This window comes from Pimephales promelas, chromosome 3 (assembly GCF_988280905.1).
Source record: "Pimephales promelas chromosome 3, fPimPro1.hap1.1, whole genome shotgun sequence".
Classification (NCBI taxonomy): domain Eukaryota; kingdom Metazoa; phylum Chordata; class Actinopteri; order Cypriniformes; family Leuciscidae; genus Pimephales; species Pimephales promelas.
The window spans coordinates 1814286-1958464 of record NC_142771.1 but is presented as its reverse complement, the minus strand read 5'-3'; the positions used below and the strand labels follow the sequence as shown (position 1 = coordinate 1958464).

The 144179-nt window shown below is 38.3% G+C and overlaps 6 protein-coding genes and 2 long non-coding RNA genes across 13 annotated transcripts; 6 read left to right on the top strand and 2 right to left on the bottom strand.

Moving 5' to 3' along the window:
* Nucleotides 1–4060: 4060 nt before the first annotated feature.
* On the top strand, nt 4061–5379 carry LOC120486102 (uncharacterized). 2 transcript variants are annotated; one of them, XR_016155318.1, is made up of 3 exons: nt 4061–4453; nt 4661–4741; nt 4833–5379. It is a non-coding gene; the product is annotated as an uncharacterized LOC120486102 (long non-coding RNA). The 2 variants fall into 2 exon arrangements; XR_016155319.1 differs by lacking the exon at nt 4061–4453 and adding an exon at nt 4544–4575.
* A 4359-nt stretch (nt 5380–9738) lies between these two features.
* On the bottom strand, nt 9739–26846 carry LOC120486100 (uncharacterized). 2 transcript variants are annotated; one of them, XM_089129186.1, is made up of 11 exons: nt 26517–26846; nt 26136–26323; nt 19250–19372; nt 18597–18788; nt 16249–16563; nt 15811–16152; nt 13884–13970; nt 13702–13743; nt 13473–13553; nt 13305–13366; nt 9739–10969 (listed from the first exon to the last, which is right to left on the bottom strand). In XM_089129186.1, exons 4-10 carry the CDS (start codon nt 18775–18777, stop codon nt 13311–13313), a joined length of 1104 nt encoding a protein of 367 aa, XP_088985312.1. In that variant the 5' UTR covers nt 18778–18788; nt 19250–19372; nt 26136–26323; nt 26517–26846; the 3' UTR covers nt 9739–10969; nt 13305–13310. The 2 variants fall into 2 exon arrangements, with proteins under 2 accessions (XP_088985312.1, XP_088985311.1); XM_089129185.1 differs by lacking the exons at nt 26136–26323; nt 26517–26846 and having other exon boundaries at nt 18597–22823.
* LOC148981840 (uncharacterized) lies at nt 16939–26930 on the top strand. Its single transcript, XR_016155327.1, has 3 exons — nt 16939–17082; nt 26560–26636; nt 26801–26930. It is a non-coding gene; the product is annotated as an uncharacterized LOC148981840 (long non-coding RNA).
* A 2055-nt stretch (nt 26931–28985) lies between these two features.
* On the top strand, nt 28986–38655 carry LOC120486095 (uncharacterized). The gene is made up of 4 exons (XM_089129155.1): nt 28986–29114; nt 30629–30891; nt 33235–34482; nt 37974–38655. Exons 2-3 carry the CDS (start codon nt 30834–30836, stop codon nt 34452–34454), a joined length of 1278 nt encoding a protein of 425 aa, XP_088985281.1. The 5' UTR covers nt 28986–29114; nt 30629–30833; the 3' UTR covers nt 34455–34482; nt 37974–38655.
* Nucleotides 38656–41293: 2638 nt separating this feature from the next.
* LOC148981839 (uncharacterized) lies at nt 41294–46553 on the top strand. Its single transcript, XM_039681949.2, has 2 exons — nt 41294–41668; nt 44210–46553. Exons 1-2 carry the CDS (start codon nt 41611–41613, stop codon nt 45214–45216), a joined length of 1065 nt encoding a protein of 354 aa, XP_039537883.2. The 5' UTR covers nt 41294–41610; the 3' UTR covers nt 45217–46553.
* A 9839-nt stretch (nt 46554–56392) lies between these two features.
* On the top strand, nt 56393–61333 carry LOC120486092 (uncharacterized). 3 transcript variants are annotated; one of them, XM_089129170.1, is made up of 3 exons: nt 56422–56480; nt 56617–56639; nt 59952–61333. In XM_089129170.1, exon 3 carries the CDS (start codon nt 59957–59959, stop codon nt 61157–61159), a length of 1203 nt encoding a protein of 400 aa, XP_088985296.1. In that variant the 5' UTR covers nt 56422–56480; nt 56617–56639; nt 59952–59956; the 3' UTR covers nt 61160–61333. The 3 variants fall into 3 exon arrangements, with proteins under 3 accessions (XP_088985295.1, XP_088985296.1, XP_088985297.1); XM_089129169.1 differs by lacking the exon at nt 56617–56639 and having other exon boundaries at nt 56393–56480; XM_089129171.1 differs by lacking the exon at nt 56617–56639 and having other exon boundaries at nt 56463–56535.
* A 4241-nt stretch (nt 61334–65574) lies between these two features.
* On the top strand, nt 65575–82554 carry LOC120491746 (interferon-induced very large GTPase 1). Of its 2 annotated transcripts, none has more exons than XM_089128997.1 (6): nt 65575–67913; nt 68276–68398; nt 69345–69498; nt 71288–71323; nt 71478–72050; nt 75691–82554. In XM_089128997.1, exons 3-6 carry the CDS (start codon nt 69477–69479, stop codon nt 82257–82259), a joined length of 7200 nt encoding a protein of 2399 aa, XP_088985123.1. In that variant the 5' UTR covers nt 65575–67913; nt 68276–68398; nt 69345–69476; the 3' UTR covers nt 82260–82554. The 2 variants fall into 2 exon arrangements, with proteins under 2 accessions (XP_088985123.1, XP_088985122.1); XM_089128996.1 differs by having other exon boundaries at nt 68276–68414.
* A 7504-nt stretch (nt 82555–90058) lies between these two features.
* LOC120485791 (uncharacterized) lies at nt 90059–132810 on the bottom strand. The gene is made up of 20 exons (XM_089129254.1): nt 132512–132810; nt 126511–126855; nt 126076–126441; nt 124436–124537; nt 118752–119090; nt 116300–116647; nt 114412–114828; nt 113951–114037; nt 113428–113520; nt 104634–104708; nt 104086–104199; nt 100623–100754; nt 99466–99549; nt 94010–94108; nt 93794–93874; nt 91682–91777; nt 91501–91599; nt 91218–91246; nt 91029–91079; nt 90059–90745 (listed from the first exon to the last, which is right to left on the bottom strand). The coding sequence occupies exons 1-20, from the start codon at nt 132561–132563 to the stop codon at nt 90401–90403; spliced, it is 3354 nt and encodes a 1117-aa protein (XP_088985380.1). The 5' UTR covers nt 132564–132810; the 3' UTR covers nt 90059–90400.
* Between the last annotated feature and the right edge of the window lie 11369 nt (nt 132811–144179).

The window sequence follows — 144179 nt, the reverse complement described above, 5'->3', positions numbered from 1 at the left end:
GTCCTCTCGTCCTCGGGAGTTTGTCCGAAGTTTGCGTACTTGGTATTGAGAAACGACCAATATTGACCCGCGTTCTGTTTTCTATCATGGGACCGCAGCAAACGAGCAGTAGCCTCGCCTGACAAGATTGAGTGAACAGGGTCCAGACTCCAGGGAGCAGTTTTTCCGTGAGCGGGAATTGAAAACCCGGAGTGGACCATGAGCAAAGTGATTACAGAATGCTGAGAGTGGAGAGAGTAACGTGCTTTCGCTCCACTCCAGGCTTTATCACATCCCCCCTCAGCAGGGTGAATACACATCATCTTTCCTTAATTTAAGACCTATTCAAACTAAAATTAAGACAGTTATCACACTGTTTGCGAAATGAAAGCCTATTTACGGCCTTAAAATTATGAAAAGTTAATTTAAGACATAAGGACAGACGGGAACCCTGCAATTGACGGATATCCGTCATAGACGCGCTGCAATTAACGGAAATCCGTCGTAGCGACGGAGGACTTTAATCCCTGTACACGCCACTTTCGTGTTATCTCTACGCATTTTGAGCTATCCGCGTGTATCCGCGTGTATGTCTACGCCATTAACGTCCGCGTCATTCCACGTGTCTGTACACGCAGTCAAATCTCCAGTCATAAATGCCATTAACCCCAGTGACGGTTAAGTTTAGGGATGGGGTTGAGGTAAGTCATATATTTATATAAAGTTAAGTCAACGGCGTTCATAAACACGCTGAAAGGCGATTATGCGTCTTGATAGCACGCCAAAAATGGAAATACGAATTGGCGTGTCATACACACGCTACTTCATGGTAAACTATGTATATCTCACTTATCTGGAGTCATTTCAGAGGCCACAGACTCACGGAGCGATCGGGAATTCACAACTCACTCTTTATTCCCCAGTTGATCTCCTGTAACTCTCTGTCAGACACGATCAGCCGTCCACAGCGTTATTAACTAAACACAATTACTTTAAAAAGAGCATCAGACAGAAATAACCCGCATGGTGTGATCGAGACGCACATACAAAATCAGAGCATTCATCCGGGAGCGCGCAGCTCTTAAAGGGGCCACACCTTATTTCTACTCGCTACTTCTTTCCTTTTTTTTTTTAGGTCACCACTTTTGAATTTTTGAAAGTCTATAAAACTCGTCAAAACTCCGCAAATCAGTAGCGTATCGATGAAAACACTTGTCTAAACAGAACACAGTTTAAACATCAGTCATTCTATGAAACGGGTGCCACTTCCACTTAGCAATTTTCCAAATTTTCATTAAAAAAAAAATATTATTTTTAAAAAACGTACAACTTTAAAAATACGTTAATCCTCCACAAAACATATTTTCCCACCTTTTATTCAGGCAACGTAGTCTTGTACCACCCCGTCACAGACAGAAATATATATTCTTTAAATCTAATGTTTTCCTTATAGTAAAATGCTATTGGAAACCATCAATATAAAGTCTGTATTTTTTTTCTTAGTTTTTAATCTTGAAATTTGAATTTGACATTTCAATGGCCTCATTGTTTATACTGAAAAAAACACAAAAATTAATTCACTTAAAAAATACAAATAAATATACATTTATTTGATTAGTCCACATAACAAGAACAGCATTCAACATTAATTCACGTACATGTAAAATTGGCAATGTACTGATGACAAATTATTAAAAATAGTATGTTATTTTTTAAAAAATAGTATTTTATCGCATATCATGTTAACAAAAAAAAAAACTTGAATTAATAACTTTAAGCTTTATAAACACATTTTGGGACATTTTGTGCCTTAAACATCTCATAAAACATTGCGGACCCAAATGGCACCAGTTTGCTAGAATGACTCGCATCAAATTTTTGACATTATTTTCGACATTATTGATACTGCTTTCAATCGTAATGCAACGGACTGGTCTACAGGACATAAATTAAGTTTAAATAAAAGGGTTATTGTGCTGTTTACACTGAAACACACAATAGAAGAGCGTACACAGATACAGGAAATAGAAATGAACACAAAAGCTGCAGCTGCTGCACCCCCACTTCCTGTATCTCTGGTTTGATTAAGTTTATCCATGAATGTTAATGAATTAATTAATTATCAAGCATGTATAACATGTAGTGAAGGCTGCCGTTATTCATGTGTGAATCCATAATGACTGCAGTCGTAGTTCAAGATAACTCTTCATTGGTTCATGATTCGGTCGTGCCTTCAATAATTATTAGTTCATGTTTAATTAAGTATTAATTCAAGTATTAGTACATGATTATTCATGTAGCCTTATTGTAAAGTGTTACCCTTTGACACTATGTCCAGTATCAGGAATAATACAGTATGATCTGTGTGTATCAATACACAACTCTGAGATCACAACGTGAATGTGTGCAAGAATAAACTGAGCATGTTCAAATCAACTCTTTCCAGACTAATTCCACTAAATGTGTTTAGAGAAAATACAGATTTCTTTACCTGTGAGAAGTGAAGAGAGAATGATCAGTCCCAGAAGACACAGATCACACTGATCAGACATTTCTGCTTCTGTCAGCTTCTGTCTGTCTTCCTCTTTATTATATATAGTTACAGCTCTTCCTTTAACCCTAAAACCGTATTCTGGACAAATTTGGGCAAAATCATTTTGATTATTTTTTTTTAAAAATACTTCCCTTGATCTGAGCGGTACAAGACTTGGCTACTTTTCCTAAGTTTGCCTCCAGAACACACACAATTTAATCTATCTATCTATCTATCTATCTATCTATCTATCTATCTATCTATCTATCTATCTATCTATCTATCTATCTATCTATCTATCTATCTATCTATCTGTCTATCTATCTATCTGTCTATCTATCTATCTGTTTTACTTAACCAAAACTGTCTTTCATATTGAAAACATTCAAACTTCATGCTTTTATAACTTCTTCAAACTCTCTGGTTAGGCTTTTTAAAGAAAACTTAACATTTGTCTACAAACCTTTTTAATCTAATTGTAAAGTGTTACCTTATTATATGGTAAACATCATGTACACATGGTACAAGTACAACGCTGCATGATTCAAGCTTTTTTTAAAAGCCAAGCCAGTCTATTACTTTTCACCTGTGAATTTTCTTTTTGAGTGTCATCCTCTTTCTGACCTGACAACCCTAGGCTCCCTGTTTCTTGGTCAATCTTGACAACACAGAAGAAGAAAAAAATAAACATTAAATTAGTGCAATAATATTATTGAACCCTATAAATTAAGACCTAAATCAGAACATTAATGCATACAATTGCATACTGCATTTATATTGAATGGTAACACTTTACAATAAGGTTTCATTAGTTATCTATCTATCTATCTATCGGTCTATCGGTCTGTCTGTCTGTCTGTCTGTCTGTCTGTCTGTCTGTCTGTCTGTCTGTCTGTTTTACTTAACCAAAACTGTCATTCATATTGAAAACATTCAAACTTCATGCTTTTATAACTTCTTCAAACTCTCTGGTTAGGCTTTTTAAAGAAAACTTAACGTTTGTCTACAAACTTTTTCAATCTAATTGTAAAGTGTTACCTTATTATATGGTAAACATAATGTACACATGTTACAAGTCAAGTGCAACGCTGCATGATTGAAGCAAATAAGTTAGATAATGGCAGAAAATTAGGCAAAGTTATTCATCAATGACAATGAGCAACAAAATTCGGATACCACATTACAACTTACAGTTCTTGACTTTTTTGCGAAAAAAGTGTGAAGTGTTTTTCGCCGTTTTGAATTCCTTTCGACCTCGACGATGGATTCAGTGCGGGTACGAGCACGGGCGTGTGGTGATGCACGAGCGCGAGTGACTGATTACCATGGCAACGTGAAAGTCACGTGTAGAGACAGTAGATAGGCGATCTTTTCTCTTTGAATGTTAAATCTGTATCTATAAATACACATTGGCTCGCGGAAACCTCAACATGTCGTGAACACTTCCCCTATGAAAAAGTGCGCAGGACAAATTTACATTTTATAAAATGTGGGGGGGACACGTCCCCCGCGTAATCTACGCCCTTGCACACACACACACACACACACACACACACACAATGCATTCAGTGGCTTGGCTTTTTAAATGCTAATTTCTTTTGGGACTGGCAGCTCAAGTTTGCCCCTATTCCCCTGCCCCCCTCATTAGTATTCAGGAAAGGTGATAGGGTTTACATCGTGTCAATCTTCAACAAGTGTTACGGAGAGCAGAGTGGAGATGTTACTCCTTTACATAGGGACAATGTGGCTATTAAATCTCTGAGTTCGAACGAAAACAGACTGGTGTATATGGCAAATGAAAGTTTGAAGAGGATATTTGAAAAGCTGGAGATGATGGACATGAGGTTGGATAAGATGAAGGCTGACATCAATGAGCTCAAAGAGGCAAAAGAGGAGCCTGCTTCAAAGAAATCAAAGAGAGCTGGGAATAATTCTGTTGCGGTAAGTTATTTTCTGACCATCACGGTGTCTGCTTAACTTTGTGTGCTTTATTTATAAATGTATTCGAATTGAGCCCTCATACTATGTTGGAACAATGTACACAAATATGACCCACAGACAAGGTATATCTTTAAAACTATTCTGTCATAAAAGTCTTTTCTTCTAAATTATATTTTTAATCAACCTTCTTTAATTACTGCTTCACAGTCTATCCTCCCCCCACAACCTTGAGGTCATAACCTATCTTTTTAATGGCTGTACCGGACGTAGATCCTGCTGTTGTTAAAGGTAAGTCACAAGAGAATGTACCAAGGCTACAACTATTTAACTGTATAGATTAGTTAGTTATAAATAAACATATTCTCCCCCATCTCTCTAGTATCCTGCTATTTTGAAACTGTTAGAAAGGGTTACACGATGGCCCAAGATGAGAACAAAGACAAGATGGAGGACAGCAGGATCATTATGCTCATGAGACAAAGAAAAAGAAGAGTAAGTATAAATACATATAAATCTCAGTAAAAGCCTCAGCCTGGGAGAGGCTCCCATCCCAACCTATTTGATATTTTCAGTGGTTTAATTACTTTTTTCCCCATTTTGCAGCTGCTAAGCTGCAGGACTGGGGTTCTCCAGACAGAGGAAGATGCATCTATCTGAAAGACTGCAACAGTTGACCACATGTCTGAACAGTAGGATGCCATCTTGGATGGAAAGTCGGTGTGGGTTGTTCGGGTTATTATATTGTTTTACATATATTATACACAGGCCTTATATATTATATGGGGTTATTTGTTGTATGACTAATAGTAAAACGTATTCTGTGCTAATGTTTTTTATTATTATTTATAGAGTTTTGACTGTGTGTATATAAATATATATGTCATGTGCCCAGTGTCATTTACAAATAATAAAAATAACAAACTCAACTTTGTCTATCTGATTGTCTTGACATTAGAACCATGAACACCAATGACATGAATATTAATAATGAGTAATAATAAACCCAAATGAGGCCATAAACTGAACCAATAGTGTGGGGGTTTAGAGGAGGGACAAAGCATTGAGCACCCAATCCTATGTAAGATCTCTGACCAATTGAAGGAGGCCACTAGCCTGGTTCAACCAGACTCTAGTTCATTTCATTTCCACATAGAATCTGGAATCGCTCCATTGAGAAACGTTTTCTTCCTTGTAGGCGGGTTCACTATTAAAGTTCAAATCTATTGGATCTGCCCAAAGTCACTCACGATCTGCCATAGCCAATGGCTAACGGGGTGTCGTGAGTGACGTATGTCACGCGCCGAAATGGCTGGAAACAACAAGTCCGAATGATCAGAGGATTATGTTTACAATAGGATTTCAGTCAACGAGAGCTGCAGGTTTTGTTAATCTAGGAACAATTATTAATTCGAAATGTATATTTGACACGAAGGACAGTGATATATTCATTTAACGGTGGAAGCTGTGTCTAATCATTACAAATACGCCGCTGTGGTCGTTTCTGATCTGCCGCAAATGATCAGTCTGTCTTTATCTGCAGATGTGTAATAAACAACAATTTTTCATATTACGTCTTATTGTTTCTTAATTACCTTAATTATGGTCTTCAAAGTATGTGTTTGAACATTTTTATGTGGCATTTAGTTTTTTCTAGTAAAACAAATCAACCATTGCCATCTAAAACTGAAAATCAAATATCTTCAAAGTATGGTTTCACATTTTTATTTATGACAATTATTTTTAAAAAATCACAACCAATTTGTATGATTTCCAACATGTAAAACTGACGCACCAACCTCCTGCACGAGTGCACAAAGGGGCTCAAAATGTTCTATTCATCACAAGAATCAGTAAATATACAGTCGGGAATCTGAGCGACTGACATGTCTCCTGAGCGGATCTTCAACAATAGTTTAGCAGCCAGGACTCGGGCCTCTGAACACCGCGAACACCAGGCTAAACCGTCCGTCGGTCATCGTGCACGAACTGCCCAGCACAAACTTCTAAACTTTCCTTCACTTGGTCCTCAGTTGTGCAACAAGAGGTGAGACGACAACAATCCGGCTATAAATTCTGTATATTCGGCAGTTTCTTTTCCAACAACGGACCGAATAGCTTTTCTCACGTCTTTCTCCGCTGCCATTACTGAACTCAAACTGACGCGCTTACATCAACGTCATCTTTCTCAGCCACTCCCTCTATTCGCTGATTGGTCCTACAAAAAATTGATTTCTGGAAACCTAAGGATATGGAGCGATCCCAGACGTAATACTGAAGTAAAATGAAATTGAGCGGAAGTGCGTAGGAGGGCGCAGCCAGGCTAGGAGGCCACTGCCTTGTGTCCCAAAGGTGTGAAACGCTAATGTTCCCTTGCATTGATTATTTGTCGCCACCTAGTGGAATCTTTCATAAAAGAAACTCTCTGAGTGGATTGGAAATACATTTACTGGTCAATATATTTGTGTGCCATTCTTGTGCTACTGTCATATTCCTGCAGTAATACTTGGAATATTCTGTAATGAACCCATGGTCCTTAATAGTTTAAAGCTGCAATACCTAAGATTTAGATGCCGCTAGAGGGCGCTACATTCAAAACAACAACAACGGCTTTGCTTGATGACGACGTGGAGAAACGCGGAATGATGGGAACTGTTGTTTTCAACTCCACCGTGGATAAATCAGTCAGACAGAAATCGAATTAGTTGTCATGGATGAGGTAAAGTTCGATTTCTATAAATGCTGCGTTTACATGCTGGGTTTTCCTTAAACTGAAGTAACCGCAAGAGAAGTCAGGTTTAAAAGTAAATTAGTTATCACAGATGTTACTGTACGAGTCACTGGACGAAGCTATGGTGGAGAGGGTTTGAAGGGGCAGGTCTCTTGCAATGAGTTGACGTGGTTGGTCCTCCTTTTTGGTAACTTAATAAAAATAATATAAAATAAATCTTTTCATGTCGAGTAAGTATTCAACCACAGCTACAGTTTCACAAAATTAACGTTAAGGGGGTCGCACACCGGACGAGAAGCTCAGCGCCGCGCCACATATTTAAAATTCGAACACATTATTATAAGTGTACACATACCGGCGGCGCCATTCGGCGTCTGTCCGCGGCGCCCAGCAACGCCTCAGGACCGTGTTCAAAATCCTGCTGCACCACAGAGCGCCATTTACATGGTTTATTTTTGTCTCAAATCGTTGCTAATGGATCCTGACTTCGCCCTATGCTTCAATATGCATTTAGTTTTGCATTCATTTACAGAAATCAGCTGCTTGAATGACAATTGCTGATGTTATTGGATTTTTCAGGTGAGATTCTCAATTCATTCAGTGAACGGATGATCTGAGGTAAAGTTTTCAGAATGCAGACTCAGCAACGATTGTATTTAATTGTACAGTACAATCATAACATAGAACAGACATTTCCTGTCATTAAACATAACAAGATTGCTGGCCATACACTGATGAGAAAGTGCGCGTCCGGTGTTCGATAACGTTACTGTGGAGTTGTCCTAAACGTGGCGCGGCGCTTCTCGTCCGGTGTGCGACCCCCTTTACAGCCAACAGTTCACATTCCCAGAATAAATGAAAAGAATAATTGTGCTCCATTCCATAACAAATGCGCGAAACAAGTAGGGCTGTATTCAACCAAAGAAATCCTTAGTCGACCAAAGTCGAGTCCTGCGCAACGATTAGTCGACTAAAAAAAACAACAATTAACAACAATTGTCATTGAGCATTTATAAAACAACAACGAAAAAACATCATAAATAAATAAAACTATAATAATAATACAATTCTTTGAAAATTAAGTGATTTTTTTAACTGCAAAAAGTGAAGAGCTCTGTTCTAGGTCTATAATAACAATCACAATCGCGCCCCTGACCACACCACACGCTGCAAAAAATATAACTGCTATCTGCCACATAATGAAAAATCCTAACAAAAGCTCTCGTTTATACAGGCTTTATATTCTTCTTTACTTTCAAAGTTATGGGTTAACTTTAGTCCTGACGATCAAGGCGTTTTAAACAACACACAAAAAAACAAATAACTTAAAAACAATCCTAATAATAGGCTGTAGGACCGCGTATAGGTTTATTTTCGTTTTGTTGCATTATTTAGGCTGTTTTCAAATGCGTCAAGTGTACAAACGAAAACATTAAGAAAACACAATCTATTGAGTCAGCATGATATAGCCGTTAAAAGGCTGCTCGCGTCTTTTGCGCGCTCAAGTTCGATTTCAAATGTAGGCGCGCGACTTGCGCGCTCATAATGGAGCAACGCGATCGCCTCCCTCCACAGTCTTGTCGTCTTTGTTTTAAAATGCAGCCAGACAAAAGATTTAGATTTCCTGGACATTTTGTCGACTAAAGCCAAAACAAGCAGCGTTCTAACTGAATGAATACAGCATCCCTTACCGAGCGCGAGCAGCAGCGCAGCCACAGGTGCGGTTCCCGAGTGTATTATGTGTGTGCGCTAAACTGTGGCGCAGTTACAAAAATAGCCTAAATTAAAGCATTTTAAAGTTGGGGACAAAACATAGGCTAATTATATTTAGAATACAGTAATAAATAACTGCTTATAAATGAATAAATATCAAGGAGTAAATCATTTAAAAATTCTTTCTATTGGTAAAAAAAAAAAAAAAAAAAAAAAAAAAAAATGCAACTGGTCGACCAATAAGAATGTCAGTCGACCAAGACGGCATCGACCGATTAGTCGACTAAACGACTAAAGTTGACAGCCCTAGAAACAAGCTTACATTTGTTGCTTGATAGACGCTAACGCACAACTACAACTACCGCATTTGTCCAGGACTACACGTAGTACGAGCGGAAACCGAGGTAAGCGGATATGACGCGATTGACTCGCGACTCCCAGCTCACCCCTGCTCACATGCCCCGTTTCCTTAGTTAAAATCTCAATTTTCTCGCGATTTAAACATTGTTTGAAACATTTGGAATATTGTAAGTTATCATCTTAACTAAATATATAACACTGGCCTTGTGATTTTGGGATATTTTAATGCAAAAATCTTAGGTATTGCACCTTTAACTGTTTTGTACTATTCCTGGAACCTTCATTTCTTTTATGGTAACATAGTATATAGTATTCTTGCAAGAAAAATGATTTGTCCATTATAAACCTGTGATATTACTTGCATACTAGTCATAATCTGAAAATATAGTACACATGCAAGATAAGCTTTAGTCGTGACATGTTGATATACAAGGTAAATTATTACAGTAAGTCGTGTTTTGTGACATTAAATACACTTGTGGTATTACATTGTAACATTTATTCACAACAAATACCATGACTGTTCACAATAACACATAGCATGAGATAGCAACTGTATAGGCAATAGTTTAAATTAGTAAAAAATTATTCTTGTCACGATTGCTAAGTTTTCACTCATTTGAGAGTTTGTTGCGAGTCCACATCAGCGAATGCACATCTCAACTTTACTGCAAATGAAAATCAATAGTAGCTGAATGTCACTGCATAGTATGATAGAGGAATAAATGATAATGGGTCGTTGAATCACTGAAAAATTCAAATCAAATGAGATGATTAAAATCAAAACTGCTCGCAAAGTAGTAGCGGCCACACGAAACAAACATCTTTAAGAGCAATTTTTGTGTTTGTGGCCTTCATCATACCATACATCCTCCAGTCCAAACTAACCCAGCTCCCTGTGCCCGCCTCCATCTGTCAGTGGATCACCAACCTCCTGACGGACAGGCAACAGTAAAGCTGGGAAACCCTCATCCAGCACCTGCATATTCAGCACTGGCGCCCCCCAGGGGTGCGTTCTCTCCCCACTGCTCTTCTCCCTGTACAGCAGCGACTGCACCGCAAAAGACCCCTCTGTCAAATATCTGAAGTTTGCAGGCGCTGCTTAAACACTTAAACACTATTTATACATTGATTTATTCAACACACAACATTTCTTCTTTACATTTCCTTGCATTTGTACATGCATCAAATTTTTGTTTGTGTATTTTACTTATTCTGTTTTTTAATTGTATTATATGACAACAAACTGTACAAGACATGTATCAAAATGTCATTCATTTAAACGCATATTTAAAGAGCTTTTTATGTAGATAATATCTGTGATGATGGCGCAGTGGATTAGACACATGCCTTTGGTGTGAGAGACCCGGGTTCGAATCCACTGTGAGACACCAATGTGTCCCTGAGCAAGACACTTAACCCCTAGTTGCTCCAGAGGCGTGCGACCTCTGACATATATAGCATAATTGTAAGTCGCTTTGGATAAAAGCTTCAGCTAAATGAATAAATGTAAATGATAAAGCAGTCTGTAAGAGCCAGTGCAAACCACTGAAGCGAGAGTGATGATGTGTGCCAGTGGTCATGTGATCATGAACCTTGTGTAGGAGTTGTTGCTGTAGTTCTGCTTGATGTCTTCTCAGAGTTTGATCTGCTGACTGGAGTCAGTGTTGTTGAAGAGACTGGAGCTGCAGAAGATGAATGTTCACACACATCACCTGTAGGACATTAACATCATATCTTCACATTGATCATGACATGCAGTTTGTGTCTCGGCTATAGAACGAGTTCTTCCTCCCCGCAGTGAGTTGGGTTATTATCGTTCCAAAGAGGGATGGGGAGTTACGTCCAATTTTAGATCTGCGCCTGTTAAATCGCTCAAAATTCAAAATGCTTACTCTCAAGCAGATCGTGTCACAGATCAGGTCAGATGACTGGTTTGTCACGATAGATCTAAAGGACGTATACTTCCATATTTCCATCCTTCCACAACACAGGAAGTTCCTGAGGTTCGCTTTCGGGGGCGAAGTGTACCAATATCGGGTTCTTCCGTTCGGCCTAGCACTGTCTCCCCGAACTTTCACGAAATGTGTGGATGCAGCTCTGGCTCCGCTGCGACTCCAGGGCATCCGCATTTTAAATGATCATCAGGCGATTCGGCATCGAGATGTCGTGCTCGCCCATATCAAAAAGTTGGGGTTGAGGCTCAACGCCAAGAAGAGTGTGCTTTCTCCACTACAGAGGACTTTTCTGGGTGTGGTTTGGGATTTGACGACGATGCAGGCACGTCTGTCTCCTGCTCGTATAGCTTCGACTCTCATAGCCGTCAAACAGGCAAAGCGAGGCCAATATCAGAGAATTCTGGGTCTGATAGCAACAGTGTCCAATGTTTTACCTTACGGCCAGCTGTACATGAGACCACTGCAGTGGTGGATCAAGGCCAAGGGGTTCTCCCTGAGAGGAAACCCACTCAGCAAGATCAGGGTCACGTGACGGTGTCTTCGCGCCCTGGCTATGTGGAAAGAACCTTGGTTCCTGTCCTTAGGACCTGTGCTGGGGGCTCGGTGTCGTCGTGTAACACTAACGACGGACGCCTCTCTCACAGGCTGGGGGGCGATCATGAGTGGTCGCTCGGCCCAGGGTCTGTGCAGGACCATCATCTTCAATGGCACATAAATTGTCTAGAAATGATGGCCCTGAAAACTTCCTCCCAGACCTGAGAGGTCACCAAGTTCTGCGTTTGCGCCCGTTATACAAGCTGGCTCGCCAGATCCTTCTATGGTCTCAGGGAAAGCTTCTTTTATTGAGGACGCAGGGGCCGAGGACCGGGGAGTGGAGACTCCATCCTGAGGTGGTGGAGCTCCCATAGAAACATTTCGGTCGTGCCGAGGTAGACCTATTTGCATCAAGGGAAACATCACACTGCCAACTGTGGTTTTCCCTAAGTCCTCCCGCCCCTCTGGGGTTGGACGCGATGGTCCAGGAGAGGCCGAGGTCACACCTGTGCGCATCTCCCCCGATTGCTCAGCTCCCAGGAGTTCTGGAGAGGGTTCGCCGGGACGGGGTCAGTCTATTGTTGGTAGACCCGTACTGGCCGGCCCGAGTTTGGTTCGCGGACCTAATTTCTCTCCTCTGGAGATTCGATCAGGAGGGACCTTCTCTCTCAGGCAAGCGAGTCGATACTTCACCCCCGCCCAGATCTATGGAGGTTGTGGGCTTGGCCTCTGAGAGGTCCAGCTCATAGAATCTGGTCTCTGAGGTTGTGAAGACCATCCTCCTCTCCAGAGGAGTGGGAGCTTTAGAAAACAATGAGCAAGCTAATCAAGGTCTTCAGGATCACACAGGCAGGTGTGTTTGATCAGGGTTGTGGACAGTGGCCCTCCAGGACCGAGTTTGAGGAACACTGAACTAAATCAAACACCGATCACAATGGTGACATCAAACCAAACTATTATTTTCAAAAATCAACATGGCCAACATCTAAGCCTCTGTTAATCTCAATAAGAACTTCTCCACATATGACAGAAGTAAAGTCAGTCTGGTTCGTAATAAGTAAAGCTGTTTGTGGAGATGTTTAATGATGTTGGAGTCTGACATCAAACAAATGTTTAGACGTTAACCCAGCTTATATTTTCAACCAAACTTTGATGTCTAAACGATGAAGTTCATGTCCAATAATATTTCTAGCTATGATGACTCACATTGTGGCCATAATATGAGCACACAGTGAGTGGACTGCGAGGTTACACTTTTAGCTCACTCCCAGCAAACAAATTTAGGTTCTGGGAACGTTAGATTTTGGTTCCCAGAACGTTCCTAGAACTTTCCCTCAAGGTTAAGGGAACGTTCCCGGAACATTCTCCTTACGTTATAAAAATGGAACCTAAAAATAACCTACATGGAACATTCCTATAAAGTTCTTGTTTGGGTCCCAAAAAAATAACCTCATGGGACCATTCGGGAACGTTAGGGGAACGTTCTGTGTTTGCTGTGACTCACACTGTGATTGTAAAATAAAAATAAATAAATAAAACAGATTTGCTCACAACTCACCAGTTTTTATTGTTGTATTGCAGGTATCTCTATTTCCTCCGGGGGCTTCGAGTCCTTCCTCCCTGCAAAATAAAAGCATTGCCTGACCTCTGGTGTGTGTTTATCATGATTGCAGATGTTCAGATCAGACGAGTGTGAATCTTCAGAGTGTGTGCGGCTCAAACTCACCAGCTCTTCTTGCACAGATGATCTGAAGAAGAATCACAGTAGGAGCAGCAAACACTGCCATCTCAACAATACTCACAATCACTGCAGGAAACATGAGAGGAAGAAGAAGAGAAACTGGACATGACTGAAGTCAAGGGTCTTCATCTATCAACAGTTATTGATGAAGCATTTACAGACGGACTGATAGTGTAATGTTAGAAAGCTGTCCGTCTAAATCAACGTGTCGTACCTCTGTATAATAATCCGGTTAATGATGGCGGATTAACTGGAGCTGTGGATCACATTAGTTCAGTTCAACACACAATGTCAAGATATTTCTTATCTTTAAGCCAGTAAGCCAGTGTGTGAGAGCCAGTGCGAACCACTGAAGTGAGAGTGATGATGTGTGCCAGTGGTCATGTGATCATGAACCTTGTGTAGGAGTTGTTGCTGTAGTTCTGCTTGATGTCTTCTCAGAGTTTGATCTGACTGGAGCCTGTGTTGTTGAAGAGACTGGAGCTGCAGAAGATGAATGTTCAGATTTAATGGTTATGATAATGTGTACAGTCAGAAAAGTTCCTTATAAGCAATTCTGTGTGTTAAAAAGAGGAAAATAAGCAATTTGCTTTAATGCATAGTGTTTTAGTACTAAAAAAAGGGCGAAGACCACATTATAATTCATGCCCATATATAGAATATTGGTAAGAGAGAGTAATAGCACTGTGATTTCCTGATTGAATGATCTATTAGCGATTACTTTGGTCTTCAAGTTAAAGAGTCATAAGATGATGCATTAGCACAATAACATGCCAAAAACTGTATTATTTAAAAGTTACTCTGCTCATATATTGTTGCACCTTATTTTTTATGTGGTTGCAATTCAAAGTTTGTGTTAAAGAGTTCGCCTGTTGATCGGGAATCGGTTGATTATGCCTGTTGTTAAACACGAAAAGCTGTGAAGTGATACATGTGGTTGTTTCTTCTTTGGTTTGAAAGATTAAAAGGTAAGCAATGGGACGGACCGGCATTTAGTCTCGGCTGCAACTGCTAGCGCTGTCAGCGGGAAAAAGCTTACTCTACTTCCGGTCTCGGCGGTCATTTTTGTGAAATAGGCCTATAGTTAGTTTGCTAGCTGCATCACGTGGTGTACTTCGCATGGTGGGGATATACAACTATACGGTTCATGTACAATGTTCAGCACTTAAAGAGAAGATGTGTTTAATGAGAAATAACTGGGATATGTTATATTATTTTGTGTAGTTGAGAAGAGTGATGTTAATTGCTAAACTATCAGTGCGTGTTAAATATTAGAATAGTAAAATTCATGTTTGTTAATTAGTCTGGTCAGCTTCTACGTATATAAGAGGAATAATACAGCCCGTTTCATGTATTTAAAGTAACCAGTTGCATTTGTACTTTGCCGGTTGGTGTAAAGTGGTTATTTAGACCTGATTTTGCATTTAGTAATAAAATGTATTGTTGAAATATTGTTCTTGTAAAAGAAATGCATTATTACACTGGACGTGAGGGAAGTAACACTGTGTCGTGTGTCTTATTACTCATCATTCCCCTTTTCCAGGGGTGTAACACAGACACATCACCTGTAGGGCATTAACATCATATCTTCACATTGATCATGACATGCAGTTTGTGTTCAATCATCACAGCTTACAGTGGCAGTAGTCGAGAAGAGAGATATTACTGGATCATTTATTCCTGTATTCATTTATTGACCCCCCCCCCCCCCCACCCCACACACACACACACACACACACACACACACACACACACACACACACACGAAATTCGATTGGCCAACTTGATCACCAAAGAGAATGACCATTACTATTTCTGATCTTTGTGACCAATTCAGAGATCTATTTTATTCAGTAAGCTTGTAGCCTATAGCCTAATAAATAACATTTATAATTTGATTTAATTCCATATTTTAAAACCCGACGCAGCACAAACTAATTTTTACCGCACACGAACAAGATTATTTTGAATGAATTTGGATCATGTGGGGGGCTGAGTGACCTCACAATGACCAAAAAAATATTAGTATTTTACTATCTAAAAAAAATGAAGCAGCTCAAACTAAATTTTTTACAGCACAAGCGAAGCGCAAACCATTGAGAATATTTTGATGGCGTTTTGGGTTGGGTGGGTCAACTTCACGCAGGTTTATATCTGCAGTGCAGAACATGATATGACATCAATAAATGTAACTGGCCCCTCTAACAGTACAACTGGCCCCAGCTTGGCCCCCCCGAGTTGAAATGGTCTAAAACCGCCCCTGAACACTAGTCTGTCTTCTCAGAGTTTGATCTGTCTGTCAGAAAACTACAGTGTTTCTCACCTGAATACTTGACAGTGTATGTGACTGAGGTCTGGAGTTGATTTCTTTGAGTAAGCTGACATCTCCACTCTCTGTTGTTATCTTCATTCAGGAGTGTTGTAGTCAGAGTGATGATACAGCGACGTGATGATGATGATGATGATATCTGATATCTGGAGTCTGTCTTCAGATCAACACCAGCCTGATTCACCCACAACAGCTCAAATCCCTCAGAACTGATCCGATCATCACAGAGGAATCTAATATATGAATACAACTGACAGGAGAGAGTCACAGAGCGGCCTGGACTGATCTCAGTCTGTGAGGATGAAGATGATGATGATGATGATGGAGACACTGAAACTGAACACAAGACACAAATCACAGACTCTTCAATCATCATCTGAGTTTAATAAAGAATCTGCCCTTTTTAAATTGACCATATAATCATAAACTCACCATGAAGAACATGCAGAAGAACAGGTGCATCAGTTCCTTGTTGTTCGTGCACATATTGTCTGCAGGTGTATGCTCCATAATCTTCTTCTGTGACGTTCTTGATGTTCAGAGAGCAGTCAGACTCCAGACTCAGTCTCTCATGTCTCTCTGTGTCTTTATTCTTTATCCCTAATTTAATCAGTTCAACTATCCATGAATGACTGAATATGTTAAAGTAGGTCCATGTAGTTGATTTGCAGTCAGAAAGAGTTTTATTACAGGACAGACGGACATCTACACCAGAACTGATGAACACATGATCCACTCCACTGGTGCCTGAAACACAGTAGATCTCAGTGATCATTATGATATTTATTAATAAATTAAACCATAAACCATACCAGCATAACGAGCAGAAGATTACAATCATACAGTATTTTTCCAGTAATCATGTACTAATACCTGAATTAATACTTAAAGGCACTCTATGCAAGATCTGTACCTTAATATAACAGCTTCAAAGTCGTTTTGGTGGTTAACAAAGTCATAGTAGGGCGAATCATCCTGGTAGGAAAGCTTGGGGGGGACGCCGCCGGAAAAACCAACCATGCAAGTTTGAGAGTGGCGCCCCTGACACAGCGCGTGAGAATCACGAAATGGTTTACGGCAACGACGTCACACGCATCAACAACATCATACTGTATAAAGCTACTTTCGAAACAGGGAAAGAGAATCGGACCGTGCTAGAAACCGGACAAGAGTCCACTCGGTCGGGCTTTCACTCGTTGGCGCGAGCTTAAAAGCTGCACTGGATTGTAACTGCGATGCTGACCTGGCGATCTTGTTGATGGACTTGTAAGTAAATCTCTTATTTATAAACTTGTTTGTATTTGTATACTAGTTGTTTCTATATTGTATGTTGCTGCACTGGCTTGTGGTATGTAATTTTTTACGGTGCTGTTCATTCATCCGTTGTTGATAATAAGACCAATTCAATAATTCTCACATGTCTATAGCTTTCGATTACCAGAGCTTTAAGCAGACTTCCTAAAAACAGTCGTTTCTCTTAGTCTTGTTGTTTTTTCCGTTAGCTGCTATGTTTTATTGCCGAGCTTGCCACAAGAGCTAGTTTGCCAGCTGAACTCAGGTGTTGTGATGTGTATTTATCACGTATCTTTAGTCCTGTGTCTGGTTCGGATTTCTTATGACGTGTGTAAGTTACTGTTATATCAAGTTTATCTGACTATAACAGTACACTTCCCGACTGTAACTTCAAATTGTGTTGATTATGAATCAATCAAATCTTGACGCTGTTGATGTTGATTCTTGCGATTACCATGAGGACATAGTCAATATCTCACATAATTATTAGGACATATATAAGCCTAGAGGTTGTAAATAATTGAACACAATTTGCTATTATGATAAATTGTAATCATGTCTAAATCATAACGTCCAATGTTATGAAATAATGCGACGTACATTTAACTTGATTGATGTCATCTGACATTTTGTAATTTTAACATTACAATCAAAAAACATGAATGAAATTATACAGTAGCCTATACACTATAGGCTATTTACTTCTGATTTTGCAGAAATCATGTAAAAACGCTATAAGCCAGCAAACGCGATAGGCAACTTTATTATTAAAAAGCAGTCTAGCACTTGACAGTATATGCAGTAACAGGGGAATAACGGTTATTTACGACAGTGCAAGTACACCACAGCGGCTCTAGAGGTCACTGTTTTACAAAAAAACCAGAGAGTGCGTAGTGTGCCTTTAATTCAGCATGATCTAATGATAATTAAAAGCAGAGGTGTAAAGTCCAGGTTCAGAAAGTAAAAGTCCTCCTCAGTATTTTGTTCAGCTGGATTTGCTAACGATCAGTTTTCCAGCCGGAGAGAGAATTAATTAGTGGAATAAACAAATGGCAGGACTTTTACTTTCTGACCCAGGACTTTACATCTCTGATAAAGCCTGAACTAATCATGAACCAATGAAGAGTTATCCTGAACTACGACTGGAGTCTTTATGGATTCACACATCAATAACGGAAACCTTAAAGGGGCAATGAATACTTTTTATGTATACGGTCTTCACTTAAAGCAGAATAAACTATGATTGTTTATCAGAGAGCTGCTCAAATCACTGACACACTCTTAATATGAAGATCATTCTTCATCATCAGATGTTTGAGTGACACTATGTCCAGTATCAGGAATAATACAGTATGATCTGTGTGTATCAATACACAACTCTGAGATCACAACGTGAATGTGTGCAAGAATAAACTGAGCATGTTCAAATCAACTCTTTCCAGACTAATTCCACTAAATGTGTTTAGAGAAAATACAGATTTCTTTACCTGTGAGAAGTGAAGAGAGAATGATCAGTCCCAGCAGACACAGATCACACTGATCAGACATTTCTGCTTCTGTCCGTTTCTGTCTGTCTTCCTCTTTATTATATATAGTTACAGCTCCTCCTTTAGTCATCAGCTCCTCCTCTTCATTATATATAGTTACAGCTCCTCCTTTAAACATCATCAGCTCCTCCTCTTCATTATATATTAGAGATATATGGTTCCAGACATTTACTGTAATTCTACAGTTTTTAATTCTACAGTATAAAGTTAGAATATAAATACGGTTTTCTATTTACTCTATTGTCTGATATCTATTAGCATCCCTATATGTAGCATAATGCAAACAGACTTTTTACTCAATGGAAAAAAAAAATTAAGAAAAATTAGATTAAGAAAATTATACATTTGTTTAAAACAGGTATCAGGTTAACAATTCATTAACATTATTTAAAGAAAAAAAAAGTGACAGAAAATACATTTTAAAATGCAAGAGGAGCCAGTAGGCAAAAGCAGAAATATTACAAAGAGGCAAAAAACCAACAAACAAAAAACTATCAACAGACGACATGTCAATCAGGCCAGAGAGGAAAACACTGAGAACCAATGGATGAAAAATCCTTGATAGAGTCAAAAACTGCCAAAACATCCCAAACCTGCTTTCGAAAGACATGGCCTAAGAGGAAGTCCAGATCTGAGAGGACATAATCACGAGAACCAATGAAAGAAGAGGCAAAAAACAGCCCACACGTCCCACATCAGCTTTCAACACATCCGGTCTGAAATCAAGAAGTGGTAAAATAACTTAGTGGTAAAATAAAGCACATGACAAAAACTAGTCATCACATACTCTACAAACACTTTTACAAGAGACATAAAATGATCATGTTAATGTACTTATCTAATCTAAGAGAGCAAATGAGGGTGTTTGTTTGATACAGCATGAAGGAAAAACATTAAAAACATAATATTAACCTCTGTGTCGCACGCCCTATTCTGAATAAACATGAAAATGCACAATTTGAACTTAAATGGTTGTAATTGAAGAATGCTTTGGAATATACAGATGTAATATTGGTCTTGTTTTAACCCTTTAGGGTTAAACGTTCAATTTTCACATCTTAATCTCAAAAGACTATATCTTAAAAGCGAAACAAGATAGATACTTTCTGTAAATTAGAGAAATATTAAGGATGCCCCAAAGTTTATGTAGGGATTAAATTTCCCCATCTAATTTGCATATTATGACGTCATATGGTGGCAGCAATCTTGGATTATAGACATTTTTGTAGAAGAAAGTGAAACAGAAAAAAAAGTTAAAATAAAAGTTTGGGTAGGCTATATGAAAATGTACAAATTTAATTATTCATATTTTATATAAAATATTTTTTTTTTCAAAACTTGGCGACTCCAAAAATGCAATAAAATCAAAGCCAAAACTCTGAACAAGTTGTGTTTCAAATGTTAGGTTTGGGCACAGTACTGAACTTTTTCACCTGATGAAAACCAGACTCCATTACTGCCCATATAACGGCCTGCAAAAGCTGTGAACCCTCAACCTTTTGGAATTGGTTGGTTTTCTGCATTAATCGGACATAAAATGTCATTTGATCCTCAAGTATAGACAAACACAATGTCCTGAGATGGATAGTTCACCCCAAACATCCTCATGCTATTACACATGACAATCTTTGAGTCCATAATGGCATTGATTGACACTTAAAAAAACAGCGGCACAACGATCGTGACAAAAGTTCGCAAGACCCCAGTGGATGAATCAATGTCTTACGATATGTGTGTGAATATGAATTTTTAACTCACTTTATTTTTGTGTAAGAAAAACATATTTACATAAAATGTAAATATAAAAAAAAAAAAACTATAAATCAGCTTCCAATCTATAAGTGTGTTCACCAGAAGCACAGGGTGACGTGAGTGAGTTCATGTGAAGTGTTGGTCACTTCTCGCACAAGATTTCACAATTCACATGTTACAATACCCATTTCGTAAGTGCTCGTATGACAGTAAACTGGAAGCAGTGAGTTCTGGGTAATTCAGCATTTTTAGGTTTCCTTTATTGTATCATACAGACGTATCTCGTTTGGCTTCAGAAGGCATTAATTCATCCACTGGGGTCATACCATCACCATCACTATTTAAAGTGTCAGACATGCGACAGTCGTTCATTTGTTTCCTAAATATCGAGAGAAAAAAACGAGATATATATATTAGGAATCACATGTAATGATGAAAGATTATTTTGGGTGAACTAGCCGTTTAAGCTAACAACACACACACACAATTACAATCTTCCATGTCTTTACTAAACACATCCCATTAAACATTCACAGTAAGTGAACTTCTTATGTAAGTGAACATTGCTAAGTTTAACTATGAACAACCATCACAAAACAAAAACAACATTTGTGGTTCAGAGGTCAGAAGGTAGTCATTTACATTTGTATTACGCAGCACTGAGAGTGGCTAACGGGATGTGTTGAGTAAAGTCATTGAAGATTATAATAATGTGTGTAGTAGAGCCAGACCGATATATCGGCCGATATTAGGCATTTTCCATAATATCGGTATCGGCAGTTATAATGGCCGATAAATGAATATTTAAAAAATAAAATAAAAACTGATGAAACACGCTTTAATCATCTCCCCTTGGCCTGTTATATTGAAAATATATGTTTTACAATTTGCAGTACGATGTTATCTATTGCTAAATTATGGCTCATCATAGACTAGCTAACCACAAAGCTAGCTAACGCCACTATCATCAGTGGAAGACCGCTAACGTTAACATTAATGAGCTTGGAAACCACAATGAACTTTTTCTGCCTAAATAAAGTAATGATTACTGTATTTATAACTAGCATATCTCTAGTTACAGTCCCTGCATTGTAAAATGTAAGTTGTACTTGCGAGGAGTGAACATTTAGACATAGAGAAAAAGTATCAAACGTGTCAACTTGTGCAGAAAAGTTAGCTTTTCTTTTACACGTGTGTGAAATCCAACAATATTTAATAAAAAAAAACAATATCGGCCGATATATCGGATTTTAAAACCCAAAAATATTTGTATCGGTATCGGCCTTCAAAATCCTTTATCGGTCGGGCTCTAGTGTGTAACTAGCTTAAACTCTCTGTGTTTAATCTATACGAGGTCACATGACATTTTATGACCATTTAATGGATAAAATCATCCAATTCCAAAAAGGTTAGATATTTTCTAAATATGAACGCAGTTAAGATGTTAATTATTTTAGGAAGCTGGTCCACATGCACAGGAAGCCACAATAATCTGCCAAATAAAATGACGCAAATTCCACACAGCGTCACACACACTCAAACTACAGAGTTGTTAGATAATCTGATAATTATACATAAAATGTTAGCAACGATCCAAACCTAACAATCTAACACACACACACACACACCTCTGCTCGTGGCTATAAGTTAAACACGGCATCCAGCGCTCGATACTAGCTCCATTAAATCACCCGCGCGCTCACACACTTGCCTCACGGATTTCCCTGCGTTTGACATCGAATCAATAAATTAAATTAAATTAATATAGAATCAACAAAGTAAACGTCTGTGTGTATCAGAAACAAAAGGCCACACTCACACCTCACTATGGCGCTTCGGGGTCACAACACTGGAAGGAAAAGGTCAAAGCGTCAGGAAGTCATGACGTCTGCGCTATTATAGCGAAGAAAGGAGACCAAAACTCCATCAGTGACAGAATGGCGTAAAAACCTTCGGAGAACCGAGACTCAGTCGGGGGCCAGTTCTCCTCTGGACACCGAATAAACAGTGTGTGATTATGATTCAGGGCCGACGAGGCCTTCACAGGGGAGAGTCTACTTAACACAAGATTAGGGTTGGGTATCGAGAATCGAGTATCGATTGGAACCGAGACTAACTTTTCGTTTTTCCCGGAATCGTTCAAAAGTTAAAATTTCGATTCCTAGTTTCGATATTCACAGTCCGCCGAGCAGAAGAAGAAACCGCTGAACAACACCAACGAAGAAGCGTCTACCGGAAGTGTTGGCATAACCACGCGAGTCGAACATGAGTAGCTTACGTCGGCGGTCCAAAGTGTGGCTTCACTTTTCTAAAAATAACGAAATCTCGGCAAAATGCAAAATTTGTGACAAAAGGAGTATTTCCTTCAGAAAGGCCGTTGGTTAGCAAGGTTAGCTAAACTTTTTGACCCTGCCTCTTAAAGCTAGGGTATACGATTTCAAAGATTGTTCATTATTAATATCCTCGTTTAGATGCTGGTTATGGTTATATAGTACAATCCTAACAATATAAATAGAAAAAAGAACGAAAAAAATCCATTCACTCTATTGGCTGGACAGCTGCAGAAAAGTTGACCAATGTAAGCTGTGCGGCCGCACAGCTTATATTGGTCAACTGCTCTCATCCAATCACCAGCTCCACTTGAAACTCCGCCTGGCGCTCGCGTCTCCAACCCAACCGCACCCGCCCCCGCCCCCCTCCGTGCGTGAGCAAACAGCTGACAGACTGTCTATGGTAGCTAGCTAGTAGCGTCAGATCAGCAATGGATAAAAATATAAACGACAACAGCAAGCGGCCCCTGCTTGCCTCTACTGTAAAGTTTAAACGCAAGAGAAAGTCTGTGGAGGAAAGATCAGAGATTAAAAAGAAATGTGAAGAACGCCGGACTCTAAGTAGGATAAATATAGCGTCCTTCATTGACCATTGGAGAAAACTTCAGGGAGATCTGGGGCTGAAAACAACGCTGACACGGATGACTTTTTGTTGAGCAGGTAAACATTTATTTATTCTTTAATGGTGTGACGTGTTACGTGGCTTTTTATCAGTTTGACAACTTGCTCATGCTGCCGGTCGGCATTGGAATTTGGAATGGTTAGCCGTTTAGCATCGCCGATCGCGGTTCAAAGTAATTATATTTCTTGTTCGAGGTTTCTGTTCGAGCCGATCGGAATTTGAACAAGATGCGCTGCGTGCTGCAATAACAATCACTGAAAACCTTAGCAATACTAGTAGTATTATAATGGTGGTGGGGAGTTTAGAACATTTCATGTGTTGCTAATCTTGCGTTGACGTGAACTCAAACGTGACATACGTCAGGGATCAGGTAGCACAGAGGGGAGGGGGTGTGTGTGGAGGGGCGGGATGAGTTTTTTAAAACTTCCCTACCGTCTCGACCGATTTTTAACATCGTATACCATAGCTTTAAAAGAATCGTAATCGAGAATCGTTAGGAACCGGAATCGAAACAAGAAATCGGAATCAGAATCGTTCAAATTCAAACGATACTCAACCCTACACAAGATCCGCGGGCACTTCAGGGATGTGTTGTCATGTCTAGGCTCAGGTCCTCCATCTGATCTGGGTACGGCCCGGGTCCGGCTGATTACAGTTAACCTCGGAATAAACAGAAAAACTAAAATTAGCATAGATGCCCTCCGTCTTATGATGTAGCGAGTACATCGGGTGTTATAGGAAGTGTTTTATGCAGCCTAATAATCTTGAATAATAGGATAATGTTATATGTGAACGCCAGGTTAAAAAGATGTGTTTTCAATCTAGATTTAAACTGACAGAGCGTGTCCACAAAGCCCCTTTTCCCTCAGTCCTCATGCTGCAAACAATGATCTGGATTAAAGACAAGGGCCACACATGGGCTATAACTGGCTGACATGCTATGCTATATGAATATTCATTTATATAGTCATATTTAATTCACTGACAATATAAACATTTTTAAGGAATACATAAAGGATCTGCAATATATCAAAGTTATTTTTTTCTTGCAACATTAATATGTTTTTACGTACTTATGTGACTGAATAAAGTATACATTTTAAAATTTAAATAAGGTATTTTTGTGTTACCAGGTTCAGTCCAAACTGGGTTCAGAGATGACCAGTTGTGTGTGGGTTAAGATGTCAGTTCCTCTTCTTTCTTTCTTCTTTAACCACACGTGTTTCTCTAATAGCATGTGTGGTTAAACTAACTGAGCTCTCACACTCATCAGTTTCCAAACCTCAACAGTGAGTTCACCACGCTGAAAATACTACTATGAAGTCACACTAGCTCCAATTAATTAGACTAAAGGTTATTAAAATAGTTCTGAAAGCGCAAGAACTCAAAGAGGACAAAAGACAACAATTAGGCAGAAACGCGTGTGTGTTAGTTTGGCCATACTGGTTTTAGACATTGAGAAAGCCATGATACTATTGGAATAATAATAATAATAAAAGTTACAATGACAATGGATACAATTTCCAGGTTGAGAAAATCCCTCTTGTACATTTAGGTTTCCAATGTGTTTTCAAAAACTTCCCTAGTAGGAAAAAATAAATACTATGGAAGTCAATGAGACCAGAAACTGTCTGGATATTGATATTCTTCTAAATATCAGAAAATCGTCTCCGGGGAGTTGGAAAATGAGCCTATTTCCAAAAATCATCTGCATTTTTGGAATTGTAATTCCCTTGTCTGTAACAGTTTGGCCAGCATTTTTTATATCTTTTGAGCTATTCTAAGAAAATACATAAAACAATTTGTGTTCTGTTTTTCTAAGAAATGGATAAGTATTGTCAATGACATGAGATCATTCATAAAACATGTTTTATTCATAAAAAACACTGTGGATCTATCTGTGTTCAGGGACCAGAGCTCATGGCCTTGGGGGAAGAAGAAAAGCAGAGTCTGTCTAAAGAGGCGTTATTGCTGATCATTAAATACTCGAGTGTTGGAAATCTCACTTTGTTTTTACAATCAGTCTTTTTTTAACTCCTAGCAGTGTACTTTGAAATGTGAACACCAACACAATCTTTATTCTACACGCCAATGATTCGGTCAACAATATTATTTGTCGCCACCTAGTGGAATCTTTCATAAAATAAACTCTGGGTGGATTAGAAATACATTTACTGGTCAAAAACCCTTGTCAAACTCCATTTGAGATTGAATTTTGGTAAAAAGTTAATGTAAATAAAAGTAATAACACACAGATCATCACTGTCTGAGGGAACCCTTGTGTCCAAAACTTTTTTACTTTTCAGGAAATGAAACAGAACCTGTTTTTTCCCCAAAATAATTTCCAAGCTCTTTTAATGCTTTCATTGGTTAAATATTTGCAAAACGCATTAGCAGATGTAACGTGTGACCAATAGCATTTTATTTTTTGAAAAAATATGGAGATATAGGCTAAAATATGGATTCTGTTTGATACATTGTTGCTGTTGGGATGGAAACCTTGTATCTCCATATTTATATTAAAAATAATTATTTATTTTTTGTTAGGTCTACCGACCACCTACTAAGCGCAATGCTGCTACATCCTACTCCTTTGGGGTCAAGCAAAACTATATACAAACAAATTGTAAACAAGGTCACAAAACTGAAAAAATAAAGATTAAACACCCCTCAGTCCATTCAATAAACTCGGTTAAGAAAAAATATGTGCCCAGTAGATAGCTTCAGTTCAGAAAAACAGAGTCCATTCGATAAATGCAGTTCAGAAAAACATACCTGAGTCCATTAGATTTCAGGAAGAAATACGACAACAAATGGATGAGAAGATAAGAAGTAAAAGATCCAAGTTCAGTCCGGGAGGCTCGCCATCTTTCTTTTCTCTCAGCACGGCTTGATGAATCCTCACCATGCACATAAATCACAGCAGAAAATCCAAACGATCTACACAAACAACAAAAACCGGCCTGTACACACAGGATAACATTTTTAGAAACTCATTTATAACCTCCGTTTCAACAATATTTACTCTTCACATCAACATTTAGCGTTCAGGTACAACATAGGCCATACTTCAAATACACTTAATTTTAACACACACAGAAATACAACACACCATTATAATTCATCACATATATGAAAAATAAATCCACAACTCACCGATTCCTCTGAATTAACAGTGTTTTGTTAACATTTTCTCCAGATTACACCACAAACTGTAGCGATGACTCAACTAACGTAACTTTACCTCGACGTTCAGGATCAACAAGGCCATAACAGGTAAGCTCTTTCACAACACTTCTCAAATTGACACTTAATTAAACTTAAAATAACTTTTATATTCTTTGTTTAGTAGTTGTATACGAAATGTTTGTTCAAAATTAGATCGTTTATCTCAAATTCCTAGAGCTTTGATCACATGCGTTTTTCCAGTTCTCTCTCAGACAGTTTACCGCGTCTCCCAGTGGGCGGAGTCAACATTGCCGCTGATCGCACTCGATTGGAAGATCTACATCTGCAGTCCAGATTCTAACTATCTAATTGGATTTTTTTTACTGCAGTAATTTGCATATTACTAATATGATTAATAAAGCATTTTATTTGCCTCAATTTTCTTTTATCTCTAACTTTTTCACATAAACAGTTTTACTGGAAGGGGGCATATGCAAAATACACACACGTAAAAAGTGCCGCGAAATCAATCCAAATCGCGGAATTCGATTCACCGTGAAGGTCTCAAGGTTCCGTCTTTTCCACGGCAAAGTAAATTTTAATTAAATGCAACACATTTAATCTTATGTATTAACTCGTTTCATCGATGAAATGAAAAGGTTTATGATATAAAATGAAAAGGTTTATGATATCTGTGCATCATTTAATACGTTGATACTTGACTATTCCTTTTAACTCTAATGAAAATAAAGTCAAAGTCTGTTAGAATAGCCAAATATAACAATTTATTATGTCAGGTAAATGTATTATTACAATTCCACAAGATAATCAATGCAAACCATTAAATGTTTCAAAGAACAAAGAACTTTACCCAAGGCTACATGAGCTGAGGCTAGAAGACACAACATCATGGGCTTATCTGAGTACAGAAAGGCAGCCCCGAACTCTAGTTAGACCTCACCTGATATGTAAATCACCAGGTTATAATGGAAAGTTACTGAATCCCCCTACTATGTTTATTGGGGGCAGACCATTTGCTTGGTTGTAATTTGCATTCAGACAACAAGGCAGAAGGTGTTAAGTAAAAAGACACATCCTTCTTTGTGTTCAAGATATTTCTATATTCTTAAAAACCTTATTACCTTTTCTTTTATTACTTTGGAAATGAGACATTATTACCAGTCACAAAATGATTCTAAACAATCCTTAAAGATTATCACATTCACATTAAAAACATATTCTTGTGAGAGTTTTCAATTTACTGACTCAGAGAGAGAGAGGATGTAGATAAGATGCTCAGAGAAAAGGGGGTAGGGTGTCAAATGTTAATCTGCAATGCCATCTGTCTTCAGAAGATACTGGTCAGACTGATTACATCAACCAGTTCCAGTTTTCCAGTCTTACGCACACACATATATATAATTTGAGTCTGGGTTACACCAACAAACTCCCAGCCAACACCTGGGCTATCTAACTGGCACCCAACCAGTTTTGCTCCTGGTTTCCATGGTGGCCCCACATGGGTTTGCCCAGATGAACTGAACACTGCTCACTGTGCACACTGCAGGATGTTAAATGTAACACATATCAGGCCCTGTTTACATGAGAACGCTCGCGCGTGAAAACGTAAAAATATTGTATCGGATGTGCCTTTCGTTTATTCGGCGACGGCGTTTTTGAGGCTTAAAAACACAAAAAAGTGAAATCACCCTCCAGAGTGGAAATCTTAAAAACGCTCCACCGCCGCGTTCCCGTGTAAACGGTAAAAACACAAAAGTCGCTTGACGGTTAAAGTTGTACGCAGGCGCGTGGACTTGGTGTTGTTGTAGTATGCACTCCTAGCCGCCTGAAGTGCATACTACATTGAATTTCAAACACTTTTGCGTCACTGTATGAACGCGGATTTCCCACTCAAATCGATCGTCTAAACGCAGAATAAAAAGTGATGACGCAACGCCACTTTTGCGTTTTCTCTTCAGAATCGTTTCCGTGTAAACATAGCCTCAGTGTAGGTGTTAATGCGATATTTAATTGATTGAATAATGATAGAGCATTATTGATGAACACCTGATTTTAATAAGCAGAAGAGTCACTGAAGAAAAGAGAAACACAAGAACTACTTCCAGCCACAGCCTTAAATGAAATCAACTGAAGATAAAATACACAAAATCTCTCAAGATCTGATCACACAACTCCACAAACAGCATTACCAGCTTCACTAACCAGATTTACTTAATTTCTGATATACAGAAGTTCTTATTGAAAATTAACTGAGGTTAAAATGTTGATTATTTATTAAAAACAATAGTATAGTTTGATGTCACCATTGTTGTGATAAGTGTTTGCTTTAGAAGGTGTGCTGACTTTAAAAAATTTAAATGGTATTTTTTTTGTGTATTTTATTTTGCTATTGCATTCATTATATTGTGAATTTTTCTCCATGACTTTTATTTTGAAATAGCGATCTGATAGCACAATTGCGGATATGTTATGACATGTTCAGAATGCAATAGAGAAGGGAAAGCATCGCAGCACAGCTTAGAAATGCGATCTTCTAACAGTTCAGCCTTGGGAAAACATTTGACTGTAAGTAATTAACGTGTTTATTCCACTATAATTAAGTTATGATTATTGAATACAAGTGATTGAACTGATTACAACATTGAAACGAACGTGGTAGAGAATGGTTTGAACTAAGAGCAATCAGTGACTGTTATCCAACAGTATTATTGTATTTGTTTTCCTGTAATATATATTTACATGTTTTATTATTTGTATTTCAGTTTTACAGTATAAAGAATAATCACCAAGAAAAGTTACGCCTTGGGACTTTATTTCAATCTGTTCACTATCTGTCTAATGCTCTAACAGTCACGCTCTGTGAGGGCAGAATAGTTGGGCTTTCTACTTTTTAACATTAGCTTCTCTCTGCTCAGTTGTATCTGATTGTTATGTTGAGAACAGCGAAAGAAAATACAATCAGATGTTGTAAACTGATTGATGAGTAGAATGTAGTCATGTAGTGGCTTAACTCATTAGTTTTAAATGGGTGATATGTTATTCATTTTGATTTATTGTTGTAACTCCTTACAAGGAATGCAAAAAGCAGGAAATATTTACAATTGTTGTTGAACACAAAAGTCGTTAATCTTCTGGCCTCACAATGGCCTCCTAAGAAGCGTTACCTTATCTATGCTAAAGGTCACATTTGCAACATCTGCATAGCTTATGCAATAACAGCGCAAAGGAAAGACAATGCAAATTAAAAATAACATTTCAGACAGCCGATCGAGCAGGATTGCATCTCAAAAGATTCAATTCTCTTCTGCATGTCCGACATTTCACATTTAGGACATTTAAGTTCACTCATTAGCATAAACTTTTTTACAACATGCATCAGTCGTTTATTCAGTCGTTCCATTTTCTGTATTGTTGCTATCATTCTTCCACTCTGCCAGATCAGGTCGTGCTGCAAGGTCAAAGGTCGACTTTTTCTTCCTTCTGGAGCTGCTTTCCGTGCGCCTACAATTGAAATAACGACCTCGAGCGCGCAAAAGACGCGATACGTAAACTAATCAGACCCCATGACATCGCTTCTGTGCACGGCACCTTCTCAGCAAGCAGAGGCGCCATTGTCAATAATTGGATCGAAATGATAGAAAATAGAAAACCTTTCTTAATGAACAAGTTTCAAATGTGGTTTATTACAGAAGTGTTCTACAGGCAAAAAGAAATACCTGTAACAAGACAATTACGTCAGTAGCGTCAATCGCATTGGAGTGACGTCAACTCTCCTCTTCGATTGATTGGCTAGAGGAGGAGCTGTCAATCTAGAACTATGGACCAATGGTGACGCTTAAGCTCGCCCTAATTTACATGAAACTCGAACCGCAACATTTGGAAGAGCAAGCGCAGAACACGGAAAGAAGAGCCAAAAACATGAACATAATTTTCGTGCGTAATATTTAAAGTTGCTTGTTATTTTTTGATTCACACTTATATTTTGATCCGTGACCACGTTGTTTGCTTTTCTGATCATTTTGCAGTTTGTGCAATATATTTTAAAAAATGTTTAATCACACTAATTATTTTTTGATCAGTGGCCGCAATGCATTTGGCAGGATTTTGATCCCATACATCAGCTATTCACCACATTTGAAGCCCCTCCTGTGTCAATTACATCACCAGTGAAGCTCCTCCTACCATAAACGCATCATCAGTGAAGCTCCTCCCACAGCCTATAAGTGAAGACGATCATCAGGAAGAGCTGAAATCTGCAAAGACTGAGTTTATTACAGTGAGAACATGAGAGATCCAGAACCCTGCAGAATGAAACACACTGAAGATCCTGAAGAACAAAGAGGTTGGTGTTTATTCTTCATTCATTCATGATGCTGGACAACATTCATGTTAGAAACATTCAAGCACTTTTAGATAAACAGTTCATCTATGAAATTGGTTCAAATGTTCTTGTTAATTTTCAACAAATGGTCAGTAAAGCAAGGTTTGAGGTCAAATTTCTATAGAGAGGAGTGATATTGAAACTCTATATAACTATTTTGTTTCTCACCATGACAATAATAAATTCTGCTAAAAAAAGCTTTCAAATGAGACCATACTTACGGTTGTACAGCGAAGGCTTCATGAACTGTATCTGTTTTATTTATTGCTATGCCTTTTTTTATTCAAACAGAGGCCGATGAATCAGAATTCTTATTTATGTTTTATTAAATCATTCATATCTTTAATATCATTTGATGAAATGTAATCAAGTATATTTCTAGTACTCATATAGTTTGATGTATTCATCATATTGAATGCATGTTCAACGCTTTTATTAGTCTTGATATCTCAGTGTAGCCGACTTAGGTTTAACTTTTGTGCTTCAGTTTCAGTTAAGTGCTGAGAGATGTTATCTGGGCTGTGTGTGTGTGTATGTGTGTGTGCTCACACCCCACACTGTAAAAAATTTCACAGAAAATAACTGTGATTTTTGCCGATCATTTTCTTTCATTTTAAATTGTACTCAAAACACTGTAAAATTACAAATAATATCTGCAAAATAAAAAATGCAGCTGTTATTTTAGGTATTGTTACATTAAAGACAAATTACGGTCATTCACATTTTTTTTTTTTACAGAAATTGATTGTATTTTTCATACAGTATTTTTCTGTTTTCTTAAATTATATAAAAATGTATGTAATATTACAAATATAATCTGTAATTAAATGGTAAAATGATTAAATGACTGGCAGCTCAAAAAACTGTAACATTAAACCCTTCAGACCTCACATGGTTTTCCCCTGAGCACAAACCATGTGCATATATAAAATAATAAAAATACAGCATTTGGCAAGACGGTTATACAGCAAACAGTCGGTTTAGGCCCCTCGGCTTCCTGAAACCCTTCACAGATCTTTTGCAATTCTCGCTTCCCCATAACTGAACTTTTTCTGCTGAACTTCCTCCTGCTGCAAGTCTCATATAGCAAATGTGCTTTTACTTAATCTGCTGAGTGTTTTCTTTAAAACAAGACTAAACTCAGGTCTTTATTCCAAAGCATACTTGAACCAAGTTTTAGGGCCAATCCCAATTCTACCCCTTACCCCTTCACTTTCCCCTTCCCCTCCGTTTTGCGCGTCCACGTGAAGGGGTAGGGTTGTCCCAATTCTCTTTTGGTTGGAGGGGGAGGGCTAGGGAGAAGGGCCAGATAGCCCTTCAAACGAAGATTTTTCGGGAGCACACTTCAAACGAAGGGGTATGAGAAGTGTCACTGCTAACCCAGGCTGGCTGCCCAAGCGACAAAGGAGACAGATACATTTAAGTATTTGTGGCTTTAATAAGTATTGTAACGACAAATAATGATTTGCTTTATGTTACATTCAATATTGTGTTCATATTTACGGTCAGTTTCGTCACAGAAATGTTTGTAAAAAAATCGCTAAAATTACTGTAGTTTGCTAACGATAGTCCAGCAACACATTTTTGTCGTCTCCGTTGTTTCCTGCGAACTTCACAAGATAAATGCAAGAAAATAGCTGTAACCCACGCAACTGAGATAACTGCAGCTGTCGACGGCATCTTGGAAGTTGTGATAAACATCGGCGCATCTCCTGTGACGTAGGCGCTAGCGACGACTTATAATGACGTTTAACGGAGGCGTAGTGGTGTCCCATTTCTTAGGGGAATATTTTCACCCCTACGCATTGCCACTCTGTTTCAAGGGTCAAGGGGAAGGCGAAGGGGTAGGGCTAGGGGAAAGGGAAGGGGTAAGGGGTAGAATTGGGATTGGCCCTTAATAGTGCATTGTAATGTCCGTTCTCAAAAAGTGGGGTTAACCGTTATGTGCCAAATCAACCGTTTGGTTGAGCATGTTTTTGAAAAATTATTAAAAATATACTTACGCTTTTTCATAGCACCAAGTAACATCATTTTGTAAAGTTAGGGCTCTTACAATGTAATATGGAAAAAAAATATGCTTAGCTTGCAAAATTTCACCAAAAACAGTTCACATGGCTGGGGAGATTTATTCGTTTCTGACATCCATGTTAGAAGAAGTGTTGTGACATGCATAACCAGATGATAGAGATGGCTCAATCAGTTTGAGTTAAGTTAGGTACTCCTCTCCATAAAATATAGTGTCTTTGAGTTATTTTGATGCTCTGAAAATTAAATTAAAGAAAGACATTTTTTCTTTCCCGTCAGACCTGATGGAAGAGATCGAGGAGAGAGAAGATCTGAGTGAAGTGGAGGAGGAACATCATGTCCAACCTGGAGGAAAACCCTTGAGTCGCTCAAAGACTAAAAAGACAATAAAAAATACAACAAAAGCCAAGAAATCTACGACCTGCACTCAGTGTGGGAGGAGTTTCACAAGCGAAAAAAGACTTGTTCTTCACATGCGAATTCATTCAGTCGAGAAGTCATATGTATGCCATCAATGTGGGAAGAGTTTCTGTAATTCAACAAAACTTAAGGAACACATGTGGATCCACACCGGAGAGAAGCCGTTCACATGTGATCAATGTGGGAATCGTTTCTGTACTTCAGCAAAACTTAAAGAACACATGATGATCCACACCGGAGAGAAGCCGTTCACATGTGATCAATGTGGGAATCGTTTCTGTACTTCAGCAAAACTTAAAGAACACATGATGATCCACACTGGAGAGAAGCCGTTCTCATGTGATCAATGTGGGAAGAGTTTCAGTAATTCAACACAACTTAAGGAACACATGTGGATCCACACTGGAGAGAAGCCGTTCTCATGTGATCAATGTGGGAAGAGTTTCCCACACAAATCAACTTTTAAGATTCACATGAGGATCCACAGCGGAGAGAGGCCGTTCAGTTGTGATCAGTGCGACAAAACATTTCTTTTCCAACATCACCTGAAGAGACACCTGACAGTTCATTCAAAGGAGAAGCCATATGCATGTTCTGTGTGTGCAAAGAGTTTTTCACGGCTGCAATATGTTCTAACGCATGAGAAAATTCACATTGGTGTGAGAGAGTACATGTGCTTTGAGTGTGAGAAGACTTTTTTTTCAACGACAAAATTAAAACTGCACCAGAGAACTCACACTGGAGAAAAACCTTACAAGTGTTCACACTGCGACAAGAGATTCAGTCAGTTTGGAGATATGAAAACGCATGAGATGAACCACACTGGAGAACAACCTTACAAGTGTTCACACTGCGACAAGAGATTCAGTAAATCAACAACTCTGATAACACATGAGAGGATCCACACTGGAGAGAAACCTTACAAGTGTTCACACTGCGACAAGAGATTCAGTCAATCATCATCTCTGAAAAAACATGAGAGGATCCACACCAGAAAGAAACCACACACGTGTGATCAGTGCGGAAAGAGTTTCTCTTTTAAAATTGGCCTGAAGCTACACATGAAGGTCCACACATAGGAGAAACCAGATCAATGCAGTCTGAACAGTAAGTAGTTCATCTTTAGCCCTATCCGGATGGGATTAGTAGAGGGAGTAATGTCATTTTACCACAGAGCGTCTACAGTATTAAGAAATCTCAGCAAAACAGAAGTTTTACTCACCACCGTCACCTTCCTGTTGTCATGTGTGTGTTATGTTGCTTCCTGATTTCATGTGCGCAAACCAGGGGCGTAGGAGCCATTATACGTGCCCCACATTTCAAAATCTAAGTTTTGTCCCCCCGACTATTTCCCAATGTAAGATTTTGTTTTGCATTGCCTGCCTATCTCTGCCAATTTTGGAGTCTCCCAATTAATCCATTCTGCAACTTTTAAATACATAATTCAATTTTTAAAAACGGCCGTATTCTTCAGCTGCTGTCAGTCGACCATGATCGCGGCATCGCGCACCGCTCGCACATCTAGGTGACACGGATAAATGTAGGCATTATGTTCCTGGGAGATCTGTAGTTGCATGGGATGTGGAAGCGCGCAAAAGTTCCAGAAATGTACAAAAGTGCCCTGGCCTTGAATGACAAGGTAAGGAAAATAAGTCTAAACCAAAATTAAATAACCAAGACTTGGTTGGTATTTTTCTCAGGAGATGTTTTGAGCATTTTACTTCAGACACCGGATTATCAGCAAACTGCAAAGAGAGCTGCTAGCTGGCTACTCAAAATAAACTAGCAATCTATTCAGTCAGCATATTTGTGTTTGATCTGTGTGAAAAACTTGAAATATAATTGCTAGACCTACTTTTAGCTACCAAGCAACCTTTCCACAAGGGATAGATTGATTTTATTTTTTAGTATTTTATAGTTAATGGAAATCAAATCAACCATTTATTTAAGTTAATCAGTACATAACTGATTAACAGTAATGTAAATGCTAAATGCCCTAATGCATGTTGATACTACAACAATCCAAAGTATATGCTCTTAACCTTGCAGTTTTTCACATATCATGTAAGACTCAATTTCTCAATTTCTTTGCACAAAACTCTCCAGAAAGTGTCATTTCATGGTTTATTTTTCAAAAAATTTCCCCCCGGACCCCCCTAGCATTGACTGTCCCCCCCAGGTTCAGAATTGCTCCTACGTCCCTGGCGCAAACACATATAACCTATATTTTAATGCACTCACCTAAAGGATTATTAGGAACACCTTTTCAGTTTCTCATTAATGCAGTTATCTAATCAACCAATCACATGGCAGTTGCTTCAATGCATTTAGGGGTGTGGTCCTGGTCAAGACAATCTCCTGAACTCCAAACTGGATGTCAGAATGGGAAAGAAAGGGGATTTCAGCAATTTTGAGAGTGGCATGGTTGTTGGTGTCTGAGTATTTTACAATCTGCTCAGTTACTGAGATTTTCACGCACAACCATTTCTAGGGTTTACAAAGAATGGAGTGAAAAGGGAAAAACATCCAGTATGCGGCAGTCCTGTGGGCGAAAATGCCTTGTTGATGCTAGAGGTCAGAGGAGAATGGGCCGACTGATTCAAGCTGATAGACTGAAATAACCACTCGTTACAACCGAGGTATAGAGCAAAGCATTTGTGAAGAAGACACAACACACACAACCTTGAGGCGGATGGGCTACAACAGCAGAAGACCCCACCGGGTACCACTCATCTCCACTACAAATAGGAAAAAGAGGCGACAGTTTGCAAGAGCTCACCAAAACTGGACAGTTGAAAACTGTAAAAATGTTGCCTGGTCTGATGAGTCTCGCAGATGGTAGGGTCAGAATTTGGCGTAAACAAAATGAGAACATGGATCCATCATGCCTTGTTCCCACTGTGCAGGCTGGTGGTGGTGCTGTAATGGTGTGGGGGATGTTTTTCTTGGCACACTTTAGGCCCCTTAGTGCCAATTGGGCATCGATTAAAGGCCACGGCCTACCTGAGCATTGTTTCTGACCATGTCCATCCCTTTATGGCCACCATGTACCCAGCAGGAAAATGCACCATGTCACCAAGCCCGACTCATTTCAAATTGGTTTCTTGAACATGACAATGAGTTGACTGTACTAAAATGGCCCCCACAGTCACCAGATATCAACCCAATAGAGGATCTTTGGGATGTGGTGGAACGGGAGCTTCGTGCCCTGGATGTGCATCCCACAAATCTCCATCAACTGCAAGATGCTATCCTATCAATATGGGCCAACATTTCTAAAGAATGCTTTCAGCACCTTGTTGAATCAATGCCACGTAGAATTAAGGCAGTTCTGAAGGTGAAAGAGGGTCAAACACAGTATTAATGTGGTGTTCCTAATAATCCTTTAGGTGAGTGTATATAAAACAGTTAGGTCTGGTTGACGATTTATTAATTAAATACTTCTTGGATTATGATGGTAATGGGAAATTACATACTGCAAATTTTTCGTGCCTCTAACGATTAGTGTCGCCGTAATCATTACTGACATTGTTCGTAATGATCACTGAGATTTCGGGACTAAAATCACTGAGAAGCTCTGGTAATAATTACTCTACCCCAACTCTCCATGTTTAACTAATCCTGTTTGAATAGGGCTTTAACGTGCTGAGTAACAAAGTCTCTTCTGTGTCAGTTAGTTTCCTAACAACCACAATGAGCGGCAGGACAGCTTTCATAGAAGTACCTTAACTTGTTTTACATGTAGAATTTGAAACTTACATTTAGGGTCCAACAACAAATTTCTATTTTAGTCAGAGTCTTTGAGCTTGATGTGCTGGAACTCCTTCTGTAAAGTTAAACAGAGACTCGCTCGCTCTCAGGACAAGGATTAAAGCACAATGGAAAAACTCACATGACTTTTACAGATAAAGGATATAACCCAGGGATAGGCCAACGCGTTCTCATCCTAGGGCGTCATTTAGTGACACTTGAAATTTCGTCTAAATCCAACGCACATGGCATCCTTTAGCGTCAATATAACATGCACAGAGCTTTGTTCGGTTATGGGTAGGTTTAGGTCTGGGGTAGGGTTAGGGTTAGACCACTAGGAGGCGCCTTCTGGCCCATATATATCTGCGTCTCATATTGACACTAAAGGGTGCCATGTGCGTTGGATGTAGACGAAATGTCAAAAGCGTCAGTATATGACGCCATTGGGATGAGAACGGGCTGCAGTGTCAGTCCAGGAGAGATTTGCTCCAACCCTGATTTAAAGATTCTCCTGCCTTTAAGTTTCTAGTAACCCTTCAGACCTTGATTAGCTTCTGGTGAGTTTGATGAGGGTTGAAGCAAAACTGTGGCTCTCCTGGACCAACGTTGGCAAACCCCTGATATAACCGTTAAATTCAATGTCAGTCATGCAATGGGAAAAACACATCTGATGTCTGTACAGCATCTGTACGACATCCAGGGAGAACTGTATTAAACTGTGCGTTTATGAGTTTATTTGAAGCTCTTAATGTAAAGCAGTTTCATGTTTAGGACAGCTTGGCTTGTGTGCTCGCTCATGTGATTTATTGTTTCTCATTTGAAAACTCACGTTTTAATGTTTCTTTTAGATGTGAAGAAGAACTGAAGCTAAAACATCTGTCTCCTGCCCGCTTCACATGTAAATGAAGGCTGAAGATTCACATGAGAGTTCACACTGGGGAGAAGCGGCTCAAGCTTTCGCTCTGAAATCACTTCTGCTTCTCATTCTGAAGAAAGACCATTTAACCGTGATCAGTGCGGTAAACCGTTTCATTGGGCTTCATTTCCATAATGACCAAGGCAATCTACCAGTTAGCGTCTGGTTTAAGACCGGCTTTTTTTGGGGTGGTAAATAATGGCGCAAACACCAGTACATTGACGAGCGCAAACCTTAGTAAACCACCTTGCCTGATTCATTTAAATACTCTCCTCTCAAAAATGTTGCGTCTGAAAGGGAAACTCATAAGGTCAGCTGCAAAAATAACTGTGTCCATGACTTTTCAGCACTAATTTTTCAATGTTTGTCTTTAGTAAATCCTGACAGTAGTTTTTTAATGTTAGTAGATGGTTTGTGCTGGTTAATCTGGCCCTTAGTTTCTATTTTACTTCTACTCTTTCATGCAAATGCAAGATATACTTTCATAGCTTTGAAACTGGAGACTTTGCTTCTCTTCTTCTCTTCGATAAAGAAAGAGATCCGTCTCATTCGCTTTCACTTTTACTTAATGTTTGTATTGCTTCAATAATTGATTAAATGAATTTGAACAACAATTCATTGTTATTGTCCATTTCTATTTCATTCTCATTCTGCTTGGATCAGGAATATTTGTTTTGAAATATTATATTATGGTGGCTTTTTAAAATGTCCATTTTGTTAATTAATCAATAGAGCTTTTAAATACCTATTAAAATATATTTAACCACACACATGAGTGACATTGAATGAGATTTGCTGCCTGTCTACATTATTAAAGGGATAGTTCACTCCAAAAATGTACATTAGCTCATGATTTACTCACCCTCACGTCATCATAGGTGTATATGACATTCTTCTTTCAGATGAATACAATCGGAGGTAATAAAACATATTTTATCTTGTAAAACATCTAGCCTTCGCAATCATTTATAGGAGAAAAAACTTTAAATGATAATTAAATCCATTTGAAGTCCATTATATGGAGAAAATCCTGGAATGTTTTCATCAAAAACCTTAATTTCTTTTCGACTGAAGAAAAAGACATGGACATCTTGGATGACGTGGGGGTAAGTAATCATTAAAGTTTTTTTTTTTTAAGTGAACTACTCCTTTAAGCTCATTATTTTATTGTGAATTTTATTATTGTCTTTATTTTTACCTCCTAAAGGTAATTTTTACGCTAAATCAAAACCTTAAGGCGAAACCTATAGCTTCAGCTTAGCACACGTCTTGCATGATATGCAACCAGGACGTTATCATGATCATTATTTCACATTACAATAGAAAATTATAGTCAAATAAATTAAACATTAACTTGTACTTTTGAGATTGCAGTGATGCATGACATGGTGAAAAATGACAGGTGTGCCCCTAAAACCACAAGTGAATAGACATCAGTTTTAATAAGTACATGTAATCTGCCAAAGATAAATTTCAACAAAGAAATTAAAGTAATGAAAACGGCAACCGCAACATTAGAGATCGATTCCCCTCACATATCTCAAACTTTAACTCTTCACATTCAGTGACAGATCTCACTACAAACATCGAGACTATCACACAAACACACACTCGCTCAGGTCTGAATGAACTCCACATATTCTCCTCAGGCTCGTTGCTGCTGAACTAAATGTGTAGCCTATATCAGGAGGAAGACGCCAGAACAGACCCACAAGTATCGCTGTGATCGATGAAAACAACACAGAAATGAGTCTGTCGCCTAATCAAACTGTGAAGTGTGTGTGTGATGGGTGTATAAAGATGAGAAAATACCGAAAATGCTCGCCTCACCTCAGAAGACTCGACGCTGAAACTCACTGAGGGAAAAAGCGGCGCGAGCGAGCGGTGACGTCATCGGCAAACAAACGCACGCGCGTACCGGACACCCCCGCAGCCAATCAGGGCCACGCCATATAGTACGGATATACAGTCGTTTCTCTTTTGATTACGCAGCAGCTGCAGTTTTTTTTTTTTTTTTCAATTCACTACTTAGTTTTTGTAAAATGAATGGGGCAGACAGAAGCATGTGTGACCTATCACTTGGTTTGGAGGAAGTCACTGAAGCTATTAAAACGCCTATATAATATCTATAAATGAAGACAAAAATAGCATTACATCTAATACTCACAAGATTGTATCCTTTATTGAGTATATTGCACATACATGTTATAAATGTGAATGTACACACACACACACATTCATGGAATGAGTTACAGTAGATTTCTTAATCCCACACTATGCTTTTTAATAAATGCTTAAAACATTAATTATGCCATGTTTTTCTTTAAAAACCAATTTCTCAATAAACATTTTTCTCCCCACGACTCTTGTGGAGTTTTTGGTCCTCTTCTATTCATCCTACACACCCATCTGTGCACAAATCTATGATAGCAACATTATCCTCAAGTTTGCTGACGACACTGCTGTAGTTGGATTGATATATCATAATGAGTCCAAAAACTCACTGCCTGGAGCTCTGACAACACTTTCACACTCAACTCCTCAAAAACAAAGGAGTTGGTGATAGATTTTAGGAGGAAGAGGGAGGAATGTGCCGCTCTTCACATCAATGAGGACATTGTGAGGGTCAGTGATGTTAAATTCCTGGGAACACACATCTCAATGTACCTCACATGATCTGTTAACACCAGGCTCTTGTGGATAAAAACACGACAGCGACGGACACAGAGAAGTACAACAACTTCATGCTTTACTTTTTGTGGTTGATTACTATACAGACGTGTTCTACAGACAAAATATATACTTATAACTAGACAATTGTGTATTTTCCACAACAGTATAAAAACAAACTCAGGAACTGATATATGTTTTTTGTTTTGAGCACATCAGTAGGCTATGGGATCAAAATCCCGCCAAATGTATTGCGGCCACGGATCAAAAAATAATAAGCGTGATTCAAAAATGTAAAAACACATGTAAAAATATATTGCACAAACTGACAAAAAAAGCAAATTTATCAGAAAAGCAAACAAAGTCGTCACAGATCAATGTATAATAAGCGTGAATCAAAAAATAACAAGCATTGATAAAAACTTTAAATATTACGCACGAAACTTATGTTCATGTTTTTCGCTCTTCTTACCGTGTTCTGCGCTTGCTCTTCCAAATGTTGCGGTTCGAGTTTCATGTAAATTAGGGCGGGCTTAAGCGTCACCATTGGTCTATAGTTCTAGATTGACAGCTCCTATTCTAGCCAATCAATCGAAGAGGGGTGTTGACGTCACTCCAATGCGACTCACGCTACTGATGTTCACTCATCCAGGTGAAGGACTTTTAAGCAGATCTATTACGCAATGCATTTGGTGGGATTTTGATCCCATACATCAGCTCCTCCCACTGCAATTCACCACATTTGAAGCCCCTCATGTGTCAATTACATCACCAGTGAAGCTCCTCCTACCATAAACGCATCATCAGTGAAGCTCCTCCCATAAGATACAAGTGAAGACGAGCATCAGAGCAGCAGGAAGAGCTGAAATTTGCAGTGTATTAAAGAGGACAGTGAGAACATGAGTGATCCAGAACCCTGCAGAATTAAACACACTGAAGATCCTGAAGAACAAAGAGGTTGGTGTTTATTCTTCATTCATTCATGATGCTGGACAACATTCATGTTAGAAACATTCAAGCACTTTTAGATAAACAGTTCAACTATGAAATTGGTTCAAATGTTCTTGTTTGTCAGTTTTCAACAAAGGTTTGAGAAACTCTCATATTGATGGCACTGAAACGTTCTTTGTTTAGATCAGTTCGAAGTTAGTTTTAATGTAAAATATTGTAATCACTTCAACAAACTAAACATCACTAAAAAGACTGAAGACTCAAGCTTTAGTATTTGACCTCTATTTAATTCTGAAAATCTTATAGTGACAATGATGTCTTAATTTCAGTCAGGAGTTATGAGTTTACGATGAATGAGACTTTGCTGCATCCATTGAGGAAATAAACACACTCCTGTCTGCACATTTGAAGAAATTTTGATAGATTCTCAAATTTTTGGGGCATTTCTAAAATTTATATAGAGAGGAGTGATATTGAAACTCTTTATAACTATTTTTTGTTGTTTTGTTCACCATGACAATAATTAATTCTGCTAAAAAAAGCTTTCAAAAGAGACCATACTTACGGTTGTACAGCGAAGGCTTCATGAACTGTATCTGTTTTATTTATTGCTATGCCTTTTTTTTATTAAAACAGAGGCCGATGAATCAGATTTCTTGTTTATGTTTTATTAAATCATTCATATCTTTAATATCATTTGATGAAATGTAATTAATTATATTTCTAGTAATCATATAGTTTGATGTATTCATCATATTGAATGCATAACGCTTTTCTTTTATTAGTCTTGATATCTCAGTGTAGGTTACTTAGGTTATGCAAAATAAAAATGCAGCTGATATTTTAGGTATTGCTACATTAAAGGCAAATTCCAGTCATTCACATTTTTTTTTTTTTACAGAAATCGATTGTATTTTTCATACAGTATTTTTCTGTTTTCTTAAATTACATAAAAATGTATGTAAAATTACAAATGGTATCTGTAATTAAATGGTAACAAAACAGTTAAATGATTACATGACTGGCAGCTCAAAAAACTGTAACATTAAAGTAAAACGTCATAAATTAAATAAACTGAAAAACACTGTTATTTACAGGTATTTCCTGCATTATTATGATCAAATACCTTCATCAAAAAATCATTAAAAAATGGTCAAATGACTGCCAAACAAAAACCATAAAATTAAAGTAAAATATTATATTTTAAATAAACCAAAAAAAAAAAGTTTTCACAAGTATTTACGTTAAAAAAATGGTCAAATGTCACCATGATTGAGATCAGTGTTTGCTTTAGTTGGGCTCTTGACCTTTAATTTATACCAATAGTTTTTCTCTGACTTCTTTAACTGCATTCAACATACAATTGTTATAGCATTGAAAGCAGGAGAAAATATCAGCTGATGTTGCTCATTTATTGGTGATGTTATAGTCATCATATGGTGACCTGATTCACTGATCTGACAGAAAAATACCCTAGTGTATCTGTTGAAATTACATTATAAATAGGCATGCTTAAATTTTAGATAAAATCTATGATTGTCGTACTTTTCCCCATGAACCTTGAAATATTTAAACAATAATTTATAACAAGTGTAAAAGTGAGTGTAAAATATTCAAACAATATTTTTTAGGAGTATGACATCAATAATCAACATATGAATCTCAACAATGGTGACAATCAACAAAGCTTTTATGTGACTTTATAATAGTTCAGAGTTCATCACCATTGTAGTAAGTGGTGGCTCGATGGGATTGAGCTCGATGGGATTGGTTGTCCATGGTCAGATAATAGTTTTTAGAAGATTTTATAACAAGAGTTGTAGAGAAGTTTACCAATCACCACATTCAAAGGTTTTAGTACAAGAATACAAATCAACATAACATACGAGTAGTTTCAACCTCTAACCTCTGTTTAAAGTCTGACAATTTAAACCCTTCAGAGCTCACATGGTTTACCCCTGAGCACAAACCATGTGCATATATAAAATAATAAAAATACAGCATTTGGCAAGACGGTTATATAGCAAACAGTCGGTTTAGGCCCCTCAGCTTCCTGAAACCCTTCACAGATCTTTTGCAATTCTCGCTTCCCCATAGCAAACGTGCTTTTACTTAATCTGCTGAGTGTTTTATTTAAAAGAAGACTAAACTCAGGTCTTCAGCACAACGTTCTCAAAAAGGGGGGTGACGGTTAACCGTTATGTGCCAAATTAACCGTTTGGTTGAGCATGTTTTTGAAAAATTATTAAAAATATACTTACGCTTTTTCATAGCATCAAGTAACATCATTTTGTAAAGTTAGGGCTCTTACAGTGTAATATGTAATATGCAAAATTTCACCAAAAACAGTTCACATGGCTGGGGAGATTTATTTGTTTCTGACATCCATGTTAGAAGAAGTGTTGTGACACGCATAACCAGATGATAGAGATGGCTCAATCAGTTTGAGTTAAGTTAGGTACTCCTCTCCATAAAATATAGTGCCTTTGAGTTATTTTGATGCTCTGAAAATTAAATTAAAGAAAGACATTTTTTCTTTCCCGTCAGACCTGATGGAAGAGATCGAGGAGAGTGAAGATCTGAGTGAAGTGGAGGAGGAACATCATGTCCAACCTGGAGGAAAACCCTTGAGTCGCTCAAAGACTAAACAGACGTTAAAAAATACATCAAGAGCCAAGAAATCTACGACATGCACTCAGTGTGGAAAGAGTTTGGCAACCCAAAAAAGTCTTGTTCTTCACATGCGAATTCATTCAGTCGAGAAGCCATATGTATGCCATCAATGTGGGAAGAGTTTCTGTACTTCAATTCAACTTAAGGAACACATGTGGATCCACACCGGAGAGAAGCCGTTCTCGTGTGATCAATGTGGGAAGAGTTTCCCACACAAATCAACTTTTAAGATTCACATGAGGATCCACAGCGGAGAGAGGCCGTTCAGTTGTGATCAGTGCGACAAAACATTTCTTTTCCAACATCACCTGAAGAGACACCTGACAGTTCATTCAAAGGAGAAGCCGTATGCATGTTCTGTGTGTGCAAAGAGTTTTTCACGGCTGCAATATGTTCTAACGCATGAGAAAATTCACATTGGTGTGAGAGAGTACATGTGCTTTGAGTGTGAGAAGACTTTTTTTTCACAGACACAATTAAAACTGCACCAGAGAATTCACACTGGAGAAAAACCTTACAAGTGTTCACACTGCGACAAGAGATTCAGTCAGTTTGGAGATATGAAAACACATGAGAGGATCCACACTGGAGAGAAACCTTACAAGTGTTCACACTGTGACAAGAGATTCAGTCGGTCATCATCTCTGAAAACACACGAGAGGATCCACACTGGAGAGAAACCTTACAAGTGTTCACACTGTGACAAGAGATTCAGACAGTTATCATCTCTGATAAAACACGAGAGGATCCACACTGGAAAGAAACCACACACGTGTGATCAGTGCGGGAAGAGTTTCTCTATTAAAAGTGGCCTGAAGCTACACATAAAGATCCACACATTGGAGAAACCCAACAAATTCTCATCCCAAGACGTCATATAACTGACCATACGTCAACATCCAACGTTTTAGGGTACCCTTTAGCGTCAGTTAGGTTCTTAGGTCTGGGGTAGGGTTAGGATTAGATAGCGCCATCTAACCAACGTTAAAGGGTACCCTAAAACGTCGGATGTTGACGTATGGTCAAAAGCGTCAGTTATATGACATCTTGGGATGAGAACGGGCTGAGAAACCAGATTAATGCAGTCTGAACAGTAAGTAGTTCGTCTTTAGGCCTGTTCGTGTAACGGAGCTAGAGGCTGCAGTCTTTAGTCTCCTTGTTAGAGCGCCTGACTCTCATGCCGGAGACCCGGGTTCGAGGCCCGCTCGGGGCGGGTTGAGTAAGACCTGGGTGTAGGGGTTACATTCGGACAGGATTAGTTTTACAAGGGTAGATGGAGTAATGTAATTTTACCACAGAACGTCTGTAGTGTTAATAAATCTCAGTAAAACAGAAATGGGAAGACCAACTTGGTTTACTCACCACCGTCAGAAGGCGCCTTCTGGCCCATATATATCTGCGTCTCATATTGACGCTAAAGTGTGCCATGTGCGTTGGATGTAGACGAAACGTCAAAAGCGTCAGTATATGAAACCTTGGGATGAGAACGGGCTGCAGTGTCAGTCCTGGAGAGATTTGCTCGAACCCTGATTTAAAGACTCTCCTGCCTTGCTGTGTTGGGGGATGATGGCCCAACGAGCTAACTTTGTTAGTAAAACGAATGACTATCGAAGTGTTATGCTGAATAAAAAACTTGTCCATCTTGGTATCTCTCAAATCACATGAGAAAGCACCGACCAAGGGTCATTGTCCACAAATACAAAGGAACTATTATCTCTTCTACACTTGCTGGGATATTGACACTCGTGATATTGAAATGACAGTCATGTGCCTTATGTTGTGCATTATATTAACTATGCTGAGACCTGGATAAAGCTCAAACCTCACATCTTTGGAATTCCCTCCCTCCAGATCTTCGTACCATGGACTCGTTTAATCTTTTTAAATCCAAACTCAAAACTCTGTTGTTTAGCCATTCATATTCTACTTGACCCCACCCCAATGTTGTCTTGTCAATTTTATTGTTTTTGTTTTAATGGTTTTTATCTGCTTGTACAGTGTCCTTGGGTGTCCTGATAAGGCACTTAAAATAAAATGGATTATTATTATTATTGCTCTTCCTTGCGATCTCCAGTCTGATACACCAGCAGATATCGGACACAAGAAGCTTTATGCCTAGCTAGTGTTGCTCTGTTAGAATTAGTACTCGTTTTGTAATCTGTAACAAGTGCTCTTTTCATTGTTGATTCTTTTAATAAATATTATTAAACATTTATCATAATCATCTTGACTGGACCTTGGATTCTTGAGTGCGCGTCACATTCTTCTTTCCGGATCAGGAAAGAAACGGCAAGAGGGTGAGCATTCGTTTGATGTAAGAACTGTGAGATTTGATTGATTAAATAGCCTAGCCAAAGAGGAAGCTTACGACAGGGTTATTGTTGGATAGCGAACAAAGTTGAAGACTACCTTATGCTACGTTCACACTGGACACGAATAGCGCATCAAATTCGCGTCTACCGCGTCTAGTTTGACGCTTGACCACTTTGTGTTAATTCGCGCGTCAAGAGCGAAACTGACGCGTGTAAAATCAAAAGTTTGAAGCGAAATTTACGTCAAAATCGAAACCCGTTGGCGGCCATCTTTTTTTATGTTGATCGAGCATTCATCGAGAGATTCACCGCACTGTATTTGCTCTGGAGAGCAGAACAGCGGCGTGGGGATCATCTTCGCTGTATTTGTGTCCACCGGACCCTTCGGAGGCGAACCGTTTGGCGAGTTTCACCATTTGCTCGCCCTTGGATGACGGCCGCTGTCAGCAGTACTTCCGCCTGTCCCGCGCCAAGTTTGATTACCTGTTGTCCCGCATCGGAGCGAGGATCACCCTCGCCTTCTTTCACCTAATCTAGTCATTTATTTTTGTTTTGATGATAAATAGAGCCAGCCTCCAAAAGTGATTAACCTGTCCTCTCTCACGTCCAGACACAAATTTACGCACATGTATGTTGGTTGTCTTTACATCATAATAATATTTCATATAATCTAGATATGGAACGAATAACATTCATTACAAAATGAACATGTCTCGTATATAGAAATAAAGTTTTAAGTGATAAAATATTTGCTTTGTTTTGCATAAGAATCCCACCATATATTTAGTCATATTACAAAATAATTTATTGAAGCATCCAGATCCTTCACCACGTGAGCAAGCAGCAGGCTCCTGATTGGTTAACGCAGCCAAAGTTTGACGCCAAAGTTCCGAATTTTCGACTCGGGCGGCAGGCGCGAATTCGCGTCAAATGCATGAGTGCACAAATAGCACTAACTAAATCATTTGCGCACAATGCGGCAGACGTTCAATTCGCGCCAACTTGACGTGCTAACGAGGCGTATTCGCGTCTACCGCGCCGCGCTCCACGCCTCATTCGCGCCGCAGGAATTTTACGTGCGTAACGCATCTTTGTGCAATCATTCGTGCCTGACGCGCTATTCCTGTCCGGTGTGAACGTACCATTATATTACAAAGGGGAAATCTTTTACATTTATAATTTATTATCTTTATAATAGAATGTGAATTTGTAGAGACTGATCGCCTAACTCTTAAAGGCATGACTAAAAGAATAGGCTCTTTAGTTACCGCGGGATTATCCAACACATTCTCATCCTTTGGCGTCATATAGGTGACGCCATATGACATTTCGTCAAAATACTACACACATGGCACCCTTTAGCGTCAATATAACACGCACTGTTATGGGTCTCATATTGACGCTAAAGGATGCCAGTCCCCTGTATGAGGCCTTGGGTCTGCGTGTTATATTGACGCTAAAGGGTGTAATATTTAGACGAAATGTCATATAGCATCACCTATATGGCGCCAAAGAATGAGAACGGGCTTGATTATCCATATGTTCTGGATAGGATAATTTGGAACGGTATTAATCGTGATACAACTTTACAAAAAAACTTCACTAGAAAATGACATAAGTAGAGAAGATGACCTGTGTTTAAAAGAAGAAAATGAAGAGCAGAGGCCAAAAGGAGGATTGGGTATAAGCTTAGCTGAAGTAGCAGCCTCCTCGATAAGTGGAACTAATTACCACATCAGGGAAACATATAGAGAACAATGGGACTCTTGTGAAGAACCTGAATCAAGTGAGTTTGCTTCCTCAGAAGAAGAATTTGATCCTAGGCCAGCAAGAAAGACTAGGGCGAGACCTAAACATAATATAACAGCCACAGAATGGGTATGCTTAATGGGATGAAGCTAGATTTAAAAGATAGCATGAGAAGCTGCCAAAAATAGTGGAGCTAGGAAAGAGGCTTAATATCCATGACGAAGATACAGAGCTAATGATTAATCAACCTAAAAATGGATGATATTTCCCTTCACCAGAAAAACATGTCATGCAGTAACTGCAAAGAAAAATATGATAAAGGCCCGAGAGAAATAAAGAGTACAGGGGTACTAATATTCTGCAAGAATAGAGTCCATGAGGGCAGAGAACCAATACAAACAGTAGCTAAAGTTTGAAAAAGACCTCCCAGGTCTGGCTCCGTTAAAAACTTGGGGAAAAGAGACTAACTGGGAAGAGTTACAGACTTTTGCAGTAAGGTGCGATAGAGGGTGCAAACAAGAGGCAGAAAGAAAAGGAAATCTAAATCCGAATGACCTAGCAAATAGTAGGCAGCAAAGTCAAAAACGACCAGAGAGACTTAGAGGAGCGCAGGGCCGAATTGCCCAACAACGGCCCAGATATTTTGAAATGAAGAGAGAGAACAAAGAACAAAGGAACCAAGTCAGCACAGCTGGATTTCAGAGAAGAGACAGATCTCAGAGTCGAGGAAGGACTCACAACAAAAGCCAGCATTCATAAAAAAATGCCAATATAGTCTCTAAAGATGACTGGGACAAAATGACTCCAGAATAACAAACCAAAGTCAGGGAGCAAAGAGCTAAACAAACATCAACTGTGAAAAACTCAAACAGTAATGAACAGAGTGAGACTAAATATGTGAGAACTAATGAATTTGAGCAATGAGAAATGAGGAGACCCCAAAAAGAAAAGCAGCCATCCAATCTGAAATCCCCAGTGTTAAATCAACATGTATATGGACCCAATCTACAGAGTGTTAAATGACATGGGGGAGAGTAAATTATCAGCAAAAGTTTTTCTTAAAAGTGAACTACCCCTTTAAGCTCATTATTTTATTGTGAATTTTATTATCGTCTTTATTTTTCCCTCCTAAACGTAATTATTACGCTAAATCAAAACATTGCACAAACCATGAGGCGAAACCTAGTCTGTTTGGTATCGTTGGACTCGGCAAGGATTCAGGAATATAAGGTGTCATGTGACACACAGGGATGTGTGCGTCCATCTCGAAGAGCAAAAGGTACCAAACCGGCTTGAGATTAACATGGATGATTTGCTTGTAGCCAGTCTTCAAAAGAAACTAAACAAAGAGAGGAAAGAAAGGTCCTTATCAAGAGACAACAATCTCCAAAGCAAGAGAGATGATTTGAATAATTAGACAACAAGAGCAATTAAATACAATATTAATGAAACAGTCAATTGGGGGAAAGTTATTTGAAATATAAAGTGGACAAACTGAATTATAAAATTCGACACCGCCTGTTGAGTGTGTTTCTGTTAAGTAATGAAATAAGTCTGATGTGTAACTCATATATGAGTTTTGAGACTTTAAATGGTTCGAAGGCGAACGTTGTGGTGAAGACTACTCATATTTTTATGTTGATTTTCATTATTTACTTTGTTATTAAAACGAAACCATTAAATGTGGTGATTCGTAAACTTATCTAAAACACGTCTCAGAGTGATTTAATAAAAAAAAAGTATTATTTGTACCGGGATAATAATCCTATCGAGCCTCAAGAGCGCCCGAATCCGGACTGAGTTTGGCACAGACTCCCCCTGAAATTTCCGTAATGCTAATGCGTTCATAAAATGCAGTATTTTACCACAAAATACCAAATGCCAGTAGCCAGTTGGGTCTTCAGGTCAACTGGGAGAGAGTAATCTCGCACACGGGCTGAGCATCTCTTTTCCAGCACAAATGAAAAGTTATCATCCCTCCTGTAGCAGCCCTTCAACTTGGAATAAACAGGCTTGGGAGTGTTTCCATACGGGTGTACTTTTATTCCGACAAGTGTGCATAGCATCAACACCGTGAAAACTTAAAAGGAAAATAACAAAGGCAGTTTAGCTTGATACAAATAATCCTTTGACAAATGCACATATGCTAGAAAGCTAGCATCAGATAGATAACAGCATAGCAGGCAACAATCATCACAAAATGAATCTCATTTCCATTTACATAAACATATTAAATGAATTAGTATGCAAATGTACATTACAATGAACCACATACCTCGCTCCGCATATCAAAGGGTGCTAATAGTGATCCAGGGGGGTTTCTGCCACCATTTAACTTAAACTTGGACAAACTTCGTGAATTAGCTTTACTGCCAAACAAAGGAATAACACTTAACATTTTAGTTTAAGATTACATTAATATTTTCCGACCTCTGACATGCCTCATATCATACCTTCCCGCGTTTACACCGTTCATGAGTGAGCACGTGAGCGCGCGAACACAGAGAAAATATAGTCCCCCCTACAGATAGCATGTCAAAATAAAAGTCTCATAAAATAAAAATATAAAAAACAGGATAATCATAATAAAACACTGATACTGGCCAACTACACCTCCTTTTGATGCATGGTCCAACCCGTGATTCAATCATCATAGTGGATGAAGAAATGTTTTCCATTAACACTAAACCAAACGCATCTTTAATACTGGAGCCGAAGACTTCTCTGAAGCAAAAGACTGCATGCTCCGAGTCCGAAAAATCAAGGTTACTTCAGATAACGTGTTACACAATCTCCTGTGTTTTTCAACTGCGTCTGCCCTGCATTTCCTACAGAAACTAATCTTTTACAGAAACTAATCTTTTTTTTTTTGTTAGGATGCGCTGCACATTTACAAATGGAAATTTGATCAGGCAACAAAAGAGCGTCCAGCCAATTTGATATGAACTTGGCATGAAGAATAGGTCGACCATCTGTTTTAAAAAATGAATATCACCCCAAAATCATGTACTCGAAACTAATGATGAGAGACCGTGTAAATGTTCACACATTTCCCTGACATTAATCTCAGTTAAACCACCAGATCAGCTGCTTGATAACGAGTCATTTGAGGACAACGGGCCGAGACTTCAGGCTCAGCGGTCACTGCCTCTCCTATGCAATTCAGTCCTGTTTTTTTCTCATTGAAAGCAGAGCCATCTACAAACAACACGTTCCCAATCACACAGTTATCCAGTGCTGTTTCTACAGGTCAGGTCATGGTTTACAGACTTATTGTCAAACAACAGTGATGTTCCCATCGTCCTCTTTGGTTCACCCACAACCTTTCATAAATGCAAGAGGGTTCTCTTGATAATTTGATAATGCACTGTGCAACGTGACGTTAGAGTGACGTCTTTTCTATGTAATTTTTGGACGTCCAATTTCGGTCCACTGAAGGGGTTTTTTTTTTGTAACGCCAGGCGACGTCTTTATTCGACGTCTTTTGCACGTCTAATATTGACGTCGGTGGAACCAAATATGGTCGTTTGTGGACGTCTTTTCAACATCAAATTTAGTATCTTCTATAACTGTAAGTCCCATGATTGAAAAAGTTTTTAGAGGATGTTATCTGTACCATATATTTATATTTTTGCATTTGGCAGATGCTTTTATCCACAGTGACTTACACATTTACATTCCTGCTTTCCCTGGGAATCAAACCCATTATCTAAGCATTGCACTAGATGGCCGTTTTACAAGCGCCAACGCTCTACTGTTTGAGCTACAGCATTATAACTTTGTATGCGTCAATTACCACCTTCTGCTTGAGACAATCAAATGCATCTTAAATAGTTAAAAATAGTCTGCATTTATATGTATTAATCATGTTGATAACAACATTGTTGATATTTGATAATAAAAAATAGCAAATTAATCATGTACATTTCCGGCACCTGTAATAGACGTCCAAATGAGGTCCAAAAAAATTACCCAGTTCAACAGTCAAAATGATGAACGTCAACATGACGTTCAAATTGGGTCGTGGTTGGACGTCCAAATAGTGGACCTAGTTTGGACGTCGAATAGTTGTCCAGAATTGGTCATGGACCGACGGACCCAATATAGACATGATCTGCACGTCTATCCGACGTCCAGTGTTTAGTGGGGGGAATCCAGGTCACAACATCCCACAACTGAACATTTTGACTTGCCCTCTCGTAACTTCTGCATCATTGAGCTTTGACTACAAAATCGGAGCGAGGAATAATAACGGCGGATTGCTCGGAGTGTTGGGCCGGTAGTCAATGTCAGGGCTGCCAACTCTCACGCATTGAGCGCCACACCCCCGATTTCCCACGCTAAAGTGTCAAGCCTGCCGGCAAAATACCTGAAGGATGAGTTTATCTATAGATCAACCAGTTGAGCCACTCGTGATCGACTAGTTATACCACAAATTAGTTAAAATATCCTCTAATATAGAGTAAACGTGCATGCAAGACAGATGTTGAGCTCCTAACGGGGCGGACGCAAAACCAGGACAGGAGTCAAAGCCAATTCCTCTCTTCTGTTATCACTCCGATTAAATCCACTACGGGTTTTCCAGTCTCACTCACAGGAAAAACTGCTCCGTGTTCAATCGATTCTAAAAGATACTCTTATGTTTTACTAGCCGTGTTTCCATCCGTTTTTCAATCGAATTATCTGAAGTTCGGTAAAAAAACTCATGCGGATAAAGCTGGTGAATGTGTGTTTTCATCCGACGGCTTTAAAGCGAATAAAAACCTGTACGTAATGACGTCACATGCTGTTTTGCGACCAAATTGGTATATCGAATTAATTTTCGCACTGAATCGAACAACATTCAAGCAAACTTTTGCTAGACAAAACGGATTGCGCCATCTACCAACAAATGATCAACATTTCACAAGTTGAAGCCTAATGCTTATGTGCCAGCTGATAACGACATATGTATGGGATAATGTATATGCGAGGGGGTTGTTAGCCTGAAGGGGTTGTATTCGCTATAATCGCCTCGCTATACATTATCCTGCTTATTACATGGCTACCTACCAAATAAATCAATAATTTGACACAAAATATTGACTTAAAAAGGTGTTTATTGATTTAAAAACGAGTATTGCTTCTGCTAAAGAAAATGGTATGTTCCGTCTCTGAACTGCGTCCATGGCAACGGTGTGTTATACTTAGCAGTATCCATCAGCTTTTATCGCATTAGCCATATATCGATCAAGATAAAATCCGATGAGACCGAATGTATTTCATTTGAGTCGATATTCATGAAATTTAATCGAATTTTACTGTTTCCATAAGGTATTTCCATAAGGTATTTTTCATTCGATATCACTCAATTCGGATAAAAAGGTGTGGATGGAAACATGGCTACTGACTGCTCTCCCGCAAGAATTTTTTGTACATTTTAAGGTTAAATACATCAATCTTGTGCTCTCTGAGAGATCGAAATTAAGAGCTTCAACCCATGACCTGCTCGTTGAACAAATAAAAAGCATTGATTTGTACCAGGACAATAAAAAGGGCTCAAACATCTTTTTAATTATGAGAGTCTCAGTCTACATTACATTATCAATGGTGTTTTAGGATGCCAAACAATTATTATAATAATGTAATAATGATTTATATAATTATTCCTATGACGTAAAATCCATATAGCCTATAAATGTAGGCTACTATATAAATGAAAATGAATATTTCAAAAGTATAATTTAGTCAACATTAAACTATAATATAGGACAATTAAAATACTTTTGTCCTTATTTCTTCACTTGCAAGAAATAAACCCTTGAGCTTGTATTTTAGGAGAAAACACCAGATGATGTTCGATTTTAGTTCATTGGCAAAATATAACGCTAGAGACCTTCATGTTAGTTTATACATTTTACATCTCATATGTTCGGCAAAAGGCGGATTCGAACTCGGATCCGAGCGCATCCAATGCTCTGTCACGAACTACACGCTCTACGACCTACGCCACTGTAGCTGTTCCGAGATGGCCGAGATGGGTGTGTTTTTTTGTAAAAAGACAGACACTAAGTGCAAATATAGGCTACGCTTCGTTTTGATCAGACCGGCCCTCGCGGCCTCGAAACCCCCCTCCTCCTGAAAAGCTCCTTTCATTTATTATTTTGACTCCCCTCTGACAGAGTTTGTTTTGCTGTTAATATTCAGCTCATTTTCTGCTTATCATTAAACTTGTTATCAGTGTCAATAACATATTAAATGCAGGACTGCATTTGCCGAAAGCATCGTGAGTCCAGGTTGATCGGAAAGACCATTGGCACCAATTACGGTGCTTTTGGGAAACGCCATGGCATGAGACCAAACCAAGACAAAGGGCACGAGATCACGGTGATTTGTTAAAATAAAAATGTTTTAATTTTTTTTTAAAACGAGGAAATAAAAATATCGGATAAATATGAGGACGAAAATAAAATAAAAAATAAAAAAAATAAATAAATAAAAAAAAAATTATTTGTAGAGAGCTTTTCACAACACATGGTTTCAAAGCAGCGTCTACATTACAATTTAGAGTGATCTGTTATCAGATGTGACTGTGTTAAGTTATCTAGAGTAAAAGTAAAGGTATTCTGCAGAAATCCTCCTTGCATCTATTAAAAAGCTTGCCTGCTTAAAGTATTTTAATTACAAAAGTGAGCTGATCAGAACACAGAGAAGTCTTCAGACTTCAATTGATTGAGAGTATGAAAACTCAGATGCATAAGATTTAGGACATATTCAACTTACTTTACCCAACCTGAAAATAATCAAATTAAGGTTAAGGTGTCTAGAAATATGCACCATAAAACAAATGGTTTTGCATTAATATTACTACTGCACTACTGTTTATGTTACATTTTACCTCTGAATATGTTCAAGGTTGTTAAATTTAAACTACTTTATATACTGTTGGGTAGTTTAATGTTGAATCATACTCTAAACAAAAGCTACTAAATAGTCTAATCACACTGTCACACTCAAAGTGTACACTGCGCACAATAAAGAAGAACCACCACCACAAGGAAGTCGAACCACCACCCTGCAGTAGAAAATGACAAAAAATGAACATAGAAATGGCAATAAAGACATAACCAATAAAGCAAAAATAAGAAAAACAATAACCTAAAAGGATCAAAGAGTTGGTCTTGAGATTATCACAAAGCAATGTCCACAGCAGACACAAACGGGATGACATTCATGGATCTCAAATCACATGCATCCAGATAACCACTTTGTTGGTTCATTACCGTTTCATATTTTCAAGCTATAGTTATCAAAAGGACCTGCATGTACTAGAGCATTTAACCAAGAGACTATCACTGTGCTGAGAAGTGCACAGACATAAACTTTTTATTAAATATTGTAATTACGGTCTTTATGGTGTTCAGCCAATCATCAACTGAACCACAGGCTTTACTCTTTAGCACAATGACCCCAAAAACTTGGAAGTGATTGGCGTTTTCGAGTCTTCTGCCCGTTCCACGGATGATTAAATTGCTTAATTTTCATTTCAGTGCTTCTGGGTTAGGAATAGGATTCCAAGTGATTTAGAAAAAATGGTCAAAAAAGAAAATCACATACCCCATCTTTAATTTTAACATTTGCACTCCTGTCAGAAGTCAGTCAGAAGTGAAGCATGCTGGGAACTAACTCGTTCTGTGAATGTGTGTGTGTGATCATACATTCATATTTAATTGAGAACATGTATGTGCAATATTTGTACACAAAAAAGGTTTTGTCTTAATTTATAAATACTTTATATATTCATATATAGACATACATGATCATTGCATTTTTGGAGTGTATTGAAAAATATAAGCACTAGTTTCTATTATGTAATACAGTATATTGCATTATATTTTGCAGTATATTCCCATATATTGTTGTTCTGTAAGGGTAGAGCACAATGAGGCAGTGGAAGGGGCCACTCAAATCTTGCCTAGGGTAATCGATCAGGGCCGGTCCTGGGTCAATCAGTGCAAAGTCCTGTACGAAAGGCAAACATAAAACCACATAAAAGCACATCGAATCCAAAAGAGAATCACAGATTAAGACCAAACCTTTTCTTGGTGAGTATTGCTCGTATGCTTCACATGTTTGGGTAGACGTACAGACTTTATTTAGGTAAGAAAATAGATGGTACTCATTTTTATAAAAATACTTAATTTGATGCAGACAAATGTGTTTGTGCGTCAACATTTATAGGTCTGTGCCAGAAGTGGGAATTGGTAAGCATGTGAAAATAATAATAAAAAAAGCCTAAATTACATATTTATACCTAAATATAACTTGCATAATTTGTTTTTGCACCAATTTGTATTTTAGGGTTATCTGAATTTTTTGTACAATGACTAGCTGGTAACACTTTAGTATGGGGAGCACACACAGCAAAATCAAATTCAAAATCAAAAGTTAAATTAACACTTTAAAGTGTGAATTATATAAACTCAGAGTGTTAATTGAACACTGATGCAGTGTTAAAGTTAACGAGACAATTTAGTGAATAGCTGAGTGATGATTGAGCATTATTGAAGACACCTAATGTTAACAAGCAGAATCACTGAAGGAGAAAACCGTAATGTTTAAGTCACCATTATGGAGATCAGTGTTTGGTTTAGTTGGGCTCTTGACCCTTAAATCATTAACTTTAGATTTTGTTTGGCTGCAATACATGACATTTAACAATCATTATTTCACAATCATTTGACCTGAATCACTGAACTCATATAGAGCCTAATGTCTGAGTTAGGTTTTCTTCATTAATTATAGCAGCGGTGACCTTGTGCAGCATAATATTTATAACGTTTACAATGTATTCAAAATAATTTCTTAAAATCTTTCTTATAAAATGTTTTATTTCTCTACAATTTTAAGACACACAGACATCAATAATTAGCCTGTGAATCTCAACAATGGTGACAATCATAAAGAATGTTGCATTGCATTCTGGGTGCCACCAATCAAAACTCATTCATGGCTCCCATCATGCATTGCTGCATGAATAAATAATGACCTTATGTTCAGAGGTGATCTGTTTGTCACCATTGCTGAGATTTATACGCTAATTCTTGATGTCTGTGTTTTTCTATATAAAATATTTTTGGAACTATTTTTATTTTATTTGATCATTTTTCATTGAAAAGGCTAAAAATGGTGTATGTCCTAAAATGACCGTGCTGCTAAAATCCTTAACCTCCTAAGACCCGAGTTTTCCAAGACCGTTTACACGACACCATTTACACGACTCTATGTTCCACGAGACCATTTACACTTTACATGACACCGTTTACACGAGACCGTTTACACGACACCGTTTACACGAGACCGTTTACACGAGACCGTTTACACGAGACCGTTTACACGAGACGTTTACACGACACCGTTTACACGACACCGTTTACACGAGACCGTTTACACGACACCGTTTACACGACAACGTTTACACGAGACCGTTTACACGAGACCGTTTACACGAGACGTTTACACGAGACCGTTTACACGAGACCGTTTACACGAGACCGTTTACACGAGACGTTTACACGACACCGTTTACACGACACCGTTTACACGAGACCGTTTACACGAGACCGTTTACACGACAACGTTTACACGAGACCGTTTACACGAGACCGTTTACACGAGACCGTTTACACGACACCGTTTACACGACACCGTTTACACGAGACCGTTTACACGAGACCGTTTACACGACACCGTTTACACGAGACCGTTTACACGACACCGTTTACACGACACCGTTTACACGACACCGTTTACACGACAACGTTTACACGCCACCGTTTACACGAGACCGTTTACACGAGACCGTTTACACGAGACCGTTTACACGACACCGTTTACACGAGACCGTTTACACGACACCGTTTACACGACAACGTTTACACGAGACCGTTTACACGAGACCGTTTACACGACACCGTTTACACGAGACCGTTTACACGAGACCGTTTACACGACACCGTTTACACGAGACCGTTTACACGACACCGTTTACACGAGACCGTTTACACGACACCGTTTACACGACAACGTTTACACGACACCGTTTACACGACAACGTTTACACGACACCGTTTACACGACAATGTTTACACGACACCGTTTACACGACACCGTTTACACGACAACGTTTACACGACACCGTTTACACGACACCGTTTACACGAGACCGTTTACACGACACCGTTTACACGACACCGTTTACACGACAACGTTTACACGACACCGTTTACACGACAATGTTTACACGACACCGTTTACACGACACCGTTTACACGAGACCGTTTACACGAGACCGTTTACACGACACCGTTTACACGAGACCGTTTACACGACACCGTTTACACGACAACGTTTACACGAGACCGTTTACACGAGACCGTTTACACGACACCGTTTACACGAGACCGTTTACACGAGACCGTTTACACGACACCGTTTACACGAGACCGTTTACACGACACCGTTTACACGAGACCGTTTACACGACACCGTTTACACGACAACGTTTACACGACACCGTTTACACGACAACGTTTACACGACACCGTTTACACGACAATGTTTACACGACACCGTTTACACGACACCGTTTACACGACAACGTTTACACGACACCGTTTACACGACACCGTTTACACGAGACCGTTTACACGACACCGTTTACACGACACCGTTTACACGACAACGTTTACACGACACCGTTTACACGACAATGTTTACACGACACCGTTTACACGACACCGTTTACACGACACCGTTTACACGACAACGTTTACACGACACCGTTTACACGACAATGTTTACACGACACCGTTTACACGACACCGTTTACACGACAACGTTTACACGACACCGTTTACACGACACCGTTTACACGAGACCGTTTACACGACACCGTTTAAACGCTGTTTCGCTTTTTGTCGCTATGTTCTGAAGCCTTACATATTATAATACTTTTATGCAAATAAATATTAAATATGAAAATCAAGATTAAATGTGAAAAATCCTATTTTGCAATGAAAGATCATTAGAACGTAGCACTATAACTTCAAAAGAAATGTCTTTAAATGTCATATAGGTTTTGTTTTTCATGAATGTATTTGATACAAAGGGCAATGTGTGACAGCTTTAGTGCTAGAAATTCACTTTTATTTGTTTCCCACAAAATAATGTTTTATCACTAAATGTTTAGATTTACAATTATTGTACACTCAAGATTTTTCTAGAATAACTTTTGAGCTGTTTTTTTTTTAGTTTACCTAGTTTATAATAGTATTTTCGTTTTCATTTGTTATTTTTCTTTATAATTAAGTAGCTTGTGTACACACAAAGCATGATTATAAGTTTAACACAAATGCTGTAGAAATGCTACATTGATGTGGTTGTATCGGATTGGTATCAGTATCGGCCTTGATACTCAGTAGTTTTGGTGTCGGATCAGTTCTTAAAAACTGGTGCCGGAGCATCCCTAGTTATTACAGCGTGTCAACTCCTATTTATTATTCTCCTCTTTATAGAAAGAATGGAGTATCTTCACACTTGTCTGTTTTTGGTCCTCCTCTCCTATTCAACATGGCCAAGTGTGGGGAAAACTTACTTCACTCATCTCGGAACCAAGTGTACATCAGACTGCAGCTTTGATGGTAACTATTACATGTGTTGGACTAATCAAACTGGATATGAAAAGAAATTGTACTGTTCACCAAAGGAACATTTCGACTTCCGGAATTATAAGTGCAAGGGTATATGTGAAAAGTTTGGAGCAGACTACTATTGGTGCAAAACAGATTACTTCTTTTCTTGGGGATACTGTGGGATGGTGATGGAGGAGAAGACCCACTATGGATCTAAGACAGGCCTCAGGTGTAAAGACCACTGTGAGAGAACAGATAAAGGATACTTTTCATGCACTACTGCACAGGGATTGGATCACTGCTCGCCATCTAAAAACAGAGATTACAAGAACAGTCAGTGTCAGGAAGACAGTCCTTGTGGCAGATCTAATCACGAGTACAATTGGTGCAAGGTGAAGGAAGGACACGCGAGTTACTGTGGGCTTGTGGAAGCAAAGTCAGTGCTCCACCGCTCTATCTATCATTATACTTGCATTGATGAGTGCAGGTATGATGAGAGTTACCATTATTACTGGTGCCACACTGCCAATGGCTGGGACAATTGCTCTCCAGATGCTAATGTAACCTATAAAGGCAAGCCCTGTCGCTCAGACCACCCCTGTGACCTACATGGTGAAAGTTACAACTGGTGCTTTACCTCAGTGTCAGATTACGATTTCTGTGGACCCATTGAATCGAGACACCGCGACAGGAGAGATCTAGAAGACAGAACATTGGCATGCACACTGGAGGACAAGGGTCAAACTAAAATAAGTAACTTCACTGTGGTGCCAGCTCCTGATGACATCACTGATGGCAGTCAATGGAGAAACGAGACAGAAACCTTAATCCGTCGCTGGGACAATAGGTACCTGGTGGACATGGCCCGTGCAAACCTGATCCACTCTGATCATCTCCGCATCGACATACAGGGCACCATCACTCGCAAAAAGCAGCTCTACTACAACCTGCAGGTGAACGTGAGACGGAGACCCGGCACCACTGTGTCTCAGATCATCGTGTCCCGAGGAATCCCAGAGTGCTACATCCGCAGAGCCTTCATGGAGAGCTTCAGGAAACGGGCTCGGGTTTATGTTGATAAAATATACTGACACATTTTAAATTCTAACTGTTTTCAAATATTACTAATTCTTCCAGATGTTCAAGTTTTAATTCAAACATTCTCTTGGGTTTCCTAACCTTGCTTTGAGGGATCTTATGACAACAAACAATTAAAATATTGAAGTACAGCCTGTGAAATTCTCTAATAAATGTCTTACATCGCCTTCCCTTGATGAATTACTGTATATAGAACAAAAAGGACTGAGAAATATGAAATGTTTATGGACGATCTTTTAGTTGCCCACACTGTAAAAAATAAAATGGTAAAAAAAAAGGGTCAGCAAAGCCAAACAAATACCATAAAAATAAAGTAAAATATCCTATGCAAAAAAATTTTTGGTCCCACTTTATATTAAGTGGCTTTAAGTACTATGTACTTACATTGAAATTAATAATTTGATACAATGGACTTATTGTGTACATACATTGTACTTACATTTTAAAAACACCTGCATGTAATTACAGCTGTAATTAATTCATGTAATTACATTTGTAATTACACTGTTGACCCTACCCTTGCATCTTAACCCACCCTTAAACCGACCCATACCACCACACCTAACCCTAACCTTACCCGTATCATACCCCAATAGCAGCAAAAGTGTTTTACAATACAGCAGGAACACAATAACACTTTGTACTTATTTTTAGATGCAAGTACGTAATACTTAAAGCCACTTAATATAAAGTGGGACCAAAATTTTTTTTACAGATATTTTTCTTAAATGTTTTACAGAAAAACACATTATTATTGTTATACATTGTTATACACATTGTTATTTCACAGCTATTATCTGCATTATTACGATCAAACACTCTAACTGTAAAACAATATTCACAATACCTTCATTGTAAAAAAGTCCATTGTAAATTAAAGCTGCAAGCAGCGATGGGCGGGCCCTCGCACCTGTAGCACGTCGGGGTCTGAGGCGGCCGCGTTGCATTTTCTGCAGCTCAGCCAGTGCGGCTGTGTATTTACTACGCTGCTTCGTTAAAGGTCACTTCCTGTTGCCAGCAGGTGGCACTATGACTGTGGGTGAATGTCGGAATGTAGATTTGTTCAAGGTGGGACTCTTGTCAAAGGTGTAAAATTTCATGCATATCTGGGCTTTTACAGTCAAGTTACTACAACTTCCTGTTTCAAGGCGAATCATCGACGCCACGGACACGCCCATCGACGAAAACCCGCAGATAGCACAACTTTACATCGTCAATGCCTTTAGAAGGCACAGCAGAAATGTGAAGTCGATCCGACTAAAGCCCTAGGAGGAGTTAGTTAAAGTACGTAATGAGTAAATCATCCAAAAATGGCAGTAAAATTAGAAATGGCCGACTTCCTGTTGAGTTTAAGGCATCGCTCCAAGAGACTTTTCTGTGCGTCTGTCCATGGTAGATGTACCACAGAAATTTCTTTCATGTCGGTCAAACATGCGGCGGGGGCTGCTTTGTTAAAGGCCACTTCCTGTTGCCAGTAGGTGGCACTATGACTGTGGGTTAATGTCGGCATGTAGATTCGTTCAGGGCGGGACTCTTGTCAAAGGTGTAAAATTTCATGCATATCTGGGCTTTTACAGCCAAGTTACTACAACTTCCTGTTTCAAGGCGAATCATCGACGCCACGGACACGCCCATCGACGAAAACCCGCAGATAGCACAACTTTACATCGTCAATGCCTTTAGAAGGCACAGCAGAAATGTGAAGTCGATCCGACTAAAGCCCTAGGAGGAGTTAGTTAAAGTACGTAATGAGTAAATCATCAAAAAATGGCGGTAAAATTAGAAATGGCCGACTTCCTGTTGAGTTTAAGGCATCGCTCCAGGAGACTTTTCTGTGCGTCTATCCATGGTAGATGTACCACAAAAATTTCTTACATGTCGGTCAAACATGCGGCGGGGGCTGCTTTGTTAAAGGCCACTTCCTGTTGCCAGCAGGTGGCGCTATGACTGTGGGTGAATGTCGGCATGTAGATTTGTTCAGGGTGGGACTCTTGTGAAATATGTAAAATTTCGTGCAGATCTGGGCATTTACAGCCAAGTTACTACAACTTCCTGTTTCATGGCGAATCATCAACGCTTCGGACACGCCCATCGACGAAAATGCGCAGATAGCACAACTTTACATCGTCAATGCCTTTAGAAGGCACAGCAGAAATGTGAAGTCGGTCCGACTAAATCCCTAGGAGGAGTTCGTTAAAGTACGTAATGAGTAAATCATCCAAAAATGGCAGTAAAATTAGAAATGGCCGACTTCCTGTTGAGTTTAAGGCATCGCTCCAAGAGACTTTTCTGTGCGTCTGTCCATGGTAGATGTACCACAGAAATTTCTTTCATGTCGGTCAAACATGCGGCGGGGGCTGCTTTGTTAAAGGCCACTTCCTGTTGCCAGTAGGTGGCACTATGACTGTGGGTTAATGTCGGCATGTAGATTCGTTCAGGGCGGGACTCTTGTCAAAGGTGTAAAATTTCATGCATATCTGGGCTTTTACAGCCAAGTTACTACAACTTCCTGTTTCAAGGCGAATCATCGACGCCACGGACACGCCCATCGACGAAAACCCGCAGATAGCACAACTTTACATCGTTAATGCCTTTAGAAGGCACAGCAGAAATGTGAAGTCGATCCGACTAAAGCCCTAGGAGGAGTTAGTTAAAGTACGTAATGAGTAAATCATCAAAAAATGGCGGTAAAATTAGAAATGGCCGACTTCCTGTTGAGTTTAAGGCATCGCTCCAGGAGACTTTTCTGTGCGTCTATCCATGGTAGATGTACCACAAAAATTTCTTACATGTCGGTCAAACATGCGGCGGGGGCTGCTTTGTTAAAGGTCACTTCCTGTTGCCAGCAGGTGGCGCTATGACTGTGGGTGAATGTCGGCATGTAGATTTGTTCAGGGTGGGACTCTTGTGAAATATGTAAAATTTCGTGCAGATCTGGGCATTTACAGCCAAGTTACTACAACTTCCTGTTTCATGGCGAATCATCAACGCTTCGGACACGCCCATCGACGAAAATGCGCAGATAGCACAACTTTACATCGTCAATGCCTTTAGAAGGCACAGCAGAAATGTGAAGTCGGTCCGACTAAATCCCTAGGAGGAGTTCGTTAAAGTACGGAGTGTGTAAATCGTCCAAAAATGGCCTCCAAATTCAAAATGGTGGACTTCCTGTCAAGTTTAGGGCATCGCTCCAAGAGGCTGTTTTGTGCGTCTGGTCATAGTAGATGTACCACAGAAGTTTCGTACATGTCGGTCAAACAAGCGGCGGGGGCTTCTTCGTTTAAGGTCACTTCCTGTTGCCACTAGGTGGCGCTATGACTGTGGGTGAATGTCGGCATGTAGATTTGTTCAGGGTGGGACTCTTGTCAAATGTGTAAAATTTCGTGCAGATCTGGGCATTTACAGCCAAGTTACAACAACTTCCTGTTTCATGGCGAATCATTGACGCCACGGACACGCCCATCGACGAAAACACGCAGATAGCACAACTTTACATCGTCAATGCCTTTAGAAGGTACAGCAGAAATTTGAAGTTGATCCGACTAATTCCCTAGGAGGAGTTCGTTAAAGTACGGAGTGTGTAAATCGCCCCAAATCGGTCGCCAAATTCCAAATGGCGGACTTCCTGTCGAGTTTAGGGTATGGGTTCTTGAGGCTTTTTTGTACGTCTGGTCATGGTAGATGTACCACAGAAATTTCGTACATGTCGGTCAAACATATGGCGGGGGCTGCTACGTTAAAGGTCACTTCCTGTTGCCAGCAGGTGGCGCTATGACTTAGGGTGAATGTCGGCATGTAGATTTGTTCAGGGCGGGACTCTAGTCAAATGTGTAAAATTTCGTGCAGGTCTGGGCATTTACAGCCAAGTTATTACAACTTCCTGTTTCATGGCGAATCTTCGACGCCACGGACACGCCCATCGACGAAAACGCGCAGATAGCACAACTTTACATCGTCAATGCCTTTAGAACGCACAGCAGAAATTTTAAGTCCATCCGACTAAATCCCTAGGAGGAGTTCGTAAAAGTACGGAGTCTGTAAATCGTCCAAAAATGGCCGCCAAATTCAAAATGGCGGACATCCTGTCGAGTTTAGGGTATGGGTTCTTGAGGCTTTTTTGTGCGTCTTGATATGATACACGTCCCCACCAAATTTCGTGCATGTAGGTTGAACGTGGACGAGGGGCTAATTTTTTCCAATTTTCTAGGTGGCGCTATCGTGCCATTTTGCCCCGCCCATCCGCGAAACCCACAAAATACGAAATTTTTCACCAGTCCTGACATGCGTGCCAAATTTGGTGAGTTTTTGAGCATGTTGCGGCCCCGAAAATGGCACTTACTTTGCAGAAAAAAGAAAAAAAAAAAAAAAAAAAAAATAATAATCCTAACAGTTTCAATAGGGTCCTCGCACTGTTAGTGCTCGGGCCCTAAAAACAGTTAATGACCGTCAGCAATGGCTGCCATACAAAACCCATAAAATGAATGTAAAATCGCCTAATTTAAATAAGTGCAGAAGTAGAAATCCTCATTAAGCTTTTTAACAGAAACGCAGTTATTATTTCACATATTTTCCAGAATTTTTATTAAGAAAAATGTAAGTGATGTATGATTTACTATCACTGCATCAGCAACTACACAGTTACTGTCAGTTAAATAAAGCATCATGCAACATTTCATCAGTGTTGCTCTGCTCATCAAAGCTTCAGCTGTTTGTTCGGCTCTCCGTTACATGGTTTGTAAACTCGCCAAAGTAATATAAATACAGAGTCTCCTCACTATATATTCAAACACATATAATATATGGTATATATAATACTGGTAATACCGCAAAAATGGCAGGATCGGAGCCGATACCAATCCTGAGTATCGGATCGGGATATACCTGCTTTTAGGGGACCCAATACACAAACTTAACATATGATGACTTAGGTCAAATATCTACCATGCTGCTTATTGGTAGATGTCCAAAATTAACATAGGTAAGGCTTTATGTTGACATGATGAGCCCATTTCATGCATAGGCCATGACCATTCGCCTATCATACACCCCAACCCCCTCCCCTGACAAAATCATGCTTTCCTGAAAGGTCTGCATTGGGATACACTACCTGTTTTAGCCCTGAATAGGAAAACTCTAAAAAACGATTTTAAGCTATTTTAACACGTCGAGATTGGCCTAGTCAATCAGAACAGCTTTTAGGTTACCCAATACGTGTCAGTGTTCATCCAAACACTTTAATAAACACACGGGAAGTAACTCTGGCAAATACTCTCCGACTACAGTCACATGTGACCAGTGTTGGGTGTAACTAATTACTAAGTAATTAGTTACTGTAATTTAATTACTTTTCCCTTGAAAATGTAAAGTAAGGGATTACTCGTCATTTATCTGTAATTTAATTACAGTTACTTCTGATGTAATTGAGGTAAATACTGTGTATAGATCAATCCCATCTCACAGCGATTCATATGCATTTTATGAGGTGTCTAAATCGTACGACCGCACTTGTACAAATTTGTATGAAAAAAGTGAAATATCATGAGATCAGACATAAAACAATAGTGGGTTTAACATCAAAATGTATTGTCTGATGTTAAAAAAGTGTGTTTTTATAATGTAACCTTCTCCACCTTGGTCAGTTTAAGGATAATTCACTGAATTTTATAGTATTTATTTGAAAGAATTAAAACAGATTCATGTCTATCCTTGTATTATTCAGCTGGTTGGGATTGATATGGGATTTTGAAAGTAATTGGTAATTAAAAGTAATTAAATACTTTTTAGAGAGAGTAATTAGTACAGTAATCTAATTACACTGTTGAAGAGGTAATTAGTAACTAGTAATTAATTACTTTTTTAGAGTAACTTACCCAAAACTGCATTTGACGCATATCTGACACAAGTTGTGTTACTATAATACATTAGTGTGTACAAGGTTTCAACAACACACTGCTGTGTAACACATTAGTTGGGTTTAACGTAACACAAAATGTGTAATCCTTATAAACACAGAGATGTGTAAAGAAACGACACAGGTTGTGTGTTAAAATCTACACAACATGTGTCATTTTTAACATCTCTTTTTACAGGTTGTGTTATTTTCAACATCATTTTATAAGAGTGCACCAGTGTAAATAAAACTTATTTACACACAATATTTTGTCAGTTGCTACATTTTAATCTAATTCAAAGTGCAAACATAATGAAAGCTTAGTGACAATAACACACTGGTTGAGTTAAAAGTAACACAAAATGTGTTGTCTTTAACTAGACACACAGGTGTGTTAAGATATAACACAGGTTGTGTTGTTTTTAACACACGTTTTAGGTTTTTCAGTAACTTTAGACAAAGTTTGATTGTTAGTCTGAAGAGTAAAATAATTTATTTTGATAGATGGACCACGTGATAGCGGTCTTTGCGAAACCTCGTTGATAAAACAATAATAGAAAAATAACTTATTAAATTCGCGTGTTAGTTTTCATTTACCTCGGTCAAACCAATGCCCACCGAATGCGAGCGCGCTCCCGCGACCGGGTCACGTTTCATGTCGATGGTGATCATTATTTTCTGCGCAGATTTTGCTCAACCGAACTGTACCTTGAACTTTAACCTGCACTTTCCGTCACAGATTGAAACCGGGTTTTATCTTTGTAATGTGACTGACTCCGCCTGCATACCTCTTCCTGCTGCTTTCATTTTGAAGGGAAGAAAGAAACGTCTAAACTCAATGAAACTTCGACACAGAGGTATGGTTTCTTTATAAAAACCCTCTTTGTGTTTGTTAAATGAAATGTAAGTGACATCTGTAACAGAACTGAATGTGATTAATAACTTAATGAGGTAGTGTAACGTGGGTTTCAGCCTATCAGAAACAAATGAGACTTCTTTTGGTACAGATGTAACATGTGAAATGAGATTTTAGAACAAACAAACAATGTCAAATTACTGCATTAGTTGTAAGTGTAAAGATTAAAGATCTGTCGCATGTTGTATGCACCGATACCACTTTTTAAGGTTCAAGTATTGTTGTGATTAAGTTTCAATGATGAAGTGAATGAGGAAGCTCTCAGTTTTACTTCATCATGAGGATTTATTTCAACTCCTTCAGGTGCGCTACATCAGCAAATACACAACTGAGTCTTCCAGGACCTGTACAAGTGCTGTAGCCAATAAGAACACAGGATACATTGTATGTGGCATGTGATTGGTTCCTAGCAGAAGAAAACTACAAGTAGGAGTACCTTCTGGTACTAGGTTAGTTTTTCTCTCTTTTTTTTCTGTGATGTGGCAATTTTCCACAGTAAGAGAAATGATCATCATATAATTTAAATATTTCCACACTGCTGAGGCTGACGTTGTGTGTCTGTGCACTGGAAAGAGTATTTTTACGAGTACGAGTACAAGTACTTGAGCTCAGTATCAGTGCATCCCTATCATGTTGTTCAACTGATTATATATTTTGGACTTATTTATTGAATCAAGTCGCAGAGAGCAGCTTATTTACATCAGTAAATCTGCAGGTGCTTTTATTTAAAGGAGTAGTTCACTTTTAAAAAAACGTTTGCTGATAATTTACTCACCCCCATGTCATCCAAGATGTCCATGTCTTTCTTTCTTCAGTCGAAAAGAAATTAAGGTTTTTGATAAAAACATTCCAGGATTTTCTCCATATAATGGACTTCAATGGGAACCAAACGGTTCAAGGTCCAAATGAGAGTTTCAGTGCAGCTTCAAAGGGCTTTAAACGACACCAGACGATGAATAAGGGACCCTTCGAGTCACGAATCGAAAAAAGATTTGTTCATTTTGATAAATGAGTTCAGGAGAGTCACTTTAACTTAAAACTTTAACTTTTGTATTTATTTTTGAAATGAGCGATCGTTTCGCTTGATAAGACCCTTATTCGTCGTCAGGAATCGTTTAAAGCCCTTTGAAGCTGCACTGAAACTCTCATTAGGATCTTGAACCATTTGGTTCCCATTGAAGTCCATTATATGCAAAAAATCCTGGAATGTTTTCATCAAAAACCTTAATTTCTTTTTGACTAAAGAAAGAAAGACATGGACATCTTGGATGAGTAAATTATCAGCAAAAGTTTTTTTAAAAGTGAACTACTCCATTAAAGTGGCTTGCCGTGAATTGAAGCTGAATGTTTGATCAGTGTGTTTGATGATTAGGAATCGAACCTGTGAATATCAGCAGATGTGCAGCTTCATACGACATGAACAGAGTCTCAGGATTGTGGAGAACTGTTGCAGGACGTCAGGAGTCGCAGATCAGCTGAAGACTTAGAGAAACAGAATATCAACATGTCCAGGCCAGACATCACAGGTGATGAACACAGACACGTCTGAATCTGACATTAATGCTCAAACATATCTGATATCAGTGTTAATATGGTTAAATATCAAACTGAAGCTGATTTAAAAATAACATTTACTTAAAATAAAAGTTTTTTTTGGGGCAAAATTACATTTTCTTACTAGCCAAAACAAAGTCTGTCTTACTAAACTAAAAATTTCCAATTGAAAACCTTCAAACTTTCTAGTTAAGACTTTTTCAAGATGACTTTTTTTATCCAGGCCTAATTGTAAAATGTTACCAAATTATAATAAACATCATGTACACATGTTACAATAACGCTGATTCAATCCTGATTCGAGTGGCTATTAAATACAAATTCACAATTCAGCATTAACATTCACCATGTTTATTCTAATTTGAAGGGCTTTGATAACAAATCTGTGAAAATAAAATGCATTACGAGTAAAAAAAAGTTTTATATTGCATGTTTATTCAGGTAGCGAATTGTGTTGCACAATGATGAATAACTCCGCCTATTTCTCTTGTTGAATAATTAACAGGTTTTGTTGTAAATTCACGGACACTGCATGACTTACAGTGCTTGACTTTTTCGTGAAAAAGGAGTGAAGAGTTTTCTTTTTGCCATTTTGAACTCTATGAAATGGATTGCAACGTTGATCTAGGAAACAACGTTGATCTGGCATTGTTTTGCTCATCGAATTAACGTTGAACCATCGTCAGACGCGGCATTCTTCAAAGCTAAATGAAAATCGACGCAATTGGTTTGCTTTCCTCAAGTCGATTTTCCGTTAGTTTTGAAAGAACGACGCGTCTGACGTTGGTTCAACGTTAATTCGATGAGCAAAACAATGCCAGATCAACGTTGTTTCGATGTCATGTTTCACGTTGATTCAATGTCAGTTTGCTATCTGGGATGGGCGTGTCGTAGGCTAATGCACGAGTGACTGATTACCATGGAAACGTGAAAGTCACGTATGTAGATAGACTATCCTTTCAGCGTGTTTATGAACGCCGTTGACTTAACGTTATATAAAGATATGACTTACCTCAACCCCGTCCCTAAACTTAACCGTCACTGGGGTTAATGGCATTTATGACTGGAGATTTGACTGCGTGTTCGGACACGCGTAATGACGCGGACGTTAATGGCGTAGACATATACGCATACACGCGGATACACGCGGATAGCACAAAATGCGTTGAGATAACACGCCACCTGACTCGAAAGTGGCGTATATGTTTACGCAAAAGTCATGATGTCATGTTGCTTTGGATCCTAAATCTCGATGTAGGGTATATACACACCCGCGAAAACCTCAGCTTGTCGTAGACACACTTTTCGTATGAAAAAGTGTGGGGGACGAATTTACATTGTATAAAAAGTGGTGAACGCGTAATCTACACCTATGCTAGAATGAACACGTTCACTGTAGCGTTCATCAGGCAGTAATACAGTTCACGTTCGCCCAAAATAATATCGTCACAGTCAAACCCCTAGTTACACCAGCGATTTCAAAGCGTGTTTTTAAGACTGTCTTTGGTTCACTGCAGTTTTAAGAAGGAAATACTCAGCAATGCTGTCCACTTATGAATGTAAAGCATATTAAAAACACCACAGACAACATTAAACGCTGCATTTTCACCAGGGCATTTTTTTTTTTTAAAGATTGTTAATATTACTTTTTAGATTCAGATTGTATATCTTTATTCGGTGTAATTTAATTAATTAATTCCTGTAGGACACAATAATGTTCACCAGATTCACTAACAATCTGTTTGTGTGTTTATTTTTCAGCGGAAAGAAGAAGTCCAGACTTGAATCGCCCCGACTGTACGTTAAACTGATTTACAGTAACTGCATTATGATACGGTTATACGGATTTGATGAACTGTGTCTGATATTTAGCGCTGTAAATGCTAAGCAGGAAAATAATCACAAATTCTGCTTGTGTTTGTCAAATCTAGCACTTATTTCCCTTTATCAGTTTCAGAGAAGCTGAATCTGGCTGTGTGTGGAAGTGACGACACATTAAAGTCGTCCATATCAGAGCTGATCCTGCAGCAGAAAGACAGAAGATCAGACGTGGATCTTCATGGGCGTCTGATCAGTCTGGTGGAGCTCCCGGCTCTCATTCATCTCTCAGAGGAGGAAGTGATGCGTCACTGTGTGTCTCTGTGTCATCCTGGAGTTCATGCTTTACTCCTCATAGTTCCTGAAGCTCCACTCAATAATGAAGACAAAGCAGAAATGGAGAAGATCCAGAGGATATTCGGCTCCGGAGTCAACAAACACATCATGATCCTCATAATGCAGACTTCAGCAGAGCTCAGTGAAGGAACACAGTCTGTCATCGAGAGTTTTGGAGGACGACAACAATGTTTTGGTCCCACCACACAAGTGTCCACGTTGATGGAGAACATTGAGCAGATGGTGAAAGAAAACGGAGGAGAGTTTTTCTCCACAGAAACATTTCTGGAGGCGCAGATGAAGAAACTGCTGCAATTTGAAGAGATGAAGAAGAAACTCGACTCACTAGAGACAAATTTACTGTCACGAGGTAATGACCAGAAAAATGTAAACTAAACTAAACTCTTAAACTAAAAAGAGCAATTCTAGATGGGACATTAACTAAATTGAATCGTTTATGTGTTTTTTTGTCTTTTACAACAGTACAGGTGAAATTCAGAACTTTCTAAAATAAAAATAAAACAAGGTCAAAGATCAAGCTTAGAGGGATAGTTCACCCAAAAATGTAAATTTTGTATTCAGTATTTACTCTCCCTCATGTTGTTCAACCCCGTAAGACTTTCGCTCATCATCCGAACACAAATTAAGATATTTTTGATTAAATCTGAGAGCTGGATCACTCCTTCTGTGTTGCAGCGCTTCTGTGTTGTACGTCACATAGGCGTACTATTGTTAAACGAATGAAATGGACAGTAAATAGAAAAATATATTATTATAAAACAATGTACATTATTTTAATGTTGCTGTGGGACAATGTAAGAGAAATCTGTTAACTTAAATATTAAAATAGTATCATTACTAAACTGGAACAACGAAACACAATAGATGAACTTTTAATATTTTTTGCACAGCACAACTGGCCGACAAATAATTGTGTAAAAAAATGTGGTTCTTTATATTCGATGACACACTCAAAAGTATTTACATAAAGACCACACAGCAAACATTATACAATAACCTACCCCATGGCTTCACACTAATGCAATACTGTTTGATGAGTAGCAGTACAAATAAACCTTAGAAAATCTGAAATTCATCCAATGTTTGGTGTCATATGGCTCGTTTCCACAGAGGGGTACGGGTCGGGTACACCATGATCAGGCTTGCGTTTCCACCGCTAACAGTACCCTTACTTGATTGGCGTAGTATGCTGGAAAGAAGCGACGTCATTTTCGCGCGAAGAAAGCCACTAGAAACAAGCGCTGGCATTAGGCGTTTCTCAATACCAAGTAGCCAACGCAAAGTCCGAATCAGAAAAATGATCACGAGATCGCGAGTCGCGAGGAAAGGCTGTTCCAGGCGCGGGACACGAGCGCGAGCGTCCAGTGATCCCTTGGAATGGATCTCAGTCAAATTATCATAAATCTATAAATAAATCACAGATTTGAGCTTTAAAAAACTACTTTCTCGCCTGAAAAACTCTTAAAACTACATTTCGTGACACAATAACAGTAGCACGCGCAAGTGACGATACTCCGTCCACCAATCAGCGTTCTGCAGTGAGTCTAGCTCCGCCTTTTAGTACCCTTTCACTGTGCTAGGTACCCCAACAGAAGGGTACCCAAAAAGTGGTACGGTTCGGCTTTTTGGTACCATTCACAACTTTTGACAGTGGAAACGCAAATTATTGCGTACCGTACCGTACCACTCAGTGGAAACGAGTCAATAGAGTCAATGGTTGCATTTGCAGCGATGGCGAGCAGAGCAATAATCGTCCCGTGACAGAAGTGAAGCAGTTACAAGGTGTAATCCACAATTATTCCAAACCCCATATGACCACAGTCAAGCTTTGGAAACACTATCCTTAGGGTATTAAATTATCATGTTCAAGTCAAATTGCAGCCTTGAGACTCATCGAAACATATGACAAACAGATTATATTCAAAGAGTCCTTCTACAAACAAAACAAATACATACTTCAATTAGATGTTGTTTTTAAACCAAACAATAGCCGAAACCCCTTCCCCCAAAATACAGCTTACACAGAAATAACTTCGGTTGAAATAACTAATCATAGAAAGAAAAACACTTACTTGATTGATCTTGAGACAATAGTTTCTCAATCTGGACTCTAAACAAATTGTGTGGGGATAAAGAGAAGAACCATGCTTCTCTCTCCACACCCTTGTCCTAACTTCTTCTTCTTTCCGGTTTAATGGCAGTTTGCAAACCAAACTTTAATGATGCATTCCCGCCACCTACTGGATTGGAGTGTGGATAACGTTATGGTAGTACTGACCTAAATCCTGTTAATTAAATGAGTATCCTTTAAAAAATGAAATAATAATTCATATATTTTAAATTGCTTTGGGCCATTCCCTAATAATGCTTTGATAGACAAATCTTCAATTTCCATTTCTCTTAATAATTTAAATCTTTCTCTCGTATACGCCTCACACTTTAACAATACATGTTCTACTGTTTCCATATTTCCTGAACTGCATTTGTCACAATATCCAGTCTGGTATTTCCCAATCCTGGCCATACTTTGATTTAATAAACAATGGCCAATACGCATTCTTGAAATTATAACATCCCTCCTTCTATTACCATTTTTTTTTCTTACTGAACCAACTGTTCCTTGAATTTTGTATAGATGCCGACCCATATTTCCACTCCTTGTCCTAACTTCTTCTCCTACATAGCTATATACAACGGAGCATGGCACTTGGAGCCCCCTACTGCATAGTAGTGGAATTACATGCAAAGAATGAATACCAGGAACCAAACTCTGTGTGGTTGCACTTAACGTCAACTGCGTTCATAAACACGCTGAAAAGCGACTATGCGTGTTGACAGCACACCAAAAATGGAAATACGAATTAACATGTCATACACACGCTACTTCATGAGATCAGTCTGCAATCTAATATAATTTCTTACCATTTCGGAGAGAAATGTTGTCGCTCGTTCATCTGCTAGTCGTGGGTCTTTCAAGCGGAGACTCAGTTTGAATATAATGATGCATTTAAAAGTTAATGTCTTACGTATCTTTACAAAAGTTCACAATTCTTCTGCAGATGCAATATAATGTAACCAACACTGAATAAATACATTTTCGTCAAGTTAGATACTGATAATTAATCACTCAAACCCCTTTCTCTAAACGCCTCAACACAACCGCCGGACTCGCGCATCCTCCATGTCTGTAGTTCTTTAACACTTTTCACTCGTGTTTGTAGTTCTAACCGAATCTCGTTAGCGTGTGCATCGATCTACACTTCAGATTCTGACCGGATATAGTAGACCATCCGGGTCTCTTTGGATCACTCATTTCAACATACTACGATTTGGGACGTACTAATTGTATTTTTGAATACTATTTAGGGCGGATAGTATGCGAATTGGGACGCAGCACTATCGAGCGCGCTCTCGGACACACTCGGTTTTATTTTATTTTATTGTCAGCAACTTTAATGGAGGGAACAGTACTGTAATTAGTTTGATTACTCGTTACTGAAAAAAATAACGCCGTTAGTAACGCCATTTATTTATAATTTATATATTTATATTAGGGCTGTGCAAAAATTAATTGCGATTAATCGCATCCAAAATAAAAGTCTGTGTTTCCATAATATATTTGTGTGTGCTGTATAAAATTATTTTGTATATATAAATACCTATGCATGCATGTATATATTTAAGAATTATTTGCGCTTAAAAAATATAAATATTTTATATATGAAAAACACATTTTCTTAAAAATATACATGCATGTGTGTGTATTTATATATACAAAATAATTATATACAGCACACACAAATATATTATGTAAACACAGACTTTTATTTTGGATGCGATTAATCGCAATTAATTTTTGCACAGCCCTAATTTATATTCTTCCTAGTTTTCCTTGCAAATACAGTGAGCTTCGTGGTGGCGGTAACAATATTACTTTTAGCTACAGTATATTGCATATCATTTTTAAAAATTATTTTCCTCTTTTACAGGTTCAACAGAGAGTAAAGATGAATTAAGGATTGTGCTGCTGGGAAAAACTGGAGTTGGGAAGAGTGCAACTGGAAACACAATCTTAGGAAGAAAAGCGTTTACAGCAGAAACATCTCATGAATCAGTGACTAAAGAGAATCAGAGAGAAACATCTGACATCAACGGCCGACGCGTTTCTGTGATCGACACTCCAGGACTGTTTGATACTGAACTCACGAATGAGGAGATCCAGAGAGAAATCAGCAACTGCATTCCCATGATCCTGCCGGGACCGCATGTGTTTATCATTGTGCTCAATTTAGGACAACGATTCACTCGAGAAGAAGCAACATCAGTGAAGATCATCCAGGAGACGTTTGGAGAGAAATCTTTAATGTTCACCATGGTGCTCTTCACCAGAGGAGACTATCTGAAGGACAAAACCATTGACCAGTTTCTGGGTAGACCTGGATCTGCTCTGATGAACCTGATCGAAGAGTGTGGAAACAGATATCATGTGTTCAACAATAATCAGACTGGAGACCGAACACAGGTGTCTGATCTACTGGAGAAGATAGATGACATGGTGAACGCAAATGGAGGGAGTTTCTACTCCTGTAAGATGTTCAGAGAGATGGAGAGAGAACAACAAGAACGACAGATAAAGATCCTGATGGACAGAGAAGAACTGATGAAGAAACTAGAAGAAGAAATGAAAAGAGAACGAGAGATGTTTAAAAATAAAATAGAGCAAATGACGAAAGAAAAAGAAAAACTGCTAATGAAATACGAGACAGAAATAGACAGACTGATGAACAGAAACGAGAATGAGAGGAAGAAAAGAGAAGAGGAATGTATAAACCGAGAAGAACGATATAAAACATTAATGAAAGAGAAAGAAGATCTTCAGTCTAAGCATGAAGCAGAAGAAAACAAGATGAAGATCCTGATGGAGAGAATGGAGCAAATGAACAGAGAAAGAGAAGAACTGATGAAACAGAAAGAGAGAGAAGACCGATATAAAAGAGAAACGAAGGAACAGGAGGTGCAGATGAGAGATGAAATGAAGAAAATAAAAGAGATGTGTAAAGATGAATTAAATGAAATGAGGCAAGACAAAGAGACTGTGAAAAAAGAAAAAGACAGTCTTCAGATCAAATACCACACAGACATAGACAGACTGATGAACACAATCGAGAATGAAAGACAAAATCATGAGAAAGACAGAAAGAGAAGAGAAGAAGAATTCAATGAGAGAGAAGAACGATTTAAAAGAGAAATGAACGAGAGAGAGGAGCTCGAGAGAAAGATACGAGACGAGATGAGACGAGAAATGGAGGAAATGAAGCAAGAAAAAGAAAAACTTCAGATCACATACAAAACAGAAATAGACAGTCTGATGGACAGAATACAGAATGAACGACAGAATCATGAAAAAGAGAGAAAGAGAAGAGATGATGAATATACAGAAAGAGAAGAACAATATAAAACACGGATGAGAAGAGAACAAGAGGATTGGGACCGGCAGAAACTGGAGGAAAAGACGAGAAGAGAAGAAAGTGAGAAAAGGAGAGAGAGAGAAAGAGTCATTTGTGATGAACAGATTCAGAAACTGAGGACTGAAATGGAGGGAATAATCAGAGAGAAAGAGATGACGATGGAGAAAGAACGACAGAATTATGAAAGTGAGAGAGAGAAAAGAGAAGAAAGTGAGAAAAGAAGAGAGAGAGATAAACAGATTCGTGATGAACAGATTCAGAAACTGAAGACTGAAATGGAGGGAATAATCAGAGAGAAAGAGAGAATGGAAAGAGAGAGACAGGGACAACTAGATGATGTAGAGAAGAGACGGAAAGAAATAAAAATAAGAGAAGATCAACAACAGATCTTTAAAGAAAAACTGGAGAGAAGTGGAAGACAACCAATCAAGCATCTGTTTCACACACTTCATCTTCACAATAAACTAAGAGTTGCAGATGTTCTTCAGATAACTGAGTATTCATTACAGTCACGTGAGTCTTGTGCTGAAGAGGAGCTGATTCAGACTTTCACACAAAAACTACTGATGATGGACTACAGAGCCAGATATATTAAAACTACAGAGACCCATGAGGAACATCACATTCAACAAAGAGACAGTGACTCAGACAGAGACAGTGATGAAATGTTTATGTCAGACGAAGAAGACAGACAATCTGAACTCATTCACCCGATGGATGTTCAGATGGCTGTGTTTCATTGTGCTGATGGTTTCCTGAAGCAGTTGATGGTCACTAAACTGTCCCAGTGTCAGTACGCTCTGCCTCTGCTTGTCCCTGATCCATTCACACAACAGATTGAGTTTCCTCTCTGGACATTCAGACAAATCAACAAGAGCTGGAAGATGATAAACACTGACAATGAGATCATCAGTCAAACCCATCCGATCTGCAAGGCAGAAACTCCAATGGTGTCCTTCTTCAGGTTTGACTCTGTGTCTTCATCCAAGTCTGAGCTAATGAACAGTCTGATCAATGAGAGACACAACACGTTCTTCCACAGGAACTGTCCAGGCAGCAGCAGCACCAGAGTCCTGATGGATGGAGTGGTGGAGATCGCCTGGTTCTGCCCGTCTGGATCAAATGATGATAAATTCACGGACTGTGTTGCGTTCTGTAATCTACACGGGGATGCAGGAGAACATGAGAAACAGCTGCAGATCCTCACTGGAATGGCCTCAGTCAATGTTGTTCTTCTACCACGACTGGACAAGAATGACAGAAATGCAATAATAATACAAAATCTGTACAGTGAAAGAAAGCCATTGATTTGTCTTTTTACAGAGGATGAATCTACTGTTATTCAGACAAAGAAAGGGAAATTCAAGATTGGTCTGAAAGACAGAAATCTGGCAGATGTATCTGAAGAACTCAGAAGAGCGATAAATGAGTGTCTCTCAGAATCAACTTCCACTTTCAGACTTGAAGATTTGTCCAAACACTCAGACATCAGAGATGATGAGGAAGATGATGAAGACTGCAGGAGAGGGAGAGAAGCAGCACAGCAGATGATGAGTTTGCTGGAGAAGAAAGATCTGACAGAAGTCAAAGATTCATTTCTGCCTCATCAGGGGAAACTGTGGCGTCAGTGGAGTCAGAAGAACAAAGAACTACATCGACCTCAAGGAGATGATATAGAAATGGACATCAGTAGAAAACAAACAGAGATGAAGAAAATCCGTCAAATGCAGCATGAAACTGACGTCAGTGTGTTTATGACATACTTTATTAAAGAAATAAACTCACATAGTGAACATGAAAAGATGTTTTTCCTTAAATGGCTAATAATCCTCCTGGATGAATCTACATCAGCAGGTCTTGCTGCTTTACATCATAAGTATGATGAAAAATGGTCAACAGTCTTAAAACTGAAAGACTATCATGATAAATCTCAAAAACTGACAGCTGAACAAACTGACCTTGAGAGAATATCTAGGGATCTTCAGACTGTATCCTTTGGTTTGGAGCACATCATGAGGGAGATCGGTCAGATCTATGAATCATGTTCATCTGTGGAGAAGAACAAGAAAGATCTGCCGTTTGACTCCTCTTCTCTCCCGAGTCTCGCAGCAGAGATGATGATCTCTGGGTTTCCACTGGAGCTGATGGATGGAGATGCTGCTCATGTTCCTGTGATCTGGATCTCTGCTGTTCTAGATCAACTCATCCAGAAACTGGGAGACCAGAGAGTCTTTGTGCTGTCGGTTTTAGGGATTCAGAGCTCTGGGAAATCCACCATGCTGAACGCCATGTTTGGACTCCAGTTTCCCGTCAGTGCTGGCAGAACAACCAGAGGAGCTTTCATGCAGCTGGTCAAGGTCTCAGACGAGATGAAGACACAGATGAACTTTGACTATATTCTGGTTGTTGATACTGAGGGTCTTCGTGCTCTAGAACTGACTGGAAGATCAACAACACATCATGACAATGAATTGGCCACATTTGTTGTTGGTCTTGGAAATATGACACTAATCAACATCTTTGGAGAAAACCCATCTGAGATGCAGGACATTCTTCAGATTGTCATTCAGGCCTTCATGAGGATGACGAAGGTCAGACTGAATCCCCGCTGTGTGTTTGTACATCAGAACGTTTCAGACGTCTCAGCTGGAGAGAAAAACATGGAGGGAAGGAGACGACTGCTGGAGAAACTGGATGAGATGACAAAACTCGCTGCTGAAGAGGAAGTCTGTGATGCCGAATGTTTCAGTGATGTCATTAGATTTGATGTCCAGAATGATGTGAAGTATTTCGCTCAGCTCTGGGAGGGAAGCCCACCAATGGCACCACCAAACCCAAAGTACTGCGACAATATTCAAGAACTAAAGAAAACTATTATGTGTCATGCCTCAAAATCACATAAAATGATGTTGATAGACCTAAAAGATCGTGTTAAAGATCTCTGGGAGGCTTTACTGAAGGAACGATTCGTCTTCAGCTTCAGAACTGCTCTGGAGATTTCAGTTTACAGGAAACTGGAGACCGAATACAGCAAGTGGTCCTGGAGTCTTCACAGTGCCATGATGGAAACTGAGAATAAACTACACAACCAAATAGAAAATGAAGCAATCCATGAGGTTGAGGAAACTGATCTTCAAAGAGAACTGAAGAAGACAAGTGAAGAAGTGGAAAAATCAATGTCTGAATTCTTTGAGAAAGACAGAGATAAAGATATACTGATTCAGTGGAAAACATCATTTGAAATCAAAACTAAAGAGCTTCAGGAAAAGATTGTGAGAGAAACAAGGAAGAGATTAAATGATATTCTTAATCAGCGAGACCTGAAGAAAAAGATTGATGATCTGAGGACACAACATGAAAACACTCTCTATGAAAAGACCAAGGAACTTGCCTTACAACTCAAAAACAAAGCAAATGATGAAGAAACACTGAAGAAAGAGTTTGATTTGTTTTGGGATCAGAGTGTTAATAAGATCCCCAGAGACACTCAGGCAATCAGAGACATTGATATATTTAGAGATGTGAAATTACTCCTTGGTGACAATTTTAAAATCGTTCCTGTAGACCACTGGAAAGATGGTAGTGAGTACAACGACATTTTCACTGTGGAAAGTTATTCTGAATATGTTGTTTTCAACAATCCAAACAACCCAGTTAAAAGGTTGATAACGAGTATTAACAGAAATGTGAAGAAACTTGGATTTCCTCGACCTCAAGATGATGAAGCCAAGATAAGATCATTTGTCACAGATGTTGCTCAGCAGACAGAAAGAATTATTCAGTGTTTTAACATTTCAAAGATGGGCTACAACAAGAGCTACATTCAACAGGTCATAGATTACATCAAGGAGAGTATAACAGAACAAGAAAAAACATTGACATATAAGTTCAAAAATGAATTTTTTGTTGATTTGATTATTTCTATCTGTATGAGAGCAAACAAGACGATCACTGACCAACACAGACTGTTCAGAGAAGCCAATGATCCTGTAATATATGTTAACAAAAAAAGAGAAGAGTACTACAGTATTTTCCAGAAATACTGTCATGGAGTCGCATCAGCTGCCATTTTTGGAGAGATCATCTGTCAGAAACTCAAAGAGCCCATTGAGCAGAGTCTCTACAAGAGGACTGCCAGAGATCTGACACATGAAATGAGATCAAAGTGTGAATCACTGAATGGAAACAGATCAAAACTAGAGAAACACATCCTGAAGACACTGGCTGAAGAAGAGGATTTCAACAAATACATGAACTACATTCATAAACCCAGAGATCACTTCAAGAGTTTCATCAGAGATGAAGTCAGTCGGTACATTTCTAACATGTTTGATGACAGCATTATACACAAGATGAAGAAGAACATTGAACTCCTGAAGCAGAAGATCATGAAAGCAGCTCATGAATCTACTGAACATGTTCAAGTCTACAGAGGAGATGTGGGTTTGTGGTTGAAGAGTTTCTCACAGAAGCTCTCAGATGAGCTGATCTTCTCTGAAAAAGACCTCAGTGAAGTCAAACACGATGATGTTGATGATTTCAACTTCCTAGAAGATGTGATAAGACATGAGCTAACTGCGATAATGACTGACATCTGCAGTAGATTCAACATAATGACATTTCCAGTAAAGCTGGACTATAAGGACAGACCAGATGAGCTTCTGATTGGTCACTTCTGTCAGTGCTGTTGGGTTCAGTGTCCGTTCTGTAAAGCCGTCTGCACCAACACCATAGAAAACCATTATGGAGATCACAGTGTCCCTTTCCACAGAGTGTGGGGAATCAATGGGACATATTACAGCTCAACACCGAATCTCTGTCCTGATATTTGCACAAATTTAGTAGCAAGTCATCAGGATTTTTATACACCACATGGCAGGTTTAAATATAGAGATTACAGAAGAGCAGGAGGAGTGTATGCAGACTGGAGCATCACCTCTGACCTCTCTGAACTGCCCTACTGGAAGTGGTTTGTGTGTCGATTCCAGAAAGATCTGGAAAAACACTACAGTAAAACATTTGAGATACCAGATGAATGGAGAAGATACTCTAAACATGACGCTATTGAGAGTTTAGATAAATACATGTAATGGATTTCCAGAGATCCAGATCACAGATATCAATGAGTTTCTGTGACATGAGAATCTGAGCTCATCTACACCTCACAAGATCATTGCTTCATCAAATACACCAGAGATTCAATTCCTCATTTGTGATCTGAACTTATTTCTGAACATATGCCTAAATGATAAAGCTCAAACATCTCGATAATGAACTGAAACAGATCTGTGGTGATTGGTGATAGATGTTTGAAGTATACATGTGTTTGTTAAAGCTCAGTGCTGATGAGGAAAATGTGAGAAATAAACAGCAAATTAAACATCACGAAGCCGTCGATCTGATTTATGTGAAAATTACTCTGGAAAAAACTTCACTCAATAATGTCCACATCTCTGAGGACACATCGTGAATTGACTGACATTGTCCAGTGTCCTTTCACACTAGTTTAATATAGACATATTATGAAAAATTTAGGAATTGAATTGAAAAGACTAAAACAATCTATAGCAGAACGTCAGTCATTACACTGTAAAAAAAAAATATTTTCAAGATCACATTTTTCTTTTGTCAAATCAACTTAAATAATTTATTTAGTTCAGATAACTTATTATTTTGAGTTTCTGATGATTAAATCAATCTCCTTCATTGTATTAACTCACTTTTTCTAGTTCAATCAACTTAAAATTAAGGCAACCAGGTTACTAAATTTTTTAAGTTGAACCAACAATATTTTTTTTGGTAACACTTTACAATAAGGTTCGTTAGTTAACATTAGTTAACTACATTAGTTACTATGAACTAATAATGAATAGCACATATACAGCATTTGTTAATCTTTGTTAATGTTATTTTCAACATTTACTAATACTTGATTAAAATCTTAGTTAATGCACCGTGAACTAACATGAACAAACAATGAACAGCTTTATTTTCATGAACTAACATTAACAAAGATTAACAAATGCAGTAACAAATGTATTGCTCATGGTTAGTGCATGTTAGTAAATACATTAACTAATGTTAACTAATGAACCTTATTGTAAAGTGTTACCATTTTTTTTACAGTGTACTAAAATGCATTACTTAGACATTACTAAAACATATCTCATGGAAAATAATGTTTATTACACAATACTGTGATCAAGATCTCGCTGCATACGTCTAAACAACAAAACTAACGTCGACAGCCTGTGCTTCAGTCCAGGAGAACATCTACAAACATTGATGATTCGCTGTGTGTTGCTTTATTTAACACGCAGTGACTGTGTAGTTGCCGATCCAGTGGAAATCTCTTTATGTACAATTTATTTATATACATAGTTCCCACAGGCGAATTAATGTCACGTGACCTCCCCGGAGACGCCATCTTTGAGGGCAAAACCGCTGTGTTTACCATAGGCGTTTACAAAGTTTTATCAGAGAATGTCGTTTTACAAACAAATATTTATTTATGTTTATATTGTTATGCAAATCATGAAAAGACAAAGTGAAATAGATTATAAAGAGACTATTAAAACAAGACAGAGAGAGGTACAATGCGAACATTTCATTCATAAAAGGTGTGTATCCGTATGCAGTAACGAAGGAAGCACTGAGCACCGATTATGCAACTTTGCCTCAGATACAGTATTTTCATGTGTACCATTATCTGGTATTGGTGAGGAGTTTTTACACATGTGAGCAATTCCAAGCCTGGAAATCACTGGAAGTGTACGATCAGATTGACGTGGGGTTGGTTTGGTGACGTTTGCTCAAGTGCAATCAATTGAAAAGTAACTTAGTCATCATAGCGAAGTAGCGTGATGCTAATCTGTCTATTAAAAAGCCATAGCCTGCACAACTTAATTCCTATGTTCCCCTAAAAACAGTCACCGGTGATTTCTGTCATATGCATGTACTTGCGGGCGTCATGGTTCGGTGCATGAATATTAAAATAAATAACTCGCGTGCAATTTAAGTAATGTAATGCGGAACTACATTATACGCGGGATCTTTAGGGACGTAATCTGAGATTGCAATGCTGGAATGTGAGATCAAACAGTGGAAACAATGTTGTTTTGTATGTTTTTAATAGCTCGTCATTTTGTTCATACAGGACATTATTCAAACTGCAATGTGTTAACTTATATTCGTTTACACTCGCAATAAAACACAACATTGTGCTTTTGTCAAACAAATTCGTGCGTGTTTTGAGTGAGTTTCTTTCCTGTTTATGCTCGCCAGCCATAATCTCCGTCGTTGTTCGGACAAAAGCTTAGTCTTCTCACATCCATGGAGTCTAATGACGGGTATAGTGTAAAATCCCGATTTAACTGAACATCCGGCACGATTTTATCATCCATTGACTCAGCAGGAGATGACCATTTTCACTTTATAGCACGAAACTCATTTCACTTCGTTCAACTCGTATTGCTTCTTCTTATGTTTTGCCCTAAGCAATGGCGCCGGGTCGGCAAATGCCCGTATGTTGTGACGTCATGTGGGAACTATGTATTTTTTACTTGCTCACGTTATTTATGCATTATACATTTTAGTTAATACATTTTAAATACACTTGGTTTCTGCAAGTGAAATTAGTGCATACAGTAACCAGCCCGTTCTCATCCTTTAACGTCATATAGAGCGCTATATGACAAAACGGCGCTATACTACGCTAAAGGCACCCGTTATCGTTAATATAACACGCGAACCCAAGACGTTATAAATCCTTTAGCGTGAATATGACACGTACACCCTACCCCACACCTAAACTTAGCCCTCACAGCACGTGTTATATTAACGATAACGGGTGCCTTTAGCGTAGTATAGCGCCGTTTTGTCATATAGCGCTCTATATGACGTTAAAGGATGAGAATGCGTTGCAGTAACACACTGTAGATTACAGTAAAGAACTGTACAATTAACAGTAAATTACTGGTAACAGTGTTTAAACTGTATATAAACTTTCAGCAGTGCTTTACGTTGTTACATCTGGAGGTAATTTAGAGATTTTGGGAAAGTTAAAGGAAATAAAAAAAAAAGAAGGATATTTTGAAGAATGTTGTAAATCAAGTCAGTCCATTGATTGTCTGGTTACCAACATTCTTCAAAATATCTCTATATGTGTTCATCAGAAGGAAGAAATCATGACTGAACCTCTCCTAAAGTTATTATCCCCCTTTTTTACGTTAAATTACTGTGAAAGTAATGCAATTAAACTGTAATTACACTCTGAAACTGTTAACAGTGTGTTGGATATATCAATCACAAGTTTCAATGCATTGAGTTTAAGAGCAACACAGCTTTTGAATTTGCTAACATTACCCTGAAACAATGTGTAGAAATTACTTTGAAATATTTTTTCCATTTCAAAATGACTAATTACTAGTAAATTAAAAAATGAACAGCTAATTAAATGTGAATTTTTGAAGCATAAATTCTTAAATAGCCGCTCCTGTTTGCCAGATCTGGGCCACAAGCAGGCCATAGCAATGCCACAGGTCAGCAATGAGCAAAGAAATAAACATGAAGAGCTAAAAAATGGTGGATGATTATGATTTGGGGCTGCTAACACACACACACACTCTTGAAGCTCCGCCCACTGTGTCTGGAGCTGCAGCTCATTTGCATTTAAAGGGCCAGACACAAAACGGTGCGTTTTTGCTAAACCTCAAAAAGTGACAACTTTAACATGCTATATAAAAATATCTGTGGGGTGTTTTGAGCTAAAACTTCACATACACACTCTGGGGACATCTGAGATTAACTTTACATCTTGTGAGAAGGGCATTATACCACCCCTTCAAACATTATACATATATCGAAGAGTTCAGATGCAAAAGCCTCTAAATGCCATTTGAAATTTTCTTCTAAAATGACCATTTTTATCAAGCTTGTATTTTTAAGTTCAGTAATTTCACTTAAATGACAATTAATAGGTAATCTTCATTGCAATTTAAGTGAAATTACTGAACTTAAATATACAAGCTTGATAAAAATGGTCATTTTAGAAGAAAATTTCAAATGGCATTTAGAGGCTTTTGCATCTGAACTCTTCATATATATATATATATATATATATATATACTGTTGGTGGTCATTTTAGGATGCCATATTACTTATTCTAACTTGTGTTAAGAAAAGAGAGAGACTGTAGAGCGATACCCAAATTATAAAAAAAATGGTGTTTTAATGGAGTTTTTTTTTTAAATTATCATTTACAAAAAAACTATCAAAGAAACAAAATTAGCCTTCTTTCAAACACATTTATTACTTCCATTGAACATTTCTAAAGGAAAGTAATGAGTTAAAGTAGCTTGTTTCTATTGACGTTTGCTGGTTCATCTCACACACACGAACAGCTTCTTTACAGTACATACGTAAAGAAGCGTATACGTATATTATGCTCAATGAAATAATGTTTATTTCAATGTATGTTAATGAACATTCAAAGCACTTACTATATTTTAGCTGAAGGCAGCGCTCATTGTACTGGTTATCAGGCTCGTCAGACGACCAGTATTGTTAGCATGACAGTATTGTTAGCATAGTTAGCATATAGCGGTATCTCTCTATAATGTGATCAGTCATGGCTGGTCCCTCGAGCGTACGATCACACCGGTGTTAGTGGAACGGTCAGTGCATCACATGATCAATGGCTAAATTCAAACGTGCTTCCGCGCGTTGGCTAAGCTGAGCCCGAGACGGACACACTCAGTGATGTCATATATCATAACTATTCAGTGTTTTCAACTATTTAATGTTCATTTAAGGTTTCAGAAATGTAAATACACAACAACTATCAAAACAGCACATTTAGAATTTGTAAAATACAAGTAGCAATAATAATAATTTCCATTATAATTAGACATAATATGTTTTATTTATATCAGATATACACATTGTGTAATTAACTTTAAAGTTTTCTCTATTCTACCAGTTCATCAGCCACTTACTTTCATATATTTCGGGAGAAGTGGATGAATTCTTATGTTGTAAATCCAACAGATCCGCTTCTCTGACCAGTGGCACAAACTAACATGGCGGCGCCCATACAGCTCAACTAACGCGATCGTTATAAAGGTGTTTAAACAACAAAACACTTCCACAACTTGCATTTATTTGTTCTGTTTTGGGTCTGTTAAAGCGCTATAGAAATGCAGTCCATTTACCATTTGACAAAAGGAATATCAGATATTTCATGCCATAGCTAACACATTTCTGAATATTTAAAATAAAAAAGGAAATAAAAGCAGTTCAGCACGAAAAAGCATTTAAAAGGCATGTTTTAGCTTATGAATCCAGGAAGGAGGCAAAGAAAGATAGTGAACACGTATACATTGGGCCATTACAGCAATATAATATTAAAATGTAGGATATTAGGCCTACAATTACAAAAATATAAACCAAGCAGCTTTATTTACCTCATATGAATTAGTGTCTGCATTAACTTCTGCTCATTTCCATATTATTAAAATGTCATCCATCATTTTGAGATAAATTTAAAATTATTTAAATCCAATTTATTTAAACAAGCCGGTTTAATTAAGCAGACTTCCATTCACACTCTGCACTTGCCTGTGAGCGCCCCCTCATGGACAGAGAAGTACCTGACCTCTCATCATACCGGACTCGCGCGTCCTCCGTATCTGTAGTTTTTTAACACTTTTCACTCGTGTTTGTAGTTCTAACCGAATCCTCGTCCAGCGTGCGATGGGTTGTGGATAATATCAGCCGTTATGCGTGTGCACCGATCAACACTTCGGATTCTGACCGGATATAGTAGACCATACGGGTCTCTTTGGATCACTCATTTCAACATACTACGATTTGGGACGTACTAATTCTATTTTTGAATACTATTTACTATAGTATGCGAATTGGGACACAGTAAGTGTCAAGTTCAAGCGCTGGAGAAATGAAAAACTCATGACTCACACAGCTGAAAGGAGTAGTTCACTTTTAAAAAAAAACTTTTTCTGATAATTTACTCACCCAAATATCATCCAAGATGTCCATGTCTTTCTTTCTTCAGTCGAAAAGAAATGAAGGTTTTTGATGAAAACATTCCAGCATTTTCTCCATATAATGGACTTCAATGGGGTCCAAACGGTTCAAGGTCCAAAAGACCTTTTTAAAGTGAACTAGTCCTTTAACACCCATCGCTCGACTCTGCCCCTAATGGTCAGGAGTAGCATCGCACACTTCTCGTTTTTTAAAAGAAATCACATTAAAATAAAACCCTTTTGAATGTTTCTTTTTCCAAAATAACACAATAACATATTCAAAATGAAACAAATCATTTTTAATATACTTTAAAAAACAATTACAAAATTTGTGATGGTCACAAGCACATTACACATATACATACACATCAACATGACACGATAGTTTCAGAGATATTTCTCTTTTGCAGAGAAAAACAAAATGTTTATTTTGCAAAACAAGTGCAATTACAATTTCGATCTCTCATTATTGATGTTAAAAATGACACCATCTTACATTTTATTCATTAAAAAAGTGATTGTCTTACATAATTTTAGCCTTAGAGTGAAATAATACTAATAATACAGATATTATTTCTCCTCATTGTAATTGCTGATGCATAAATCTGTCGGACACTATAATAGAGGAGAACGGCTGATCATGAGCTTGTAGTTTCTGTGTTTAGACTCACTCATGCCTGAAAACTTCATTAGCAATGAATTACAGATGTTTTCTAGCAAGAGGAATGAAGATAACAACATCTCAGAGGAGTTTTGATATCACATGAAGGATCTGAGCGCCGTCTGAAGGATTGAACATTCAGTCTCAGTGTTTCTGATGGAGGAAGAGACACAACTGAACATTTACTGACTTCATGATCCTGAGACTAAAGTTAAATATAACACTGATTTCCCTCTCTGTTAATGATCTTAATAGAGTTTAAGATCAAGATTCATCTGTAATGTTGAAGTTTACACCTAGAATTAGTTATAAAAGCAAATCACTATTACATGAACACACAGAACAAGTGTTAAACATCCTGCATATATTTACAGCTATTCACAAAACCAAAGAAACGTCCATTAGTAAAAACAGTCTCGATAACGAATGCAGAATGAGATTGAGCTCTTAAATCCAACACAGTCTCATGAAAGTGTGTATCTAAACCACGAATGCCATTTCTCATGCCATTTATAGACCAAAAACGTTGTTTTTTTTGCGCACTGAAAACCCCTTAGGGGGATGGGGAGTGTGTGTGTATTAAACGCCATAAAGTGTGTATCATATAGACCCAAAAACTATTTTTGGCGAATAAATGGCACAAGAAATAACATTCATTGTATAGACGCACACTTTCTTGAGATCGGGCTGCTTAACCCTCTGGTGCTCTTCGGTCATTTCTGACCGAAAAATGTTCTGTTTTGAATATTTAAAAATCACAGCTTCTTCAGAAAATTACGAAACTTGGTGAATTTTATGGCATTATGTATGTGAACACACACAAAAATTGAGGTCATGATCTGAGCATGCTAAGTGGTCTTAAAAAAATAGTCACACTTGTGGTCTTTGGTCAAAAATGACCCCCATAGGAAATGAATGGGAAATTGTCAAAAAATTGTGAATATTTGTTTTTTGTCATTTTTTTTTAATAAGAAATAGTTTTTGAGATTGTTTCAACTATATATACAAATCCACCACCAACAAAAAAAAAAATGTGTTGATAAACAGCTGGGGAATTCACATGCCCCTCCATAGAGAGCTGTACACGCCATCTAGTGGTTACACCATGATTCTACACTTTTTCTCTATACTGTAACCAGATGGTGCTAATTTTCTTCAAAAAATATTTTTTTTTCTGAAGGCCTAGACTCTATATTAAACTAAAATACTGCATTAATATATTTTTTTTTAAATAATATTTATATAGAAATATATATATATTTTTCCATGGCAAAAATAGGCCATAAATGTTGCATAAATATTAATAAATTCAATTAAATTGTCTCAAAATACTAAATTAAAAAGAATAAATATTATAGAACAAAAATAAGTTGCATTGGTTTTACTGGGATGGAGAAGGTTTCATTTTTAGGTGTCCGGTCACTTTTGACCGGGAAGATAACAAGTGTGACTCCGAAAACGAAGAGCACCTGAGGGTTAAATCACAGTCAGAAGTTTCTCAGGAGTGTTTCTCTCGGACTGGTGATTATGGCTGTGACAACACTTCATTCAGTAGAGGATTCATCTCGTGAGATCCTGCTGGGTTCTGGATCTGGTCCTGGTTCTGGATCTGGTCCTGGTTCTGGTTCTGGTTCTGGATCTGGATCTGGTTCTGGTTCTCATTCAGTAGAGGCTTCATCTCGTGAGATCCTGCTGGGTTCTGGATCTGGTCCTGATTCTGGATTTGGTTCGGGTTCTGGTTCTGGTTCTGGATCTGGATCTGGTTCTGGTTCTCATTCAGTAGAGGCTTCATCTCGTGAGATCCTGCTGGGTTCTGGTTCTGGTTCTGGTTTGATCCACTGGCTGTAGTTTCATCAGGACCTGCTGTATTCTGTGATGAGAATAAGAGAGAATGTTTTAACATGTATTTCCAACAGAATCACAGCAGTGTTTCTCAGTCCTCATAGAAAACACAGTTGAAGGAAATGACGCTTCAAACCCAGTTTGTGTCAGAGAAGACAATCAGGATTACTGAGATTACAGGTTTACAGACTCAATGATCTGAAATGAAGTCAAGGAAAGCGCTGATGTTCTCCAGGAGGATTGAGGAACACTGATGATCTACATCATCTCTGGAGGAAAGTGGAAAAATCCACAATGATTCTGACGCTAACCTGAGATTCCTGAGATCCAGCGGATCGAGATCGACGAGACTTTATTGCCTTCTGTGTTCAAGACAAGACACTTCATTAACACACACATCTAAATGAAAACATGAATATAAAATGGCCGCACCTTTAACATGAAGTCAAACCGCAGGTGAAATAATCAAATATAATTCACATTAAATATGAAACACTAACCTGACATGACTGTAGACACGGTTTGATCCCTGTGAGACGGAGGAGGAAAAGAGATTTACAGGATTATTCAGATTCAACACTTCACACTCTATAATACACGAGTCCTGATTTAACCAAGAAATATCTAATCAAGATAGATTCATCAATCATCACAAACTCAGCATTTATTACTCTCGGTCACATATGTTTTATAATGATAATCCCTTAAATAAATACGAGAGGCACCGAAACCCCTGCCGTGAATGTGTTACTGTAATTGTCTTTAAGTTGAGTTTATACTCACAGGGTTCAAATATCAGTAGAATAATGAGAAATAAAGTGAAGAGGATTTCAGAGGAAAACACGACGATCCTCATATCTCCGACGGCTCCTACTCCATTAACTGAGGATGAGAAGAACAGTATAATGTGTGTGTGTTTTACTCAGATATTATTATTATATAAGTGATGTTGAAGTGTTCTCGCCTGTTCTCAGGATCAGTTCAGTCATCAGAGCAACAGCGTTCAGGAAAACTACAACGACTGATCCAAACACATACACAGGAACAACACTGACAAGATCTGGAACACACAATAACACACTTTCATATCTTCAGATAATAATACAGTTTCAGATCTTCAGATAATAATACAGTTTCATATCTTCAGATAATAATATAGTTTCATATATTCAGATAATAATATAGTTTCATATCTTCAGATAATAATATAGTTTCATATCTTCAGATAATAATACACTTTCATATCTTCAGATAATAATACAGTTTCATATCTTCAGATAATAATACAGTTTCATATCTTCAGATATTAATACAGTTTCATATATTCAGATAATAATATAGTTTCATATATTCAGATAATAATACAGTTTCATATATTCAGATAATAATACAGTTTCATATCTTCAGATAATAATATAGTTTCATATATTCAGATAATAATACAGTTTCATATCTTCAGATAATAATATAGTTTCATATCTTCAGATAATAATATAGTTTCATATATTCAGATAATAATACAGTTTCATATATTCAGATAATAATACACTTTCATATCTTCAGATAATAATACACTTTCATATCTTCAGATAATAATACACTTTCATATCTTCAGATAATAATACAGTTTCATATCTTCAGATAATAATACACTTTCATATCTTCAGATAATAATACAGTTTCATATCTTCAGATAATAATACAGTTTCATATCTTCAGATAATAATACAGTTTCATATCTTCAGATAATAATACAGTTTCATATCTTTAGATAATAATACAGTTTCATATCTTCAGATAATAATACAGTTTCATATCTTCAGATAATAATATAGTTTCATATCTTCAGATAATAATACAGTTTCATATCTTCAGATAATAATATAGTTTCATATCTTCAGATAATAATACAGTTTCATATCTTTAGATAATAATACAGTTTCATATCTTCAGATAATAATACAGTTTCATATCTTCAGATAATAATACACTTTCATATCTTCAGATAATAATACAGTTTCATATCTTCAGATAATAATACAGTTTCATATCTTCAGATAATAATACAGTTTCATATCTTCAGATATTAATACAGTTTCATATCTTCAGATAATAATACAGTTTCATATCTTCAGATAATAATACAGTTTCATATCTTCAGATAATAACACAGTTTCATATCTTCAGATAATAATACACTTTCATATCTTCAGATAATAATACAGTTTCATATCTTTAGATAATAATATAGTTTCATATCTTCAGATAATAATATAGTTTCATATCTTCAGATAATAATATAGTTTCATATATTCAGATAATAATACAGTTTCATATCTTCAGATATTAATACAGATTCATATCTTCAGATAATAATACAGTTTCATATCTTCAGATAATAATACAGTTTCATATCTTCAGATAATAATATAGTTTCATATATTCAGATAATAATACAGTTTCATATCTTCAGATAATAATACAGTTTCATATCTTCAGATAATAATACAGTTTCATATCTTCAGATAATAATACAGTTTCATATCTTCAGATAATAATATAGTTTCATATATTCAGATAATAATACAGTTTCATATCTTCAGATATTAATACAGATTCATATCTTCAGATAATAATACAGTTTCATATCTTCAGATAATAATACAGTTTCATATCTTCAGATAATAATATAGTTTCATATATTCAGATAATAATACAGTTTCATATCTTCAGATATTAATACAGATTCATATCTTCAGATAATAACACAGTTTCATATCTTCAGATAATAACACAGTTTCATATCTTCAGATAATAATACAGTTTCATATCTTCAGATAATAATACAGTTTCATATCTTCAGATAATAACACAGTTTCACATCTTCAGATAATAATACACTTTCATATCTTCAGATAATAATACACTTTCATATCTTCAGATAATAATACAGTTTCATATCTTCACCATTAGAGATAATAATAGTTTCATGAATAAACATAATAAACAGAAGAGGAGAATAAACGAGAGAGATGAAGATGATCAGAGATGATGAAGATGAATATTAATACTGTACCACATGTAAATGAGAATGTGAAGTTCACCACTGTCCAGAGTGACTGAAGAAACACGATCACACACACCCATCCGACACGATCTGAACATCAACACACACACATCAGCTTCATCACTAACAGTTCATCAACACACACACCTCAGCATTATACAGCAGGAAGAGGTTTCAGATTTATACATATAATCAATCATCATATATAATCATATATAATCGTACCCTTCTCATTCTCCAGAGCTGTGTTGTAGAAATACACCAGTACAACATTGACCACTAACATGAAGATCACATACACTGATCTCCTGACCGAACGTAAACCTGAAACACACGATTAATAAGAGTTTAATAACTGTGTTTGAACAAATAAACCTGAAAAACAGGATTACAGTTTTTTCCAGTTGTTAACACACTAAAGTGACATGCACAGCACAATTAAACGGACACACAGAGAGCAAAACTTCTTCTCAAGTTTCCTAAAGTCTAAACACATTTTCTGCTTTACACACATTTAGCGTTTCAAAATGCCCCTTTTTAAATGCACTGAACACAGTTCTCTGCATAACACACAACAATCTGACATAAAGTCACATGTTTGCCATTTCTAAACACTACCATTCAAAACGACACTAATTGACCAATTATATGTGCCGTCTGGCCAAACACCTCAAGGGTTCATTGTTAACACTTCAATCAGTTATTATAAAACTATAAACAATTATTTTTATTTTTCCACTTTTTTTTACTGTAACATATTTTCTGGAAGTTTCTTTTTTAGTTTACTGTTTTTTTGTAAGTCATTTTTTTCAGTCCCATGTAAATATTTCTGCTGTACACTGTAAAAAGAAAAGGTGCCTGGAGGAACCTTTTGGGGTTCTTCACTTTGCCACGCCGGCGGAACCGTCTGTAGATCCTCTAGGAACCCTTTAAAAAAGGGACAGTTCTCTGAGGAACCACCCAGGTTTCCTGAGGAACTCTTATATTAGGCACTGCATGGAACCGCTTTGGGTGCTTCCAGGACCCAATTTTTATTTATTTATTTATTATTATTATTTCATGTTGTTACTATGGTTAGCATTAACTTCTATTATTATAAACAAACTGAACCAAATTCAAGGTAAGAATTGTTTATTACATTTTAGATCCATTTTAATACATACACTTCCATGCACTCGGGAAAAGAAGCTAGTAATAGATTAATATCAATGAATAGAATACACAAACAAATAGTATAATACATACTGTAAGCAACATGAATAATCAACAATGTACAGTATATACAATAGGGTATACAAGAAAAGACATCTCAACAAAATGCATGGAAACACATCACATTAATAAAATAAAAAAAAACAATTAAGTTAAGTTGTGTCAATGGACTTTTTTTGCCTGTGTAATTTCAAAAATTTGACCGCACCTTTACTTGCTGAAACATAAAATGCAATCATTAATAAAATCTTAACAAGGGACATGTGAGGTTAACGAGTTAGAACAGTACAATTTTCCGTTTGTTTTTCCTCTTTACTGGTGGATGGTCCAGGCACTTCAATGATTTTCAGGTCTACAGGAGAATTATTTTTCTTGTTCAAACTTGTATTTCAGCTTACCGAGGTGCCTGCAAAGAACCAAAATTTCTGTCAGCAGTGTTATTAAAGTGATAGTTGTGAATTGAAAATAATTTCCTTGTGACATTCCGAACCTGTTTGACTTTCTGTCTGTGGAACCCAAAAGCAGATCTCAGGCGTAATGCAACCCCAGTCATCATTCAGTTACACTGCAGGAGACAAGCAAAACAAAACTGTGTAAATCATTCATGAAACCATTCTTATGTACACTTGTTTTGTTCAATTCAATGCAACAATTTATGTAAAAATGGTTAAATATTGTGTTAATCTCCAAAAATGTCACAGAAAAGATCATAAAAATATGAAAAATTAAATTGAAAAATTGGTCCACAACTCATGTGTTATGAGTTGTGTTGCAAGTCTTCTGAAGCCATATAATAGCCTTTGTATTTTTTGTCTAAAAAGACTACAGTTCGATTTTTTTTATATTCAAATGCAAATGATTAAAGGGGAAATGAAGCAGTGAATCAAGTTTACATGATTTACAAGATTGATTTCCAATATAATCAACAATTATATAAGAAACATTACAAATGTAAACATTTAGAAGAAAAAAGGAAAAAAATTTGTCGCCAATCTTTTGCCGCCAGGGTGCCGCCATTGTGCAGTTGACGTCACGGGGTTGGTCACTTGTTATTCATAACGCAAATGACGACAGTCGACAGCAGGAATTAGCTATTAATGTTATATCAGCAATTTGAAGACACAGTTGTACAGAATACATTTAAGTGAATGACTAAAACCATCTAAGACAATAAGTCAATGATTTTCATTAATTCTTTAACGTTAGATTAGTTAGCGTCGCGGCTCAAACCTTCATACCACATAGGTAGCCAATGTGCAATAAACGAGTGGTAAACTCTGTAAGAACGCGTGTTTTAGTTTATATATGTATGTGTTTGAATATATAGTGAATAGACTCAGTATTTATATTTCTTTGGCGAGTTTACAAACCTTGTAACGGAGAGCCGAACAAACAGCTGAAGCTTTGATGAGAGGAGCCGTTACTTTCAAATCCGACAACGATCAGCTGATCTGTGTTGCGCGCGGGCAGCGCGAGGTTCACTGAAGCGATAACAGCAGATGAATAGCAGCAGTTTCGTTACAGGATAAAACTGTTCTCTTCCTTCTTCTTCTTCTTCTTCTTCTTCTTCTTCTTCTTCTTCTTCTTCTTCTTCTTCTTCTTCTCATATTCATATGATCATATTATCATTATAATTATTATTAGACATACTTACTATTTTTTGTCGTTGTTTAAGTTTTAAATGAATCAATAAAATAGGCCAATTACTAATTAAATGTAAGTATACTAGCTGCATCAGAAATATAATTTTCGAAATATATATATATATATATATATATATATATATATATATTAGGTATAACAATACTTAAGTATAACAATAATAGGATAATAATAGTATTATTTAATTATTTTAATAATAGTATTATATAATAGTATTATAATAATTGTATTCTGGACTCATTAGGTTCCTCCAGATGCTGACTTTAACATAAGAGATCATCCAGGAACCATTTAAATGTTAAAAGATCTTACAATAACCCTTTTATAGCATTCAAGTTCCTCTAATTTCCCCCAAAGCACTTCGAGGTCTCATGGTAGTGAAAAGGTACCTCCAGAACCTCTGAAATTAATACAAAGTGCTTCAAGGATCCCATAAGTTCCAGCAAGAACCGCTAAGATTGTCAATGCTCCTCCAGTAACCCCAACTCTATGAGAAAGAGCTTTGAGGCACTTAAATTGTGTTTTTAGGTTCCTTGAGTATCCGACAGGATATTTGAGGCACCTTTAGTTTTTACAGTGTACATACGTTACACTGACCTGTTTACTGTAGTGAAAAAATACATTACTGTAAAATGAAGTTTCAACAGCATGTGTGTGTCTGCAAATATTTCTGTGCATGTGAACAATCTGATACACATTTTAGTATTATGGCAAAGCATACTAAAGATAGGAGTGCTTTTCATTATCCCCAACAGTGTGTAGCTGTTTAGGCACAAATCTGGTCATATGACTGAAGTGTGTGCCAGTTCATGCAAAAGTTTGATTTTGATAATGCTGTGTGTAGTTTCGGTTGCAGTGCTTCATTTTGCAGGATATATGAGGTATTTTGCAGTTTGGGTGTGTGGTTTGTGAATTGTGTTACAGTTTTTCTCGATTGTTTACACACATTTTCTGGTACTTGAGACACAATGAGCACAACATGAAACTCATTCACCAACTCCCTGAACCAGTTCTGCTGAACTACAAGCACAATTCCTGCCTTACACTCAAACTGCAGCAATAAAACACACTTTTTTCAAAACACTACACACAATTATCTGCATTTAGCACAATTTTCATGCAGAAAATCTCTTGTTTTCATGAGGAACACACTGACATTCAGATATTCACACTGACTCGTCACACGGGCAAACACATTTCACACAGTTTTACAATCAGCGATCAGAGCTTTAGCATAAAATACCAAAACCAAAGAGAGGATGCAGCACAGATATTTATATATTTCTTTTTTTACTGTAACAGCATAAGAAATCCTGTAGTTTTGTATGTAGATCACTGTATGTGCAACTGTGTGTTGGTTGGGGTATGAAATCTGGGATCTATCTCCCATTGATTTTGTGGGAAAATAAAATATATTTGTTACCGTGTATTTGTGTGTTCTGGGTATAAAAACAATATTCTCAAATATTTTACAACACACTTATGTATGTAATGTCTGTAGTAAGTGTAACACTGAATAAAAAAGGCCCAAATCATTATGATGAATGGAGAAGAAGTGTTTTACATTGATCACATCATTCAGTGTTCAACTGCTTCTTTTACAGTTTTTCTCCGTCGCTTTGGTGCATTTCTCACATCACTATTTACATTTGCACAACAGTTAGTTCAACCTCCACAACATTTTGTTATTTGTGCACATCATAGTAGCAGTTTCTCATTCCATCCAACAATTCTGAGAATATGAGGCAAACTTGCACTACTGAACACAGATTATTATTCTGTATTTCTACTGTCATTACAGTTTTTCTGGATTGTTTACACACATTTTCTGAAAGAACGCCTCATACTCTCAGAACTCTACACACAAATATAAAAACACTCGGCAACAATCGGCAAAACCCCTCAATTCTCCTGCAAAATGAAACTTTACATTCAAAACAATGTTTTATATTCTCAAAATGTTATTTTGTTTTCAAATGACACACACAAACCATCATATGAATAGACATTTATAAGAAGCAGATGAACACTGAATGATGTGCTCAATGTAAAACACTTCTTCTCCATTCATCAGAATGATTTGGGCCTTTTTTGTTCAGTGTTACACTTACTACAGATATTACATACATAAGTGTGTTGTAAAATATTTGAGAATATTGTTTTTATACCCAGAACACACAAATACACGGTAACAAATATATTTTATTTCCCCACAAAATCAATGGGAGATAGATCCCAGATTTCATACCCCAACCAACACACAGTTGCACATACAGTGATCTACATACAAAACTACAGGATTTCTTATGCTGTTACAGTAAAAAAAGAAATATATAAATATCTGTGCTGCATCTTCTCTTTGGTTTTGGTATTTTATGCTAAAGCTCTGATCGCTGATTGTAAAACTGTGTGAAATGTGTTTGTCCATGTCACGAGTCAGTGTGAATATCTGAATGTCAGTGTGTTCCTCATGAAAACAAGAGATTTTCTGCATGAAAATTGTGCCAAATGCAGAGAATTGTGTGTAGTGTTTTGAAAAAAGTGTGTTTTATTGCTGCAGTTTGAGTGTAAAGCAGGAATTGTGCTTGTAGTTCAGCAGAACTGGTTCAGGGAGTTGGTGAATGAGTTTCATGTTGTGCTCATTGTGTCTCAAGCACCAGAAAATGTGTGTAAACAATCGAGAAAAACTATAAATCCAAAATACGACATTCATAATGACACAAGCGTTTATGGATTATAGATTGATCACATTATGATGTTATTTGTGTTTATATGAGTGATAGGATCATAATTCATAAAACACTCACAGCCCATCCGTTGACCACATACTGTGTCCCAGTTATATCTCGTCACTGTAGTCAACACCGGCAACACTGCAACAACGAGGAATCCTGCACACAGAAGACAATACAGCACACAATTACATGTGTTGTGCTGTTAAATGTGTTGTTAAATGTGTTACTATTATGTTTATTGATTATGTTATTAAATGTGTTATTAATTGTGTTGTTTAATTATTGCTAAATAAATAACTGCTGCTGAGGTCAGCAGGTGGAAGACTAGTGCAGTTACTCAGTTTGGACACTAGATGGGGGTGAGAGTCTGCCTTTGAGTGAGTCATGAAACTGTTCCCAGATCAGAGCTGACGCCATTACAATATCCCTACATGTTTAATGGATCACACACACAATCGGTTATGATTTAACCACTCCTGTAGTGTGAGCCGGGCATACAAGTGTGTGTTATCAGCCACTTCTGTTCATGTGTGTGTGTGCTTTCAACATGGAGGAAGAGAGAGAGAGTGTGTGTGTGTGTGTGTGTGTGTGTGAGAGAGAGAAACACGACGGAAGAGTGTGTGTTCGTCTGTCACAACATGACGGAAGTTATTTTTATTAATTATTATTTGAAAAATTTTCAGTGATTGCTTTGAATTATTATAAATGATAAATTATTATTAATTATTATTATTAACACTCTTTCATATTATTTTACAATCACGTGTAATTTCCTCAATAAATGTCATTCTGTAATGAAATCTGTTGTTAATCACGTCAATTAATGACCAATCGTGTTTATAGAGTTTACACGAATAAAGTTAACACAGTTTATTAAAAGAGTTAATAGAGTTTATAGAGTTTATAATAGAGTTATTAGAGTTGACATGAATAGAGTTAATAGAGTTATAGAGTGTATAGAGTTGAGCATGAATAGAGTTAATAGAGTTTATAGAGTTTATAATAGAGTTATTAGAGTTGACATGAATAGAGTTAATAGAGTTATAGAGTTTATAATAGAGTTATTAGAGTTGACATGAATAGAGTTAATAGAGTTTATAGAGTTTATAATAGAGTTATTAGAGTTGACATGAATAGAGTTAATAGAGTTATAGAGTGTATAGAGTTGACATGAATAGAGTTAATAGAGTGTATAGAGTTTATAGAGTTGAGCATGAGTGTAATGTGACCTGTTCTTGACCCGAAGCTGAAGATCAGGAGGATGAACTGCAGTGCAGGAAGAACATCATAGCTTATATCAGCCAGAACGTTGAATATAGTCTTGATCCGCTTGCTCACCGTCACAGTTAATCTGAGCAACACTGTGAAAGATAAACTACAGTTCATAACTCATACAACTGATGCAGAATTAATGCACTCTTCACACATTTATTATTCACAACATGTTTCATAATGTCTTCATAATGCTTTGAATGTGTGTGTGATTGAGTGTGTGTTTGATACAGTGAAATGAGTTATTCATGTGTGTTTAAGAGTTTTCCAGTGAGATATTCATAAGTTTATAGTTTTGAAGAGGGAAATGATGAATGATTGTGAAGATTGTGAGTTAGTGAAGTGAGTTTACTCCTGTATTTATGGGTTATGATGATGGTTTATGCTTTTGTTGAGATATCGCAGATATCCTCATTTTAAGGCAGAATGAAACAATATTATTAGTTATTATAATCTAAAAAATATCAATATTTTTATATCAATAAAAATATCAGTATTTGATTCCATAAAAAAAATATATATATATATATATATATATATATATATATATATATGATCAATAATAATCTAATCTGAGAGAAGTGGATCATGTGTTTTTATTGATATCGAATGTAAACTGAGTAATTGCTTTATATGAATATGACAATCATAAACAACAATCATCATAATCACCTTCATAAGCAGAACATTGTGTGACGTGTGTGTGCAGTGAAATATGAATATAAAGTGTGTGTGTTTCTCTATGAACGTCTGAACTGATGATGTCTGTATTTCAGATCTGACACTATATATAATAATACATGATTGAATTATATGATTTATTTCCATGATTTATGGTGGTCTGGAAGCAGAGACGTGCGCTCAGGGTAGACACACACCAAAGGACATGTTCACATTACATTTATTAATTCCAAGAGCTTTGATTATTCACCACATTATTAATTGCATTTATTTTATTCCAAATATACATTTTTGAAACAAAAAAATTCAGGAATACTCATATTAATTTTGCCATAGTTTGCTCCTAGAAACCATAGTTTGATGCAGGAAATTCAAGGTCATGGCCATTGAGGCGGAGTTTCAGTGCACTGCTGCTTGAAAACAAAGATGGCGGCTGGCGAACTGCTGGCTTTCAATGAACTTATCTAGACGTTGGACGTTGGCATGAACACTCGCTCTCACTCGATCCGCGATTCTGGCTTCGCTCTGCAGACCGCGATGTGATGACGCCTGATATGAACTTGGGCTGCTACATTAACTCAATTAATATACAGTGGCTTATCTTTGTTTTGCCAGTGGGTGGGACAGGTGTGTGTGTGTGTGTGTGTGTGTGTGTGTGTGTGTGTGTGTGTGTGTGTGTGTGTGTGTGTCAGAGAATCAGTGAATCAGAAAATCAGAGACTGAGTGAATCAATGAATCAGAGAATCAATGAATCACAGAATCAGTGAATCAGACAATCAGAGACTCAGTGACTAAGAGAATCAGAGACTCAGTGAATCAGAGACTCAATGAATCAATGAATAAGATAATTCAGTGATTCATAGAATCAGAGAATTAGTGAATCAATGAATCAGAGAATCTGTGAATCAGTGAATAAATGAATGAGAGAATCAGTGAATCAGAGATTCAGTGAATCAATGAATCAGAGAATCAGTGATTCATAGAATCAGAGAATCAATGAATTAGAGACTCAGTGAATCAGAGACTCAGTGACTCAGTGAATCAGAGACTCAGTGAATCAGAGAATCAGTGAATCAGAAAATCAGAGACTGAGTGAATCAATGAATCAAAGAATCAGTGATTCATAGAATCAGTGAATCAGAGACACAGTGAATCAATGAATCAGATAATCAGTGATTCATAAATCAGAGAATCAATGAATCATAGAATCAGTGAATCAGACAATCAGAGACTCAGTGACTCAGAGAATCAGAGACTCAATGAATCAATGAATAAGATAATCAGTGATTCATAAAATCAGAGAATTAGTGAATCAATGAATCAGAGAATCTGTGAATCAGAGAATCAGTGAATAAATGAATGAGAGAATCAGTGAATCAGAGACAATGAATCAGAGACTCAGTGAATCAGAGACTCAGTGAATCAGAGAATCAGTGAATCAGAGACTCAGTGAATCAGAGACTCAATGAATCAATGAATCAGATAATCAGTGATTCATAGAATCAGAGAATCAGTGAATCAATGAATCAGAGAATCAGTGAATCAGAGAATCAGTGAATAAATGAATGAGAGAATCAGTGAATCAGAGAATCAGTGAATCAATGAATCAGAGAATCAGTGAATTAGAGAATCAGTGAATCAATGAATCAGAGAATCAGTGAATCAATGAATCAGAGAATCAGAGAATAAATGAATGAGAGAATATGTGAATCAGAGAATCAGTGAATCAGAGAATCAGTGATTCATAGAATCAGTGATTCATAGAATCAGAGATTCATAGAATCAGAGAATCAATGAATCAGAGACTCAGTGAATCAGAGAATCAGAGACTCAGAGACTCAGTGAATCAGAGAATCAGAGACTCAGTGAATCAGAGACTCAATGAATCAATGAATCAGATAATCAGTGATTCATAGAATCAGAGAATCAGTGAATCAATGAATCAGATAATCAGTGAATCAGAGAATCAGTGAATAAATCAATGAGAGAATCAGTGAATCAGAGAATCAGTGAATCAATGAATCAGAGAATCAGTGAATCAGAGAATCAGTGAATCAATGAATCAGAGAATCAGTGAATCAGAGAATCAGTGAATAAATGAATGAGAGAATCAGTGAATCAGAGAATCAGTGAATCAGTGGATCAATGTCAAGAGGGATCGAACGCCTCAGAAAACCCTTCAATAAGAGAGTGTGTGCAGAAGATAATAATAATGAAAGTGCTGAGAGTGTGTGTGAGGGAGAGCGATAACACACGCCAGAAACACACACACACGCCTGCATAATGACACATGTGTATATTAATGTGTATATTAATGTTAATATACAGTGTGCTAATATGAATAATTGAGTATGCTGTGTATAGTTGGAGAATCTGTCCTGTTTTAAATCACTCGATGATCTGAGACTGAATAAACTGAAGACTTTACGAGCTGATTCACTCAGTTTACATCCTTTAATCACCGGGACTTTCTTTTTTACTCATTTCATACATTACAAATGTACACTTTGATTATTTTACTTTCTGTTTTTCTTCTATTCTTTCATCAGTTTCTCGTGTAAAACTCTGATATGTGTAATGAATGATATGGTAAAACTCTGATCTGTGTAATGATATGGAATGAGCTGATAAATCAGGTGTGATGATGATTTGTGTATTCTGTAACCCTGACTCCAGTAATCTGGTAAACATGATTGACAGCTCATATTATGACTGACTCATGATGGAAGAAACACTTACAGTAGATAATATAGAGGAGGTTTAGCAGGAGCGCGATCACAAACAGGACTATAATCACGACTCCTTCAAATCCAGTGTAGTTCAGACTTTTGTCATACGCAGATTTAAACAACACTGGAATAAAGGAAGACAAACAACAATTACTGAAATAGAAAAGTAACATATAAATATATATTATAAAACACTTCTCATTGAACAGATGCTTTTATACACAACACTACAACACATTCTCTGTCTGATCGTGACCCTTGACCTTTGTGCTGATGATGACCCTGACACATGCTGAGATGTCAATCAGAAGTAACTTTATCTTCAGTCTCAGTCTCTACATGATGTCTACTGTGATAATTCATGCAATATTTCCATAATTAAGCGGCGGTGTAGTGTAGAATATCTTACAGTAACACAACACACTTCACAGTATTCATGTCATGGGTTTAAGATTTCCGGCAGGATATTGAGAATATTACATCATTTACATGTAATTATTGTTCAACTGTTAATGTGTTTATGATTATTACTGTGGATGTGCATTTGGATTTATTTACCTGAGTAAAACACAGCTGAGAAAACTAGATATTCTGTATAATAACTGTCATACAGAATCCATGTTTTAATCTTGCCTGTAAAACAGAACAGATGAAATAATCACATCCACAATATCATTTACAACAGCAACACAACAAAACACAAATATAGCATTGAATTTACTGCTGTCAAACGATTAAAATATTAAATCGCGATTAATCGCATTAATGTCATAGTTAACTCACGATTAATCGCAATTAATTGCACATTTTTATCTATTCTAAATGTCTCTTGATTTCTTTTTGTCCCATTATTTTTTTTTCCACATTTTAATGCTCTTATCAATATAGAAAAGTGAATCGGCTTGCTTCGTGCAAATGTTTTTTATTGAAAACAAAACCAACACAGTCTCATCCCAAAAAGTCATATAACTGACGTCTTGGGACGTCTTTTGACCATACGTCAATATCCGCCTTTTTAGGGCCCCCTTAAACGTCGGTAGATGGCGATCCCGGGCCGTCATACAACTGACGCTTTACCTTTAACGTCAGTTAGGTGACGGGTTAGGTTTGGGTCTGGGGTAGAGTTAGGATCCCATAACCTCATCTACCGACGTTTAAGGGGGCCCTAAAAAGGCGAATATTGACGTACGGTCAAAAGACATCCCAAAACGTCAGTTATATGACGTTTTGGGATGAGACTGCACTGACAAAACACACAGATCACTTTGGTCTTGTCAATGGAATTATTTGGCAACTTTTTAGTAAAGTTTCCAAGCAGAATCTTATTGGCATCCATTTCGACGTCTCGTGCTCGTCATCCACTCAAAACGTAACATTAGCCAACTATTTGGCAACTAGCAAGCCCAAACGAGTGTGTGCGGCGTCGTGCCTGTTGTTTTGTTTCTGGTCTAGCTAGATCTGATTGTGCTTTGATCAACAAAGCAACAAAACGTCCTCACACGGCGCAAGCCATTGAAATGAATGGGTTTCAGAGCGCAGCGCCACATATGCTGTAGGCTACCTGTAAGAACTGTAGGTTTATGGGAATGGTTCAGGCAGAGTAAGGTTGGGTGAGCAAACAGAGTCTCAGTCAAAAGACATCAAATGGTATGGGACGGTGAATGAGGTAGAGAGAAGGCAAAGGCTTTTGTTTTTAACACCAGTAGTATTTATTATTGCCTCATGCTTATTCACTTGAGGTCAATGCATTGTCTGTGTGCTGTATAAAGAAATAACAAAGAGATAATACAATTAGTGACAGTGATTAACACCCATTAGACAATTATATAAATGAACAACAAAAATGTGAGTGTACTAATCATAATAAAACAGGCCGTAACATATATATAAAAAAAAAACAATCTTTACACATGGCTCAAGGCACATGTGTGGCAAACAAACCAATCAATCAACAGTGCACATGTTGACAGAGTGGCAGTAAATCATAAAAAAGCTTAAAGAGAGAAAACACAATCAACTAATAAATGAACTCACGTAATTCATAAAGACGCACACAGCTATGCATCCATGGTGCCAGGAGAAAGTGCAAAGAATGAACCAAAGGGTTCAGAATCAACTTATAGACAACAGGTGAGGTGGGCGTGGTCAGGTGACAGGTGGCAAAGTATCATGGAAAGAGCAAAATGGAGTTGAAAGGGAATAGAAGGGCAGGAGTCTTTTCATAGCCGCCCCGGAATTGGGATCAATTCCTCCTGGGTAAAAGACTCATTCCTCGACCAGCTCCGGAAGCACCATCAAACGTGACACTGGTCTTGTATAAATCTGACTGCCAACTTGGACGTCCACTGACCGGAAACGCCCATCCCTCCCGGTCGTAACATTGGTGACACGCCCTGTTGGCCACGAGGCCCGAGGCAGTTGGGGGTCGAAGATGAGAACAGTCTTCCCTACTTCGAGATTCTGGACTTCCCTCATCCACTTTCCTCTGGGTTGCAGGATAGGCAAATAGTCACGAATGAACCGTGTCCAAAAGTGGTCAGCCAAAATCTGGCTATGACGCCACGTCCTTCGCCCAAGGAGCTTACTACTGACAAACATGGCTTGTGGCAGAGAGGCATCCCGCCGCCCCATCAAGAGCAAATTGGGAGTGATCGGATCAGGATCCGCTGCATTTGAGGACAGATAACCTAGAGGCTTTGAATTCATGATGCCTTCTACCTCTATCAAGACAGTTTGAAGGACAGCTTCAGAGGTGGTCTGCTTTCCAAGAATCACTCACAGGGCATTCTTAACTGATCTGATTTCACGCTCCCAAGCTCCACCGAAGTGTGGAGCTCCTGGTGGATTGAAGTTAAATGAAATCTGCTGATTGGCCAAGTGTTCCTTGAGCTTGGGTTCCATCGCCTGGAAGGATTTATTCAGTTCTCTGTCCCCAGCACGGAAGTTTGTTCCTCTGTCTGCCCAGATCTCCAAGGGCTTGCCACGACGTGATATGAAACGACGGAGAGCTAGGAGAAAGGCGTCAACATCTAAACTTCCCAGCAAGTCAAGATGTAAGCAACGAGTAGTTAAACACTTAAAAATAATTCCCCAGCGTTTTTCTGTTCTACGGCTCTGGTAGATAATGAAGGGTCCAAAACAATCTACCCCGGTGGACCAGAATGGTGGTTTGAAAAGACGCAGCCTTGCCGGGGGCAGATCAGCCATCTTCGGCACTTCAGGAGAAGATTTCCATCTCTGACACTCCCTGCAACTGTGCTGATGTTTACGGATGGCTGGTCTTCCTCCTACAATTCAATACTTGCGTCTCAATTCTCCAAAGACCCTCTCTGGGCCCGGATGCAGCAGGGACTCATCATAGTCCTTAATGATGAGCTGTGTAATAGGATGCTTCGGGTCTAGAATAATTGGGTGAATGATGTCGGGGTCCAGGTCCTGGGACCGACGTAGTCTTCCTCCCACTCTAATCAACCCCACATCTGGATCAAGTTCAGGAGACAATGAGAGGAGACGACTTTGCCTATGTAGAGGTTTCCCTTTCTGGAGAGCATCGAGTTCTTCTGGGAAACATGACGCCTGGGCTTGTTGTAAAACAAAAGTTTCGGTTGCTGCCCCTGTGGAGACTTTGTCGGCCTGAGTTCGTGCCTTCTCAGTGGCGATGATGAAGTCACTCCAGTTTTGATACTGAGAGACGTCTGGCAATGTACTGGTAGCAGCAGAAACATTCAGACACAAAGCAGCTTTCTTCACTTCATTGCGGTCTGAGAGTGGTGATGGGTGGACAACATCAGGGGCAACAGGCCAGCAATTTTCAGGCTTCTGTAGGAAGAGCGGACCGGTCATCCAGCAGTTGGGTCGAGCCAAGTCACATAGCTTCTTGCCTCGGGTCAGGACGTCCGCTGGGTTATTTAAACTGTCTACATATCTCCAGTCATCGCTGTCTGTGAGTTCCTGGATTTCTGCGATCCGGTTGCCCACGAAGACCTTATAGTGGCATGACTCAGATTTCAACCAGGTCAGCACCGTTGTGGAGTCACTCCAAAGGATAGTTCGAGCCAAGGACAAGGTGAGTTCAGACCTCAAGGTGGTGGCTAACTGCGCCCCTAATAAGGCAGCACTCAGTTCGAGTCGGGGTATTGACAACTGTCTCTTTGGTGACACTCTGGAACGGGCCATGATGAAAGCCACATGCAGATGATTTTGATTGTCATGGACACGCAAATAAGTCACCGCGCCATAGGCCCGCTCCGCGGCATCGCAGAAGACATGGAGCTCTCTGTGTATACCCGACTGATCCGCACAAGGGGGCACATAACAGCGGGGCATTCTGATGCTGGAAAGCTCAGACAGTTCATGTTCCCACCTCAGCCACTGATCTGCCAGTTCAGACGGAGTGATGGGGTCATCCCAGCCTTGTTTTATTTTCCACAAGTCCTGCACCAGCACTTTGGCCCGGGTGGTATAAGGTAAGAGGTACCCTAATGGGTCATATTGACTGGCAAGAGTATGGTATATGAGGCGGAGTGTGGGAATACTAAGGGGAGTCACCCGGTGTTTGTATCCCAGGCTATCGGAAAGGCAGCTCCAACGCAAGCCCAAAGTGGATTCTTCTGAATCAACACCCGCTTGAGAGAGCCACAAGTCAGTGCTCACAGATCTCGCCTCAGGGGGAAGATGTTCTACCACACTGGAGTCATTACTGGCCCACTGACGGATCTCAAATCCTCCTTGGGACAGTGTGGCACGAAGTTTGTCCAACATGGCTTTGGCGGTAGCTGATGTGTTAAACTCTGCAGGCAATTGTCAACATAGAAAGCTCTGAGCACTGAGTTTAACACTTCATGATCCCCTCAGGGTGCTCCTTTGCGTGACGCTGCAGGGCGTAAATGGCACAACAAGGACTACAAGTTGTGCCAAAAGGTAACACTTGCCACTCATAGGTCTTCGGGTGAGTTGCTGTAGCCATAGACCGCCAGAGAAACCGGAGTAATGGCCGGTCAGCAGGGAGTAGGTGAACTTGGTGGAACATAGATTTTATGTCGCCGCTAATAGCCACACTATGTTCCCGAAAACGGAGGAGCACGCCAAGAAGGGAGGGACCGAGAGTTGGACCAGGAAGAAGGCTACTATTCAGGCTGAGACTATGAAGCTGAAAAGAGCAGTTGAAGACCAGTCGATGTTTCCCACTGGCTTGTTTGATAACATGATGTGGGACTAGCCAAGATTCCGAACCTGGCTGGTCGTTTTTGGGATCCACCTCTTTCACATACTCCATATCAATAAGCTTCTGGATCTCCTGGTTGTAGATCTCAATTAACTCTCGGTTCTTCTTCAGCCTACGCTCTGTTCCCCGGAGCCATGGCAACAAGGTATGAACTGTGGAGAATAACTTCGGACTGTTGGGTGCTCTAAGCAGTGGGGTAGCATACCGCAATACCTTGCCTACTTCTTTTATAGCAGTCTCAGTCTCAAGCAGTTCCAGACAAAAATTGTCTTGTTTAGATCGGGTTACTTCCTTCTCTTTGCGTTGTGGGAAGGAATCCATTCTCCACAGTCTCTCCACATTCTCAATCAACTCCACAGTAGCTGGGCAGGATACACGATCACAAGGAGTGAACAAGGCTTGTGCAGTTGAAGGAGGAGATCGAGGTACAGCATTGGATGGGCCTTGAACAGCCCATCCTAGTGCAGTATGAACGGCGATAGGTCCTCCATAAGATCCAATACGGACAGGCTCGTAAGGCACCAGCAAGTGTGAATGATCTGAGCCTATTAAGATTGATGGCTGAGCATGGACGAAGTCCGGTAGAGGTAAGCCTCGCAGATGGGAATGTTCCCTCTGCAGGTCAGAGGCACGACAAGAATGCTCAGCCAGGTTGAGAAATGGAGCAGTAAAGTCATTGGTTATAGGAAACCTAATCTTCTTCTTCCTCTGGCTTACTGGGGAGATATAACAGGAGATGGTCTCACCACTCATGGGAATTACTTCGTGCCGCACAGTCCTGAGATTAAGGCTCTCTGTTGGTCCTCTAAGTTGTAGCTGGGATGCTGCCGAAGTCAGGATGATTGTTCGCTCTGAGCCATCATCAAGTACGGCATACGTCTTCAGCCTCTGCCGGCCATTGATCAGTAAGACCGGAACTACCTTCAACATCACCCGAGGAGATCGATTTGGCTGATCAATGTACAGTGTGTCCTTAGTACAGGGTTCCCGTACAAGTACATTGAGAATGTCTGCTGTAGCTAAGGTCTCTGGGCGTTGTGATTGTGTGGCCAGTTGACGTGCAATGCTATGCAGGATGGTGAGATGTAGTTCGCTGCAGGTGTTGCAGGGCTTTTTAGGGTGCATTTCTCCGTCTTATGGCAGCGGGCACATCTGTAGCAACGATCATTCTTCTCTATCCAAGTTCTCAGTTCCAATGGGCTAAACTCTTTCACTTTTGGACAAGTTCCCAGGAAATGGTCATTGTTGTTACAGTATGGACAGAAAGGTTGGAACTTGGGTTTACCATAGAAGGTCATCCCTTTTCCACGGCCTCCTTGAACACTTGACTGGCTTTCCAACAGTGGCTGTGTTGCTTAGGTGCATAGCGGTAGGCGTCACCCTTCTCCCTTGACTTTTCTGGACTGGCTCTCGTCTCTCCACTGAAGCAGGGACTGAAACTTGTTGGGCAATACTCTTTGCTCTGGCTTTCACTTGGAGCCAGGCAGAGAAGTCTTCTAAGGTATATGTTTGTTCTGCGCCATCTTTCAGGATGCCACGATTCAAACAGTGCTCAACAAAACTGTCCCGGTAGTGAGGAGGAAGCTTGGTCAGTAGCCTGTCAACATGAGAGCGACACCGCAACTCACTTCCACCTGCACCGTCCACCGACTGCAGCATGCCGATCAATGACTGTACAGAAAGAGCAAAATCTTGGAATGTATGGCTATCTCCGAATCTGACAGGTGGTGAATGAAGGATGTCGGCTAGTTCACTTTGGACCAACTGCTGTGGCTGGCCATACTTTGCCTTAAGGGCAGCAAGAGCAGATGTATAGAGAGTTGAGGCGTGCATATAAGACTTTGCTAGCTTGTACGCAGTAGGCAGTCTCAAGTGGTCCATCAGAACCTGGAACTTATATTGTTCAGATAGGTGAGCATGAATATCTAACAGATTCTCCAATGCCATTTTAAGCAAAACAAAGTCACTTTCTCTTCCACTCTCAAAATAAGGCAGTTTTGGCTTGGGAATGCCAAAAGCAGTGGCTACTAACAGCTCCATGATACTAGCTCCTTCTGAGGTCCTGTCAATGGGCATATGCAAGGAAAGAGGTGCAGGCAATTTAGGAACTGGATCTGAGGGTCTTTGAATTTGGGCAGGACGAGGTACAGTCCGCGCTAAATGGAGGAACGAAGGAGGTGAAGGAGTTGTCTGTCCTGGACTAGACGTCCGAACTGCTTGATGTATCTCTTGAACAGGAGGTAGAGTCTCAGCCTGACTCACCGGATTTACATGCGGAGGTAAAGATTGGAACGAAGTGGTTGGCTGATTCACTGGAACGGAATCAGGGACAGATATTTGAGGACTAACTCCGGGAGCTTGCTGCTCTGAAACCAGGTCTACAGGTTCACCTGACTCCAAAACTCTAGAGCTCATTGAAAAAGGAGCCAACTCTTGAGGTGGTGGCAGAGCAGTTGGATGTTCCATGGTCACTTCTCTGGTGAATGAGGTTATTAGCCGAGCCTCTTCCCATTCTCGTTGAACTCTCCGCAGCCGTCGCTGTAGAGTCAGAGAGCGGGAGATCCTCTCTCTCTCCTTCAAAGCTGCTTGTGCTTGCCTGTCCAGTTCCAGAGTCTGACCATCTAAGGCTTGTTCCTCCTGGATTTGAATTTGGATCTCTTGCAATTCTCCACGTTTCCTCCTCTCCTCAATCATGGCTGCCTGTAGAGGGGTGAGCTCCACCTGTCTCCTCTTACATGAGCTTTGTGAACTTCCACTGCTATAAGTGTACGTATAAGAGGTGGCTTTCTTCGACCTGGATAATGACTCCCCCTCATCCCTCTTTCCTATAGATAGTTTAGGTCTCCCTTCTCTCTGTGAGGGTGGAGCTGGTTGTGAGGCTAGTTGTGGAACTGCATACTCCTCTGGTGATTTGGGCTGGACATAACAGTGGCTGATTTCTTCTTCCTCCACTCCTAGCTCATTGGATTCAGTCTCCTTTTTGTCCTCCACGTCTCCATCCTCAACAGCTGTTGTGTTAGATGGTTTAGTTTCTTGGCTGTGATGAGGGAGGCTCTTTGGCTTACTGGAAGCTTTTCCAACTGGAACCGGGAAGCCATAGCGGTCAGGTTGGCGCCTCTTCCGCCTGGATAAGGTGCTACGGGTTGTAACTGGATGAGCCCTCTCCAACTCTCTTTCATCTTTTTCATCCATACCAATGTCTGCCATGGCAACCCTCACTCAGTCTCCGGCTCGAAGGACCATTGTAAGAACTGTAGGTTTATGGGAATGGTTCAGGTAGAGTAAGGTTGGGTGAGCAAACAGAGTCTCAGTCAAAAGACATCAAATGGTATGGGACGGTGAATGAGGTAGAGAGAAGGCAAAGGCTTTTGTTTTTAACACCAGTAGTATTTATTATTGCCTCATGCTTATTCACTTGAGGTCAATGCATTGTCTGTGTGCTGTATAAAGAAATAACAAAGAGATAATACAATTAGTGACAGTGATTAACACCCATTAGACAATTATATAAATGAACAACAAAAATGTGAGTGTACTAATCATAATAAAACAGGCCGTAACATATAATGAAAAAAAAAACAATCTTTACACATGGCTCAAGGCACATGTGTGGCAAACAAACCAATCAATCAACAGTGCACATGTTGACAGAGTGGCAGTAAATCATAAAAAAGCTTAAAGAGAGAAAACACAATCAACTAATAAATGAACTCACGTAATTCATAAAGACGCACACAGCTATGCATCCATGGTGCCAGGAGAAAGTGCAAAGAATGAACCAAAGGGTTCAGAATCAACTTATAGACAACAGGTGAGGTGGGCGTGGTCAGGTGACAGGTGGCAAAGTATCATGGAAAGAGCAAAATGGAGTTGAAAGGGAATAGAAGGGCAGGAGTCTTTTCACTACCTGTTGCAAAAACGTGTGGAAAAAACTACAAAGTTTGCTAGGCCAAAAAGGCTGTTAATCGTGTGATTAAAAAAATGAACGCCATTAAAATGGGTTTGCGTTAACGCCGTTAATACGTTTAACTGACAGCCCTAAAATGTACTGTCAGTTTATGTGAAAACAATGTGTCTATCATAATTGATATACTATATGAATCTATAAATATAATAAATCAGCCACACCTGTGAAGTGATTGATATACGGAGCCGTCCAGAGCAACATCAGCGGCCTCAGGAGATACAGAGCAGAACAAAACACTGACTCAAACACAGATCCTGAAACACACACACACACACACACATTACTAACAACAGACCGACTCAAACACTGATCCTGAAACACACACACACACACACACACACACACACACACATTACTAACAACAGACCGACTCAAACACAGATCCTGAAACACACACACACACACACACATACACACACACATTACTAACAACAGACCGACTCAAACACAGATCCTGAAACACACACACACACACACACACACACACACACACATTACTAACAACAGACCGACTCAAACACAGATCCTGAAACACACACACACACACACACATACACACACACATTACTAACAACAGACCGACTCAAACACAGATCCTGAAACACACACACACACACACACACACACACACACACACACAGAAATGAGTTGTTGATTATTAACTCTCAGTCCTGAATCACTGACCTTCAGATAACCCCCAGAGGACGAAAGCGAGACACATCAGAATATTTGGACAGAAGACGAGGAACATCTGAAGATGAAAGACTGAGTCTGAGAGAAACACACAATAACACATGTTCAGTTAAACAGATTTAAGAAAGATTTAAATTATCAGTATCAGTTATTCAGTTTTATTTAAGTCACACATCTCTGTTATTTCTGGCCATTACATTTATAAATGAATTAAATTGTGTTGGAAACACAAATGTAATATTATAACTGAACACTAATTAAGCATAGAAGAGTTGCTCTTTTCCTATGGAAGGATTATTAGGTCAGATTGAAAACTAAAGTCTAAATTTGAAACTAAAAGTCTAAATCAAAAAGTTGAAAGTTGAAAATGAATTTGGTATTTAGGATTGGGCATTTGGTATTATTGGATGGACCCAATAATGATTCCATACTTTTCTTTTCTGTTGACTCACCCAGTAGTTTCAGCAACACTTTTATCTTGGTTGTAAATGTGCTGGGATTCTCAGGTGAGCCACTGTGAACTGTACATGTGTATCGTCCTTCATCTTCAGCTCTCAGATGGTCCAGCCGGAGGGAGAAGTTTCTGTGTTTAATCTCCTCAGTGAAGAAATGAGCTCTGTCCTGATAATCCTGCGACTGTGCCTCTGGTCGACTCTCACCACCTTCATACAGATGAACTAAAGTCTCTGAGTCTGTGTCTGAGTCTGAGTCTGGGTCTGAGTCTGGGTCTGGGTCTGTTCTTCTCCATTCCACCTTCAGATCCTCCATTAGTAAGGGTTCATCAACATCATCATAATCATCATGACAGGGCAGAAGCACTGAAGATCCCAGAGGAACAGGTGTGTGGCAACAACGTTCCACAGAGAATCCTAAAAATGAAACATTTATGTGAAATGTTAAGGCATAAAAAAAAAAAAAAAAAAAAAAAAACAACAACAATGAGGCCTTCTTTGTAAAACAAAAATTGCATTAACCTTCGAATGGTTTTCGTTTCCTGTTTACACTTCTGGGCATCGGGGTCTATACGACCCCAACAATTGAGTAATTGTACAAAAAAATATATACATTTTTAATCATACAAATAATATATCTTTTTTTTTTTTATTTCTCATCTATTCCTTAATGCTGTGTTTTGGTGATATAAAGTACTTTTGTATCCATATACCACACAATTCCTCAACTACACCATTAGCTTGCTTTTACCAGAGCCCGTCTAACGGAGAGCCTTGGCACTTCCTATTAGCCTTGTTGTGTATCATCTTGGTTGCAGTTCCATTAGAATTCCACTGGGGGTGATCGCGGGCGAGAGCAGAATGAATGGGAGTCTATGGGGCTAAACGGCTAAAAGTGTCTCTTTCGCCTGCTTGTCGTTAAATCAAAATAGATTTTATTGTTGATTCCGCAAGTTCAATATAGATTATAGGCCAAAAGTCGAATGAACGAGTACTTATGTCCTTTTGATTTCTTACAGGTTAGGCCGTTGTTGGCCGTAACGCGCTAGCATTCTGCTATTGTGTGACGTCATCACAGTTTTGAACGGATTTTTAGACCAGATAAGTGAACTTAAAAATGCAATTTTCAGCTGAGTGTATTTTCTTAGCCCTCCCTTTTGAATGCAACTTTCAAATTACATCCTGAGAAAAGTGGATTTCTGGGGGTGAAACCCCATTGACTCCCATTCATTCTGCACTCGACCGCGAGCGCCCCCGCATGGACAGAGACGTGTTATTGCAGTCAGTCCAGAACCCGGAAGTGACCAGCCAGTGCCAATTCTCTTCAATTAGACATTCTCTGCTTTTACTTGTTTTACTTTTACTTTTTTTGTTTTATATATGTGAAATACTTATTTTCTGTTGTGATACTTTCTACTCGAATCTCTAAACATTTTCTGTGTTCTTTCGGATCATTCATGAAGAAGTTAAAGCAACTTTTAAAGGCTGTTCTCACATCAGTGTATAATTGAGGGATAATGAGTTCAGTTTCTGCTGAGTAGAGATGTGTTTCTCAGCTCAAAACCACCATAATTCATTACACTCATTGGGATTTTTTTAACATTATCTGCTAACAGATTTTAAATACACATTCACATGTACAAACCCAGAACCAGCTGATAAAGCATATTAATACATCCTCAGATATAAATGCATTCATTCATTCAAAATTAAAATGTATAATTAATAATATATGACCAGCCCAGACAATTATATTTATCATTAAATGCATCAAACAAATGTTATTAAAAGTCTGAAATGCTCTTTCTATTGTAACTATATTGCTTAATCATAGTCATACACTAATCACGGCTACAACCGCAGCGGTTTCTGTCTTTTTTCCACTTACCCAGTTTCAACTGTCTTTCTTTTGAACGCACACACTCCTCGTCTCTGTAAACGGTATATCTGTAAACTCCTTCATCTCCAGCTCTCAGCTTTTCCAGACGGAGGGAGAAGTTTCCATCTGTAATCTTCTTATTAGAGAAATGAGCTCTTTTGTGAAAGTCCTTGTGCTGTTCCTCAGCTCGACTCTTTCCATCTTTATACAGAAGAACTAAAGCCTCTGAGTCTGAGTCTGTTCCTCTAGTTCTTCTCCATTCCACCTTCAGACTTTTCTTTAACAATCTTTTCTTAACCTGACAGGGCAAAACCACTGAAGATCCCAGAGGAAAGCCTTCACCAGACATTAATAACGCTATAAAGGATTAGAAACATGTGTTAAATGTCCAAAAACTATTTAAAAGAGAAAGGAAGTGGACAAAAGATCATCTGCGGTTCAGTAACTGTAAGAATATTTTGTCAAGTTTCTTTGTCAGTCTCTTTAAAAAATGTGCATTAAAAAGGCCCTTTATTGAGGGTTTATTACGGGTTAATCACAGAAGGTTATGTTTATCAGTGAAAGAACTGACGTCTGATCCTCACACAGACGATCATCATCCATACACACAATGTCTTATCAATTATATAGGAACAAAAGACACACCACACTTGCATAATCGCTAGTCCATCATTCACAACTTTCTATTAATTAAAGCTGCAGTCCGTAGCTTTTCCTCTTTGTCGCCATCTCTGTTCGAAATCTGCAACTGGAGTTATTCGCGAAATTATCAGCTTTACATGGGTTGTAAATCGGCATGAAACAGCGCGGAAGAACACAGTGTTTTGAGGCGAGTGCTGCTGTCAATCACCGCGCTGTGTGGATACTGTCATACAGAATCACAGATTTACTTTTTGAAAGTTTGACCAACATAAGAACATTCACCGGAAAATGTCTTCTGAACAAGTAAGTAACATCCATTTCGTTCTGATCAACTAAGGGGGAAAAGCATTCGACATGATAAGCGTCGTTAGATTTAATCATTTAATTTTAATCAATAATTTTCTAAAGCCAGATAAAACGATGTTTAAATCCTTGGGTTTGTATGAGACGGTTTCCTTAAATCCGAAGTATGACGTCTTTTGGGTTTTATAACTGCTGAATCTCCAGTTGACACTGATGATTGTTGTTTGGATCTTTCTGGATGCCATAAGTTTAATTATGTGAAGTGCTGCGAGAAAAGCCTATACATCTTTACATCTCCTCACGCGCAGTATAGCCGGCTAGCCGAAACTCCTTTTTTGTGTTTACAGGTGTGACGTAATGACGCAAAGACATGCTCGAATTTCCCGCGGAAACCCACCAGTACCACTGGAATTAAAATCATTATTACAAGCTAACCGTTTTGAATCTAGCTATGGCAAGCAGATAGTTTTGACCACTGGCAGAATATGTTTTTTTTTAAATAATAATTTTGGATTTTTTAAAACTATTTTTAACGGACAGCAGCTTTAATTCTTATGGTTTAATATCCAAAATACAACAATAAATGCTGTGTTTTCAGTTTAATGGTATGCATGAATTAATTAAATAGCAAACAATCAGAATATGTTTCAAATTAATCTTAAATGTGCTGAATGACAACTTTTCCAGTTTCAAATCAGAAAAACACTGGTATGCAATACATTGCAAAAAGTGGAAATTAGCAATTTTTTAGAGGGATGCATGTTTCTTAAAGGGATACTCCACTTTTTTTTGGAAATAGGCTCATCTTACAAAATCTTACAACTCCCCAAGAGTAAACAGTCGGGTTTTACCGTTTTCAAATCCATTCAGCCGATTTTCTAGTCTGGCTAACGCCAGACCATGTATCATTGAGAATGAAACGTGGTCTGTAAACCACATGTTAAATTTCTCGTATTTGAGGCGTGGTTTACGAATGCCCTGAGCCGTATTATTGGGTCCTACGAATATCTATCAAATGTGCCCGTTCTGTGTTTGGTTCCCTTTTTCAGGGGAAAATTTGGTTCATGGTATCAGAATAAAATCGTGCTGCGGCAAGGCAGAATGGGGAAAGCCAGGCTACCGATTTTCTGATATTTAGAGGAATATCAGTAACCAGACAGTTTCTGGTCCCATTCAGAAACTGTCTGGTCACTAATATACAATTTCAAAAAAAAAAAAAAGTGGAGTATCCCTTTAAGTATTTGGTTGAACATCAGTAAGTGTAATTATTGTGTAATTATAAGTGTAATTATTGCAGTGTATGTGCAATCATCCCATCACTGTACACTGATAGATTCATATCATATCACTGTGTAGACACCAACTGATAACATATATCTTCTGAATATGTAATCTTGATCATACAGTTAGCTATAGCTCTGAATATATAAATAAAAATCCTGAATATAATATACAAATAGTATTGTTGATTTACTATTAAGAGTCGAGTTTGATTTGTTTTTATCCATTGACTTACCCTTAACCAGATTTGTCTTGGCTGAAAACACACACTTGTTCTTGCTGTGAACTGTACATGTGTATTCTCCTTCATCTCCAGCTCTCAGATCGTTCAGACAAAGGGAGAAGTTTCCATGTTTAATGTGTTGAGGAAGTAAATGAGCTCTATCTTTATAATCCTCCTGCTGTTTCTCTGCTCCGTCTTCATACAGATGAACTAAAGTCTCTGAGTTTCTTCTCTTTCTTCTCCACTCCACCTTCAGATCTTCAGTTAATAAGTTTGGAGGAACATGACAGGGAAAAACCACATAATCTCCCAGATCGACATTAATGTTGCAAGAATTCTGCACAATCAAACCTGAGAAGGAAAATAAGTTTAATTTCAAATGTGAGGTAAATGTGAGGTTTTAATAAATCTATCACAAATTAAATAACACAAAAACATGTTCATATGCCAATCCGATTTATTTATTTATTTATTTATTTGAGGGACGATGTACACTGATCAACATTCAGAACAAATGTAAGTGTGCCCGAGTTAGCCACAGGCTAGTTTTCATCGGCCCCCTTGTCAGATGTTATTGGGCATCCTAAAATAATAATTTGTTATAATGCAATACAATTCCTTATACAATAAATAAAAAGTTAAAAAATGTAGACTGTGTTAAAATCACAAATAATCGAGTAAACATGATGAGCAGATAAAATCAAAAAAATAGATATTTTTTATATATTTTTTATATATGATACAGTTATTGTTGGTGAATGGGACCACCCAGACAGCAAACTGACATTGAATCAACGTGGAAACAACGTTGATCTGGCATTGTTTTGCTCATCGAATTAACGTTGAACCAACGTCAGACGCGGCATTCTTCAACGCTAAATGAAAATTGGTTTGCTTTCCTAACATTGAAACAAGTTGATTTCAAGTTGATTTTCCGTTAGTTTTGATGACGCGTCTGACGTTGGTTCAACGTTAAATCGATGAGCAAAACAATGTCAGATCAACGTTGTTTCGATGTCATATTTCCACGTTGATTCAATGTCAGTTTGCTATCTAGGCATTGTCAATGTTGACAGTGTATTTTCAATAAGCCATTTCTTAACATTAATCTTAAATGAGTAATAGGATGTGGACTCTCTAATTAATGGTGGTAATTGTGCAGTCCCTCCTCGCTGCACCTCTTGAAACTCTGTTTGCATTGGATTTTAAATTGATAAGGCCAAACAAAAGAGGAGGAGCTGAACTGTGCACGATCTTATAAACTAAGCCGACATTTCTGTATTTTATGAGGTTTTCCCAACTAAGCAGTTTATGCTTCTGTAGGATATGACAATGATGATAACAAAATGTTTTTTTTATCTAGAACTTTAAGTGTTTGTTTGTATAATTACAAGTGGTTTTAAAGGAGAACTCCGGCGCAAAATAACCCTTTGGTCTAATTACACATTGTTACCTAGTCAACCGTTATCTGAGATTTGTTTTCATGATTGCCGAATGTAAATAGTTTTATCTCTAAAAACAGTTTAGCCTATAACAGTTTAGCACAGTTTGGCCTTTAGCCTATGCTTCGGTTTGAATGTAGGGACCCTTGTTATGCTGTCGTGTTACTGTGGGGCTATTTTGAGCCTTGTTAGTGATAATAACAAGCGATTTTTATTTGTCATTACTCTATGCCCTATATACTAGCGTTATACTAGCGTCATAGGCTAAACTGTTTTTAGAGATAAAACATTTTAACATTCGACAATCATTAAAACAAATCTCAGATAACGGTTGACTAGGTTACAATGTGTAATTAGACCAAAGGTTCATTTTGCTCCGAAGTTCTCCTTTAAGGCTCTAGAGTGTGCGTTGGACCAACTTATCAAACAGTAGGTGATGTGTGAGAGAACCAATGAGTGGAAGTATACCTTAGCGGCCTCAATTGATAGGAGGATTCTGATATACCTGATTAACCAAATTGAACGTCTCTGGTTGCGTATGAAACCTTAGTTCTCTGAGAACATGCAGGGAATGAGACACTGTGTTGATGATGCTATGGGGAACGCCTCAGGTGTGACAGGTGTCTGAAATCAAATATCAACTCACAGTAATCAGGTTGACCGGCGACAGCCCGTGCATCATCAGCTTGAATGATGAGCACGCACCCTGGTTGTATAAGAAGGGCGCCTTGAAACCGTGACAACATCTTTTCATCTTGGCATGGCAAGGAACGCAGTGTCTCGTTCCCTGTTCTCAGGGAAATAAGGTTACGTAACCAGGGACGTTCCCTTTCGAAAGGGAACTCAGCACTGTGTTGATGATGCATTGGGGAATGAAATACCCATGCCGCCATGAGGGGAGTGCATGTCAGAGGCAGTGACAACTGTCAAAATCAGTAATTCAAAGGAACACTGAAATCACTCACCCTAGGTCACATTGGGCTGTCCGGTCATAGCCCAAACTAATGAACCAAGAAAGCCAGACCATAATCAATGGGGGGGGGGGGGGGTATATCTGGGCCAGCTCAAAGTCTTAGGATCACAACTTCCTAAAGGAAGAGGTCACATCTAGGGACCCCCAAAGGGACCCCCAGCCAGTCACTATTCAGTCGAAATACCTCCTGAAATGCCCCCAGGTTGGCCTGGTGATCTAAACTAAGATGCATAGTCTGGCCATTGCCTGTCTGTTCAAGACAGAGCCTCTGGAAAATGCCTTGGAAAGGCATCCAAAAACCGAAAGCCAGTGAAGCTGGCAGAAATCATTCAGTTCAATCATAAGACCTGTAACCTGACATCCACACCGCGTGGGAGCTACTTTCAGAAGTTTAGCTAGAGAAGGGAGTCTTTCGTACCCTATGTCAATGACAGGACGCATCTTAGAGTGGGTCCTGAGGTCAAGATCTAGGCGGAATTTGGCGACCACAGTATGTGTGAGCTCATAACCAGAAAGGCCTGTTGAGGCCTGTAACCCTGTGACCACAGTATCTGGTAGCTCACATTGAGGGAGGCCGGATGAGGCCTCGAACCCAATAGGCACAATATGTGGGAGCTCAACAGTATGTGTGAGCTCATAACCAGGAAGGCCTGTTGAGGATTGTAATCTGGCGACCACAATATGTGGGAGCTCATAACCAGCAACACCTGGTGAGGCCTGTAACACAGCGACCACAGTATGTGGGAGCCTGTAACCAGGAAGGACTGGTGAGGCCTGAAATCTGATGACCACATGATGCGCCCTGCTCCCCCTGCTGGGAGGAGGCGGTGCACCGAAAGCGACACTGGCCTTCTGGGTCTGTCCCAGACCATGACGGACCAAGCCCTCCCCTCTGCCTGGGCTGGGACGAGGACCTCGGCGGTATGCAGCTCTTAAACGCCACAGAGCGCGCCCCCGCCTCCCTGAACTTATCGACCACCATCTCGACTGAAGTTCCGAAAAGCTCGGATGGCGAAACCACAAAATCGAGGAGAAAAGTTTTTCCTTTCTCCCTGATGTCAGCCTGGTTGAGCCACAGATGGCTCTCTGTGGCCATCATAGCCACCATCGCACAACTGATTGAAACAGCTGAGAGTCAAAGCCGCGCAGCTCTGCAACCACGTCAGACATTTGCAACAGTTTATTTTTTTACACAAAGTTTGATTTTACGCAATTCATCTGTTTTGCAGTTCCTGCCTCTATTGTTTTCACTTGCAGATTGCTGTTCACAGGCTTGCAATACTTTTGGCCGCAGTTGTGCGCAAAAACCATGCCAAAAGTGTAACTTGTACTGATACTTCGCACCCTCGATGCAAGAACACAGAATGACCTGTGGAGCGGAGGGATCGAGATCTGAAGTACTGTCCTTCGGGTCGAACACTGCAGGCTATCTAAGGGACGGAGCATTTGGAAATGCACCTGTGTAATGCACCCGTTTTAGTTGACACAGGTCTAAGATGGCCCTGACCCACCACTCTAAGGTACAGTGAAATACAGGTTAAAGAAACCAATTTTCATATCGGCTGGAAGGAAGGCTACATCGTATCCTTTGCCAGTAGGATGCGATGTGCGCTCACAGGACAGGAGCAATGCTCAACACATAGGTGTGATGGATATCACTAGCTTTAGGAGCATTTTAGCTCAACACCTAGGTATGAATAAAATCACGAGCCAGGGCGGAAGCCAGCGAACTGAATCGCAATGAGTCTGATGGCAGACGTACCTGAGATGGGGCAGCAAGATGGAGACAGGGACCTGGCCCGGAGGCGGCCCGAAGCAGGGTCTGAGTGTGGAGCATGACACTTACCTGTCTCCACTGAGTGACAGCGTGAGAAGGCAGATAATCGGGTCCTCGATCACATCCAGGGGCCAGCTGGCGAACAACTAACTCTTGGAACCCAGGGAAGGAGAAATTGCTCTTTTTTTTTTAAATGTGGGTACCGCTGGTTCCACATTTTGGGAACCAGCAGCAGAACAAACACACACAAAACAAAAAACCTCACTCGGTCCTCCTCCGAGTGAAGGGAGTGGCTGGAGACCATCTCCAAGAGCATTCCTCCATCCTTGGGGTGCCCGCATCAGGTCAACGTTTCCGCTGTCGTTTACCGCCTGAGGCGGGCGGGGCGCCCCTTCTGCGACCGTCTCCACGCTGAGACCTGGGTGACGTCTGCTGTGATGGTCCAGCAGGAGCGGAGGCAGCAGCAGGTCGTCGTGGGGAGGATGTGCCGGATGGCCTCCATCTGCTTCTGGGCAGCCGAGAACTGCTGCGCAAAATTCTCAACCGCTTCGCCGAACAACCCAACCTGGAAAATGGGAGAGTCCAGGAATCGAACCTTGTCCGCTTCTCTCATATCTGCCAGGTTGAGCCAGAGATGGCGCTCCTGGACCACAAGAGTGGACATCGCCAGACCGACCACGCAAGCTGCAACTTTCGTGCCCTGGAGGGCGAGGTCAGTTGCAGTGCGGAGCTGACCCATGAGCTCACGGTCTGAACTACCCTCTTGCATGTTCATGAGTGCCTGGGCCTGGTGGACCTGAAGCAACACCATGGCATGCAGAGAAGAAGCGGCTTGCCCACAGGCTTTGTAAACCTTGCCTGTGAGAACGGATGAGAACTTACAGGCCTTAGAGGGGAGACGAGGCTCCCCCTTTCATGAGGTAGCGGTCGCACTCCAGAGCTCTTCTGGGAAGATAACCCAGAAGGGACACTAGAGAGGGGCTTGGGGATGGGGACCCTCCTCTCATTCTCACGAACGAAAGTGAGTCTAGACCTTAGCACAGAGAATATATACAATATTCAAAGAAAATGGAGTAATCTTTTTTCCCTTTTACCGCACACATTACTGATGAGCAATCTGTCTATTATTTTACTATAGTTTCCTGAGTTTAGTACACTAGAAACACAGAGCTTTAGGATGCTCCAAATGTGATGATTTAAATTACACAATACTATATCACAGCTTCCATCAAAATGTCTTTAATGTTTTATAACAAATGTATAATCTGTCTCCCTATCTTTGTGTTGTATATGTCAAAAGATTACTGATTAATGATAACTAAGATGAATGAAACCCATCATCTGTCACACTAACAAACTTTTGACTTATTGACATTTTCTAAACTGTGTGTGTGTGTGTGTGTGTGTGTGTGTGTGTGTGTGTGTGTGTGTGTGTGTGTGTTATATGTGTACCTTTAATATGAGATCTACAGTAGATCAGAATATGTGTGTGTTATTTGTGTACCTTCAGTAGGAGATCTACAGTAGATCAGACAGAAGAGCAGAAGCACAGATCCAGATGCAGAGATACAGAGAATCAGCATTATTATGTGTAACACAGAGAAACCTGTCAAAAAACACAGTTATTAATAACATTAATCTGCAAAGTTTCTTATATATAGTTCACAAATTTGCACCTAAAACATGATTAAGTAGGAACAGACACACATTTAGCTAAAATTGGACATTTAATAGATTTCTACTACTGAATTTGATATTTTTAACACAGGTAATATTGTTACACTTGCCATTTTTTCTAGTGTATAGCAGTTTGCTATGTCTCCACCTCCCCATAATGAGTTTATTAGATGAAATCATAACTCATCTACTAGAGAAGATTGTACAATAACACATTGAAGTAGAATTATGGTTTAATTCTGTGTCTAGTTAAAGTCATTTTGTGTTGAGCTGAGCTGCAGACCCCGCCCCTCCTGGTGCTGGAGGTGGTGCCTATCTGCAGTCAGCTAGTTAGTCACCAGGTGGGAAGAATCTGGTGATTAGGTGTCTTGGAGTCACTCACAGAGTGTTCAGCAAGCTGGAATGATGTGCTGAGGAGCTGGAAAAAATGAGATTGCAGGACTAAAGCTTGTTTGAACAAGGAAGGAGTCGGTGAGCATTCGTTTGTGCAGTGTGGTGGATTTTAACATAAAAGTGAATCATCTAATTATATTTAGGGTAAAATGTGTGTATAAAATCATGTGCTAAAGATTGTGTAAAAGAATCATGTGTTTGAATTGTAACCTGAAGTGTTATACATTTAACATTATAAAGGTTTAAAAGCATAGTTAAAAGAAATGTATTGTAAAGTTTTAAAGGGGTTAAAAAGCTGCTAGAGTTAAGGTAAAATCATTTTAGCAGTGCTTTAAAAGTGTCTTTATTTGAAAAGTGTCCTCAAGAATGATGCTTTATTATGGTTACTTTATTGTGTTTTGATTTACTTGTGTTTGTGTTTAAGGTTTTTACCTGCTTTTGGCCATGACAACTTTCAAATAAAAGAAAAGAAAAGAAAGAATTGATTCCTGGTCATTGAGTAAAATCCAGTCCAAACCTTCAAAAACAAGCATACCCTTTCAAGTGGGGAAAACTACAGGGATAAACTTCACTAGAGTGAGGGAACTTGACATTTTGTATTTGTGTTAATATGCTCTGGTTATGGCTATGTTTGCTAGAATGTGCTTTTATATGATTTTCCATGTTTTATGGACTTATGGCTTGACAAGTCAAAACTGTCATTTTTATAATTTCATGCAAGTATTCAGAAAAAAAAAGAAATGAAACGAAGGATTTAAATGTGCTTTATGTGTGACTGAAGTTACAGCTAACATGTCTATCGTTTCTCTCGTGACGAACACTGTCCTGAACTGTGTATTCTGCTATACAGCACACACTGTAGCTGTGTGAATCTGATCTCAGAGGAACTGTCACTCTACAGTCGTTTCTTTGCATATAATGCTGTTCGGTTATTGTCCATTAAAAACAGCAGTTGTATTCATTGGAATAAATCAAAATCACTTCGAGGTTAAAATTGGAATCTTAAAAACTTGTATATACAACTGCATGCAAATGTATAACTGAATTCCACTTGTGTATTATTTATTGACTCACCCAGTCGGTCCAGCACCACAGTTGCATTGGCTGAATGTCTTCCAGCAAACACATGACACATGTAAACCCCTTTATCCTCCGTTCTGACGCTCTTCAGTCGGACAGAGAAGTTTCCTCTGGGGATTTCAGCGGTGAAGAACTCAGCTCGGTCTCGGTATCGCTCATCTGATGAACCTGGAAAGGTCTTGTTGTTTTGGTAGAGCAGGACCAGAACATCTTCATCTTCATTATCTTCATCAGTTTTCTTCCAGGAAACCTCTTCTAAGTGTTCAGGTTTGATGTGAGAGTCGACAGAGCAGTTCAGAGTGACGTCTTCACCCACAGACGCAGAGATGGACCGATCTGATCCTGAGACCAGCAAACGCTCTGAAAGAACAAACTGTGTAAATATCACACACCTATCTACACACACAGATCATTTCAGTTCAGACTCACCAACATCTTTTATTTGAACCTCCGTTTCTCCAGAGTCCTGATGACTGTAAACTGTACATGTGTATCGTCCTTCATCTTCAGCTCTCAGATGGTCCAGCCGGAGGGAGAAGTTTCTGTGTTTAATCTCCTCAGTGAAGAAATGAGCTCTGTCCTGATAATCCTGTGACTGTGCCTCTGGTCGACTCTTTCCATCTTGAAACAGATGAACGAAAGTCTCTGAGTCTGTTCTTCTCCATTCCACCTCCAGATCCTCCATTAGTAAAGGTTCATCAACATAACAGGGCAGAACCAGTGAAGATCCCAGAGGAGCAACCAGAGGACCAGAGGGACCGTGCACAATGAATCCTGAGACAGATACATAAAATAAAGCTTGCTATGTCATTTTTTCAAAGCATAATGGATACATCCTCATATAGAGCATGATTACTGACAATGTACAGTAGGTGCATTCAGGGGTGTCCCTATATGTTGTTGTTTTTGTTTTCAAGTTATTTAGTTTGTTTACTCGCAGAGGGTCACTGACAGCCTCTTGGTTTTGCCTTTCACATTTACGACACACTTATAGCATCGCAATATTTAATCTTGGGAAACATGTCATCCAAAAGGGTGTCAAAAATATTTACTATTTGACCGAATTGGAATCTCGCCTGAGACGGTCCCCTTCCAGCACCCCGGTTAACCCGCCTGATCCCCCGTTACCTGTTGGGGTGGAAGAAGGGACAAGGCTTTGCACTGAGAATGTCTATGACTGTTACGTTCCCCTTACCGTCTAGGGGTTGCAAGGGGAAGTAACAAAAGGAAAAGCCAAAAGGAATGGGTGAGAACACACTTCAATCCTCTGTCCCAGTGTAGTGAAGATAATAGGTAGACACTCAGTCTATGTGCTAGTTCTGGATTTATCACCAAGTTCACTCAGGTGTGTCGGCCAGAACACCTCTTAAGGCCAAATGTTCCAGAGTATGAAATAAATAGTGGAGAAATAATTCTGATTCTGTTTCTTTATTCCTCTTTCTTGCAATTCTGTGAGTATTGGTGGTGTGTGTGTGTGTGTGTGGTCTCTATAAAGAGAGAAACAAATTACAAATGAATAAATCAAACATAACTATGCATGCACTCATTCCTCTCTATGCACTAATATACATTACTAAAAAAAAGCAAACAATAATCAGCATATAACTATACAGTATATCTCTTAAACTCTAATACTGTAAGAATAATATAAAGATTCAAACACTTATTATAAAGATCCTCAGATTTTCCATTATAAGTAAAATTCTAACATCACTTACTTCTTATAATACTCAACCACAAAGTACTGATCAATCCTAACAAATATAAAGGATAAACACATCTACTGATCAATCCTAACAAATATAAAGGATAAACACATCTAAACACGATATTACTATCTTTAACCTGACGTACTAAATCAGATGAGTCGAAACTCTAACGTGAAAAGTACTAACGCGAATATAATTAGCACCTCAGTCTCAAATCGACTCCTTAAACTCCCAACTCTTATCTACATCAAATAACAGAAATAACTAGTTTAACAAATAATATAATACCACAGTTTTACTTACTTTTTTCATTTACGCACACTCTGAGGGAAAGTGCAGCTCACACAACCAACTGACCAACCGACTATCTCTATCGTACTGCATACTAAGTATGTGATGTCAGATAGTATACAAACCAGCGCGCGCCTCAGCCACCGTTACAAGCGCTGAATCAACGGAAGTGAATGTGAAACATAAACCCTAATATTGTCAACTACACTAAATAATAGCAACACTAAAATAACTTTGGGGCCTTTTCTACACCCAGAGTGAAGATGACACCAGACAATATAAATGTCAAAGAAAGGATTTTATTTACAAACAATATATTAAGGGAAAAAAAGGACAGAACATGAGTTCCTAGGAAGCAATGGCTCAGGGGAGAGCAAGGCCTTAAACAACAAACAAAACCGCCCACTAACTAAATTTTGGAGGAGTTCTAACTTACCTAAGAAGGGTTAAACAAAAAGAAATAAACAACACAAACTTTAATCAACTCCCTTACTATACCAAAAAAACAGAGTCAAAACAGAATTCAAAGAAAAAGGCACTCACCCCCTACAGCTTCCCTTACAAAAGTAAATATTAAACAATAATCAAGCAAGAGTTCAAGTGCAATCAATTCCTTCTCAGTTTTTAGTGAGAACAAGATCTCTCAAATCAGGCCACAGCTAAAGTGAGTTAGCCACTGCTAACTCCTAACCACAATCTCTGAAAATCAGCAGAGAGTTATCAACAGTTCAGTCTGGATCAGGGGAGAAGTGTGCTCTCCTCTGCAAACGCTGACTGCACCCTTATACTCTCCGTCTCAGGTAGCTTCACAAATGAGTGTCAGGTGCTGATGATTAGGCCTGAGAGCGAGTAGAGAGAGGCAGCAAGCAAACAACACAGGGAACACGACCATGCCCACTCTTTCAGAAACAGAGTAAATCAAAAAGGTTCAAAGAAAAAACAAAATCAATAATATAAACAAATAAATAAATGAATGAATACGTCCTGGGACGTAACACTGACGTTCCATCTAACCCTGTATAGTGAGGCTATTGGAGAGCAGAAAGCATGCAACACTCCACATGTTCCTCCCGGAGTGGTTATAGTCCATAATATTACATATGGACAGATCATAAGGGCAGTGCTACAGACAGATCCCGCCTTGTGCAGGGGTGAAGTCAATACCATTACAGAGATGGTTGAGTTAACTCTGCTGAGGGAAACACGGGCCTGCCAACAGCCCAGCTAACAGGGAACGTTCCCAGAACATTCACTAACGTTCTTTAAAAGTTGTGTAAATGTTAGGACAAAACGTTATTAAAATAATGTTTTCGGAACCATCATATAACGTTATTAACGTTCTTGTAACGTTGAGAGAAAACGTTCTTACAACAACGTTCTTGGAACGTCTTTATCACGTTATTTGTATTTGATGAACGTTCTCATTACGTTGATAAAAAACGTTCTTAGAACAACGTTATCGGAACGTCTTTATCACGTTATTTGTGTTTGATAAACGTTCTCATAACGTTCCAGCAACATTATGCTAACCTTAGGATAACGTTCTAACAACATTATGCTAACGTTCCAGCAACGTTCTGCAAACATTAAGACACCGTTCCAGCAACGCTAAGCAAACTGGACATTTCCACGTTTTTAGAACATTTTAAATTAACGTTCCCACAACCAAAATGGAACGTTAGAAAAACGTTCTCAGAACCTAACTTTGTTAGCTGGGAGGGAAGCCGTACCGTGGAAGAACACACATATGGGATCAACGAGAAGGGGAATCACAACAGATGGGTATCTAGTCTAGTAGGCAAGACAAGTTTGGTTATATAGCACATTTTATACACAATGGTAATTCAAGGTGCTTTACATAGAAGAAATTTAAATTCTCAAAAGAAATCAGAATAATTAAAACAGTTTAGAATAAATAAAAAAATACATTACAAACACTCACAGTGGTATAATATTTGAGTAGTCTAGTTCCTTATTGAAAGCATGGATGTGGTCTTTGCAGATTGTTACGACCCTGCGTTCTGCTTGCTCGCCTGCTGGTGGCGTAGTTGCTCAGAGAGCGTGGGAGATCACATACACCTGCTACCTGATTATCTTTAATTGTGAAGAGGATCAAACATCTCCTCTTCACTTCGTCTATTGGACTGACAGCCTCTGGCGAAGTCATTTGAACCTTTTGATTTACAGCCCATACCAGCCGTCTTTTACTCCCCAACCGGATTATGATTTTCCCCTTTTGATTTGAAACCCTAGACTTTGTTATATTCAGTTAATTGTGATTTTTGAGGACAAATAAAAACTTGCAAGTCATTTTGTTGTACTTGTATCTCTATATCTGGACTACAAGTTTTGTCTTCCGCCACATGCGCTCTGCTCTTCTGCATTGTCTTTTCATATTTTGCTTTTTTTCTACCACTATTCTTCCTGACTTTCACTGTTAACTTTTGAGTTAAACGAATCAAGGAGAAAATCAACAGAGTCAGCAGATATGCTTGGTGTTAAATATATCGGGCTCTATCTTGCACCCCGCGCAAATGATTTTATATAGGTGATGCATGTCTCATTCCTATTTTGCAAAGCGGACTTTTCCCCTCCACAGACGCACGTCGGTAAACTAGGGAACGAACTTGCGCTCCCTGGGCGGATCGGCGCAGAAAGGAGGCGTGTTTCGGCGTAAACATTCCCTGGTGCTATTTTACACTACCAGAACACAATTGCGCCACTGACCAGAAAAACCTGGTCTAAAGTCAGTGGCGCGTTGAGCGTTATTCATAATGCTATTTTAAGTGCGCATGCTTGGCCATAATTTAGCGGGTACACAACGCGCTATCAACACAGATGCAGTTTTCAAATCATACATTATAACAAGGAAAAATATGAACACATGAGGGAAATCACTGTGGTTTACATGAAGATGAACAAACCTTATTGTTATTACCCATTTTTAAGGCTAATTACTGAAGGATCAGACCTGTTTGCCCAATAGTGGCAAGACACATACGTATATAATGTTTAACCGACGCTGATGTGCGAGAGTTCTCCCATCCCTATACAACGTCACCTCTCTGTCTTTCACTGTCCTGACGAGAGCGTCGGTCTCAGGAGTGCGTGAACGCTCCTGGCGCGCTCCTGGTAAACCCGCCGTTATAATAACAATCCGTCATGCTGTTGGATGGCGCTCGGATTGGTTTATTTCCGTTATGCCCAAACCACACCTATGAATAATGAAGCTACTTCAGACCAACCCCTTTTAGATTAGCGCCAGGCGCAAGAGGCATTTATCCCGCCGGGAAAACAGCAACAGCGCCGGGACCCGCACACAAAGTTACTTGCGCTTTGACACTTGCGTTTCAGATCGTTAAAATAGGACCCCGGGTGCAACATAACATTCTAATCATAATTAATTCAATTTCAGAGGGCACTAATTAAATGAATAAATTAACCATGTTAATAAATAGTGTTCTAAATTGGGGGGATGACCACACAACATTAATTGTCTCCTGAATTTTAATTCTTGCCGCCACATTCCAACAATGGATCCAAAAATGAATGAAGAAATCATGAATTACAAAACTCAAGGCACATACCCATTTGACATAAAAAAAGACCATAAACATGTAATTCGCAGACGTTCCTCTAATTTACAAATTGATGGCAAGTAATGCAAATGATAATTATTCTACACAGTGGAGATAGCTCTAGATACAGACAGGAGTGATGTATAATGATACACCACTTGATACAAACAAAAAAAACAATACTTGTCCATGGACTATAGCCTTCATATAATTGACTTGCCAGCAACTAACATCAAAAATACTGCAATTTCAGTTCCTATTTCTTTCATTGGGCCTTTATAAAGGATCCATCTAAATTGTTGTTTAGATTTATTTTACTAAAGCTATAAAGCTATTTCAATGGATGGCCAACTACAAAAATGGAATATAAATGTGTTTCTTGCAATAAATAACGAAATCAGTCTTTTTCCTGCGCTAGAGGCTTATATTTTACAGAGCCTTAATAAAACATCACATTGACATTGGTAATACGTTTTAAATTTGAAAAGAAATAACCTGGATTGAATCGACAGATGGGAAAAACTTTCGGAAAGTTTCGGGAAAAAATACAATAGCCTACTTTTTTTTTTTTTTTTTTTTTACATTTTGGCTTCCGGTACATCCAGTTGCGCTTCTTGCTCGTATTTAGTTCTGGTGGTACGTGTGAGAACGCATGATTTTGTATTTTTGTAAAGGGAACAGGAATTCCGTTAGAGAACAGAATCGACCGCTAAAAAAACAAAAAAAAAAAACAAAAAAAAAAACATAGACCTACAATAGAAGTTTGAAAAAGAAGCCACAGCGGGCACTTTCACCAATCACTTCCAGTATGCGCACAGAGAGAATATAATCAAAATATAATAGTCTACGTACCATCAGCGATCAGCAGCAGTACTGACAATATAATACAGTTCGTCTGGTGCATCTTCAAATGCCTTTTAGATGTTTCGCTAACGGATGCTCATGCCCGTTATGTCCGCAGAACAATTTTACTTTCACTTGTATTCTTTAGCTACTTTCAATTTTAAATGTTCCTCCGGCTGCGTCGAGCAACTTCCTAAAATACAGGCAGTAGAAACATACTGATATGATCAATCCCAGAGATAGTTATCATGTCTTTATAACAGAGCATCACCAAACTAACAGGTTTGCCACTGGTCACGCCATGCAGCCGCAGTTTAAAGCCAGATTTGTCTTTTTTAATGAAGAAAAAAAAAAAAAAAAAACAAACATTGTGCGCCTATTACTATGATTACGGTACTGTCAGGAACTGCGAGAAAGAGAATGAAGTAAATAAATACATTAAAAATAAATAAATAAGTATTTATATAAAGTAGGCTACATAACGCTTTTTCAGACGTCATCATTAGTTTTATAGTAGGAAAGGCTAAAAATAATGTTTTGACCTGCAATGTGATTTTAGCTATTTAAAGAAAGTAAACATATGATTTAGGCTGTGACTTAGATGCATCAGTTCATGAACTGCCAGTTCATCTGGATAGTAAACGTACAGTAGTTTGCTGAATTCCATTCCTTAAAGGGATAGTTTACTTTGAAATTAATTTTTGATATGTTTTATCTTACCTCAAGGGCATAGGTGTCTTTGTTTCCACAGTATTTTCAATTTTGATATTTTTAGGTCAAACCGCTGTTGTCTATCAGTCATATAATGGAAGTCTATGGAGCCCACCTCAAAGAGCATGCACAGAGAAGTCCAAATTAAACATAATTTAATTTTCTTAGTTTTAATGTTGTCTGTTGTGTGTCCAGCAGATGGCGCCAAATCTCCATTCAGACTGATGACGTTTGATCTTCCGCTAAATCTAACATCTTTAGCCGCTTTCATTCATACGAGGATTTATTAATTATTAATATAATCAGCTCACCGTTATTATACAATACCGTTATTGAACAAGCGCTCTCGTGAGTCACGTCTCTCTCTCTCTCTCTCTCTCTCTCTCTCTCTCTCTCTCTCTCTCTCTCTCTCTCTCTCTCTCTTTGTGTGTGTGTGTATGTGTGTGTGTGTGTGTGTGTGTCACCAATCTGCTTTTTTTGCTCTCAATTATTTCTGTGATAAAGCCACATGTATGGGAATACCACCTCCTCTGCAAGATCGCGTTATGATGATGATGGTGACGTCACGGCACCGGAGAGGAATAAATCACGTGGTACCGAAAGTGAAAGTGTTTATCTAGAAACCGTCTTAATGAGCTTTATGTGTTCAGATTCAGTAAAGATGATCAGAGCTGAAACACTTCCTGGTAGAAACTCCTTTTGCACGCTTTAAGACAAAATAAGACAATAATAATAATAATAATAATAATAATAATATATTGATACTGATGATATTCAGTGGCATTTTTGTTCATTTCTGCTGTCTTCTTTCTCTTAATCCGGAAAATTACAATACGAGTCTGCCTTATTTTATATATTCATATACTCCATATTGTCTGTCTCTTTCAGAGACGTCTGTTCCAGATGATCCAGTGATCCGGGTTCTTCTGATGGGCAAGAACGGCTCTGGGAAAAGCTCAGTCCCCAAAAGCTGCATGTCATATATAATTTTCAGTAGGGCTGCACGATTAATCGCAGGATATTGTTATGCGCATCTAATCAGTAAAACCGGTTCCTTGATTAGTAGTAAATCACCTTCACCTGCTTTCAGATGGACGATATGATGCTTTCAGTATATTAAAAAACTCATAGGGGAATTAGCATGCTAATCTGAATTAGCACGACAGGTTGCCTATAAAACATGGAATGAAAAAAGAAAAGCTTAAAATTGCATGGAACTGAGAAGCAAATCCAAAGAAAACAATGGCATCAGAAAAAGACTGCAATCAAAAAACATTTACTAACAGAAAATTATTTTTATGCAAGCTAAATAATCTGCACTCACCAGCTATGGAAGAAAAGAGAAGAAATGTCGGGAAATCTGGGAAAAGTGGTTGCTTTATTAATTATAGCCTACAGCTTGAATTTTTGTAGCAGGTCCTCGATCCAAGGCTTCACCAAAACGGTAACCCCCAAAAATACTAACATAACATAAACGTTTAAATAACAACATAATAATAGAACATTAAACATTCTCTCCGTTTTCTCATTTTACTAAAATAATCGCATAAAACATCACTTTATTTCAAAATTTACATTTCAGCCCTGCAAAGCATGATGGGAAGTGAATGTCATGTATGACTGGGTTACTAGATTGAACATTTCAAAATTAAAACATCAAAGTGAAGTCAAAGTGAAGTGACCATTTCAAGTTAGTTTAACATGAACTAATCACATTTTAACAAGAAACCCGATACAAATAAAACAATTAAATGTTTAAATGATATATTGATATATGTACTGTATGTGTATCCAAGTAATGCAGGTGTCTTCTTTGAAACACAAAGTTAATCTGAATTTAAACTTGCCTCCTGGTAGGTTTAATTTACGACTCAATTTAGTCCTGGAGTAACTGTAGTCTTCCTCCAGGAAATCGGCTTATTAAACTCTGCATTAAACTAAATCTAGGACTATTTAAAGCCATGACATAGAAAGCAGATTTCTGTTAATCAGGTTTAAAGGGCCGTTTTAATTAATCTCTGTCCGGAAAACCGCCCCTAAGAGTATAAAATCAACAGTTTTCACCAAAAGGCGAGATCTTCATTCAGACACATTACAAACGCTGAAGTTATGTTTATGAGTTAATAAGTAATGAGAAATCAGTCATGAAATATGGATATTAAGTGATGTTATGACCTCACTCATATCATTATATAACTTAGGCTATAGTTACATACAAGATCAGGGTTGTATCTTTGAACAATCATAATGACAAAATATCATAATATGAGATTATATAGATTATATTAATCATTAATCATGTCTTAAAAAATGGCTTAAAAAGGTACAGATTAGTTACATATGGAGTCCTGAAGTAAAATAAATCAGATTAAATTAAAACCAACTGTGCTAATCTTAATTAGCATGACAGAGGTTGCCTTTCTAAGAAAAGCTTAAAATTGCCAGAACAAACACCTTCTGTGAGAACGCAAACACGGCCCGGGATTGGTGCCGCCCGGTTGGGGACAGAGTAACAAGCTGTGTTCAGTCCCGGAGCGCGCGCTGTGTGAACAAAAAAACATAATCAATGGCGCGTTGTAATGATGCTGCGTTGAATGATTGTAATGTTGTAATTGATGCCGGGATCGTTCGCCAGCGTGAAACGGTACGTGATGCTCTAGTCTATGATCGAATCAGAGAAAGAAATGCACAAGCGTGGTTTCTCGAGAAATAAATCGCAGCTCATAAGCAAACTATAGACGCTGCTGAGACATGTCACGCTATCTCACGACCAATTCGTACGAGTGATTAAAAAGTGGCTAATTCGTACTAATTTGTACGACCTCACTCGTACGAATTCATATGATTTGTCTAAACCCACGTGACGGTTATGTTTAGGGGCGGGGTCAGGGGTAAGTCATTCGTACGAATTCATACGAATTGGCCAATTCGTAAAATATGTACGATTTAGCAAAAATCGTACTAATTTGTACGAGTGAGGTCGTATGAACTGTTACGAATTAGCCACCTTGTAAAATTCGTACGAATTCCCGTGAGATCGGCACTCTCTGATTTCTCAAAAACTGAGTCAACTCAGTAACAGGAGCTGCTTGTACCAAAGAAACACGCAAATAAAATAGAGAGACTGACAAACGCTCAGCAGCAAGTGCCTCCACTCCACACAGCAGCTTTCCATCTCCTTGTAATCTCCAGCGATCAACATTACAGTTTAAGTACTTCTACTTGTCGACCCCTGGTATACAGGTAGCCTATTATAGATATGGACAGCAGAAGTAGGGTTGGGTATCGAGAATCGAGTATCGATTGGAACCGAGACTAACTTTTCGTTTTTCCCGGAATCGTTCAAAAGTTAAAATTTCGATTCCTAGTTTCGATATTCACAGTCCGCCGAGCGGAAGAAGAAACCGCTGAACAACACCAACGAAGAAGCGTCTACCGGAAGTGTTGGCATAACCACGCGAGTCGAACATGAGTAGCTTACGTCGGCGATCCAAAGTGTGGCTTCACTTTTCTAAAAATAACGAAATCTCGGCAAAATGCAAAATTTGTGACAAAAGGAGTATTTCCTTCAGAAAGGATTATTTCCTTCAGAAAGAGCGTTGTTTAACAAGGTTAGCTAAACTTTTTTGACCCTGCCTCTTAAAAGAATCGGAATCGAGAATCGTTAGGAACCGGAATCGAAACAAGGAATCGGAATCAGAATCGTTCAAATTCAAACGATACTCAACCCTAAACAGAAGTTAGGGGAGACATTGATGTAACCGTTTGCAAATCACGACAAGACACGTTTTGTTTCTCAATAATGACAGACGCAAAGCAGTATTTTATTTAACAGACAAAAAGAGAAAAACAATAAAGTGTAGAGAGTGAAAAAAAAAATTCAACCAACAATCTCAGGAAATATGCGATCCCAAAAATAACGCACAAAACAATCCGCTAACTCTACGAAAAGAAAACTAACTTAGCTAATAAAGAAAAATCAAAAGAAAAACAATACACTACCCTTCCTCCCTTGTCCACAAAACAACAGAAGAAACGATTTAAAAGAAAAAGGATGTCATACTCCTTATAAATACCCGTAACACTTATTATTTTCTAAATTGTTTGACTAATGCACAAATCACACACCCTTATACAGTGTATTGTATAAGTCAAAAGTGTCCAGAAAGTTCTGTGAACACATTATATCAGTTATACACAGTGAATAAAAGTGCTGAAGAGAAGTCTCAACAATTATAGAATTATAACATCTAAAATGGGCCATAGTTTTTATATTCTTTAAGTAAAAGTTTCATAGCTAAACAAGAACAGCAATAATGCGGTATATTGAGAGTAAAGTTAATATACATTCAGTTTCCTGTTTTTGCATTAGGACCAACAGATGCACCCGTGTCAACTCCAAGCCCAACTTTCACACCTACTGGACCGGCTCTAGCTGACGCACTGCCGACTTCAGCTCGAGCCATTAATTCGCCTCCAACCGTATTGGTGTCAGCCTTAATTGAGGCGTTGGGCCCTTTTGCAGTGTAACCTGAAAAAAAAAATACAAGGCATATTGTTACGTACTCGTACGTATTTAAGTGTTGCAATATGGATGTGGGTGTGTTGTTGTTGTAGTGTGTTTCAGGTGTCCGTTGGATCAATCTGCTGTCAATCTCCATTCTGACGGTGACGTTTTGGTCCGCCTCCTCCAATCACATCTCACCACGGCAGTTAAAGACCGCGCTCACTCAAATGTTGACCAGCTGTTTGCTCACTTTTGTTTGTTCGCTTGTTTGATTTACTTTCAATGAGTTTTTTTTTTTGTGTGTGTCTAACATTTCAGTTGCTGTTTATTGTTGCCTAGTGTTTTGAGATTATAATGTCAACCTGATGACTTTACACGGAGTGTGTAAAGCTGGGAAGAGAGCAGGTTAGTAGGTCGCGCGACATACACTTTGCATTTAGGATTATTGATTGTGTTAGACACACTAGTTTAGGAGAATGCCCACTTTGTAAGTTCTGTTATGTAGTTAGTATAGTTTAGTTAGAGCGTCTTGACGCCGAAGATTATTACTTTCTACATTTTGTGTTTGGTAGTTAGTTTAGTTAAATTTAACCTTTAGATAATTCGTTTTGTTTTATTGATTTCTTTGATTTGGGTATCTCTCGTGCTCACTTTTCCCACTTTAAGTATTTGTTCAATGTTATGTTTGTTATTGTTCTTATATTGTTTGTACCTGTGGCAAACACACCTTCTTAAAAATGGCAATGAGGATTAATAAATCCTTTTTGAGCTGAGTTCTGGCGAGTACGTTTTATTTTTCTTGTTCTGTCCGGCACTTTGAAGATGCACACACTATTATTATTATTATTATAAGTGTTGCTTCCTTAATCCCTAGAAAAATAGCAGAGGGACGTAACACATATAAAAAAGGCAAACGTAATATTCTGCATCTTCATCATCTGTTGGATCTGCATGGAAATGTCAAGAAGTCGTGAAAAGTGCAGCTTTTCGGGTGTGGAGATATTCTCTGTCCAACTGGTGGGAGTGTGTAGTGGATCACATTAGGAAAGTTGGCCACAATTATTGGCACCCCTAGACATTCTTAGTAAAAAGTAAAATGTCTTATAAAGTATAACGGGAAGTATATTTCCATTCGTTTCACATTTACGATTTTTTTCAGCACACTATGACATTGAAATTGGAAATCCTAAATAGGAATATGAAATCGTCGGTTGTTATACAGTATGTTATAACCATAACCCTAACAAAGGATCTTGAAAAGATTGTTGAGCTTCACGAAATAAAAAGTTGCTGTAAAAAATATTTTGAGTGAACGCAATCTCAGATAATATTATAGTAAATTTTAAAAGAAAAGAAAAAAACTAAACTAAATCAATAAATAGCGTAATTGTTTAATTGTAAACACATATATTTATATAATTTCAAATGTATAGCCTACCTGACCTGTATATACTCAGGTGCGCAAAATTTGAATATCGCAAGAGAACAGAATCTTCACTTCACTGATAAACCGGCACTAAATATCACTAAGAAAAGAAATGTTGTATTTAAATGTCTTGTGCATCAGAGCCAGCAGACGAGACGCAATAAAGTTATCGCGTAAGAGTTCTGTGAGGTACCACCTATACTGAAACACTTTGACGTCAGACTTGCTGTGCAAAGAGTTTGGTTAATGCCGTCAAATTTTAATGCCCATCGGGGAATTTATTCAGCAAGTGTGTTTTCACTGAATAAAAAAAATGATCTGAATTATCTGACTCAATTGAGGGCATACTTTCTTTTTGCGCTATTCTAAAATGCTCATAAAAAAAGGTGGATGGAAACAAAACCACAACCGTTTCCAAGCTATGGTGTCTGACACAATTCTATATTTTCAGCAAATAAGAATCATGAGTATTTGTATGCTGGTGTCATTATTGCATGGAGGAACAGGACAACAATTTCAGCAATTCAGCACAAACATATTTACAGGTAATTGTAACAAAAAAAAGCACAATTTTTGAGAAATGCCAGAGCAAAATGAGTCATTTTAGCCCGCATTTGTTTTTTTGTTGTTGTTTTTTTGGACTGACTCCTATCAACAATACAATACAGAGATCGCACTGTCTGAGAGTGCATTCACATGAAACATTTCAGAAGTAGATATATTAACAAATACAGAGTTGTTGCAATGTTAGACTTACCAAAATCTTCAGGTCTTAGAAATGGGTTTCCAGACATTCTGATGTCCAAAGTCTAAAAAGCTCAATAGGTCTGTGGTGGTGATGTAAGAGCTGTACCTCAGTCTTCAGTCGTGCAGCTTCTGTCAAACAGCTTTAAGGTTGAAACATTTATAGTCCATAAAGCATGCCGGAAAGGAATGTTTTTCCTTGTTTTGGGAATCCCCTGCTCCCCTCTGTTCTCTTTCCTGGAGGCCTATTAAATGAAACTGCTAGTAATGATATTATTATTGCAATTACATATTCGGTCTCATTGAAATGCATATTCAGCACAAAATGTACTGATACAACCTTAAAAAGTTAAATCTTCATTTTTTTCTAGGGTTAAACTAAAGTATTTTAACAGTGTGACTGAGTTGGTAACAAATAAAACCACGTGTGGCTCTTCACACCATGGTAAAAATGTAACTATGACTATAAAACTATATTTGTCATATTCACTCATTTACACACACACTAAACTGACATAGTTTTATACAAAAAAAGTTCTCATGCTCATTTACAGTTTTTCTAAATTGCTACTTTCTCAAAACCTTAAACACAAACCAAATCTTCAAACCATTCAGAAAAATTCTGACTCTTCACTTGCTTCAATAATGCTTTCAGACCTTATACACATCAGTCAGTGTATAAACACTACAGATCCTTCATTAGACACTGCATGAAAAACAAACAGAGAATGCAGTTACAAAAAAAAGGTAACACTTTATTTTACGACCCGCAAACAACTGTGTAAGTATACTGACATTACGGTGTACGTTTCTGTAATTGTAGTGTACTTCTGTGTAGGTATAAGGGAACAATATGTTAAGTTTTGGGTAATAAAGGGGTAACAAACAGATATACAACCTGCAAATAACTTTAAGTACACTGAAATTACGGTGTACGTTTCTGTAATTATAATGTATAAGGGAACAATATGTTAAGTTTGCGGTAATAAAGAGGTAACAAGCAGATATACAAGCAAATTATTAGTTAAAAAATAACAGGTACATATTCTGTTAATATATTCCAGGCAAAAATTATACGTCTGTTGTTTATAAAACGTATCACAATGGCAAAATATGTTCTTGTGCAACAGGGTAATTTTGACATCTGTGGGCTAAAAATTAATCTTACACACACATATATACTATGATAAAAAAATAAATGCATTGGCTTTTCTTACTAGATTACTTATGTTAAGTCAAAATAATTTGTTTTTGCTATGATTTTAATTTAGATCGTGCCATGTGGTAATTAGTACTTACCTTATCCCATTGAATTGCAATGACACTTAAATGTCAGTGCAAATATACTGTGTAATTAAAATGTTTTTTTTTTTTTGATAACAGTAATATTTTTTGATAAGAGTAAACTCTGTAATTTCAGTGCAAATAGTGTCGTTTCGTATTGCTGCATGCATGCTGCATAATAAGCGTATGAAAGACCAAAGAGCTTTAGATTTACAACAGCAGTGTTTATGGCATATCCAAAAATGTATTATTATGAAAGAAGTGTTTGCCATTTGATGCAAATGCTTCATTCTGACATGTTTATGGCATTTTGAATGCATTTTGAAGGAGATGTGAGGCATTTTGCATTTTGTGTGTGCAGTTTTGAAAAAAAGGAGACTTAGTTTTGAAAACGTGTGTATCATGGGCGGTGTCGTCTCTCGCCAGTCGAGGGAAAACCCCATAGTGAGTTGGATCCTGTCTTGGCAACATTCCCCACATTTTGCTTTCTCATACTCTTCCTCCTCATCCTCCTCAAATACTCTTCTTCCTCTTCCTCCTCTCCCTCTCAGATTGTTTGCATCTATCTTTCTCACTCGTTCACTCTGAGCTGGCTTATAAATCATTAGAAACAAGTGTGGTAAATTTTGAGTTGTTGTGTGTAAACAATGTTGTTGTGTTTAACTTTTGCCTGCCTGTGATTAGAGTTTTGCTAAATGTGTTTTACTGAGTGAGAATGTGTTTAGAGGTTTGCAAACAGTGTCTAATTGCCTGAACTTGTTGAATGTTTTACAGAAATTATTCAACAGATTGGTTTAGGCTTTTGAGAATTTGGCTCAGAGAATGAGGTTTAGCGTTTAAGCAATTCAGAAAAACAGTAATACATACGGAGGCGTATTGCATTCACTTGAAGAAAAAAAAAACAACTCTGTTTTTCTGAATTAATGAGTTAATTTTTCATGAGAAAAAAAAATTGCTCTGTTTTTCTGAATTAATGAGTTAATTTTTCATGAGAAAATTTTTTTTTGCTCTGTTTTTCTGAATGAATGAGTTAATTTTTCATGAGAATTTTTTTTGCTCTGTTTTTCTGAGTTAATGAGTTAATTTTTCATGAGAAAAAAAGTTTTTCTCTGTTTTTCTGAATTAATGAGTTAATTTTTCATGAGAAAAAAAAGTTTTTGCTCTGTTTTTCTGAATTAACGAGTTAATTTTTCATGAGAAAAAAAAGTTTTTGCTCTGTTTTTCTGAATTAACGAGTTAATATTTCATGGAATTTTTTTTTTTTGCTCTGTTTTTCTGAATAAACTCGTTAATTCAGAAAAACAGCAAAAACTTTTTTTCTCACGAAAAATTAACTCATTAATTCAGAAAAACGGAGCAAAAACTTTTTTCACATGAAAAATTAACTCATTAATTCAGAAAAACAGAGCAAAAAAAAATTTCTCATGAAAAATTAACTCGTTAATTCAGAAAAACAGAGCAAAAACTTTTTTTCTCACGAAAAATTAACTCATTAATTCAGAAAAACAGAGAACATTTTTTTTCTCATGTAAAATTAACTCATTAATTCAGAAAAATAGAGAACATTTTTTTCTCATGAAAAATTAACTCATTAATTCAGAAAAACAGAGTAGATTTTTTTCTCATGAAAAATTAACTCATTAATTCAGAAAAACAGAGAACATTTTTTTCTCATGAAAAATTAACTCATTAATTCAGAAAAACAGAGAACATTTTTTTCTCATGAAAAATTAACTCATTAATTCAGAAAAACAGAACATTTTTTTCTCATGAAAAATTAACTCGTTAATTCAGAAAAACAGAGTAGATTTTTTTCCTTCAAGTGAATGCAATACGCCTCCGTAAATACAATAATACATTACTATTACAGTTTTTTTTTTAATCAATTGGCAAGCCACGTTGAAAACTCTTCAGACATTCAGTGAAAAAGATGTAAACGGCCTCGGGCTGTTCTTGAAAGCTGTGATGAAGTTCTGGCTACACGAGACTGTAGTCCTTATTTCATTCACTGATAAAGTTACTGAGTCATAATGTTGAATTCTGATTCACAGGCATACGACTAAAGTTTTTGACTAAATATTGAACATATCTCTTTTACAAATATGCTCAAACACCGTCAGAATAATATTTCAACTGAATTCACTATAACATTGAATCCACCAACATATAATTGTCTGTGTTTATGTTTTTCTTCTCCAATTCCCCATTCTAAACACAATACTTCATGAAATCTTCATGATCTTTACATTTTTAATAAATGTTTTTTTTTTCTGATTATTGTCACTTAATGACCAAATTAAAAGTTAAATTTGAGAAATTTGTGTCACACCAAGAAGGAAATTGTGTCTTTTTCTCCAACATCAGGATGTTACGACTTTTTTTTAAACAATGTTACGTGTTTATTTAGGGCTAATTATTTTGTTTGTTTATTTATTTATTTTTCCTAACTATTATTTAGTTTTATAAGGATTTCTTCTCACTCTTTCTTTAGTTATTAGTAATGCAATAAAGTCAAACATTCTTCAACTCTAAGAATTAATTAAACACGTCATTCCATACATTATTGGAGGACAATTTCATGAATGCCACAAGTGAATGGTTAAGGTTGGATGATTGGTTCTTAAACATTCTTAAAATTGTTGGATAAACATTCTTAAAAAATAATAAGTGAAGTAAACACTCATTTCCTCATTATTTCCTCATTTCATTCCTCATTCTGTAAAACTATACAAATGTCATATTCATCTCCGGAGAATTTGACAGGTCAAAGCAGGGAGGTACCACGTCACAGTCAGAGGTGGGGGAGGGGTGACGTGGGGGGACCAGGTCAAAGGTCACAATCCATCATTTTGGCACTCGGTCCCTCGTAAGTATTTACGATCCATGGTTTCATCATCAAACGGTGAATGAACAGCAAGGTGGGCAAAACTGAGGAGTATAGTCCATGGTGATCTTTTATCAGAGGAAACTGTTATGAAAGTTACATATTTCAAAATTGTTCAGAT

Excerpts from the sequence above, each read along its gene's own strand:
- LOC148981839 (XM_039681949.2), top strand. The coding sequence starts at position 41,611 with ATGAGTGATCCAGAACCCTGCAGAATTAAACACACTGAAGATCCTGAA. Across the intron at positions 41,669-44,209 it reads AGATCCTGAAGAACAAAGAG|ACCTGATGGAAGAGATCGAG; the intron begins GTTGGTGTTTAT and ends CTTTCCCGTCAG.
- LOC120485791 (XM_089129254.1), bottom strand. The coding sequence starts at position 132,563 with ATGCACCAGACGAACTGTATTATATTGTCAGTACTGCTGCTGATCGCT. Across the intron at positions 93,875-94,009 it reads AGCTCTGGAGAATGAGAAGG|ATCGTGTCGGATGGGTGTGT; the intron begins GTACGATTATAT and ends GTTGATGTTCAG. Across the intron at positions 91,080-91,217 it reads CGTGTCTACAGTCATGTCAG|AAGGCAATAAAGTCTCGTCG; the intron begins GTTAGTGTTTCA and ends TCTTGAACACAG.
- LOC120491746 (XM_089128997.1), top strand. The coding sequence starts at position 69,477 with ATGTCCAGGCCAGACATCACAG. Across the intron at positions 71,324-71,477 it reads AGACTTGAATCGCCCCGACT|TTTCAGAGAAGCTGAATCTG; the intron begins GTACGTTAAACT and ends TCCCTTTATCAG. Across the intron at positions 72,051-75,690 it reads GACAAATTTACTGTCACGAG|GTTCAACAGAGAGTAAAGAT; the intron begins GTAATGACCAGA and ends CCTCTTTTACAG.
- LOC120486100 (XM_089129186.1), bottom strand. The coding sequence starts at position 18,777 with ATGATGTTTAAAGGAGGAGCTGTAACTATATATAATGAAGAGGAGGAG. Across the intron at positions 16,153-16,248 it reads TCTTCTGCATGTTCTTCATG|TTTCAGTGTCTCCATCATCA; the intron begins GTGAGTTTATGA and ends TCTTGTGTTCAG. Across the intron at positions 13,367-13,472 it reads CATCTGTGCAAGAAGAGCTG|GGAGGAAGGACTCGAAGCCC; the intron begins GTGAGTTTGAGC and ends TTTATTTTGCAG.
- LOC120486095 (XM_089129155.1), top strand. The coding sequence starts at position 30,834 with ATGAGAGATCCAGAACCCTGCAGAATGAAACACACTGAAGATCCTGAA. Across the intron at positions 30,892-33,234 it reads AGATCCTGAAGAACAAAGAG|ACCTGATGGAAGAGATCGAG; the intron begins GTTGGTGTTTAT and ends CTTTCCCGTCAG.
- LOC120486092 (XM_089129169.1), top strand. The coding sequence starts at position 59,957 with ATGGAGTATCTTCACACTTGTCTGTTTTTGGTCCTCCTCTCCTATTCA.